This window comes from Castor canadensis, chromosome 7 (genome assembly GCF_047511655.1).
Source record: "Castor canadensis chromosome 7, mCasCan1.hap1v2, whole genome shotgun sequence".
Taxonomy (NCBI): Eukaryota; Metazoa; Chordata; class Mammalia; order Rodentia; family Castoridae; genus Castor; species Castor canadensis.
The window spans coordinates 133,760,303-133,903,837 of record NC_133392.1 but is presented as its reverse complement, the minus strand read 5'-3'; the positions used below and the strand labels follow the sequence as shown (position 1 = coordinate 133,903,837).

At 42.7% G+C, this 143,535-nt stretch overlaps 5 protein-coding genes, 1 non-coding gene and 2 pseudogenes across 8 annotated transcripts; 3 read left to right on the top strand and 5 right to left on the bottom strand.

The window, feature by feature from the left end:
• Positions 1-30,228: 30,228 nt before the first annotated feature.
• Positions 30,229-48,824, bottom strand: Rragc (Ras related GTP binding C). The gene is made up of 7 exons (XM_020165733.2): positions 48,498-48,824; positions 46,112-46,315; positions 44,947-45,146; positions 41,479-41,593; positions 39,195-39,337; positions 35,886-36,034; positions 30,229-31,752 (listed from the first exon to the last, which is right to left on the bottom strand). Exons 1-7 carry the CDS (start codon positions 48,732-48,734, stop codon positions 31,601-31,603), a joined length of 1,200 nt encoding a protein of 399 aa, XP_020021322.1. The 5' UTR covers positions 48,735-48,824; the 3' UTR covers positions 30,229-31,600.
• A 138-nt stretch (positions 48,825-48,962) lies between these two features.
• On the top strand, positions 48,963-67,081 carry LOC141424968 (uncharacterized). Of its 3 annotated transcripts, none has more exons than XM_074080522.1 (2): positions 48,963-49,307; positions 62,440-67,081. In XM_074080522.1, the coding sequence occupies exon 2, from the start codon at positions 63,271-63,273 to the stop codon at positions 64,696-64,698; it is 1,428 nt and encodes a 475-aa protein (XP_073936623.1). In that variant the 5' UTR covers positions 48,963-49,307; positions 62,440-63,270; the 3' UTR covers positions 64,699-67,081. The 3 variants fall into 3 exon arrangements, with proteins under 3 accessions (XP_073936623.1, XP_073936621.1, XP_073936620.1); XM_074080520.1 differs by lacking the exon at positions 48,963-49,307 and adding an exon at positions 59,880-60,385; XM_074080519.1 differs by lacking the exon at positions 48,963-49,307 and adding an exon at positions 59,880-60,400.
• Positions 52,342-59,934, bottom strand: Mycbp (MYC binding protein). Its single transcript, XM_074080526.1, has 5 exons — positions 59,787-59,934; positions 59,520-59,592; positions 55,421-55,469; positions 55,050-55,179; positions 52,342-53,795 (listed from the first exon to the last, which is right to left on the bottom strand). The coding sequence occupies exons 1-5, from the start codon at positions 59,868-59,870 to the stop codon at positions 53,751-53,753; spliced, it is 381 nt and encodes a 126-aa protein (XP_073936627.1). The 5' UTR covers positions 59,871-59,934; the 3' UTR covers positions 52,342-53,750.
• Gja9 (gap junction protein alpha 9) lies at positions 60,876-62,597 on the bottom strand. The gene has a single exon (XM_020165736.2). It carries the CDS (start codon positions 62,595-62,597, stop codon positions 61,071-61,073), a length of 1,527 nt encoding a protein of 508 aa, XP_020021325.2. The 3' UTR covers positions 60,876-61,070.
• A 4,856-nt stretch (positions 67,082-71,937) lies between the features above and the next one.
• Rhbdl2 (rhomboid like 2) lies at positions 71,938-113,648 on the bottom strand. Its single transcript, XM_074080523.1, has 8 exons — positions 113,274-113,648; positions 99,367-99,624; positions 97,078-97,226; positions 91,942-92,054; positions 84,535-84,635; positions 78,942-79,002; positions 73,574-73,635; positions 71,938-72,483 (listed from the first exon to the last, which is right to left on the bottom strand). Exons 2-8 carry the CDS (start codon positions 99,601-99,603, stop codon positions 72,304-72,306), a joined length of 903 nt encoding a protein of 300 aa, XP_073936624.1. The 5' UTR covers positions 99,604-99,624; positions 113,274-113,648; the 3' UTR covers positions 71,938-72,303.
• Positions 113,649-117,421: 3,773 nt separating this feature from the next.
• On the top strand, positions 117,422-117,527 carry LOC141425214 (U6 spliceosomal RNA). The gene has a single exon (XR_012450302.1). It is a non-coding gene; the product is annotated as a U6 spliceosomal RNA (small nuclear RNA).
• Positions 117,528-127,721: 10,194 nt separating this feature from the next.
• LOC141424888 (proteasome maturation protein pseudogene) lies at positions 127,722-129,571 on the bottom strand (annotated as a pseudogene).
• Positions 129,572-131,420: 1,849 nt separating this feature from the next.
• Positions 131,421-132,450, top strand: LOC109679608 (protein SGT1 homolog pseudogene; annotated as a pseudogene).
• The last annotated feature ends 11,085 nt before the right edge of the window (positions 132,451-143,535 follow it).

The following is a 143,535-nucleotide window of genomic DNA, read 5'->3' as shown; positions in this document are numbered from 1 at the left end:
AGCCTTTAAAGAGGACCTTGATTCTGGCGGTGCCTGTAGGCATGCTTGCCCAACCTATCAAAGAGAGTGGCTGCCCCTTTCTATCCCCACAAACTCCAGCACAAACCCTGACACCAGTCTCTCACACACCTGCACCTGCAATTACCTGAAAAGCAGAGGGGAGAGGAGGCAAACCCAGAGCCAAGCTAAGGTGCTCAAGACAGTGTGGTAATGGTGTAGGATAGACACAGATCAGGAATAGAGAGTCCAGAAATAAGACTCACATTTATGGTCAGTTGAGTTTTGACAAAGATGCCAAGATAATTCAGTGGGGAGAGACTCTTCTCAACAAATGGTGCTGGGATAAGTGGATGTCACATCATTACAGACAAAAATTAGCTCTGGAGCTGGTTAGCTCAGTGTTAGAGTGCTTGCTTAGCAGGCATGAGGCCCTGAGTTCTAACCCCAGAACCACAAGAAAAAGAAAAAGAAAAAAAGAAACATATATGTAAATGGATCAGAGACCTAATGTAAGAGCCAAAAGTATAGAACTTTTAGAAGAAACACAGGAGTAAATCTTTGTGACCTTAGGTTAAGTAATAGCTTCTTAAATATGAGACCAAAAGCACACAAAGAGAGAGAGAGAGAGAGAGAAGTTTAAGTATGTGTAGAATGTTGTGATAGGACATAGTAGTGGGGGTCAGACATGGAGATGGTGGGAAACAAAATATACATGTGAAATAAACTCAGTATTTTAATAAAGTAAAAAAAGAAAGGAAGGAAGGAACGGAAGGAGGGAGGGAAGGAGGAAGGGAGCCGGTACCTGCCTGTAATTCCAGCACTCAGGAAGCTGAGGCAGGAGCATCAGGAATTCAAGGCTAACCAGGTGCCAGTGGTTTGTGCCTGTAATCTAGCTACTCAGGAGGCAGAGATCAGGAGGACTGAGGTTCAAAGCCAGCCCAGGCAAATATTTCACAAGACCCTACAAAACCCATCACAAAAAAGGGCTGGTGGAGAGGCTCAAGGTGTAGACCCTGAGTTCAAACTCTAATACAAAAAAAAAAAATTCAAAGCTAGCCTGCATTACATAGCCAAACCTTGTCTCAAAACACAAAAGAGAGAGAGAGAAGGAAGGAGGGAGGGAGGAAGTGGGGGGGGGGAGAGAGAGAGAGAGAGAGAGAGAGAGAGAGAGAGAGAAAAGAAAGAAAGAAAGAGAAAGAAAAAGACAACTACCAATTTTTTTTTACAAATATCCAGTAAGGGACATATATCCAGAATATGCAAAGAATTTTTACAACTCGGTAATAAAGAACGAATTACTGAATTTTTTGGAGACCCCGAAAGCACAGGAAACAAAAGCAAATACAGACAAATGGCAGACATCAAGCCACAAAGCTTCTGCAGCAAAGGAAACAGTCACCAGAGTGCAGAGACAGCCAACAGGATGGAAGAAAAGATTTACAAACAGCATATCTGACAAGGGGTTCACATCCAAAACATAGAAAGAACTCCAAAATCTCCACAGCAGAAAAATGGCCCAATTAAAAATCAGCAATAGGACTGGTAGAGTGCTCAAGTGGTAGAGCACCTGCTTAGCAAGTTCCAGGCCCTGATTTCAAACCCCAGTACCACAAAAAAAATAAATAAATAAAAACAAAATTACCATATAATCCAGCAATTGCAGTCCTGGGTACATATCCAAAGAAAATGAAATCAGCATGTTGAAGAGACGTGCACACTCCCAGGTTCATTGCAGTCCTAGTCACAATAGGCAAGATATGAAAAGTTCATCAATTGATGAACAGATAAAGAAAATGTGGTACCTACACACAGAATAGAATACAATTCAGCCATAAAAAAGAATGGAGTCCTGTCACTTGTGACCACATGGATGGAACTGAATGATTATGTTAAGTGAAATAAGCCAGGCACAGAAGGACAGGAACTGCATGGTCTCATTCATATGTGCAACATAAAAAAAAAAAGTTAATCATAGGAGATGAGAGTAGAATGGTGGTTACCAGAGGCTGGGCAGAGTCGGGAGAGGGAGAGATGGGAAAAGATGGGGAGTTTTAGAGCAGTTAGAGAGCAGTGAGAAGTTCCACTGCGCTAGTGCACACAGATAAGGATTGGGTACTGTGTATCTCAAAAGGATTTTACTGTTTTCACTATACAGTGATCGATGTTTGAGAAGATGGATATTTAGCCTGATTACATGATATACACATGTATTGAAACATTGCATGGTACTACAATCATATGTACAAATTTCGTGTTTTGTGTGTCAATTAAAAAGGAATTGAATTTTTAAGTGAAATGGGGAAAACATTTGAAGAGACATTTCTGCAAAAGATGACCAGGAAACATATGAAAAGGGAAATGCAAATCAATACCACTTCCTACCCAACAGAATGGCTGTAACTAAACACACAGAAATTGGAGCCCTCTTAGCTTGCTGGTAAGAATGACAAACGATGCAGTCATTTAAAAACACTCTGTCAGTTCTCTAAAAGTGAATCAAAGAGTTACCTTACAACCCAGTCATTCTACTCCTAGGCATATACACAAGAGAACTGAAAACATCCACACAAAAAATTGTACATAGGGTGGGGCACAGAGGCCCATGCCTGTTATCCCAGCTACTCAGAAGGCAGGGATCAGGAGGATTGCTGTTCAAAGCCAGCCTGTGCAAAAAGGTAGCCAGATTCCGGCCGTCCCCATCTCAACCAATCCACCAGGTGGGTGTTGTGATGTGCACCTGTGGTTCCAGCTACTTGGGAGGCTGTAGGTAGGAGGATCACATTATGAGGTTGGCCCTAGGCAAAAATGTGGGAGCCCATCCAAAAAATAACTAAAGCAAAAACATCTGTGGGTGTGGTTCAAGTAGTAGAGCTCTTGGGTGAGGCCTTTAGTTCAAACCTCAAAATTGCCAAAAAAAAAAAAGATTGTACATGAATTTCATGGCAGCATTATTCTTCATTGCCACAATATAGAAAACTTGATGGTAGATGGAGAAGTAAAGTACCGCGTCTCCACACAATGGAGTCCACACAACGCAGTGTCGGGGAGAAAAGGGAACGAAGTGCTGACATGTGCTGCATGGTGAGCCTGGTAAACATTGTGCTAGGGGAAAAAGCCTGCCATAAAAGGCCACATATTAGGTTGTTTATATCAAATGGGCAAAGTAGGAAAATCATAGAGACAGTTAAGATTGGGTGTCAGGAGCAGGAGGGGAAAAGGGGACAAAGAGTGAGTGCTAACAGGCTAGCATCTTTTGGAGATGATAAAATGGTTCTAGAACTACACAGTGACAATAGTTACACAACTGTGTGAATAGACTACAAACCACTGAACTGTGTACTTAGGACAGGTGAATTTTATGGCATATGAGTTATATCTAAATGAAAGTACTTTTAAAAAGCAGAAGGGAAGAGCTGAGAGAAGTGGTAGGAACCCTTCTAGCAAGCTCAAGGCCTTGAATTTAAACCTCAGTAGCACCACCAAAAATCAAAACTAAACAAACAAACAAAAAATGGAAGGGAGGGGGAGGATAAAAGAGGGTAAGAGGGATCAAAACGATCAAAGTACATTATATACACGTCTGAAAATGTCTCCGTGAAAACCAGTATTTTGTACAATTAATAAACACCAATAAAATGTTTTTTAAAAACAGACGTGGTACAAGCAAGGGTGTTGTACAAATAAAAGCCATTTTAAAAATTAAGCAGGAGAAAGTGAGTTCCAGACAGAAGAAATGGCTTGTATGAATTGAAGATCCAACAAGAGGATAGGGGGGTAGAGGTCAGAAGGCCTGGAAATAGGCTAAGGGTACAGAGGCATGAAGTGAGGTCAGAGGGCAGATTTCAGGGGTCAGCTCCAGGAGCCACAGTGGTGAACTGAGGCTTTCTCCCACCCAATCTTCCCTCTCACTGACACACCTACTCAAACCCCAATTCAGGCCCTCCTACTGTTGTCCCATCCAGGCTGTCTTCCACCTACAAGGCTGCTCTTGACCTGGTGCCCTGGGGCCCCTGGGCACATTTTTCCCTCCTACCTCTGCACACTCTTTCCCTTCTGCCTGGAACTCCCAGCAATCCTGCATCTATCTGGCTACTGCTTACCTGTCCTTGAAGTTGCAACTCAAATGTCACAGCTTCTGAAAACTGTCCCTCCTACCTCCCTAAAGTCCAGGAAAACACCATCTCTCCCTCTCTGGGCTTCCAGAGCCCGTGAAGAGCCCTTCTATCTTTCAGTTTCTCATGCTGGACTGTGAACTGTGAGTTTCACAGAGCACAGAAGAGGGCCACTTGCTCAGTGCTAAGGACCAGCACCGTCCCATGCCTAGTAAGCATTCGGTGCCTGTGTGGAACAAGAGACTGGATACAAGGATGGAAGAATGACTATTGCAGTCACCCACCCAGTTGCCTGGGAAAGCCAGTTCCTCACAGGGTGTGCCTGCTTCAGTTCTGGCCTGTGTCCTGGTCTGTCCTTCCTGACAGCGTCATCTAGCCGCATTCCCCTGGGCCCTGGGACACGTCTCTGCATGAGGTAAACCCCTCACTGAAACAGTGTAGTCACAGGAGAAAGATCCTGCAAGTCCTGGCTGTGGAACATTGAGCTTCTCCTCAGAGCAAGCCAGCTCACCTGCAAGTGATTATCAACACCTACCCAGCTCCCCTCTGGGACTTGGTGGTGAAATGGAGAGTACAACAGGTATTAAGTCGAAATCTTCAAGCTCAAGCATAGCTTTAATTTTCTTAAGGGTAAGTCCAGCTCTGGCATCTAGCTTCTAAACCATGGGAAATTTAACCAGTCATGAGAGCTCTTCCCTGCCCCAGGGATGCTCCAGGATGCTCAGGTCTTGTGCAGCATCAACAGAAGGCTTCCGGTCACCCTTTGGCCATCCGCCCTACTTCTTCCTGAGGATCCCCTGGTCACAGCCCCTCCAGACAACTCTGCTACCTCCATGCCTCTCAGCCAGTGCTCCGAGCCCTTAGGATCTCCCTGGACATGGGTCCCTGCAGCTCTCTTGAAGGAACCTACTGTGCTGTCCCAGTCCAGGTTCATAAGGGATCTGTCTTCACTCTCTCAATACTTTCCAAGAAACTTCCACCCAGCTTAAACTCTTCTAGAAGGAGCTGGAAGGAGTAGCCACTCCCCCTGTCCACTCAGCACAGGCCTAGAATCACCCTGAGTCTTTATGCCCCTGTCTATGTGTGAAACTGCTCACACCACTCTCTCTTCCGGGACTGCCCTGTGGGTCTGGGTTCAAGGTCAAATGACAAGGTAGCCCAGCCTGTGTCTTCCCACTGTTCACACATCTTTGTGCTTCTCAGCAATATGACACCCTGCAGACCCTCAGCCTTTTCTGACCTGCTGAGGAAGGAGCACTGGGCGGGAGTCTGGAGACCTGACTTGTTTTCCTGTTACTCTGGTGTGTTGCTCAGCCTCCCTGCTATGTGACTTCCTATAAAAGGAGATATTTAAAAATCTGTAAAGGAGAGTCTGCATCCTCATCCAGCTCAGATTTACTTCCATGACTGTCTCTGCAGGCTTGTCCCCAGCACGCCCCTCACTCTCTGCCCTAACTGCTTGCCTGGCCCCAGCTTCTCTCACACTTCCCCGCCTGGGCCTCTGTTCATAATACCTGCCCATGAAATCTTCTTCCCTATCCTCTCTGCCCACCCAAATCCTACTGGTCCGCCCAGCTCCAGCCTAAACATCACTTCCTCCAGGAAATGTGCTCAGATCTCAAAAAGAAACATCTCTCCCAAACAGCATGGCTCCTTCCTTGTTTTTATGGGGTTTACATCCTTGCAAAAGCCACAATGTTCTTTGAATTTAAAAACACAGGTTTTGCAGGGCACTGGTGGCTCATGCCTGTAATCTTAGCTACTCAAAAGAGATCAGGAAGGTCAAAGTTCAAACTCAGTCCAGGCAAATAGTTTGCAAGACTCTATCTCTTGAAAAAACTCATCACAGAAAAAGGGCTGGCAGAGTAGCTCAAGTGGTAGAGAGCCTGCCTAGCAAGTTTGAGACCCAGAGTTCAAACCCCAGTACTGCTCCCACAAAAAAAAAAAAAAAAAAAAAAAACATAGAATTTGAGTCAAACAGATATAGGTTCAAATCCCCTGACTGTGATCTTCTTGGGCAAGTGATCTGACAGTTACGAACTTGACTTAATTCATGTGTAAGAGGGAACAGCACAACATCTCCCACATAGGGTCTTAGTGCACACTAAATAATGTGTTAAGAACTCAGTAAATAGTAGGTGTTACTGTTGTCATTCTTTTTAAGCAAGCTCCCTGAAGGCAGACAAAGCAATTTTCTCTTCTCCTTACCGGAGCTGTAGTTTCAGGCTGTACGTCTACTACATTCATATTCATATCAGCATTGTTCTCAGCAGCTGAAGGGTAGAAGCAACTCAAGTGTCCATCTACATGTGAATGGATAAACAAAATGTACATATGAAAGTATATGTGTGTATGTCTATATATGTAGACATACACACAGATACACACACACAACAGCCTTAAAAAGGAAGGAAGTCCTGTCACATGCTACATCATGGATGGAACTTGAGGACGTTATGCTAAGTGAAATAAGCCAGTCACTAAAAGACAAGCATCAGTGGAATTCACCTGTAGCCCTTGCTACTCAGAAGGCTGAGACAGGAAGAGTGCTTGAACCCAGGAGTTCCAGACCAATAAGAGCACTATAGAGAGACTCCATCTCAAAACAAAACAAAATGAAACAAAAAACTGTATGGCTCTACTTACATTAGGTACCTAGAGAAGTCAACTTCATAAACAGAAAATAGAATGGCAGTTGTCTGGGGATGGGGAGGAGGAATTGGTTGTCTAATGGGACCTTCAGTTTCACCAGATGAAAAGCTGGTTGATCATCCCACTGTAATGCAAATGCACTCAATGCACTGAAAAAGGTGGACACTAAAAAATGGTTAAAATGGTAAATTTTATATTCTCTTTTTTTTTTACCACAGTTATCAATAAAATTAAAAGAAAGAGCCAGCCAAGCACCAGTGGCTCACACCTGTAATCCTAGCTATTCAGGAGGCTGAGATCAGGAGAATCGTGGTTGGATGCCAGCCCAGGCAAAATAGTTCAATAGTTCAAGAGACCCCATCTCCAAAATAACTAGAGCAAAATGGACCGGTAGAGTGCCTCCCTAGCAAGCGAGAAGCTCTGAGTTCCAACCCTGGTTCCACCAACAACAAAGGAAAAAAAGGGAAGGAAGGAAAGGCCATTTTAAGTTGAAACTTCCAGGGTCATAATAGGAACAGAAGCAGCTAAAAAAAATCTGCTTAAAGTTAAAATGTTTGGATAAAAAAAAAAGTTAATGTCTGTGAATCTACTCATATATACAGGCACTCCAAAGGAGCTCATTTTTCTTCTCTTTCCTGCTCTGAAGGGTGACACGGAGATCATCAGCACAGGAAGGTTCCCAACGACCCGCTGATTAAGGATAATATTCATACAATGAGGTTAAAAGCACTGGAAAGTTCTTTCATAAAACCTGCTACATGAGAAGAGAAAATAATTTATGAGAACATGAACAATTAGCACTTTGTAAAAAAGAAATAATGCACTTAACTTGATCCCTATATTTAACATCAATTAAAGATTATCCTCATGAATGAAACTCGACCTGGAAATTAACAAGGGATTTAAATTGCATTATGCAAGCAGAAGAGAGAAGCCAAAGCCCTGGCTCCGGGCTTCCGAGGATGGCATCTGCACAATGCAGCCTGGCCATCTCTTCACATTTCTCTGAGCTGCAAGATGCTTCAACATGCAGAAGCATTTGCTTCAGCACACACACACACACACACACACACACACACACAAAGTGATGAAAATCCCTAGGTAGATACACACACAAGGTTGGCACCCTTCATTTTTAAAAATAACTTCTGGGTCATTTTTACTGATAAAACTAATCAAGAGATTCTCTTTAAAAGGATGTCTATCCTGCTCCAAGATTTAAATCAGGATCATTTCCATAAGACTATTCAAGTGAACCTGGAGGGCAGGGCTAGATCAGAAATTATATTCTGTGTCACCTGGTTCCAAGTCACCAAACATCTTCTCCCCTAAAGCAAGCAGCTGAAAGGGGATGACATGAGTCTTAGAAAACAAGTGTGGACTCTAGCCATTTATGTGGCATCTTTTAAATAGTCCTATATGCTGAACTGACTCTGCTCAGCAACCCCTGACTGACCAGACCAGGATTAATGTCCCCAGATCTGAGATTGGGTCCCAGGTTCCTATGTTTCCAGGGCTCTCAGAGGACACATGTGACAGTGGAAGCATAGAAGCCCTCAAAGAGAACAAGCACAAGACCCCTGGGCGCTCCAGAGCCTGTATCTAGAACAGAGATTGAACTCTTTCGGTTTATCTCCTTCTGATACAGAGCGTCCTGCTGCTTCCCTGGGGACATGTCAGGACCACAGCTCTGATGCTGATTGCTACGAATTGCCCCACTGGGAGGAAGCCAAGCGCTTCTTGCCATCTTTCAGACCCCCTGGAAGAAAGGGTCTTGTTCACAGTCTAGAAAGTGCCCCATGAGAAATTGACTTTGGCTTGTTTGGGGGTTTTTTTTTTTCCTTGTCACTGTCACTCTTGCTACATTCAAGTTTTCTGGTTATTGTGCCTAGTGTGGGATCTGGGGACAATTTACCCCTTTACTGAGAGAGGGGGTTGGGGGACAGAGCATCACTCTTGCAGTCCTGGTTGGTGTGTGCCTCTGCAGAGCGCTGGCTTCCCCATTGTTATCTTGGGAAAAGAGAAAGCAGATGTTAACCATTACCCCTTGAGAATTCACCTTGCTATGCTGTAAAATTCTGCATTATTAACATTCCAAAATCCTTCCACTCCTGTGTGCATCTTCAGATGGGAGTGAATAATATTTGAGAATTCAAAAATGTGGAGAGGATAGAGGTGGCAGAAGTTTATTAAATTGGCCCAGGGCAGTTTTGAAATTTGAAAGTTTCTCACGCTCCCTGGCTCTGGGCCAACTCATGGCTGACTCAACTAAGCAGCCTGGGCACAGCTCTCTCATCCGTTGCCTTCTTTCCATCTTCATGGAAGGTGAAAGAAAGGTAGGTGTTTTGGGGAGCCAGGGAGGGATCCAGATTTGTCCAGGTCCAGCCAGATTCTGGGGCACACTAGGAACAGAGCACAGTTGCTCAAGGAAGACACTCAAGATGACTTCATGTAAGTGCATCAAATCTTAGTGAAAGTAATAGCTAATGTTTTTTAAAAACAAATCATCCATGAGGCAATTTCTCTTTTACAGAAGCCAGCAACAAAACTCAGCAGTTTCTTCCTCTGACCTGGCTGACCCATTGGAAAGTGAAAGATTTGGGTTTTCGTTTTTCTCCCTGTTTTAGAAAACAGGGAAAGAAGCAGCAAAAACAAATATCCACTCATAGTAAAACTGCACTATAATTTCAAAGGCTGTTTCTCAAATATACAAGTGTGGTTTTGCAGCAAGATAACGAAAGCTTTCTGTAGCAATTTAGCAGAGTGCTTGCAAGTCCAGGGCTTTGAAATAAGAAGGAGATATGCTGAGTTCTTCCTCTGTGCCTTTCCAGCTGTGTTGCCTTAGGCAAGTTAATTAGCGTCTCTGCCCTCATTGTCCCCCTCTGTAAAATGGGAGTAACAATAACACCTGTTTTATAGGACTGATCTGAACATTAAATAAGATGACAGGCATGAAGTCACTGTCTCTGGCACATGGTAGATGCCTGGGAAATGTAATCTTCTGTATATTACCATTTTCATCATTGTTACTGCTGGCAAGGTCATTTTTAAGAGCTTGGCCCCAGAATAAGGGCATCCACAAGTCCTGCCCTGGAATCAGAGCTAGGACTTATCATTATGAGCTAGACCCAAGGGTCTCCTGACTTGAGGCAAACTGCAGAACAAAGGCCCCTTCCACAAAGAAGTGCTCTTCTCCCCAAGTGTACCTCCCCAGCCCCTAACCCTAGGTTTTGGCATTACTTACTAAGAACATTTTGGAGTAGAGAGAAAAGAAAGACAAAATAGAAGCTAATTCCTGTAATTAATTGATTAATCAGAGCCCTCAATTAATGGAACTTTAAAATGAACTGCCGTTAAAAGAAAAGATGGCCCAGTATCCACGCCCTGACCCAAATGGGTCCTGTTACCTGCTGAGCCTCGGGCATGGAGGAAGACGGACACCTTGGGTTTGTTGTAAAAGGGTAGAGTGGAGCTCAGAGGAGGCGATAGATGTGTGTGCGTGTAAGATTGCCACCGATCAAGAAAAGGATGGTCTCGTTACCCCAAAATAACCGGCCTCGCTCCCTGACCCAGAGCCCCTTTCACCGAGCAACAGAAGCCGCGCCGGGTGTGGGAGGCTGAGCGCGGCTCCCTGCAGAGGGAGCTGTGCGCGCTCCCCCGCCTGAGCAGACAGCCATCCATCACTCCAGCAGAGGCAGCGGTGGGGACGTGAACTCAGTCACCTCCTCCCCCTCTCTCCTCCCCTGCAGGCTCGCAGGAGCAGAGGCAGTGGCGGCAGCGCGAGGAACAGAAAGCGCTGCAAACTGCTCGGCTCCCCCTTCCCGGGACTGACGCCGACACAAGTTTTTCCATCTCCCCAAACAGCCTCTCCCGCTGCCAATAGGACGGCTGCTCCGGGCCGGTGCGCGCTGTCAACGGGGCCTTGTCTTCCTCCGAGCCAGAGAGGCTCTCTCCGCGCACAGGGCGGGCGCTGGGGACACTCGCTTCCCCCTCTGCCTGCTGGGGCGATCCTGGCCAACTGCCTGCCGGTGGTGTGGAGTAATTACCGAATAAGCTGATGGCGGACCCGATAGGTGTGGGGTTCAGTGCATGCCTATGCATCCTCCTTGCGGCCAGGCATAGCTAAAACTTCGGACCCCGTGTGCAGGGGCTCTGGGCGCCGTGCTCCCAGTCATTGCGGCCTAAGCCGAGTTGACAGACTCCATTAGACATCGGCTCTGTCATGGAAATTGTCATCTTAACAGAGGGACACGTGGTGGAGAACAATTCCGCACACTTCCCTGCACTGAGTAGGGGGGGGAGCGCACCCGGGGGGGTGACGGAGAAGACCAGGGGACATTCACACCCCACTCCCCATTTCGCGTGACCTGTGTGGCCCAGAAGGGGAAGACATGGCCTGGAGACCTCCCTAGAGGAACAATGTCCCTTGGATGCCCAGCCCCCCTCCTGGGGCCTAAAGGTCCTTGCCCCCAGAAACAAACCCTCAAGTGCTTCTCAAAATTAATGCAAAGTGAAGAACTTTGTAAGGACTTTGGGATCTAAAGTAGAAAAGTCTTTTGAGCAGGCCAGAAGAATCCTGGAGTGGGAGACCTGGATGCCCTCAATGACCTTGGCAAAGCCCTTCGCCCTCTAGGCCTGAGCACCCCCACCTCCAAGGACCAGGAGGAGGCCCAATTTTTCCCAACCTGAAGCTCAGTTCCTGTCAGCTGCTACCCAAGACGCAGTTACAGGGGGCTTTAGGCCAGGCCAGGTTCAGCTGAGCCCTACTCCTCCTACATAGGAAAGGAGTCACTTCCTGAAAAGGAACTGAGCTGAAAGAGGGAAGTGAAGGGGACTCAACTGCCCAGGAGGCAGAAACCCAGCACCGTAGGTAAGGTCCTAGAAGCCAGAGACCCTGACTTTGAGCATAAAAGAAAGAGGCCAATAAAATAAATCCATACATCATACACTCCCAAGACAAGAAGATTGACCCCAGTCCCCTGGACTCCCCTGCCTTCTGATGGAGGAAAGGCAGGGTACACACAACCCTCCTCTGCAGGTCTACACACACTGATGTCTCTCTCTGGTGGCTGGGCTCGGGTCCCAAGGTGTTCAGGCCTCAGAGACAGGCCAATGTCTGCTTGAGCAAAGGTGCAGTGGTGGGACTGGGCAGGGGTGACTCCACCTGCCATTGCAGATCTTAGCTGTGAGGAGCATGTTGTGGCGTGAGGAGGACAGGAACTGACCCATGATCACCACACTACTAGAGCAAGACTCAACACTCCCAAAGTCTGAATGGGGTAGAAAAGAAAGTGCAAAGTCTTGACTATGGATTACTTTTAAAGGAGCCAGATCAAAAGGGGCCAGGCGGCGTCCCACCACGGATCCCTCCTCCGGCCATCGCAGCCTGGACCCACGTCGCCCCTCCCCACCCTGTGAGCGCAGCAGGTTGTGCGGGATCAGAACAGGGCACAGCTCTCCAAGGCCGGAACCGCGGAGCCCTCGGACCCCGCGCCCCGGGAGCGAGCGGCAGGTCGCTGCATTGTGGCAGAGGAGCCCGGTCTGCTTCCAGTTATTCTCTTCTTCTGGTCTCTTTTGGATCCTGCAAGTCCAGGCTTGGGTGCCCACGGCAGCGCCTCCCACGGAGCAGCGGGCCGAGCCTCCAGCGGGACCTTGCGAGCGCGGCCGCCCGGCCTGCGCCGCGGAGACCAAGGCTGCCATCTAGCGGGCGCCGTTGGGGACCTGCGCCGGGCCAGCGAAAGGGCTCCCGGGGTCGCCGCGGGACTCTGACGAAAACTTCAACGCTAGCTGAGCGACCTCACCACCAAGACCTCTTCCGATCAAACCTCCTTTCCCGGTAAAATAGAGAGGCTACGATTGCTCCATCTCAGGGTCGTCGGGAAACGCGACCCAGAGGTGTCGCACGCCCCTTCTCAAGACCACATGCTCAATCCACTCCACCCCCGGCTCTGTCCAAAGGAGGAATGAGCTACCCCGGCCCCCCAAAGACGGGAGGTGGAAGGAAGCGCCGTGGGGTGGTGGGGAAAGCCCGCAACGCAGGAATCCGCACTGAGCAGCAGGATCCTTTTCTAGGAATTGTAAACCCAGAATTGTAAATAAAATGCTAATGATTTATTCGTGCTCAAACTCCGGGGGCTGCGTTGCAGCTTTTGAAGACAATTCCAAGTGTGGCTTTCCAGGAAGACAGGCCTCCCCGCAGCGCCTTCTAGGGCTCTGCGAGGGCTTCCCCACGTTGGGGTGGGGACGAGGGGTGGCTTTTGGTGGAGACCTCAGAACCCAGCCTGCACTGAGACGTGGATGGGGTCCGAGGAGAACCAGTGTTTTTCCTCCAATGGTCAGCTGCAACAGACCCCTCAGCCTCACCCATCACCCACTCACCAAATACCTGCTAAGGCCTTGGGGGGAACTCAGACAATCGAAAGAGTCATCCCACTCTCATCTGGTGGGGAAGGTTGATTTAATGAACAATCCACAAATAAATATGTACTTGAAAATTACAGCCAGTGCCTTGAGGTCTGTAACTTCCAGGATGGATTCTATGACAGTTCTGTGAGCCTCTAGGGGCCCCCAGGATGGTTCAGTCTCACCTTCACTGTAAGCCTTGACTGCCCTACATATGTGGAGATATTTCTTTAAAAGGTAAGCTTTAAATAAATAAATGAAGCTTTGAAATTATTCAAGCAGCACACATTTACATCTATAGCTGCCATGGAGCCGTCTGAAGCCTGAGAGGCTGGGTAAGGTAGGGTCACTGAGAGAGCACAGCCCAGCACACTGCACTCCAGCCTGCCCAGCAGCCCAGAGCAGCAGAGATGGCCTCACTTCCCACTTCCTCTTAGCACTCAGCAAGAAAGTGTCAAGAGACCCCAGCATCTGGCTCAGAGCCATCAGGAGACCCTTTGGTGGCCACAAGCCTTCCATCAGACCCCCAGGAAGACAATTACCAGTCACTGGTAGATATGTAGATCACAGTGTTGAGGCTATTAGTTGTCCTGAAGAGGCTGTGCTGAGTAACCTTTATTCTTTTATTCATTGTACAAACTTATTGATCTCCTATGAACTGACTGGATAGTGGGCCGTGGGGATATCAGGCAGATAAAACAAATCCTGCCCCCAGGAGGCTCACAGTCCAGGTAAGGCCTCCCTTGCAAAGCAAAGAATTCTAGTATGCCCTCTCCCTGTTTCCCAGCATGCAGATGTGGAACTCCAGCACAATCCCATGTTCCTAAAATTCGTGTATGTTTTGAGGGAATTCATGAAACAACCAGACCGCAGAAACAAAAGGAAGGAAAGAAGGAAGGAAGGGAGGAAAGAAGGGAGGGAGGGAAGAAGGAAGGGAAGAAGGAAGGGAGGGAGGAAGGAAGGAAGGAAGGAAGGAAGCAGGCTTTGGTCAGAGACCCAGGACCAACATTTTTTAAAAAATAACCTCTTTGGGGCATCCTTGTTCCCATACTGACCCCATAGCCTGAGTCATCTCAAGGATCATACTTTATTTCAGAGGCAGGATTCCAGGATTCTAATAGATTTCTTTAAAAATCATTTTCATGCAAAAAACAAAATCTGAGAAATGAAGGCTAACCAAATTCTTCTACTGCTACGACATAGATGAATCTCACAATTGTTGGTTCAAAGAAACAAGACACCAAAAAAAGCATATACATACAGTGTGGTTCTATTTATATGAAGTTTAAAAATAGACAGCAAAAGCTATTTGGGTGTAAAATTATGAAGGCAAGCAAAGAATGGTCATTACAGAGCTGGGAGCACGGCTAAGTGGGAGAGCACTTGCCTAGCACTGGAAGTCCTTGGGTTAGATCCCCAGTACAGGGAGGGAAGGGAATTACAGCATCAAGGTAGTAACTCCTTCCAGCAGGGAGGGAATGGAGATAGGGAGGCTCATCTCACACAGGAGCTTTTGTGGGGCTGGCAGTGCTCAATTTTTCAATCCAGGTGGTGGTTACAGAAGTATGTGCTTATAAATTATTTGTCAAATAATACAAAGTAGTATGTTTTACAAACTTTTCTACGTATGTGTTAGCTTACAGTTAAAAACATGCTAAAGAGGACTGGCAGAGTAGCTCCAATGGTAAAGCACCTACGTAGCAAGCGTGAGGCCCTGAGTTCAAACCCCAGTACCACCAAAACAAACGCTAAAGAAAAAGGAATAAAAGAATGGCCAGCCTTAAAAAAAAAAAAAAAAAAAAAAAAAAAAAACTGTGTTGTCATCTTCTCAAACTGAACTCCAGTTTGTGTCTATCTTCAGCTGTGTCAACCTTTTGATGGTGGCAGCAATTCTGACCATGACTCAGAAATACAGTGATGGTTCTACAGCGTTACTAATTTAACACTGCTAATTGCATGATCTTTGGCAAGTCCTTTTCCTCTGGGCCTTAGTGTTCCCTACTGCAAAGTGAGAGGGATAATAGAGAAGATTTCCCAGGCCTCTAGTTCTGTGACAGATGCCTTGTGTGTCCAGGTGAGGTTTTCCTGTTCTAGAAACTCACCCTGGCAACCCAGCAAAAGGAGCAAGTGAATATTCCAAAGCAAAGCCAGCGAACACCTAAGAGGGCTCTCTCTCTCTGAAAGGGCCATGAAGACTGCTCCGGGGAGTGGCTGCCCTGCCTCTCACCTCCTCCCAGAATCCATGGATGGAGACTCACTCCATCAGTCCTCAGATGCCTCCCCTGTGCAGGGGCAAGAGCTGTCTTTGGGCCTGTGTCCCTCAGGGACATGAACACCGCTAAAATCTCATAGATTAATTGGGTCCCACCCTCGGATCAATGGCTGGCATTAGTCGAGCTTAGCGCAGTTTTATTAGTCTGGCTGCCCTCTTGCAGATGTTATAGATGAAGAAATAAAATGAAGAGGAGAGGGAAAAAGGACAAAATCATTAGTCTGAAAGGAGCAAAAGAGCATCTTCTCTGTTTTGTATTCAGATTCAGAGCCGCACTGTCCAAGCCAGAAGCATACCCAACAATCCATCTGTATGCTGTTTCTAGAATTTCGGCCCAGCCTTCTCATTTCCCATTTTGCTTGATATCGAAGATCCCAGGAGCATTTGGTCTGTAGCAACTGCCAGCTCAGTCTCTGAAGCCATTTGACAAGGCTAGGAAAACACCTGAGGTCCCATGCATTCGTTCATTCATTTCTCACAAGGGCAGAAGGTTTTTTGCCTGATACAGGGAAACAGGCCTAACTATCTGCCAGATAATCCATCTTGAAAGTGTCATATTTGCTCTGCAGGGACCAGTCCTTCCACGGGACTGGAAGAGGAACCTGCTACACGGTCCCCACCTTGCCAAAGCTTTGGTTCCAGCAGAGGCAACCCACAGGTCTGCTTGCTGAAGCTCTCCAGAGAGGCACTTTGAATTAAGACCAGAAATGCTTTTAAAAGATTTCAGTCCCTGGTCTTCTAACAATGACCTCTTCCTTAATTTTGTGATGGCTTCATCTGCTTTTTTCGATCATCTAGGTAGCTATAAAAAGCTAAACACCTCCTACTAACCCCATTAGGATGAAAGCAGAGGACTTTATTATTCATTTTTAATAGGAGGGAGCTCAAACTCCCCCAGGAAGTGTAAAAGGTACGGTTTTGATGTATCTGGTGATGAAGAGAAAGTTGCAACAAAGCAGACCCTCCAAGAATGGGAATGTCAGGGACAAGCAGAAAAGGCTGGGGTGACAAGTCTGTGCACAAAAGTCAAGTCAGTAACCCCAGGCTGTCCCCTGCAAGGCACCTCAGCTCCTTGGTGTGGGTTTATCTCAGGACCTGCCTTGCAGGCAATCCAGGAATAACACGAGACCCCTAGAACACCATCTCCTGATAATTGTCTGTTAAACATTTGCAACACACACACACAAAGGTAACTAAATGGAATGGTTCCCTCCAGGACCGTGCTGTTCGGAACAGTAATAAAACCCCTGCCACAAACAGTGTCACTAACCAAACGCCATTAACATCAATATTCGTATCAAATACCATCTGGCAAAGGAACCCACAAACCAAAACCTCTCCTGCTCCAGGGCTTCCTAGCCTGGGGTGGGGGAGAGGCAGCCCACAGCCTCCTCCTCCTCCCCTGCCACCCTGATGCTGAGGGGACACGGGGCCAGGCCTGCCTGAGAATCCCCAGCCAGACCAGCAGGTGTGCCCTGGGAGAGGACATAAGATACAGGGAAAAGAAGGATGGGAGGGAGAAAAACATCTAAGTCTAATTTATTCACTGTCCTTGACTTCACTTCAAGCCTTAATTATGAAGAAGCAGCCAACTGCTCCTTCAGGTTGTCATAATAGGAAACTGACTGAGTATTTATATAAACCTCAGAGGAGACATTGTTTTGCAGAGAAACAGAACTTAACCTCCCCATGGTCTCCAGGCTGCCTTGTAGACTGTGTCACATACCAAACCCTATACTTAAATCGTAAGAGCTTTCTGTGAAGAGCAATTGTGTGACCCCAGAACACCAGTTCTTCCTGGAGAGAGAGACTGGGTGCTTGGGACACAGCTCAGCTCCTCCTCTGGACTCTACCCAACTTCCCTAACTACTGCATCTGTCCCACTTGAGAACCAGAGGTCAACCTCCCAGCCAGGAGTCCCAGTATGGGAGCACACAGGAAGGAAGAAGGCAGGAACCTTGCAGGTCTGGAACTTAATAAAGTGCTGCTGGGCACAGGTAGGAAGCAATCCAGGAGCAACAATAACACCGAGCCTCATCCTTCCCTTCTGCCAAGTTCAGCCATGACCATTCTAAATCTCTACAAATGAATAAGTGACTGCCTTTTGCATGGAAGTTTGGGGAGATTCAGATGAATTAGAAGCAATGATATTAATAAAAATTGGGGTGGTGGAGTGGCTCAAGCTGTAGAGCACCTGCCCAGCAAGAGTGAGGCCCTGAGTTTCCGCCAAAATCATAGTAATAGTAGCTTCCATATGAGTTTAGTATGTACCAGGTATGAGAGTGGGTGATTCATACTTTATCACATTTGTCCTCATCATAACCACATGAGGTCAAAAACTATTTACCCCCAACTTATATAAGAGGAAGCAGAGGCTCAGAGAAATAAGGGCATTGGTAGGTGTGAGAGCTGGAGTTTGGGTCCAAGTCTACCAACCTGTAGGGCCTGAACTCTTAGCCAATTTTCTGTCCCAACCCTAACAGCATTTCCTAAGTTCTGAGGTCTTGCACACAGGATCTTGAGTCGTGGCTCTACCACTTCCTAGCTAAGAAACCTTGAGTTAGTCACTGCCCCTCTGAGCCCTGTGAAATGAGGGCAAAGACCAAATGCTCTTCTTCCTGGACTAAGACAGCAGGAATGCAACAGCAACCACACCCACTTCACTTCTAGCCATGTGGGAAGCAGCTCAGAGGAGAGGCTTTAGGGAAATGCCAGCAAAGGAGGCTCTGTGTGAGCCAGCCCCATGGGCTCTCTGGAGATGCTGCGTGGGCCACAGTCCTTTGGCCCCATGCTCCCAGCAGCAGGGACCTGGACAAAGGCCACAGGACCATAACTTCTCATAGCAAGCAGTGTAGCATCTTTCTACTGAGATAAGGCTAGCTGGTCACAGCACTGAGAAATGTCCAGATCGTATTGTCTTGGAGAAAGAGAGGATATTATGAAACAAGACGTGCTTCTCTTCCCCCACCTTCAATCCTTTCTGGAATCCCCCCACTTTCAAAAATTCAAAAAATAAAAAGTGAGCTCCCCCATATTGGAAGCATTCATACATAGCCTGCCAGAGAGTCCCCACAGTGAGAAAGAAGTCTGAGTATCCTAGGTCTTGATTTTGTAGCAGTCCTTCGTGATCACTCAGCACAAAGCCTTCTTGTAGCACTTAGGGACAGGCTTCGGGAGGGAACACGGTATTTCCTGGGGAATCCTCATCTTTGCCTCTGATACAGTACCACTCACACTGTATGTGTCTCCTATGACAAAATCTAACCATCCATCACCCCACTAGCCACCTGCATGCCCTTAGGGCTGGCACTGTGAGCACACGCTAAGGGGGCAGAGCAGGTAGATTTGGAGGTTAGGACAGAGCTGGGTTCCCTGGCCAGGAAAGCAGAAGACACCACTGTCCAGGGAGGTACAAAGTCAGAGCCCAGCCAGGAGTCCAGAACAAGGAGACAAGGTCCAGCCAGGCAGTCAGAAGCTGATGGGAAGTGTGGGTGCAGCAAATGCTAGCTGGAGCTCAGAGCTCACCTTTCCGACCAGTGAAGACATGACTTAGGACTTTGTCAGCGCTGTGCAAAAAAGGGTGGGTTCTTGGAGTGAAGAAGAGTGGAACCTGCCACCAAGTGCACAGGTGCCAATGCCCTGCCCTTGGCCGCCCACAGTGCCCTCTGAAAACTCAAGGCACTGGCTTCTCTAACGCCAACCTGCTAATAGGCAGGGGGACTTTTTCCTTTTCCACTCCTAACACATTCAGGCAGAAGTGACATTAATACTTCACAAGGAATGAAAAACCAAAAGGTGAAGGGTTTTTTTAACTGTGTTTTTCAAACATTTGGGTAAGAAAAGTCAGATGTCAAAGAGAAAAAAACCCCACTTGCATCTTTTAAAACATGAGCAATTAATATTTTCCAGGGAGGTTCACGTGCCCTCTCTTTATTCTGGTTGCAGGGTATTGTTAAGCCATGCTTTGTAATTTGTTGCATGCTTAAATATTCAGTCTGTATTTCATTTGGGCTACACATTTAATTCAGCCAACATGCTCATTTTAAGATCAATACTGTCATAACTATGTTGAAAAATTAAATTATTGTAACTTTATTTACATTTCTTAAAAGTACTGTGAAAATTATTCTTAACCAGGACCTAATCAATGTTAGAGTCTAAAAATATGCCACTCTGCATGAAGCTATAAAAAGATTAATGTACATTTTTTTACAAGAAATTAGTAGCTTAATGAAGTGGATAAAAACGCTGTCACAATTTTTATTGGATCTAAATTGCATAGTAGTGGAGGTACAGTAAGTGCCGTCTGCATGATGACATAATGAGTCATGACTAGTGCTGGAAGGCTAATTTGCCCTTAACTGACACAAAACCAGGGAATTAACATCCAGTCGCTCTACGCCAATAGCAGATGCATTATTTCAGAGCACAGCAGGGTTTTTAACTAAACTCTTAACTGTAGAAATATTGATCTATTCTTCTGTGAAATGATGAAATTGGAATTTTTTAAAAGGACGTCTTAAATTATGGCTGCTGCAATGACATTTACTTTTAAGCTACCCCTCCTGCCTACAGAGCAGATGCAACCAGGGAAGTTTGGGAAGGCTCCTACCTGTGCCTTGGGATTCTGAGTCAGAGGAGAAAGGAAGGAGGAGTTTCATACAAGAGCAAAAGCTGGCACTAAGCCACTGTGAGAAAATGAGCCTGTCTTTGTGGGCCCAAGTTCTGGAGTGAATGTTCTTGACACTGTCCTGGTCCACAGACTGGTTGACTTTACAGATTATTGAGTGCTTATTGCTTTGGGTAAGGCATCACCAAAAACAGTGATATGCTACTCAAGTCCCAAGTACAAAGTGAGTGTAAGTATGACAGGAAATAGTTGAAGGGCCTAAAGACCCTTATAAGAGACAAATATAGCCGGGTGCCAGTGGCTCATGCCTGTAATCCTAGCTACATGGGAGGCTGAGATCAGGAGGATCTCGATTCCAGGCCAGCCCAGACAAATAGTTTGAGAGACCTTAGCTCCAAAATAACTAGACCAAAATGGACTGGAGGTATGGCTCAAGTGGTAGAACTCCTGCTTTGCAAGGGCAAAGGCCTGAGTTCAAAACCTAGTCCCATCAGAGAGAGAGATATAAAGCAAGACACACTATACCGCCCTGATCTCAATGTCATCACCCATTTGCTCCTTCATCCATCCATCCTGTGTTTCTTGGGGACTGTGGAGTGGAATGCCAAGGATGGATAAATTCACGACTCTTCGGTGGTTAATTTTTGCTTCTGTCAGATAGTGCCATGAGTGCACTCTCTTTGTTTAACCATGTAAATCAAAATATATCTTGCTTTGAAATTCTCCCAGTAACCCTTATACTAACTACAGATACTTTAAGCTGCTTGGAGAAAACAGAACAATGTACTGACAGATATATGCCTGACACCTAGAATGTGTCTCTGTTTGACATTTTGAGTTTTTACGCACAGACAGGCAGACAGGTAGACACACACACACAGAAAGAGAAGAGAGAGAGAGAGAAGCTGCAACAAAGTCAATTCTTTGTGCTCACAGAGGCCAAAACCACTTAGCTGAATTCAGAGGCCTGGGCATGGAAAACAGCTCAAGCAGTTTGACCCACCCAGAGGCCAGTGCCTCTCAGCCCTAACTGACAGCAAGTCACCTGGGGACAGCCTTGCTTGATTGGATTGTGATGGGCCTGATATAACTGTTTCTTAAAGTCACCCAAGTGCTTGTGCAGTGCAGCTAGGGCTGAGGACCAGCTGTGAACCCGTACAATCAAACAACAGGACCGTACAGCCCTGATGACCAGGAGCTCTGATGACCAGACTCTGACCAGGAGCTGAAAGGAAGACAGCCTCAGACCGAACAGAAGGATGCACGAAAGAAGGGCAATGGACACCCTGAAAACTGTAGGCGGCAAACTCCATCCCTGCTCTGAGTTAAGGACCTTATTCTACTACATGCAAAAACCAATAAACACACTCATTTTCTTTTCAGTTTTTGTAGGGTTTTTTAAATGCATATATGTATATTGTTAATTATAACAAGGATACATATTCATCTACTCTATAGAAAAATTGGAAGACGCTGTTAATATGGCAAAAAATAAAAAGTAATGAGACTTTTCAAATTGATGTGATTTTACAGAAGTACAAGAATTGATCTATTTAAAAGCATCCTAAAATTGGTTGCTGAAGTGTGTCTCAGATCCTGTTCTTGCACTCCCATCAGCACGGAGTCTCCGCCTTTGACAAAGTGCCCAGTTGGTAAAGAGGAAGGGAAACTCGTGCTTTTAATTTGCATCTCTTCTATTACCAATGAGGTTTATGGTTTTTTGTATTTTGGGCCTCTTCTACTTTGTATGTGTGCATCACACACTATCTTTTCCTCATTGATTCTTGGAATGTATTTCTTACTGATTTGTAAAAGTGTATGAAAAATATTAACTTTGTCTATTACACACAGTAAATATTTTCCTTAGTTTCTCTTGTTTGTTTTATAGTATGTTTTGACAGAAATGTAAACACACACACACAATAAACAACAGTTTTAAAAATTATTTACTTATTTTTTAGTGGTACTGGGGTTTGAACTCAGAGCTTCATGCTTGCTAGGCAGGTGCTTTACCACTTGAGCCACTCCACCAGTGGCAACATGATTTTTAAATTGCCACTTCTATGTCTCCTCCACACCTCTTGGTGTGGAGTCAAGCCTGTGCCACTTACAGTCAGAAGAGACACACACACTTGCCAGCTGTGTAATTTACAGGAAGCCACCTCACTACTCAGGAGTCTCTGATTTTCCCTATCTGCATCCTAACTTTTGTCGTGACGAAATAAATTCAGGTGACACTCTATTAGCAAGCAAAATACAATAAAATAAGATAAAACAAAATAAAGGAAATGAGATGGGCCGAATTGTATGCCAGAGTCTTACTGAGAAGTGAGGTCATGAAGGGAAAAGCAGCATTGGGAACACTTGTTAGAGAAGACCCACGCAGGGAGCTGAATAAAGGAAGCCCCTCGGACATACAGAGGGGAGGAGGTTGCAGGCCCCATGGGATAACCCAGTGGCCGAGGCTTACTTTTGTTCCAGACTATTGACTTCATGTTCTCCTTGACCACATTTTATATCCATGGTTTCCTTCCCCCAGACTCTTTTACTTGCTCATTGACACTTATGCCATATGCTAATGCGTCAGTTTTAAGAAAAGCTGTCCTTTTATAGTTTTTACATATATAAGGGGCAGAATTGGAAACCCCAGGCAAAAAATGTGAAATCTAGAACATGCAGCCAAGTCTGATTTTGCATTTCTGTTCTAAATTAGTCTCCCAGTGGCTCACGCTCAGATTCACAGCCCACTCTTCACCTCTTTGAGTGCATGGAAGGGTCAAGTTCCCTCTGTCCAGTGGGCACATAGCACTTTGCACCTGAATTCAGGAGCTGTCAGAGCCCCCATGTGCTGCCTGGTGACTTCTAAGCTCATTCAATGAACTCCGTGTATTAGAAGTGTGCCCCGAAAGCATCCAGCAAGCTTCAGACTTCAAGTTCTGTAATCATTTCCTTGGCCTGAGAAACTTGTTTGTATTTTGCAACTTGTTAAAAAAAAAAAAAACTGTATCTTTCAAGTTCATTTCTTTGCAAAGATTGTTTCCTTTTCCACTCACTACCTGCTTGAGCTCCAGGCCAAGAGTCATAACCCACAAAGTGCACCTAGTGTGTAGGTGTTTAGTTAGGATAGGACTAGCTGCTATAACAAAGAAAGCCCACAATCTAAAGGCTCATCACCCCAGGCATCTCTGTTCTGCATGCAGGTCAGTCCAGGGCAAGTGTTTCTGCTCAGCAAATAAGTCTCCCACAATGTGACCCAGGAATCCAGGGACCTTCTGTGCTGAGACTGCCGTTTCAGCAAGGTTACGGTGTTCATCAGTGCACCAGCCAGGGGGAAAGGATGGAGGATCACAGGTAGGATTTAGGGGCTGGGTCTGAAGCAACCTACATTACTTCTACTCATGCAGCCATCCCAAATTACAAGGGAAATTGGAAATGTTATCCCTGAGCCCAAGGAAAAAGAGAAAGTTTGTCTCATGAGCAGATATCCGGCCTCTGCCACAAGGGCTGGTACAGCTATTCTCAAAGAGTTTGAGATGAGCTGTTCTGGGTCCTCAGGTAGCCATTTTCCTTCTTTCCTTTATAGATTCAGTCCACAAAGAGTTCTGCTGCTGCCAGGTACCAGTGGCTCACGCATGTCAGTCTAGCTATTTAGGAGGCTGAGATCACAGTTCAAGGCCAGCCTGGACAAATAGTCTGTGAGACCCTGTCTTAAAAATACCCAACACAAAAAAGGGCTGGCAGAGTGGCTCAAGTGGTAAGAGCCCCTGCCTAGCAAGTGTGAGGACCTGAGTTCAAACTCCAGTGCTACCTAAATGAATACATAAATAATTAAATAAACAAACAAGAGTTCCTCAGCTACCAAGAAGGCAGACCTTTGCTCTGGCATCAGACAGATGGGACTTTGAGTCTAATCTCTGCCGATAAAACTAGCAATATGTTCTTCCAAGTTCCTTCCTCTAAGTGCCCCAGTTTCTCACCTATAAAATGGGCCACAATACTTCAACCTCATGACATTGGATGGAATGGATAAGAAGCCACAAATAAAGTTCCAGGAAAATTGCAAGATGTGAGCAATCAAATATGAAGACACTGACGTTGGGGTTGGGAATTTAGCTCAGTGGAAGAGTGCAAGGCCCTGAGATCAGTCCCCAGCACCAGGAGAAAAAAAAACAACCATACTAATGCTACCTAATAACAATTATAGGAAAATGATGCTGTTATCATTATAGGTTAGCATGGTGTTTGTTTAGCTGGCTGGGTAGTACTGGAGATTGAACCCATGACCTTGCACTTGCTAGCAGGTGCTGTACCATTTGAGCTATGCCCCCATCCCTCTTCTTTTTATTTTGTTTTTGTGACAGAGTCTCAGTACCTTTGCCCAGGCTGGCCTCAAACTTGCAATCCTCCTGCCTCCATTTCTGGAGTAGCTGGTATTATAGGGATATACCACCACACCCGACTTGAGTTTTTTTAAAAGAAGAAAAGAATCAAAGAGACAAGTTTTGAGGCTCCTACAAGAATTGAGATAAAATGTGGTAAGGTCCTAGACTGGGGAAAAATGAAAAACAACACCAGTTAAACAATACCAGTTAAACTTTTCAACCCTTACCCTGGATGTGAAAGAAATCAAGAAAAAATAATTTAAGGACTTAATGATGCCCTGGAAAAGAAAAGTCAAGGATGTGCAGAGTTGGAAGTGGCCCTGATCTCTAGTGAGAAGGCCTTTCAAGGTCACCAATATTCCTAGGTGAAATTAAGCTGTATATTTGTTCTTATCCCTCAGTCTCTGTGCTGCATTTCAGTGGCGAGCATTCCTTCCTCTCTTCCTTCCTTCTCTCTACAAAGATCATCCCAACTTCTGCCCCACTGATGGACCCTGGCCTCCCTGAGGCCCCCTCTGTGAATGCCCTGCCTTTGCTAGCGTGCTAACCTGATCTCCAGCTCAGCTCAGCCTCCTCTCCTCCAACCAGCCCCCTCCCTCTAGCCATCAGAGGACATTTCTACTGAGATCCCATGACCCCAGCCCCTAAGTGAGTTCCTTTTTGCCAAACAGCTAGCCCTTCTCAACTCTTCTACTTCCCCCAGGAGACCACCTCAGGACATATAGAGCAAAAACCCAGCCCAGGAGCCTCAGTCTTCAACATCTAACCAGGAGGGGCTACAACAGACCACAAGAGCAGTCTCCAAGGCTGGGGGCACGGCCAAGCACCACCAAAAAGAGTAAGTAAATAAAAAGATAGTGTCCATGCATGGAAAGTGCAAACAGCTCCATTTCCAAAGTCAAGACAGGTATCCAAGAAGCGGCCTGTAGGGCTACAGTCTTCTTTCTTAGTCCCTCTTCCAAAGCTGTAAAGCTAGTACCTTTTCTGGATCAAAGCCTCAACACAGAGAATTCCAACACTGCTGGTCCATAACTTGGAACACGAAGTGTACATCCTTACTTGAGTACAGGCAGGAAGGAGGACATAGAAGAGAGAACCACAATTTTCTAAAACGATGTGTACCAGCACCCGTTTTTGAAAGAAAAGCAAAAAGCGCATTGTAGAAAGTTAATATTCCATTTTTATAGTCCAGGCTTCTGTTGGTTCTGCAGGTTGTGTTGTAATAAATCTGACTGATCATCTCCCATGTGCCTTCTGATATTTGGTTGCTCTGGCTCTGGCTCAGAAGTTTTTTTTTTTTTTTTTTTTTTTGGTTATTGTTTTGTTTGAGATACTGAGGTTTGAACTCAGGGCTTCACATTTGTGAGGCAAGCACTCTATTACTTGAGCCACGCCTTCAGCCCTTTTTACTTTGGTCATTTTGGAGACAGGGTCTCAATTTTTTGCCTAGGCCAGCCTAGATCACAATCCTGGGATGGCAGGTGTGAAACACTGCACCCAGATACTGGCGGAGATGAGGTGTCAGGAACTTTTTGCCCTGCCTGGCCTTAATCTGGGGTCTTCCTGATCTCAGCCTTTAAAGCAGCTAGAATTATAAGCATGAGACACTACGCCCAGTTAAAACATGCTTTTGAAAGTGTAAGATTCTCCAGGCAGAAGTCGCAACACCTTGAGGGAAGCGCGCTGGTAGTAACTGGCTCTGTGAGGTGCAGGAGGAACTAGTTTCCAGCCATTCTGTTCCTCCTCCTAACTATCCTTTGCAACCTCCTCAGTTCTGTGTGAAACGTGCATGATGCATCTGTGTCCTCTTTTACTAAGATTTGCCTTTACAAGCCGGGCGCTGGTGGCTCACGCCTGTAATCCTAGCTACTAAGGAGGAAGAGCTCAGGAGGATCATGGTTCAAAGCCAACCCTGGGCAAATAGTTCAAGAGACCCTATCTTGAAAATACTTGTCACACACACACAAAAAAAAAAAAGGCTGGTGGAGTGGCTCAAGGTGTAGACCCTGAGTTCAAGCCCTGGTACCACAAAAAAAAAAAAAAAAAAGAAAAGATTTGCCTTTACAAAAGAGTCACAGCTAGGGATTGTGGAGAAATGGTGTGGCTGAAGAAGACAGAAAACAGTGGCCACAGCCTTGTCCTGCTACAACAGTATTTTATCTCAGGCTCACGTGTAAAATAATTTCAACAAGCCTCACTCAAGGCAAAGGAAAGTGAGGAAAGCCACACACCGACAATGAAGGGCTGGAGGAGTGAGATCTGCCTGCTGTAGGAATGTGGTCAGAGCTTCCTCCCTAAGGCCCCTTGGTAATTTCTAATCCATAAAACAGTATTATGATCTTCCAACTACCCAACCCCTTATTAAAAAGAAAAAAGTGCAAACTGCTCCACTTCCATTGAAAATGTCTCAGAACAGTCCTGAATATCGTCCTAGAGAAAATAACTTCAGAAGCTCTTTGGATCACTAAGCTAGGTGTGTGCTTGGATGGTTCAGGCAATCTAAACTTACAGAACTGGGCAAATAGGCAAAAGCCAGAAAGCTAGAAATGTTTGCGTAATACAACACCGTCACCTAGTGGCCAAAAGCTAGAGAACTGGCCAACGCAGCCAAATGATGAAAAGCTCGGGGGTCCTAACTGCCCAGACCTGCAACACACCTCTGCCTTCAGCAAAGCTGGGCTGTGAGAAAAGCAAAGGCTTTTTCCTCCATCATGGGGTGTTGAGGAAATGCCACAGAGAGTTAAATAAGCTCCTATCACTACCTACAAGAACAGGTGACCAACTGGCCAACACTTCCAGCTTGCTGAAGGTTGTAATAAGACAATTGGAAAGGGCAGGGAGGAGGACTAGCCTAGCAAGCATGAAGCCCGAGTTCAAACTCCAGTCACACCAAAAAAAAAAACAAAAGATGATTGGAAAATGGTATTAAAATCATAGTTGTAGGCTGGAGGTGTAGCTCAGTGGTAGAGTGTTTGCTTAGCACACGTGAGGCCCTAGGTTTGATCCCCAGCACCAGAAGCAATTATACTTGCAATACCACTGAAAACATCTCAAGGTGTCCTCTAGTTCCACACAGCTGTGACAAGCATTTCCTAACTAGAAAAAGTCAAACTTAAGACCATGGAATAAAAGCCAACACAAACAGTTTTCTTTATTGAGGGTTTTCTTAGACCCTTTAATATTTGATTGTACACTATCATCTTGAAAAAGAGACAACAGTGTGCTTTCTTCCTTTTGTTTTTGCCTGGGCCAGCCTTAAACCACCATCCTCCTACCTATGCCTCCTGCCTAGCTAGAATTACAGACCTGCTCCACTATGCCCAGCTTATTTGCTGAGATGTGGTCTTGCTAACTTTTTGCCCAAGCTGGCCTCAAACTGCAATCTTCCCAATCTCTGCCTCCTGAGTAGCTGGGATTGCAGGCGTGCACCACAAGGCCCAGAACTTGTTTCCAAAATGTAACTACAGAATCCTTTTTCTGCAAAACATACAATGAGCAAACTCCCCCTCCCTACCAGGGGAGCAAGGTCAAGTAGTAGTTTAAGGACACAGATTTGGAAACCAACTGAATTGGAGTTTCAATTCTAACTCTATCATTGCATGTTTTAGCTTCTCTGCACCTCAGTCTCCCCATGTGTAAAATAAGAATGTAGTACCTACGTCACAGGGTGCAGTGCAGACTACAATGACGTCATTTATACAAACCATCCAAATGAATTGATAGCAGCTGCTATGCCATGTCCTTGGATTCAATTTATGCCCAGAGCCTCCTAACTCTGGCAAAGCAGTCAGGGGAAGCCACTGTTTACAAGAAAACACTCCAGCTATGCTCAAAGGCCACCTACATCCCCTCACCACTGTGTTCTGCTGGGCCCCTCCAGTGGGTGAGGGAGAACGCTCACTTACTGCCTTAGATTGGAAATGATGCTGGCCACTAACCATCTCTTCTGAAGCACTGGAAAAGCTTACGGCATTCATGAAACAAAAAGGAGAGCGCCTCACTGAAGTCCACAAATCACACACAGTACTTCCCCCAAAGCAGCTTAGAGGTATCAGAATTTTGCTTTCGAAACACTGTTTTTCTGTACTAACACAGGACTGAATGTAGAGGGTAAATAAGACCACTCACAAGTAACTCCGACCTTCTCTATTGGGATTGTGTGTGTGTGTGTGTGTTTGTGCATGAATTGTGTGTTCATGGGGAGGGAAATGATCTGAAATAGCTAAATACCTTACTGCTAAGGATTTTACTTTAGCATCCTTTTCTGCTCTCTCTGAAGTAGTAGGTATGATACACGTCCACTGGGATGCAAACATTCCAGGTAAACTTTCTTCATAGCTTTACATTATTCTCCATTTCCTTCTTCCTAAGTGGTCTCCTTTCCATATTCAGTTCTTTTTCACCATTTTCATTGTTTCTCCTTAATCACTCCCTGATATTCATCATTTTCAGTCATAGTACAAAAACCGAAGCATTTACTGACTCCCTATGTACCAGATATGTATTTTGTTTTGGGGGATTTTTTTGGCAGGGGGATAATATCCATGTTGCTCCAGCTGGCCTTGAACTCCTCGGCTGAAGTGAGCCTCCTGTTTCAGCCTCCCACATAGCTGGGACTATAGGCATGTCACCCAGCACCAGCTATACTGTTTATATCTTGAAGCATTATCTCCACTTAACCCACAGGGACCTGAGGCAGGAGGAAAAGGGCAGCAGGACACTGCCAGGTGCGGAATACAAGCCCCACTTTGGCACTAACCATACTCATGACTAGTTTGGCCACCCTTGGTTTACCCAGGACAGTGTCAGTTTGCACCTGTTGTTCAGATATGAGGAACAGCATCCCTTCCACCCCCAATGGTATCCTGGCTGGGAGTTTAAGCTATGTGCCATCCTATCCACAATCTATAGCAAAGTTCTTCAAGCTTCTGGCTCTTTTTCCATTGTGTGAAAAATACAAGGTTAGACAGCATTTTAAGAGGGTTTTTTTTTTTTCCAAACTCTTTGTGATGTCCATTCTAGAGTTTAAAAACCCAACTTCTAAAGTACTCTAATTATGAAATTAAAGATCTTTTAATCTTTACCACCCTCAATAAACTAGTGAATGTTTCTCTAATCAGCTTAAATCCAACCTAAACACTGCTGTAACAGACATTTAAAGGTCAATGGACATGTCAGGAACTGGATGAAACAAAACTCAAACTGGAACCTACCCTCTTTTTAGTACTATCCTACTTCACTCACATCCTTGCTCCTCAGCTTGGAGACAATGCTCCAAACATACCAAACACGAATATTCCGAATGACTCTCGTTGATATTAAACACCCAACCAGCCAGACGCCAGTGGCTCATGCCTGGAATCCTAGCTATTTAGGAGGCTGAGATTAGGAAGATCGCTGTTCTAGGCCAGCCCAGGGAAATAAGTTAGCAAGACTCCACCTCCAAAAATAATCGGAGCAAAAAATGGAGTTCAAGAGGTAGAGTTCCTGCTTTGCAAGCACAAAGCCCTAAGTTCAAACCCAATCACAGACACACAAAAACCACCCAAGCAACACACATTTTCATCTAGGCCTACCTCTCCACCTTACAGCAGAAACAGGCCAGGGAGTTGCCTGCACACAAGGCCATGTCAAGACAGAACTCTGAAGTCCTAAATGGGAAGGAATGTCAACCATTCAAGGCAACAAGAGAACAGGAAATGGATGACAAGACAGAGTAGGACAACCCAATGTTCCATCACCCCACCTGCTCACACCTTAGGCAAGTAGAAAAACTGATTTTTGGAGTAAATACATTTATTGATACCCATTTCATATATAGTTCAATGAAATAATCTATAAATATAAAAGCATTTTTCTTTTGGATATCACCATGGTCCATGTAAATACTCAACAGTCAGAATCATTTGCAGGAAGCACTCCAAGTCGCACTGTTAGGTTTACAGACCTGAATATATATATTTCATTAAACAGTGGCACTTACGTACTCAAGTGGTCCAGTGGCTTTGGAACATACATGACTACTGGGCATGTGGAGTAAAAATAATGTGTAAATTTAAATCAATGGAGAGGGTATCAACCATCAACAAAAAGAAACAAGTATGAATTCAACTCGTAGGCAAAGAAAGTACCACAGTTGACACCTGGTGTCAGAATACTGGAGACAAAGTGTAAGACAATACACATGTGGCACCACAAGTTCTCTCCAACCCCAGTGGACAGCCCACCAGTGCCTTAGGGTCATTCGTAGTCAACAGTCAGCAATTCTTAAAAGAATCTAGATAGCATAGAATAAAAGGTATGTAGAGGCTAATATCAAGATCAAAGAAAAGTGGGCTAAGTGTTTCAGTGACATGATGAGTTTTCCCCTAGAAGGGGTCTGTGGGGAAACCACTTTGTTTTAAATTCCCTTTGTTACACTGTGCATGATCATTTGTCGAAGAAGAACCCATACATCTGGTACCAAAAACACAGGTGCAAAAATTTTCTTCTGTTTCAAAGTTTTTCCTTAACACTTCCAAGGAAACTGATGCAGCCACTGCTGAGCCTTGCTCTCCACCTGATGCAGCACACAGACTTCCTCTCAGTTCTTCATAACAAATACAGGAATGTCTTTTGCGGAGTCAGTCGATGCATCTTTTGAGTTAGCAAGCAAATGCATTTAAAGGTCTTAGATACACAATGTCCAAAACTGAGATCTGAGAGGCAGTGTTAGAATGTAAGCAAAGCAGGGTTTTTAGAGACTAAACAAATGAAAACCTAAGGGAAGCATATAAAATTCAGTTTTTTCTATTATTTTCAGCTGGAATTGACAGCAACATTCCCTGGTAAGGATGGGTAACTGGTGTTATCTCCAGGTTCAAAATATTCAACTACTTAAAGTAGGACCCAAAAGAGGAGAAAGACACACTTGAGTTCTGAGGTCTCTAGAATTCTTTTTTGCCATTTTTTAAAAAAAGAAATAGTAGCTTCAGTTGTACACCGCTGGCTGAGGGGTTTTCATCCAAATGAAAAACTCTACCCCTTGTCTATAGTGGAACAGGCACCAGACTCCCACACGCAGCAGCTCCCATGTCCTGCAGCAGCACGTGGCATCTGGCCCTGGCGTGAGGACTAAGCTGGCACTGAGCCTCGGCTACTGGGATTCAGACTAGATGGCATTCCGTGGTGTGCCATTGTGTGCCAATGCTTTCAGGCTGGGGGCACTGGTCTGGTGACTGCAGCTCCTGTGAGAAGACACACCCACCTCAAAAACCTCATGGATAGCTTTTCGGAAACAGTGGAAGTTGTAGTCTATCAAACCTGCAAGACAGAAAAAGAAGATCAGGCCTCCTGAATGTCAATCATGACAGAAAACACATACACCCGTCTGTGTGGCCTTCCTGAACATAGTGTGATCTTTCAATAATTTATATTTGATTTCATGAGTCATTAAACACTTATTAAACAGTATGATAGAAGGTACAAAGTGTCAAAAGAAGCAGCAGATATAGTCCAGGCCTTCAAGGATAGGCTAGCTGGAACATAAAGCCAACACACAAGAAACGAATAAATCAAAACAATCTGGTGTCGATAAAGTACAACTGTGAAAGCAGGGAGAGCCAAGCACAGGGCACAGTTGTCAATGAAAGCTTCACAGATGAGGCAGAACTCTGAGCACACTGGCAAGACTTATTCACCCAGGAAAGGAAGTGAAATTATAAGAACATTGTAGGGAGCCTGGCAATAAGAACACCACACAGGTGGAAGACAGAAAAGACACCAGGCTGAGAACTCTTGGTAGAAAGTACTGGGACTCAGTACTGAATGAGTAGGTTATAACCAAATCAAGCCGATCCTTCAGACTCAGAGGGGAAAAAAAAAAAAAAAAAAACCCAAACTAGGGCTGGGAATGTGTTTCAGTGGTAGAATGCCTGCTTAGCATTTGTGAAGCCCTGGGTTTGCATCCCTGCACCACAGGGGGAAAAAAAAAAGAACAACTATAAAGGCAAGTGTGGGTCAATTCAGCCCAACTACATTAAAACTGACTTTTGTGAGCCAGCCATGGTAGTAAACACTTGCCATCCCAGCTACTCAGGAAGCTAAAGCAGGACTGATTGAACCTAGGAGTTTGAGGCCAGCTTGGGCAACATCGTGAGGTCCTGTCTCAAAATGGTGTGGTCTTCAACAGCATGGAGGTTCCTCAAAAAAACTAAAAACAGGACTACACTGTGACCCTGCTACCCTACTCCTGGGCATATATCGAAGGAATGTAAGTCAGCAAACGGTAGGAGACACCTGCACACCATGTTTATCACATGGTGTTCTACTCACAATATCCAAGCTACGCAATCAGCCTATGTGCCCAAAAACCAACGAACAGATAAGAAAATGTGATACATATACACAATGGAGCTTTATTCAGCCATAAAGAAGAATGAAATGTCATTTTTAGGAAAACAGATAGAATTGGAGATCATCATGCTGAGTGAGATAAGCCAAATATTTCATGTTTTCACTCATATGTGCACTCTAGACCTAAAATTATAATAATGGGACACAAGCATAAAACAGGGGAACTATTTGGGGGTGGAAATCAGTGGGAGGGGGAAAGAAGAAGGGGTTGGGATGTGAACTTGATCAAAGTACATTATATGCATATATGAAGATAGCATAATGAAACCCATTAAATACTATTTAAAAGAATGGTGGAGAAGGACAGGGTTAAGAAAATAGTGGGGATGAATTTGATAAAGGATATTGTACAAGTGTACAGAAATATAATGAAACTCCTTCACACAGTTATTTTGCACTAATTTACATATATAATATACATATAAAAAATTTACATTTGTGCAAACTAAAATAAAATTGATAACCAGGGATGTGAACACTGACCAAATATTTAATAATATTATAAAATCACTGTTAATATTTTGCATTTATTAATGCTAATATTGTGGTATTTAAAAAGAGCACTATCTTTTAGAAAAAAATAAACCAAATGATTGAATGTCAGAGATTTACTTCAAAATAATCCAGTAGAGAAAGAAACATACAAATGAAGTAAGATTGGCTATGGGTGATAGATTAAAAAGAGACTTTTTTGGGCTAGGGGAGTACTCAAGAGGTGAAAGGTGCTTGCCTAGCACTGAGTTTCATCCCAAGCACCGCAAAAAAAAATAAAATAAAAAGGTATATGAACAAGTTACCAAAGAAACCTGCAAAACCGTGAAAAGGTGCTTGCTGTGAAAAGACACTTGCCCCTAATCAACAGTTAAACAGGCAAAATGAGAACCCAACAAGACAACATTTCACATGCACCAGTTTGACAATAATTAAAACAGTCTGACAGAAAAGAAGTGGTAGGGACTCTCATGTACAACTGCCAAGGTAAAAATGGTAATGTCACCTTGGAGAGCAGTTTGGTATTGTCTATTAAGATGAAGATAACATACAGTGTAGATTCCACTCCTAAAAACAACCCTAGAGAAATTTTCGACTTATACAAAGGCAAATTTGTTCATAAGCATTTGCCACAAAATTATCTGCAATTTTTGAAGTAGTCTAAATGCCTAGCAACAAGAAAAATTGTTGCATATCCAAACTATATGTGGCAATAAAGATGAATGATATATGTTATGGATCTAAATAAATCTCAAAACAACCCTGAATGAGGAGACAAAGGCAAGTTGCAGAAAATGACTTAGATGTAGGATCATTTATACAAAGATTACAATACACTATGATGTTGAGGGATAGAAAGGAAGTAAATGAGTAAGTCATGCATAGGAAAAATAAAATAGCACAAAGAAAGAGATGTAAATTGAGAGACACACAGAAGACATTAATTTTTCTTTTTCCATTTTAGTTCTTAAGCACGAAAGCAATACACTTATTTTTGCCTTATCAAAGAAATTATGTAGGGTTGGTGGAATGGCTCAAGTGGTAGAGCACCTACCTAGCAAGAGTGAGGCCCTGAGTTCAAACTCCAGTACCATAAAAAGAAAAAAAAAAATGTATATATCAAGTGTGAAGCCTGAGTTCAAAACCCATTTCCAAACAAAAATTTGTGAATATTTGAAATTTTTTTTAACACTTAGGCAGAAGAGTGGGATCCCATTGTAGAAAATAATAGAGAACTATTATAGGCCCTTGAGTACTTAACATGATTTAAAAAAAAAAGTTTTAGCTGGGGGTGTAACTTAGTGGTAAGGTACCTACTTACCATTCATGAGGCCCTAGGTTTAATCCACAGTACTAAAAAAATAAAAAATAAAAATCAGCCTGCCTTTGGATAAAACACACACACTAGATCCCCAACATATACATCAAATGCATGAGTAGTATCCAGCAAGAGGCTATTGCCCCACCACAGGCCCCGGGCTGAATACTGACAGTAGAAATGGAAAAGAAATCCAAGAAACAGTTCCAAGGAATATAAGATAAGATTTGGTAAAAATTCAATGTGAACAACACAGAAGAATGGAAAATAGGAGAACACAAAAATCTCTGTGAACCAAGCTGCAAGGGCACCGTAAGCAGTTAACACAATTACCTATGAGCTTAGATGCAAGAAAAATGGCCTAACTAGTGACAGAAGTAGAGTAGCCAAGAAAGTCATGAAACAGGGTAATCATGCATCGATGTGTGACACAATATCCTCCACACCAGAAAAAATATTTAAGTGAAGATGTCTCACTAACAGTTTCAAACATGAGTCTAGAGCATGAGCTCAAGGAAAAGCTAGAGATATAATTTTTCAGTCAGTCACAAACATTAACTTAAGCCATGGACAGGAGGAGCTGACCTGAAGAATAAGAAGTGAGCAGAAAGACTTGACTGAGGAACACAGAACTGGGAAAAAGAAAAGCAGCCAGAGAAAATAGGAGAGATGGTCAGAAAAACACACACACAAAATAATCCTACATATATGAACTATATGTAGGAAAGCAAACTGAGAGAAAAAAGCTTTGAAAAAGGAAAGACTGACAGGGCCACATGCTTCAGAAGGCTAGAGAGGCTGCAGAGTGAAAAAGGCCACTGAATGCAGCAACAGGGTAACTTGGTTCCCATCTGAGGACTAGCTTCGGTAGATTGGTTCTGATGGAAACAAGCTGCATGTAGAACAGCTAATAAAAGGATCTGAAGAAAGAAGGCTGGAATAGAAAACTCAATTTAAATAAAAGATCAAAAGAAGGAAAGAGAGAGTTTAGACTATATAGAGAAAGAAGGACAAAAGTACTTGAGCTGGGGCTGGTGGAGTGGCTCAAGGCTCAAGTGGTAGAACGCATGCCTAGTAAGCATGAGGCCCAGTACTGCCAAAAAAAGGTACTTTTGCTGGTTTATTTTTAAAGCTAACCACTTGTCGAACACTGAAATATTATTTTCTCATTTTCAAGAACCTGAGAAATCATGACAAAGAACGTAAGAACAGCTTTTGAAAATGCCCTTACCTTTTCGTTCAAAGCTTTCTTCCCTAAGAATGCAGACCAATGCCAAAAATTTAGTCACCTCCTTTAAATAAAGGACAGTTGTATTATTCAGCTTGATAATTGCCATAGATTCTTTGTCATAAGCACTTCCACTTCCATCTTCCTTTAACCTATTTTAAAAGAAAGTACTATTCATTACAGGTTTCCCAACTAGGCATTTTGTCACACTTAATTTGTACAGTGACAAGTCTTTCCACCCAGGTTCCCAAATGTCTTTTGAGAAAGAACACTGGCTTAAATATATTGGAACAGAGTTGTCATTTAGATACAGGACTCCCAAAAAGAATCGCAGGAATTCCTGTTAAAAGCAATAACAAAAAACTCCACACACATCCATTACTATTATAGATGATCATGCACTTGGAGAAAAAAAGTGAAAATACATGTAATCTTAACCAGGAAAATGACCACCTTTCCAACCTCATGCCGATGTTAGGCTACTTATCTGATAGTCTACAGGTTCAGCTGAGGTGCCTTCTTTCCTTACTTCCCTGGAGCCACACAACCCCCCTGGGACCTGTTCACCACCTCCACAAGCTCCTTCAAGGCATACTCTACAAGGCAAGCCAATCACACCTTTTCTCACAAAACCTTTTTGCTTCCTCACAAAGCAAGAAAATTATTAAGACCTCATAAGAACAGCCAGAGAGCAGTAAGAATCATGTTGAAATCAATGACTTTTAAACAGATGGTTTCTGAGAGTCTTATGTGATGTGCTTGCTTAGCAAAACTCTAAGCTATTAAAAGGAATTAAGAGTTGTCAAAAGTGCCTTTTTTAAAGAAAGCCTAGGGAGCGGCACACACCTGTAATTCCACCACTAGGAGTTTGAGGTAGGAAGACAGAGTTAGGGGGAGAACAACTGCTTAAAAAAAAAAAAAAAAGGTGAAGAAATATACTAAAAAGAAAATGTTCCCAGTACTTGTCTTTAGTAGTAGAACAATGTTTTCTTTCCCTCCTGTTTCACTTGTCTCTATTTTCCATGGAGCTGAATTTTCCCTGAATGAGGGCTTATTTTTAAACTATCCCGACCCTTACAGTTTACCTTTTCTTATGTTAATTTGATCCTGGAAACAGGAATTATTACTATAGCCCTATTTAACGACTTTAGATTCTTGCTGGAACAAATCAAACTAAACTAAATAAAAAGAAATAAAAGAACTATGCTCATTTTAGAGATGTATCAAGTGAAGTTCATTCAAAGTAAAACATGACCTCCTAGCAAAGTCAGAACTCAAATTTTGGGTTTTAAATTCAACTTCATACAGCTTTCAGTATCATTCATAGCTGAAGTAGACTGGGAAAGGTAAAGTGGTAGGGAATTGTCATTTGCTTTAAGAGTATAAAAGGAAACTACTTCCTCCTGATTGTAGAAGAGGAAGTGTTGTGTTCTCAGCTTACAGTTAGATGTAGATGCTTTGCTGTGCTACGTGGAAAGTGAAAACAGGCACTAATACTGACAAGAGGCCAACACAGACATCCAGACAAGGAGTCCCCAAGCTATCTATACCCATAGTCAGCTCTGGAAGAAGCTAGAAAAGCAAAGTTTCTAATGTCAAGCCAGTGTACGATCTTGAATCACACACTAACACGAGAAAGAAATAAGAAAGGCGTGTTTCAGGATGGGAATGTAGTTCAATAGAGCACCAGCTTGTCTAGTATGTGCATAGCCCTGGGTGTGACTCCCAGCAAAGGGAGAGGGAGGGAAGAAAGAAGTCTAAAGATTAGTCAGATTTGGATGATTAACAAAGAATTAAAATATCCTGGTGATCTTAAAAGGCTTGCTCAAACTTTCTATTATGTCTCTTTGATCATTTTTAAGACTTTTAAGCAAGTATGCTTATCTAAATGTTAGTCAAAATATGCCCAGGCAGAAGAAGGAAGGTCATATTCAAGGAGAACCAGATTTAAAAGCGGCATACCCCAAGGACTGCAAATGAGAGGGGGAAGAAGCCTGGTTAGAACTGAAATTATAAACTGAAAAGCTTATAGTGGATTTCATGGAATAAAATGTGTACCAAGTGTCAACAACAGACACTCCCTTCTGTGACCCAGCAGTATTCCACACATTCATTCATGCCTTCCATCTTGCTCACACCAGATGCATGGAATACAGAATACAGCAGGCTTCAAATCCTCCCTCATATTAATCTGCACTGACACAATCTGAAAGTAAAGATCTAAAATATGAAAACTACTAATAGTAAAAAATGAGAAAATAAAAAAACTAAAATAAATACGGTCTACTAAATATATTATGGAATCCTGATAACTTACAGTAGCTAAAAACAGAATTGTCAGAATTATATGTAGTCCCCCTCCAAAAAAAAAATAAACTAAGAAGCAAATGAACTATTAAGAAGCACATCAAACTGCATGCAAGAGTATGTTAAGAGTATGAAGACAGTGGATTTTTTTATAAGATAATTTATAGTGTGTGAATTTTACCATGTACCAAAGAATGAAAAATAATTTTATTACTAAATTTTATGTTTAGGTTATAAAAAAACTGATTTATGAAATTTTTATTAGCTTTAAAGAAAAAGCAAATGTTCTACTCATCTATTTTTAGAAATGGGAACATGAAACTTTACTGAGTAATATGACAGACATATCTTGTGTTCATTATGGAAAAAAAACAAAGGAGAGCCTGTAATCACAAAAGTGGAAAAGGAATAGACAGAAATGAAAGGTCAAGAAATGGGAAGACAAACACATTCTCCTACTTAGAGGCAGCTAGCTTCTAATAGCTAAAGTTCTGATTACCTTATTTCTTTGTACTCTAAAAAATTAAGAATCCAGCTGGTGAATTGGATCAAGTGATAGAGCACCTGCCTAGCAAGTGTGGGGCCCTGAGTTCAAACCCCAGTGCCACACACACACACACAAAAAAAAAGATTAAGAATTCCTCCTTCCACAAAACCTGATGTTAAATGAGGAACTAGCACTTATTTTGTTATTCAGACAATAAATTAATCTAGTTTTTTAATGTAACTAAGTCCAAAAAATGAAAAGACACAGTACAAACCCTCCAAATAATGGCAGGAGAAACTTTCAGTTTCAGTGTTAAATAAATCTAGCACTGGTCACTTTCCAAGTGCTCTCTGCCATCCTCTTTGAAAATGTAAGATCTAGCAGCTCTTCAAAAGAATCATGTTCCAAGATGAAGCACTATGGTCAAAACAATCTCACTTCGTAGAGCACTTGCCAGAGGCCTCAGAAACTAGAATGTTTTCTACCTAAGAGTTTACAGAAGTATGTATACAACTTACCCATATATACAAGACACATCAATTACAACATCAATCATGTCACAGCAAAGTTCGTAAGACTGCATATCCACAGGGGAACTGTCTGTTGCGATGTAGATTTTGCTGACAACATCAAAGAGAAAAGCTTTTTCAATACCTGAATTCTTGGAAAAACAAAATTGGGGAAGTGTTCAGTTTAAGAATCACAATTTGCAACTTATCAAAGACCTTGAATTACTGAAAACCATTAAGACCTTGAATTATTGAAAACCACTTTTAACTATTCATTAAAGGTCATTTTTCCCATGGTTTTGTTTTTTAATTTTTTGTGATGCTAGGGAGCAAACTGGGACCTTGCACATGCTACACAAATGCTTTCCTACTGAGCTACACACCCAATCCTAATGATCATTTATTAATTATATGACCTAATACCAAAAAATAAATACCAAAAAAAAAATGTGAAACATTTCTCTTTAACTGTCTTATTTCTTTTTTTAAAGACAGGGCCTCACAAAGTAGTCCAAGGTAGCCCCAAATTCTTGATCTTCAGCTTTCTGGGTGCTAGGATTACAGGCGTATGCTTCCACACCCAGACTGCAAGACATTTCTATAATCCAAAGAATAAAAGTGGAATTATTTTTCTGCTTTGATTTACTGACATAATTGCATGAAGTCAAATGTTTTTCTTCTTTCTCTTAAATGAATTATTTTCTAAGATACCACCAAAAATTTAACAAAACAATTCTCCAGCTAGCGGTTATAGCTCAGTGGTAACTTTGCCTAGCATGCATGAGTCCCTAGGTTCAAACCCCAGGCCCTGCCCAACCATAAAAAATTCTCCAAGTGGAACTATGTTACATTTTCAATAATCTTTTATTATTATAATCAATCTCTAATTTGAATGACCTTGCTCTCAGAAAGTCTTCAAGCGAACAATTAGTAAAACATAAAAGAATTAGTTTGATGCCAATATCTAGCATAACCCAAAGTCCAAGAGTCAGAGTGAGGGTCACCACACACATACAAAAAAAAAAAAGAATTCTTTCAACATAATGTTTAGAAAATCGCTAAATGTTAAATTTATTGAGAAGTAATTCTTTTTTTGTCCTTAAACTGAATCCTCAAATTAAGAATGTAAAATACAGTTCTAAGATTATAGTTAGTAAGGAAAAAAAGAACGATTTCTGAATATGACCTCCAAAGGGGCAAAAATTAAAATTAAACTAAGTCACATTCCCAAGACCCAGTCTTTTCCAGAGACAAGATCTCACTATGTATCCCAGAATAGCCTGAAACTTCCTATGTAGCTCAGGGTGGCCTCTTGTGAACCTTCTGTCTCAGCCTCCTGAGTACTGGGATTACAGGCATACACCACCATACGTACAAAAAATCCACATGGCGGGGACAGAGGCTGGGATCACAGGCATATGCCACCAAACATGACAAAGAATTCATATCGGGGGGATAGCAAGGCAACTGTGCTGGGCATTGAACCAAGGACTTTGCACATACTAGGCAAGTGCTCTACCACTGGGCTCCATCTCCAGCTCTTCAGCTCTCATGATGTTTCTAATTAAGAAATCATAGGGAAATTTTTCAGCAGTCTTTTGGGGTTTTTTTGTTGTTGGGTTTTGTTTTTTTCTGTTTTTTTTGTTTTTTGGTTTTTTTTTTGTGCAACCAACGTTTGAACTCAGGGCTTCACACTTGCAAAGCAGGAGCTCTACCACTTGAGCCACACCTCCAGTCCATTTTGGTCTGGTTATTTTGGATATGGGATCTCATGAACTATTTGCCTGGCTGGTCTCAAATTTTAATCCTCCCAATCTCAGTCTCCAACTAAGTAGGATTACAGGTACAAAACACCAGCACCCAGCTTGGCATTCATTTTAAAGACAAAAAGTGTAAGTATTAAGACAAGAATTCCAAAAATAGTAACTCAAGCTGTATTTTATGCTGTTATCAATATTACATTTTAACTGTGTCATTAATCTTTTTTGGCAGTTCTGGAGCTTGAATTCAGGGCCTACACCTTGAGCCACTCCACCAGCCCTTTTCCTTTTTGTGATGTGATGGGTTTTTTCAAGATAGGGTCTCACAGACTATTTGCCTGGGCTCACTTCTAACCATGATTCTCCTAATCTCTGCCTCCAGAGTAGCTAGGATTACAGGTGTGAGCCACCAGCACCCAGCATATCATTAGTCTTTAAGCTAACTCAAGCACCATTTTTGGGGAACTCGGAAACACAAATATACTTAACAAAAATAAAACTGGAAACTATACTAAATTAAATAGCTCACTTACTGATATAAAGATATTTAGTAGGTTTTCCAAGGTTGGCAGTTGTGGAATGAGCTTCTGCACCACCTTACTGAAGGCTTCAAATATTGAGTGGTCATAGATACTAGTCAAATAAAAGCTGGAAAATACAACATAGGATGATTAATTTGGAAAATACATTAAATGCAGTGATAACTACCATAATACATACAATTTAAAGATTCTTAACATTTGTTTCCTATAAGTTCAAATATAGCCTATCTTGTCTATCATCCCCATCACTCAAGATGGTAAGACCATTTTCTAACCTGGCCTGTGGCAATCACTCCCTTCATTGCATTTACACAAAGCAACTGAGAGAACACCCAGGAATCATCTCCAAGGCAGAAACTTGACCGTTCATCTAAGCCTTACCAACCTGATCCCTAAAGCTTGGTTTCTTAAGCAACATAACTGAGACAAAAAAAAAAAAAGATTAAAATCCAAGAGAAAGCTACATGAGATATGTGGTATTTATACCAAACAAAATTCACACTTCTACAACACATCACCTCATCGTCTCTAAAACCAGCCTACTTACAACAGTAATCCTGTACCTGATGCTTTCTACCCCTTTGCTCTATTTGGTTTTCTTCATAGCATTTGTAAGTACCTAAAATTACAACATACTTTTATGTGTAGGAGCCTTTGAGCTGTGCCATTCATCAAAATGTAAGCTCCACGAGGAAAGAGGCTTTGTCAATCTTGCTCATAGCTGCCAGCCCACTGTCCTGAACAGTGCTCATGAGTATTTATTGAGTAAACAAGTCTATTGCCATACTACCCTGATCAACAAATACAACTGGTGCTTAGAATTTAGGTAAACAACCTAAGAAGAATGAAAGCCAGGGCCTTGTAGAAAACAGGAGAATGAAGACCTAAAACAATGTGCAGTAGAAAAGTAACACGTAGATTTAACAAAACATGAATTCAAGAGGGAGAGAGGCCTTTAAGCAATTTAAACACTGTGGACAATTCTACCTGCTTTTTCACTCAAGAGTATACTCATCATAATTGTATCCATAATATATTTATATGTACATACTACAAACTCAGGAATACAGAACTGTGTTGCCACTTTATAGTAATTTAAAGATACTTTCACGGAGTTGGTCTAAGAACCTAATCCTATGCAAGATGTGTGAGCACTGGGGCAAGTAAGGCCAAATGACCCCACAGGCACTAAGGAGAAAAGTATTGTTCCCCACCGCCACCACAGTACTGGGGTTTGAACTTAGGATCTCAGCTTACTAAGCAGGCTTTCTACCACTTGAACCATTCTGTCAGTCCTTAAGTGTTTCTTTTAGGTAAAAAGGTTAATAAAGTGAAGATTCTCCAAGGCCTGTGAGGCTTGGAGATGGATGGGGACACAAAGAACTTACAAGGCACAGAGCAAATTAGTAAGGTGACATTCTAGAAACTGGAAATCAAACAGCCTCATCCATAGACATAGCAAGTAATAAATACAGACTTGATGCAGGCTGGGGTTGTACCTCAGTGGTAGGACACTTGCCTAGCATGCACAAGGTCCTGGATTTGATGCCCAGCACCACTAAATAAATAAATTTTAAAAATTTAAAAACAAAAAATTAGCGGAAAAACCCTGTTGAGATTAACAAAACCTAGAGCCCTACTGGATACAGGGGAAAAGAATAGTTGTATCACTGGGGTGGGAAGCCCTAGAAGGGACACAGACGTGAAGGAAAGAGAATCTGAAAGACTCCCCAGGGGTACCAGGGAACACAGAACAAGCATGGCTTAAAATTCAGGTAAAAATTAGCAGCTGCATACACTGGCTACCCCTATAATCCTATCTACTCAGGAGGAAGAGATTGGGAGGACTACAGTTTGAGGCCAGTCCAGGCAAAGTTAACAAGACTCCATCTCAAGCAATAAAGCTGGACATAGTGGTTGCTGCCTGTCATCCCAGCTACACAGGAAGCATAAACAGGATTATGGTCCAGGCTGGCCCAGGCATAAAGTGGAGACCCAATCTCAAATGAATGAAAGGCAAGCCAGATGCCAGTGGCTCACACCAGTAATCCCTAACTACTTGGAAGATCATTGTTTGAGGTCAGCCAGATAAATAGTTCGAAAGACCCCATCTCCAAAATAACTAGACCAAAATGTACTGGTAGTGTGGCTCAAGCAACAGAGTATCTGCTTTGCAAGCACAAAACCCTAAGTTCAAAACCCAGTCCCACCAAAAAAAATAAATAACCAAAAGCAAAAAAGGGGGGTTTGGGGCGGGGGTCATAGCTAAGGTGGTAGAGTTCAAACCCCAGTACTGCATATGTATATAAATATATGTGTGTATGTATGTGTATACAGTGTGTGTACACATACACATACGTATCAGATTCCTAAAAATAAGATTAAGGGGTTTTATGGAGAAGCACTTTTACTTTCTCTTATAAATGTTGGATTTTATTTTTTTTTAAACACGCCTACCTGTGCTTTAAAATTTTAATCCTGGCAAACTAGAGCTTGATGAGAATAACTAAAAAACTTTGGAGATTGAGGCCCAGGGTACATGAGGGGTAGGTGGAGAGTAGGCTTAAGCCTACAGGAAGCCCTGGTAATAGACCATGTGTCTCTCCTCTACTCCCCCTACCCCTTAAGTTGTTTTTATCAAGAGAACATTTTCTTAGGTACTTTTAAATACTCATTTCTACCTATATTACCCTTCCTCAAAAAAAAATAATAAGATACACAAAAATATCCCTCATATATTTTTGGAATACAAATACACAGTCATCAATCCTAATTAGTAGGTGTGTTTAAATATAATTTCTTGATGATATTTAATTATAAACCAGCAGTCCTTTAAACTTAATAGCAGCACTATGCAAACTTACAGCACAAATTCACCTAACACAAATTTCAGAGTTCCATAAACTGTTTTAAAAACTATGATACATTAGAGTAAGTCCAGACTTGACAGTGTACCTCCTTTTAAAAGGCTCTTCTTCTGAGAAAGACACTATAAAGACCCAAGTCCAACTTTGGCGAGAAATGTGACAGAGATTTGTTATACTAAGGCAATGGGGGAAAAAGTGATGAAACTAAGGGGAGAAGTCCCAAAACAGATTTTTGCCATGAGGAAACAGTCTGACTCCAGTCTCTTGAGATGAATTTGCAAAAGCACCAATGAGGGTGTGGGGTGTGGCTCAAGTAGGGAGAGCACCTGCATAGCAAGCACAAGGCCCTCAATTCAAATCCCAGAAAATGCAAAGAAAAGAAAGTAACTTCTCAATAACACCACGCTCCCAAAATAACTTGGAATTCAACAAAGAAGAAATCAAAAACATTACAGAATTAGGAAAGGGCATACTGGTAACAGAAAGCTATAATGTTTGTAATGACAGAGATGGGAATACATTTACAGGGCTCTCATATCAAACACACATATTGTTTTTTCAGGGCTCTCATATCAAACACACATGTTGTTACCTAAGATGGAGTTTTTCTAGCCCAGCATCTGCAAGGTCATCATTGGCCCTTTGATGAATGTCCCTCTGTGTTTCTATTTTGTGATCATCAGACAGACCATCAACTTTGTGAATAAAAACCTCAAAATTCATGTCTGGGTTAACTTTGTAGGCTTTAGAAACAGTAATGTGAAGTCTTGTTAAAGCCTCCATGTAGTCATCCTGTAAGTCAGAACAAAATATTTTTTAAGAAGAAATCTTACAAAAGGCAAGTAATGAGTTAAGAAAGCCTCAAACCAACTCCTTCCCCAACCACAAAAAATATACTATCCTAATTAGTCATAAATATCCAAACACTCAAATTTACTAACTCATACCAATAAACAGCTCTTCAATTTCTTATGATAGAAAATTCAGTTACCAAGTTAACACCTATAATTTTAATATGGTAATATTAAGAAAGGAAAAGGGAAATAGACATTTCTTCCAAAGAGAGTTTTTAAAGTAATCCCAGCTCTGCCATTTACCAGGTATGTCACTTTAAGTTGCTTAAACTCTGCAATCTCAGTTTACTCATCTATAAAACTGGAATTATAATACCTACCCTCACAGTACTGTAAAGAAATTTGATCATGTATGTGAAAGCACCCATTATAGAGTCTATCACTCAAAAAGCATTCCTATCTAATACTTAAGCATACAAAAAGTAAGCTTCTTAAGGATAGGAACACATACCATTCATCTAACTGCTAGCCACAAGGTAGCCCTCAGTAAGTGCTTGCTGGACTAAATTCAGACAATTCAGGAAACTATTCATTCTAATGTATACTGACTCAGTCAGTTCTCATGCTCTTCCTAATATTGTGGGCACTGATGGGATCTCTTCAGTGAGTGATGTCATTATTATAATAGTTAATAAAATACAGCAGCATCTACTATTAACAAATAAAAGTAAAAAGCCAATGTCAACTGTTCATTAACTGGGAATGAAGGATGTAAACCACATGTCCTAACCACCTTATACTCTGGAACTGCATAATGACAAAGCCTGCTCCCCAAAACCTCTGCAGCTACACCACACTGTCAGGGAACCTACTGGCAAAGAAAGAAGCTGCAAGCACATGACAAAAGGGACAATTTTCCTTTGTTTCTACCAGGCAAGAGAAACAAACTTTATTCCTAACTACCTGGGCATCAATGACATATATCAATGCTCCCGTTCCCCTGAAGATCATCTCGTAGTCAAAGGTTGGATCAAAAAAGTCCATTTGCCCAGGAAAATCCCAAATCTGGAAATTCACAAAGGAGCTATTGGAAATGTCGTCTTTATAAATCTTGTTGGTACTTTCCAAAAAAAGAGTCTCATTGGGTGACATCTTATGAAACACCACCTGAAAGAGAAATAAGACAATTTTATGACTGCAGATTTTAATTCAAAATTTCACCCTGGATTGACATTAAAATTTTTGATCCTGTACAAAAAAAAGTTAAGGTAAAACTTGATTGCTAAATCCACTGGTACCCACTATTATTTTATTTCTAACAAAAGACACCAAATTAACTTCTATTCAATCTATTTTGAAGCTGAAAGGTTTTTTGGTTTGGGGGGGCGGTTTTAGCTATTTTAATTAACACAATATTCAGTACTAGTGTGACAGTCACTCTCATTGTTTGGGTTTTGTTTTGCTTTGCCTTTTGACAGGGTCTCAATATATAGCCCAGGCTGGCCTTGAATTCACAATCCTCCTGCCTATATCTCCCTAAGTGTTGCAATTATAAGAGTGCATCACAATAATGGATTTTTTTGTTCATTTTTTTAATAAAGGATTTAAACTTGTCAAAATCCACTTTAAGATTATGGAAGTGTTAACAGCTAAAGTTTAAATTTTATTCATTTAAGTCACTCAAATGCACTGGGTGCAGTACTGTACACCTCTAATCCTAGCTACTTGGGAGGCTGAGATGGGAGAGGATTTCAATTTGAGATCAGCCCAGGCAAACAGTTCCAGCCTTTTCCCCCGACCCCCTCAAAAAAAATAAATAACGAGAGCAAAATGGACTGGAGGTGTGACTCAAGCAAATAGAGAGTGCCTTTGCAAGCCCAAAGCCCTGAGTTCAAACTCCAGTCCCACCCAAAACAAAATTACTCAAATGACTACCTCAGACTCTGAGGAACAATAAAAAATGGAATACACTAGATCCTGCCCTTGCTGAGTTTGCAGCCTGAGTTAAAAAGTGAAAATGTCCAAAGAGGGAGGGAGGCCTTTGGGAGCAGAGAATAGGTAGCTCCCACAAAAAAAGAAATAGTAAAGGCAATTAATTGTTAATATCCAGAGTTGGGTGGGGATGTAGTTTTCTTCTTGCCTAGCTCTGGGTTCCTGGGTACCATTGAGAGAGCACCTCAAGGGGGGAAAAAACCCTCAGAAGCCATACAAATAAAACTACTTTGCCTCCTAGTGTTACTTTGTAGAAGAGAAAAAGTTACTTCCAAGGTTTTGTCAGTAACAAGTGAGATGAACTAAATTCAGTTTGCTAAAACTGATCAATGCACCCAAGACTTGTTGCAGAGGTGAAAAGCAAAATAAACACAGTAATAAAAAGAAAGCTACTTTTTAAAAACACCACATCTACAAAACACCACGAGATTTATTTCAGATAGGCCTTTGTAACAGAGTGGGAAGGGGAAAGCCCAGGGCTCTGTGATACCAATCTTATTAGAAGCTCACTTGTATGTAGTGAGGATACCTAATGGAAGAAGTCAACCCTGCCTCTATTTCTCCCTTTACTAAAAAGCATACAGCCCTCCTTTCCTTCTTGACTGACTCAAAATGAAAACAAATGCACTGATGTATTTGGGCAAAACATTCTCAGAAGTCTCTGGCCTGAGGTGATGGCGCACACCTGTAATCCCAACACTAGGGAGGTGAAGGGAGGAGGATCGTGAGTTCAAGGCCAATCTGAACTTGTCTCAAAAAAAGCAAGGAAAAAAGTCTCGGAAGGTTTTTATAACCACACACCTTATGGGGAATATCGCCTGTCACTACAATTTACCAGGCCACAAGAACTCAAACAGGTGCGCTAAAAATCCCCATTCCGAATGTTACAGCAAAGTCTCCTTCGGACCGATAACAAAAGTAGCAAAAAGCCCAGGTCTTAGTCACAGCTTTTTCTTACGCTGCTCCCTGGGGCTCGGCTGGAAATCCCTGCAAACCGGGGTCAGCGAAGTGAGAGGAGCAGGAGAGGGAGTCCACCGACTTCTCCACGTGGGAACTGGAGAGGGAACGTCGGGGTTTCGTCACTGCTGCAGGGACAGGGTCCCAAGGGGGCGGCGGCCTGGGCGGTGCCCTGGGCACCTGCCTGCCTCGGAGCAGTTTCGCCTTCTGCGACCCAGTGGGTCGCCGCAGAATCGGGCGAGGGGGCAGAGGCCGGAGTCCCAGCCGGTCAAGAGAAAGTGCGATGGGACTGCGCGCTAGGCCAGCGCGGCCGCCGCCCTCCCCCCGGCCACCCCTCCCGCGGCCACCTGAGCCCCGCGAGCCGAGCCGAGCGGAGGGGGCCCGGGGCAGCCCCACTCACCTTCTGGATGGAGGACTTGCCGCTGCGCCGCAGCCCCATGAGCAGAATCCTTGGCTTGGAGCTGTCAGCGCCCCCCGGGCCACAGCCGCCGCCGGCCCCCGCCCCAACGCCGCCGCCCGCTGCTGCCGCCTCCTCTTCCTCCTCTTCCACGCCGTAGCCGAAGTCTTTGGGGAACGAATCCGCCGCGCCGTAACTGCCGGCGAGGGGCGTCTCCTCCGCCCCGTACTGCAGGGACATGGTGCTGGACCGCCGCCGCCCGCGCCCTGACAGGCCAGGCCAGGCCAGGCCACCGCCTCCCCAGGCCGCCGCCGCCGCCGCCGCCCCCGGCAGCCGTGCCGTCCGGCCCACCCCCCAGCTCGGCTCTGATAGGCCGCGAGCCGGACCCCGACCTCTCATTGGCCGCCCGAACCGCCATTCCAGAGCAACAAGGTAGGTGGTACCCATCACGTGCCCGGAATCACCTGACTCGCAGCCGCGGAGGGGGGGGGAGGAGTCACGAGGAGGGCGGCCGGGCCGCGCCTCTAGCCCGGTTCCGGGCCTTGGCCAATCCTACACGCACCTCGGTCCAGCCCTGCGTCCGCTGTGCTCCTCGCCGCACCCCTGCCTTCTTCCGGGCTCCGAGAGCACCGCAAGGGGAGATGCTGTCTGAGCAATTGGGGGGAAGAGCTCGTTATCTTCCTACATTGGTACTGGCCCGATATTTATGCTTCCGATGTCCTGGGTACCTAACAAGGGCCTTGAAACTGAAACCCACTCGGACCTTGCCTGCCCTCAAGTCGGTGGAAGATTAAGTGATTGGACCTCTGCGTAGTAAGTACGAGAAACTGTGGGAAGGCCATAGGCACAAATGAAATGCTCGGGAATTGGGAGGGTGAGTCTGTAAGGAGGTGGCTCTGGGCAGGTCTAGATGATGGATGGATACTAATAGTATACAAAGGTATAGAGGAGCCACCCAGAAGGCAAAGCCTCAACCAAGGCAGGCAAGATCAGTGTGATAATGCATTCTAGCAGGTAGTTGGACAAATTCAACCAAGCTAGAACATCTTTCTTCAGTAGATCGCTGATAGCGGGTACTGCTGCCACTTCAAACCCAACAGGACCGTTCCCCTCTTTCCCACTTAGCTCCTCCAGTAATCCCATTCCCCCACAGAATACTGCATCTTCCATGACTTCCCTCAAATTAGAGATCAAAGGAATAAATGAGAGCAGACGCTTGTTACCAACCAAGTATGTTTGAGAAAGCTAAAGGAATTTTCGCTGTCTATCCCAAGAATTGGATATTTGACAAGTGGACTTAAGCAGAGGGGATGGCCTTGGTCTTCTAAGGAGGCTGTTTTTAGTTTTGGTTTGTTTGCAGTGCTGGGGATGAAACCTATGGCCTCAGTGCATGCTGGACAAACGTTCTATTTATTGAGGCCAGAGACTAACTTCTTGGGAGGAGAAAGTATGCTAGTGTAGGTCTGGGGCTTCAGTTAGGCATGAACCCATAGGGATCATCTAGCCCAACCTCTCACCTAAAAAAGAATCAACTATAGTGTCACTAATAGACATGCAGAATGTACTTAAATGCAGCCGTTCCTCCCTATCCATGGAAGATTACCTCCAGGCACCCCCAAATCCCATGAACAGATTAAGGCTACTCAAGCTCCTTATATAAAATAGCCAAGTATTTGCATAAAACCTACATACACCCTCCCGTATACTTTCTATCATTTCTAGATTACTTATAACCTAATGTAAATGGTCTGTAAATATACTGTATTGCTTGGGGAATAAGGACAAGGGAAAAAAGTCTGTACATGTTCAGTACACAGTTTTTGTCCAAATATTTTCAATTCGCGGTTGAATGCATAGATGAAAAACCCCTGGATACAGAGGATGGGCTACACTTCCAAAGGAGCGCTATCTCAAAAACAGTCAATTATGGCAGTTTTGTTTAAAATTTCTTATCAAACCAGCAGTCACTCTTAAAGATCATGGAAAGAAATAGTAGTCTTCATCTTTTTCCTAATAGTCCTTCAAATACTAAACTACAGTCTTCATTACCCACCAAAAGTGTTCTCTGTCCCCTCAATCATTCTACAGTGATGTCCAACAGTGCTTTCTGTGGTGAAATGTTCTATACCTGTACTGTTGAATATGGTAGCCACCAGCCGCATGTGGATTGAGCACTAATGTTGCTAGTATGATTGAGGAACTGAATTACTTTAACTGCTACATGTAGCTGGCGGCTGCCACATTTAACATTACAGCCTTATAAAAATTTTCAAATCCTCTCTCCCTGTTAATCATTCTTTTAAATGCATTCAAGCTTCTGAACATCCTTCAAGTATCTGGCACTTATAACTAACCAACCCAGCCTTCAGGATGACTAGTTAGTACCTAAGACAGTATTTCCATTAATGTTTTCCAGAATGGGATTTTTTTTTTTTTTTTTTTTGCCATACTGAGGCTTGAACTTAGGGCCTATACCTTGAGCCACTCCACCAGCCCTTTTTTGTGAAGGATTTTTTCAAGATAGGGTCTCACAGAACTATTTGCCTGGGCTGGCTTCCAGAGGTGCTCTTCCTGATCTCTGCCTCCTGAGTAGACAGGATTACAGGCGTGAGCCACCAATGCCTGGCCAGAATGGGATTTTTTAAAAAGCATACATGGGTTATAAGTGGTTCACATTGATAATCCCAAAACTAGTACTTTGCCAGCAATTCTGCCTAACTTGTATAACTGCATTTTTAAAATCTAAATATAAGATTTGATATTTTAACTTTTTCATTTAGGCCTAGTAGTTTGGGTACTCCAGATTATCATTGTAAAATTTTCCCATATAGTCTACCAACAGACCTTCCAATTCTGTGGCACCTATCAGATTTGACTTTACTACCATCTGATCTGAATGTAGTCCTTTAACAGTTTGCAAGGCACTTTCACATCATTATGTTTGATTTTGATCCTTGTAACAAACTTGTGAGGTAGGCAAGGTGTGAAATTTGTATTTTATAGATAAAGCAGAGGAAGCATAGCAGGAACTGAACTTATGGGATCCATTTTCTATTCCATTGAGCATCTTATATATAGTCTTCATCCAAATTCAGATAGATGTTCAAAAGGACCTCCCAGGGCAAAGCTGACCCTCAATTCTTAAATATTGCTGGCTGGCACTGCAATTCATACAGGTCAGTTCCACCCAAAAGTGTGATTATGTTGCCATTCTGTGTAGAAGAAAGGTACAAGAGGGCGCCTCTGACGCACGGACATAAATAGTAATGCTGGTTCCCTGGGAAAACAGGGAAATTCTACTTGTGTGTCTCCACAAGGGGACTACCATACAAATTGCTTAAAGAAGTCAAGTCTTTCTCTTCCAGAACCTTCATGGGGCCATGTTTTATTATTCTTCAGGTTCTTAGCACATCTAAACCATGCTGTAGTTATTTATATACATGTCTCCTAACCTACCTCAAGTCATTCATCTTTATCATGCACAGCACCTAGTCTACTGCTGTCCATGCCAGAGGCACTCACATTGGTAAAAGAGAAATCTATCCATGTGAATGTTCTCCAGTAGTTTCTGGCATCCCTCCCAAAACAAACTTGTGACTGCCAACATGACTGATTACAGTGCCCCTATAATTAGCTTGGTCCTGGTTGTTTCCAGCAGGTGCCTTTGCTAGTTAAACCAGCTTTCACTGGATGAGTGTTCTGAACAAACAATAGACAGGTTCTCTAACAAAAGGGGCAGAATATATGAAACAGGAACATTTCTTTTAAATGTTAATCTACCAACTAGGAAAATAAGAGATCAACAAAGCATCTGACTGTAAGTATTCCAAAACAAAGGCAAAAGGACTACTAAACGAGAACATAGTGCTTTACCGTTTACAAATCTTGCATATACATTCTCATTTCACCCTCACAACAACCCTGTGAGGTAGGCAGCACAGATATTCTCACTTAACAGATGAAGAAAGTGAATCTCAGAGGGGTTAACCAGTGTGCCCAAGGTTCTAGAGTTAGTAACTAATTTGTATAAATATCAGTCTTTGGCTAAAATTTCAGCACCCAACCTCCCGTCATTCTTGCCCTACCTACTTCACAGGGATAATGAAGATAAAATGAGTTTAAGGCTAGAAAAACAGTTTGAGGGAAAAAAAGCACTATAAAATTATACCCATAAACTATAACTGTCCATGATACATAGTTCATTCTCCTTCCCATCTTAGCTTGTGCATGAACTTAGAATATTATATTACCTCTGTTCTGTGCTCAACTAAGCAGTTAAGTATGACAGGGTAACAGTGTGATCCTATTAAAGTTATATAAATTACAATCAGGGTACCAGCTTTATTACACAAATTGAGAACTAACACAGAAAAGCTAATGTGCAACTAGGACCCATTACAGCACATAGCAAAGCAAGGCAGCATTATCAGATAGGCATGATTGCATAGAAGGAAAATGTGGTGTCAGAGTTCAAACTGGCACACACACAGCTACCTAAGGCAAAGTGGTGGCAAAAAAAGTTATTTGTGCCTCAGTATATAAACGAGAAGATTCATGGGAACCATACAAAAGCATGTGTTTTTTGTTTGGGTTTTTTTTTTTTTTTTGGTGGGACTGGAGTTTGAACTCAGCTTCACACTTGCAAAGCAGGTGCTCTATGGCTTGATTCACACCTCCAGTCCATTCTGTTCTGCTTATTTTAAAGATGGGGGTCTCTCAAACTGTCTGCCCAGGCTGGCCTCAAACCATGATTCTCCTGATCTTAGCCTCCCAGGTAGCTAGGATTACAGGCGTGAGCCGCTGCAAAATCATCTTAAGTCACACAGATCTCTCAGCTGCCAACAGGGAATATAAACACCATCATCTTCATTGTGAAGAATGATTGCACCTATGCTCTTATCCTGAACTAAACCAAGGAATAGCTCCATTCTAAAATTCCTGAGCTAAAATGCCACCAGTACCATCATTCCTAATCAGACTAATAAGCAGAATGTCTTTTAAAGTAATGAATTGGATGACTATTTAAGATTTTCTTAGGATTTACTTTGGACTCTCCTGCTTTAAGACCCAAAGAAAGTTATATTGAGCTTTTATTGGTCATTCTAAGTATATGTGTTTATAACAGTTAAAGTGTGGTAAGTGAATTTAACATATTAAAAGAGTTTTATAGCATCTGTTCAGAAAAGATTATATACTATACAAACTATTCAAGTCATACAAAACCATTTTTCAGTGTCTTTTCAACTGAGAAGAATCCTATTCAGCACGCTTCTCCTCCTGAGGTGGTTCATACTGAGCAAGCTATGGGGCAAAGACAGAGGAGTTTAGGTGAATTTTATTCTAAATTGGGTAAAAAACCTACCAACAAAACAAAATGAGTTTAGAAGTTATATTCACTTAGTATTAAATCAGTAAAGTTTCTACACCTATCTTTTTTAAAACCATTCAGCGATTTAAGACTTAATACAAACAAACCTAATAAAAGCCCTTTTCTTATAAACCTTTTATTACTGGGAAACTAAAATTTCAATTTCAGTTCATGACTAAACTGTTCAAATTCTTGAAATGCAATAATTTATATCTTCCCAAACAAGCTGTGCCTTATAATAAAGAACTGTCTTCCCCTAAAAAGTAGAGGGAAAGGGTTGTAGAACATGTCTTACTTTAGTCAGTCATTGAAAAGTGATTAATGTCTTTGACTTGAAAGGTGTCATAGCATCAAAGAGCAATTGCACATTGTGGAAACTTCGATCACTTAGGAAACAGCATTTTCTTTTATGCTAAGTTATGATACCTAGTAAAAATACTTGGTTAAGATTTGGGTTCTTCCAATTAGCTGTCAGACTTGAAAAACATACTGAACTTCATTGTGCTTTAGTTTCCTCACCTACAAAAGGGCCAGTGTCCCTGTTTCACAATCTCACATTATGAGAAATACCTTCAGTAACATGTGATTCAGAATGTAGTAAAACCTCAAAGACTTAGAGTTGACTCAAAGAAGTTTATGAAAATCTCGTGGGAGTTTGAACAAAGAAAAAACTTTAGCAATAGATAAAATTAAGTGCAGTTTGCTTCTATAAATTTGTTGACCCAGGGCCACCACATATGACAGTACAAACTAGTACTGCACAGCTCTTGGAGGTACTACTCATAAAGCAGTGGCCTAGACTGACCTAAGCTGATTTAAGAATCTTCGAACTCTCCGTTTCTTACAAGCCGTATTAACCATATTCACATCCTTTTGTTGATGTAGATTCCCAAGAGCCTCTTCTTGACCATACTTTGCTTGTCCTATTTACAGTTTGTCTTGTGTGGGGCAGAAGTTCGCCTTGCATTTCATTCAGCTTGATAGTCACCTTCCTCCTTCCCTGGCTGCCCATTTCAGTGAGATTCTCAGTTTGGTTTCTGCAGTGCTGGGGCTAGAACCCAGGGCCTTGCTCATGCTAGGCAAATGCTCTACCATTGAGCTACATTCTCCAGCCCTTTAGTGAAGTTTTGATCAGATAATCTGTAGAGGTGAGATTAGTTTTAAATGAATTCCTTTAAAAATTTTACCTTTGCTTTCAGTTTTTTATTTTCTTCTACAGTAGCTTCATATTTTTCTTTCATTTCTGCCAATTCTAGGCGAAGCAGCTCTATTTCTGGATTTTCCGGCGTAGCAGCTCCTAAGTGATGCTTTAAAAAACTAACATCAATGTTAAGAAATTACTTCTTAGGGCCGAATGAAACTAATGCAGTGTTCAGAGTAGCCCTGTCCAGAGTCACCCATCAGACAACCAATATTTACCCAAAGACCACTGTCAAAAAACTCCAGAGAAAATAACTTTTTCAATAAGCAAAAAAAGTATTTTAAAGACGATCTATGTGAAAAAAATCAAAATTTCAATAATAGGACTTTCTTCTGACTTCAAAAATAAAAAGGATACTCCAAAGCACTATTAGGTTTCTCTGGTTCTTCATATAAGGCTACCAACACTGCAAATCAAAAAGCAAGAAAAAAGCAACAATTAAAAATCTTGAATTTGAATGAATGAAATATTCTCTAACTCAGTAAATATTAAGTTCCTGCTATATTCAAGCCACATTGCTAAGACTGTCCATAGAATGGTGAACAAGCCAGATAAGGTCCCTGCTTCCCACAAATTTATAGTCCAGTGCAAAAGATAAGCAAGGAACTAGACAAAGAAACTGAGTATCCAGCAGCAATACTGGTATGAGTTATGGAAGCACACTGGAAAAATACTTAACTAAGCCGGGGACATCAGAGAAGGCTTTCTCACCAGAGGGAAAGACAGGAGGCCTAGTGAAGAGTGCTTCGGATAAATGGAAAGGTGGTCAGGGCCAGCCTTGGGAGGACCATGTACGTTTTTGCCTGGACTTTGATCGTAAGGACAGCATACATATAATTAAGCAGTTCAAACAGAGGAGTGAGAGGATCACACCTGACTGCTGTGCAGAAGACTGACTGAAGTGGGACAAGAATGAAGGCAGTAAGAACAATTAAGAGGTGATGTAGTAACCCAGTTAAAAATACGGTGATAGAGGTGTGGGAGAATAAAATTTGAGAGAATCAATAGGACTGTGGTAATTACTGGAAGAAGCTTTCAATTCATAATGTTCAAGAATGAAGTCTCATACATAACATGCTTAAATAAATAACCAACAACCAAAACCTTTCCAGGCTAATAAATGTATCCCGATCAGCGTTAAAATACGTACTACAGTGGTTTCATATCTAATAGCTCATGTGAACACACCTTAGTTATCTAGTGAACACATTCCTCCTGGAATTTATTTTTCCGATAAAAATTTCTCTAACCCAGTGATGAGGCCTGGCGCTGGTGACTCACACCTGTAACCCTAGCTACCTGGAGGCTGAAACTTGGGACTGCCATTCAAGATCAGCCCAGGCAAATAGTTCGCAAGAGCCTATCTCCAAAAATAACCAGAGCAAAATGGACTGGAGGTGTGGCTCAAGCAGTAGAGCACCTGGTTTGCAAATGTAAAGCCCTTAGTTCAAACTCCAGTCCCACCAAAATAAAAATAAAAAGAAAAAAAAAAAAACCCTTTTGTGAGTGGAACCCTCTGAAAAATCTGATAAAAGCAAGATGTTAACTCCATACAGAAAAAATTGTGCATACCTACACTTCAACTTAAGTCCTATTCTCAACCAATTTCCATGTGTTCCATCTGTCTTTTAGGGTTTTTGTTTTGTGGTACTGAGACTTGAATACAATACAGGACCTACACCTTGAGCCACTCCACCAGCCTTTTTTTTTTTTTTTTTTTTTTTTTTTTGGTGAAGTGTTTTTTTCCGAGATAGGGTCTCAAGAACTATTTGCCCAGGCTGGCTTCGAACCACCATCCTCCTGATCTCTGCTTCCTAAGTAGCTAGGATTACAGGTGTGAGCCACTGATGCCCAGCTGTCTTTTAAAAGTTTTAATTTAAAATAATATACAGTATGAAAAATATCAAATGAGCAGCTACTTTTAAATTATATTGAAATATACTTACGGCACTATTTTTTGAGAAACTGGTATATTTACCACTATCCTCTGGTCTTCTCCTTTCAGTATCTGTTACAATATTCTAATCCCTTTATTGCCTTTTCATTAATTACATGTGCAAACCTGTTTCTTCTCCCCTTCGTTTTCACTAGTCTATATTGAATATTAATTTTGTAAGACATGAATATTAACTTTCCTCCTCTCTTACCTCATTTCCCTCAGCTTCTAAATTTCTGTCAGTAGTAGTTACACAGTAAATATTTGCAAAGTGTAAGTGTAAAGTTTCCTGTGCTTTTCTGTGCATGAATGTACTTCCTTTTAATCAGATAAAGAGAACTCTATACTAAATCATGTTCCCCTTTTTTGCCTTAGCAGCCAGCATTTTTTTAGAGGTTGATCATGTGCTCAAAATAGCTAACATGCCCTCTCTCTTCTAAATTTTTTTTTTTTTTGGCAGCACTGGGGTTTGAACTCAGCCTCACCTTGCTAGACATGTGCTCTACCACTTGAGCCACTCCACCAGCCCTTTTATATGTTGGGCATTTTTGAGGTAGGGTCTGGTTTGTTTTGTTGTTTTTGGCCTGGACTGGCTTTAAACCTCCATCCTCTTGATCTCTGCTGCCTCCTTAGTAGCTAGACTTACAGTGTGAGCCTGTTTGTACTGTGTTGGAACTCAGGGCCTTGCTCTTTCTAGGTGGCTAGGCAGGTGCTTTACCACTTTGAGCCATGGTACCAGCATACCAACTCTGTACCTTTATCCTTCCTCTCTGTAGTATTTTAATGTTACAAGCAGTTTCAAATCCTCTTGGAAATAGCCAGACAAGAAAATATAAATTAAATTTGTGTAAAGCAAGCTCCTATGTTTGAAGGTGAGAACGAAATTTTAAATAAATCATATCAATAGATGCTATGTTGACTGATGATATTTAGGAGACTGTAAGGAATGGAGTGGTTAGATTCCTGTGTCTATGTGCAAAGGAAAAGAGCCCCCATGGATTTCCAATTTCTCATGAAGGGAAATCCTTGTGTGGCCACAGGCTGTGTCTCTTCTCTCTATCTAGCTATCTCATACAAGTGTCACTTTTCTGTCATCCCGTTATCCAGCATCTGGCCTTCTTACCCAGGTTCAGTAACTCTCATCCAAAATATCGGATTTTTTTTTTTCCAGAGTTTGGAATGTTTGTATACACATAATGAGGTATCTTGGGGAAAAGATCCAAGACTAGCCACAAAATCCATTTATGCTTCTTGTACACCTGATGGTAATTTTAGACAATATTTTTAGGCTCCTATGTTTTGACTGTGACATGTCACATGTAGTCAAGTGTGGAATTTCTCACTTGCAGCATCGTATCCTCAAAAAGTTTCAGATTCTGGAGCATTTTGGATTTCAGATTTTCAGATTAGGAATGCTCAATCTGTATTTCCTGAAATTCTTAAGATCATACACTGTTTCTTTCTGATCAAAAGTTACCTTTTTCTGGGCACCAGTGGCTCACACCTGTAATCCCAGCTACTCAGGTGACAGAGATAAGGAGGATCACGGTTGCTAGCCAGCCCCAGCAAATAGTTTGTGAGACCCTGCCTCAAAAAAAAAAAAAAAAAAAAAAAACTTCACCTTCACAAAAAAAGAAGAGGGGAGGGGTTGGCGGAGTGGCCCAAGCGTGAGGACCTGAGTTCAAACGCCAGTGCCGCCAAATTTTTTTTTTTGCTACGACTCAGCAGTTCTCCCAGAATTTTGCCCTACCCTTTGTTTCCTCAAATCATAACCGTATTACTTCCCAGACACTTCCTATTCTCATACGTCCTCATCTCCGCCAGCAATTCCATTCTATGTCCTTGAAAACTCCCAGCCAGGACGCTGAGGAACACATAGCAGGCATTCAGATTACTGTTGAGTTAATGAAATAAGCAGTATTATACTATCTCTTGGAGTCCTCCTGTTCAAGCACCTTACTCTTCTATTCAGAGCTCAAACACAGGGAAGAAGAGATACAATGTAACAGTAAAAAAGTAAGCTTCCATTTTAAAAGTGTAAGCAATATAACCATTTTGATGTGCCCTGAAACTCTTCACACTGTAATTCTACTTTAATTAGGAAATCTACAGAGTAGGAATTGGCGGTCATTGGAGAATTAGGCTCACTCAATTACTCTGCAGCCCATTTTTTCCCAGTTGCCCCTCATTCAAGAGAAAATGTTTAAGATTCTGAGGACCTTGAGAACTTCCTACGGGAGGAATTGGGATCCCAGGGTCTGTAGCAAACACGTCGGCGGCGGCTACTCAGGGCAAAGCAACGGAAGTTGGAGAGACTTTGCAACAGCTGCAAGAGTTTCACTCCCCGCGGGGAGAGCGGCCGCGCCCGGCGCCGGGGCTCGCCGCACCTCGAGGCCCACCTCGCTGGACCCCGGGCGGGCCCCACCTGTTCCCCTTTCTTCCCCGCGTCACAGCCCGCCAGAAGCGCCGTACAGAGAGCACGCTGAGGACACGAGTAGCCCTCTCCTAGCCCACGCTCACCCTTGGTCAGAGTGTCCAGCACCCCCGACTTCTCCAAGTACCTCCGGAACTGCTCGCGCTTCGAGTCGGCGGCCTGAGGAGACACCGTGGGTCAATGACCGGAGCTCGCAGGGCCGGAGCAGAAAGAAGGCGCTGGGAGTCCGGCCACCCGCCTGCGCTTCGCCTCCTCAGCCCCTAAAATCTGCGCGCGCCCCCCAACTCCCACCCGGTGCCGACCAGCGGCTGGGTACCGCCCGCACACCCCCAGCCACGCCGCGCCCCCCTCACTTTGTAATGGGCCATAGTGACAGCGACAGCGGCGTAGCTGGCGCCGGAGACTGTGGCTGGCGGGCTCGCGGGAGCACTGCTCATGCGCTGAGGGGCGCGCGCGCCTGCGCACTGGCGAAGCACGAGCTGGGATCGCCGGGGTGTGGCCTGTTTTCATGGCGACCAGGACGCTGTGCAGCCTGCATAGCTGTCTGAGTCGAAGGAGGCTGCGTACGCCCGCCCCTCCAGCTGTCCTTCCTTCCACCTTTCCTTCCTCTTCCGGCCCTCCGGCGGGTGGGTTGCTGAACGAGACGCGAGGTTTTGGTAGCTCGGGGCGGGTGTTCAAGTGGGTCCCCCCGGTGGGCGTGGCGGCCGGGGTGGGGCCGGGAGCTCTGGACAGTAGCGCGGGGCAGGTTCCTTCCACCAGGTATTGGACGCGCCGTCCTCTATTGGGTCCTCGGAAGCCGCGGTGACACATTTGTGCTGGCTTCTTGGCTCTCTTCGGAAAAGTAAATACGCACGATAAATGCAGGGAGCCCCTGGGGTTTCCCGTGGCTTGAGCAGAGTGTTTTGACTCCAGCTTTTCCCTCTGAAGCTCCTTGTTTTGTCGCTGACTTCAGGTGGGCCTCTGGAGGGTGAGTAGTAACGTGTTAGTACAAGCGCTTAAAATGTGCCGGGCACTGTTCTAAACGTAGCTGTTTTTCATTTTAATCCTCATAACATCCCAGTAGGTGAAGTATGTTCGTAAAGTGACGAGAAGGAAAGCTGAGAAAGACTCCAATCCCGGAAGTGAACCGCGATGCTACAAAACTGGTGGAAGAAAGCCTCAGCTCTTTTTTAGCATTTTATTTATTAGATAGCGACGTTATGATTGTACTCAGCGCACATCAGTTTGCAGTCTATAAGGAAGCTAAGTTACTAAGTCCGGGGGCAAACAAAATTAACCTAGTGTCCAAAGACAAAGGATTAATAACTAAAAGGAAGAATTCTATAGATAACAATTTCCCAATGATGTCAGAAAACCACTTAGCCTCGATTCTGAACACGTAATTTATCCAAAAATTAGTTTCACACATTTTTTGGTGGGGGAGGACTCCTAATTTGGTTAGCTTATGTCTTTGAGTTTAGAATTATCCTTTCATAGTTCAAAATAAGAAATTTTTTCCTTTTCTGAAATGAATTTGCATTGTCTGTCTTCACAGCTGGTCTTTAGAACTGCCCTTATCTACTTCCTCCATTTTCCACCACCACTATGCTAGTTCTCTGATGATGTAATATGTAGAATGTCCAAAAGCCACCAACTGTTCAGATCTGAAGGTCTGTGGGCACCCGCCTACCAATGAAGTTGTTCGTCAGGGTCACTAAATCATTGGAGGGACCAACAGTGGGATTGTGGCAGGTCCTAGCAAGCTTTGACCCAAAGGACAACTCTCTCAAAGAATCAGGAGTGTCAAGTAGTTGGGAGTCTCCCTGTGAAGGAGGGAGTGTTCTGATCATAACCCCTTGAACCTTGAGGTTACCTTTAGGAGGTGACCCCTGGCTGTCACTTTTTGTAGAGGGACCCCAAGTAGCACTAAGCCATTGAGGTTTCCAGGTGCAGGTAGCTGGCAGGGAGAAAACTGTGTGGGGTGATTGCCCAACGTGGTTGTCTGTGTCTATCCCAGGACCTGGAATAGCACACTGACTCCTGGTGCAGTGTTTTCTTTTGCTGTCTTTACTATCAATTTCTCCTTTTTCCCTTAAGTGCTTACCATTGACTTCTTTTCCAAATATTTTATGAGTGCCTTTGTTGTTGAAGCCGATGTGTTGGAGGTGACTGCAGGTAGTGCTAAGTGTGCACGTCCCATTAGACTCCTCTTCATCCAAAATGCATTTTTCATCATTTACATTGAGATTGTCAGGAGCTGCCTGAAATGCAGAAGGTGAATTTAAACTGTGACATGCTGCTGTGTGTGTTTGCTTTTCCATGTGCACATTATAATCAGGTGCAGAAGGGAGTCTCTTCAGCGAATTTACAGATGTTCTCTGATACTTGGCTAGACTTCGGTTTGAGTTGTTTACATAGAAGTCATTATGCTTGTCCTTCAGTTTATATTGCCCCCAAAGCCCTCTTTTAATCTTCTTAAAACCTAGGTGGAAAATTTCTAGAAAGTTTAAGAAAAGTGAAACAGTGGCTATGCACTGCATAAATAATAGGAATATTGTCTTTTCAGTGGGTCTTGAGATAAAACAATCGATTACATTTGGACATGGGTGGCCATGGCATTTAAACAGAGAATCTAAGTGGAATCCATATAGGAGGTACTGTCCAACCATGAACCCAACTTCAAACACAGATCGAGTGAAAATGTGTATCACATAAGTGCAAAGCAGGGTTCCTCTGAGTGGAGCTTTATTTGGTTTCCTTCCCCACTCCAGCTGACAAAGTCCTTGCTCCAATCTCCTGTGATCCACAGGCGTTTCAAACTCTACTCCATCCAGTTCTTTTTTTAATTGAGCTTTTATCCTCTGCCTCTCTTTCTCTAGAACTCTCAATTGGTACACAGCATGGCCCATGTAGACCAGTGATGGTGAAGATACAAATATTACCTGCAGAACCCAGAGTCTAATGAGGGAAATAGGAAAGGCCTGGTCATAACACACATTTCTGCAACCTGGTTGTTCTGTATTGCAGATGAAGCCAGACTGCTCATCACTCCAGACATCTTCAGCTGCTACGCCCAGAATAAGCATTCGAAATATGAACAGGATGGTGAGCCAGATCTTTCCAATCATGGTGGAGTAAATGTGGACTTCCTCCAGAATACCTCCAAGGAGATTCCAGTCTCCCATGTTTGTTCATTCAGCCGCTTTAGCTCTAAACCCCATCAAATAGGAGACAGATAAAGTCTTCCATTCTGAAGGAAGCGAAGTTTCTTAAAGGAGACCTGTGACCAAAATATGAACAGAGCATCACTCTCCATGTGTTAATTGCTTTACTTTTTCCCTAGATAGTAGTGATAATCTGTTACAAAGAATATTTTTTGATTTCAGATGTTTAAAATCACTTTTGTTTAGACATCATAGTGGGGAAAAAAGGTGTTATCTGGAAATGTATGTATTCTCTACTAAGAATAGAACTGTTGGTATGGGGGTGTAGCTCAGTGATTGTGTGTTTAGTGTGCGTGAGGCACTAAATAGTTCGATGTCCAGCAACAAAAAAACCTGTATATAGAATTATAGGATTCCCTAGCAGTTGTCTTACTTAGTTTGATTTTTTTTAATGGTGAACACTTAGAAAGTTCTTAAAACTACTGACTTGATTTCACTAACTCATTTAGATTGTCTTATATAAAAGTTATAACCAACTCCATACCCTGCGGGATCTTCTTTTCTGGCACCACCATACTCACTGTCTTCTCTTGACTACTGAGAGGTGTCCCAGTTGGCTCAGTTACCATTACTTTGTGACCATCACTGACTGTTAGATTTGAAGGAAAGATTCCAGGGACTCTAGAATCTAAAAATGGAGTCTGTGACCTTTGAGGATGTGGCTGTGAACTTTACTCTGGAGGAGTGGGCTTTGCTGAATCCCTTCCAGAAGAAACTCTACAGAGATGTAATGTGGGAAACCTTCAGGAACCTGGCTGCTATAGGAAAAACACAGGAAGAGCAGAACATTGAAGGTGAATATAAAAATTCCTGGAGAAATCTAAGAAGTCTAGTGATCAGGAGACTCTGTGAACATAAGGAAGCTAATCAGTGTGAAGAATTCTTCATCCAGATTCCAGATCCTGTTGCAAACAAGGAAACTCTTGGCATAAAAGTCTATGAAAGCCAAGTGCGTGATGACACCCTTATTGGTCCTTTACCCCTAAGTGTGCCTATCAGTGTTCAGACTGGATACAAACCTTGCGAATATCAGGAATGTGAAGAGAATCAGCATAAGTATAAGGACCGTGGGAATGCCATCAGTTTTTCAGAATGCTCTCTGAAGCAAGAACCAACTCAAACTGGAGAGAAACACTGTGACTATAAGGAATCTGAGAAAGCCCTCAGAAGTTACAGTTATAGTCAAATACATGTGAAAATTGATACTAAAGAGAAAACATATGTGTGTAAGCAACTTGGTGAAGCCTTCGCTTATTCCAGTGCCCCTCAGTACCATGAAAGGGTTCACACTGGAGAGAAACCCTATGTATGTAAGCAATGTGGGAAAGCCTTTTCTTTCTTGAGTAGCATTCGAAGACATGAACGTGCTCACACGGGAGAGAAACCCTACGTGTGTAAGCAATGTGGGAAAGCCTTCAGTCATTTGACTAATTTTCAACAGCATGAACGGACTCACACTGGAGAGAAGCCCTATGTGTGTAAGCAGTGTGGAAAAGCCTTCACTTATTACAATTCCTTTCAGACACATAAACGAAATCACACTGGAGAGAAACCGTATTTATGTAAACTATGTAATAAAGCCTTCACTAGTCGTACTTCTCTTCGTTATCATGAAAGCATTCACAGTGGAGAGAAGCCCTACGTGTGTGAGCAATGTGGGAAAGCTTTCCCATGCACCAGTTCCATTCGACGGCATGAAAGGACTCACACTGGAGAAAAGCCCTTTCTATGTAAGCAGTGTGGGAAGGGTTTCAGTTCTTCTAGTTCCTTTCGAATACATGAAAGAACTCACACTGGAGAAAAACCCTATAAATGCAAGGAATGTGGCAAAGCCTTCACTGGTCACAGTTCCCTTCGATGCCATGAAAAGATTCACAGTGGAGAGAAACCCTACGAGTGTAAGCAATGTGGGAAAGCCTTCTCTTCTTTGAGTAATTTTCGAAGACATGAACAAATTCACACTGGTGAGAAGCCCTATGTATGTAAGCAATGTGGGAAAGCATTCACTTGTTCTGGTTCCCTTCAGAAACATGAAAGAATTCACAATAGAGAGAATTCATAAATGTAGAATGTGAGGAGGCCTCAATATCCCATGACGTTTCTAGCAAATGTGACAATGCATAAGGAAGAGAACTAGAGTCAAGGTAAAGTGTGGGGGAATGCCTGTAAGTCATCTCGCTTGAATTCACAAACATAAAAGGGCTTACTATGGTGAGAAATCGTGAATGGAAGAGTTGTACAAAAGTCTTTAGTTGGCCCACGCCTAAGAATGTACCCAAGATCCAAACCTTGTAAATGTAAAAACCACAACAAACTTATCAGTTGCACAAATAATTTCAGTGTCTTATGAAGATTCCTCATGTAGTGGAATCCTATAAATGTAAGTTTTATAAAAACAGCTCGATGCAAAGTAATTTGTGTAGAATGCTACAGAAATTGCACATCCTAAAGCTGTTCTAAAAATTGTAACTATATTATGTTTGTTAGTAGGTCATTCTTAAAAGTAGATCTCTGTCCTATGAATTTCTAATTTTCACTTTTAAAATGTTTGACTGGGGTGTGGCTCAAGTAGTAGAGCACCTGCCTAGCAAGTAGAAGGCTCTAAGTTCAAACCCCCCAGTGCAAGGGGGGAGGGGGGAAGAGGTAACATAATTCTCTAAGGTTTGTTTAAGTAATAGGGCATGAATCCAATAGGTGGTGTCCTTTTTAATCAACTCAGATAATAAGTTTCTTCTCTTTTCATTTTGAACCATGCTGGCTCCGTATGTTAAGAAAAAATTTTTTAAAGCTGCATTTCTAATAAGCCAGAAGACTTAATTTTAAGAATTTTTTAAATAATAGTGTCATTTTGTGTATGTGTGAAAATGATAGTAAAGTTTATTAGGAAAAAGACTACATTTTCAATAGACTGGAAGCAGGTTGTCTCTAGAGTGAGAACAACCTAAAATGTGGTTAATGGACCATTGACAAATGAATTTTCTCATCACTGTTATCAAATATCTGAGAGAAACAATGTAAGGGGAGAAATTCTCTATTCCGCCTCATGGTTTCAGAGATGTCAGTCCAAGATGGGGGACAGGGAGTGATTAGCAGAGCAATACAGGAAGAGGCCCCCAAGGACACACCCCCAGTGACCTACTTCCTCAAAGTATGCCCTGCCTCCTGTCTTTCACCATCTCTCAATGACATATGAGCCTATCAAGGAATGAATCCATTCATTGGGCCCAGAGCTCTCATGATCCAATCATCTCTGGAAACGCCATCACAGACACACCAAGAGGTATGCTTTAGTAATCTCCCTAGGTATCTCTCAATCCAGTCATGTTTACAATGAAGATTAATCATCACAGTCTTTTCAGATCAAATGATGCTTTTTATGTGAATTTTATATTTTTTATCTTTTGATGTATGTTTCTTCAAAGATTTTTGTATGTTTTTAGAGTGTTTCTGAACTTATAGATTAACAAATGTAATCTTTTTCATCTACCAAGAGGATATCTTGCACATACCTTACCATATTTATAAGTTAGATCAGTTTTACAAGTTTATCATATTTTTTCTTCCATGTTGAGAGTCAGTACAATCATGTGCTTACCAGCCATGGTGGTTTTTTCCTTATGTAAATTTCACTTCATGCTTATTTTGTAGTAACCTTCATTTTGATCATAGTTTGTGATTTACTCATCATAAGAAAAGATTCATCAGACAGGCCTGGGTGCCCTCTTGCCAGAGAACATAAGGACCATACGTTTTGTCAAATAGTATGTAATGAATTATACTAATAAATCTGTCCAGAAACCATAAAAAAGTTACAATCATTGACCAAAGTCAATGATTTTTCAATCTCATTTATATACAAAGGAAAATGAATGTGCTTCATTCCATAATTCAGTAACATGTAGCATTTTAAAAGAAGAAAAGAGGCTGGGGTGTGGCTCAAGTGGTAGAGCTAGAGCTGCTTAGCAAGCAAGAGGCCCTGAATTCAAACCCTAGTACCACCTAAAAAATTTTTTAAATTTTAATGATGTAGCATTTGATGAAAAAAAAGGAAATAGATCTGCCTCTTGCTATAAAAATTTAGATTCATTTTTTAATCCAAATTTAAATTTCTGGTTTCTTTCTGGCACTTGTTTAACATTTTACAAGTCTGTCTTGGTAATATTTATTAGTATTTATAAAATTCTTTGCTATAAAAATGTAAATTTTTGTCATGTTAAAATGAACTCCAAAAGTTCTCAACTATTTTATGGTACCAGAATGTTATTAGGTATTACTTGAAATAAATTGGTCATTGATGTGGTATTGGTATTATAGAAACTTTTCATTGTAACAATATTTGACCTGTTTAAAATGTATAGCTTGCTTTTTTTCTTAAAGGGAACAATGGAGTAAATTATAATTTAGCTGCTTAGATTATTATCCAATAAATTGCATAGTAAGGTTGATACCTTTGGCTGTCTCAGAGGAACTACACCCCAAAAGAAAAGATACCAAGAGTGAATGTTTTATCCACTTTCATTTAAAATGTAAATATATGTCCTATGTCCCTTATATAAGGGGAAATGTTACATAATTAAAATACTAGGATCATCACAAAACTCCTGAAGTACCTCTTTCCCCAATTCGTCATTTCCCCCATGTTACTGTTACAGAAACAGAGGCACGCCTTAATTTACCCAGGGTCACACAGGCATTCCAACTCAGCTCTGTAGCTGTCCAGGCAGTTTTGAACTGTTGGCTCAATTCTGTTTTTAACGCTGAACAAACGTGAAATTTGCATGAAAGAAACATTAAGAGATCTGTTTTCTCTTAAAAGTTAATTTAAATTTAGAAATGTGAAGTTGTGATACTTTTGACTTTTTAAATAACTGGTTGTGGAGTCCTTAGTCCTTTTGTTTGCTTTTATAAATTTTTATTAGGAAATGTTCATTATACTGGGAGGATTCGTAGTGACAATTCCAATTAATCTTACATTGTACATTGGTTACATTGCCCCCATCATCTCTCCCCCTCAGCCTCTTCCCCACTCCACTTAAAGCTATTGCAAGGTTATTTAGTTGTTTCATATAGATACATGACCTTAATCTCCTTCCTTCACCCTCCCCCTTCCACTAGTACACACACACACACACACACACACACTCTGTACCTATTTTACAGTCCTGATTTTCTTTATTCATATTTAAGTTAACGTTCGAAGGGGTATCCTCTGTGGGTGTGCTTTCAGTCCTTCATTCTTTAAAGCTTTTTATGGTTAGTAAGACTTGCAAAACCATCACCCATCTGAAACCCATATTCCTAATAGAGGAAGTTTCTATTGGCTTTTTTACATTAGTAACAGTATACTGTGGCCCAGTAACCCAAAACACTTTGAAATGTACACAGGATGTTTTTCATGTTGATATTTATGATAGTCATGAATTGAAAGCATCCAAAATAATTAGCAATACAAGAAAGACTGGTTAAATAATGATACAGCCACAGTGTAATACTATGCAACCAGTAGAAATGACATACTCATAAAAAGGCATTTCACATATTATTTCAGTGCAATTCAGATTGTAAAATAGCATAATACATTCCCATTATTATGGATTTGTATGTAGAGATGAACACAAAACACCCTGGGAGGATATTCATCAGAATATTAACTATGTTTCCAAACACTAGAAATGAGTTTAAACAAAAAACATTTAACTGTGATTACCTCGGATGCTGGAATTACAATTTACCAAACTTGGGGGGTTTGGCAGCACTGGGGTTTGAACTCAGGTCCTCATATTTCTTAGGCAGTTGCTCTACCCCTAATTTTTTTATAATTATATGGATCTTAATTTTTTACTATCAACACTTTTACACTCACAAAAACAAAGGATTTTTTTCTTAAAAGATGAGAACATTAAAGTGTTTCCTTAAAAGGAGGAGCAATATGATTTAGTTATAGATTAAAGCTTTCGTAATGGTATGAAAACTAGTATGCATAGACACAGTACCAAAGAATTCAAAAGCAAAAGGTGAAAACAATTCTAACAATTCTTTCTTAACTAGCTAAGAGATTAACACATACCTTGTTCAGTCTAGGTAAACCTGAGAAGCAAGTCATGCTTAGAAGTTGTACCATGGCTGTCTTCAATTCCTTCTCTGAATTTGTCTCTTGAGCTGCAATGCAGCGCAGATTCAGTTCAATGCAACGGATCCGTTCAATGCAACGGATGAGTGAGCCATCATCTAAAATCCATCTGCCTTTCTGTTCTTTCTACCTTCCACAGCAACACTGTCCAATAGCACTTCCTGCAGCCTTGAAAATAGTCTCTGTCAGCTCTGCCAAGTAAGGGGCTGCTGGCTACATGCAGCCGTTGCACACTTGCAATCTAGCTTGTGAAGGACAGCAACTGAATTTTTTTATTTAATTTTAATAGACTTTAAAGAGCTACATGGTTGGTGGAGTGGCTCAAATGGTAGAGCGCCTGCCTAGCAAGTGAGAGGCCCTGAGTTCAAACCCCAGTACCCACCAAAAAGAAAAATGGAGAATTAAAGAGCTACATGCACCTAGTAGTAGACAGCACAGATAGTGTTTCCAGTAGTCCTAAGAACGCCATGCAATCTAGAAGGTTAAACTTAGAAGCCCCAAATTAAGCTGAGTAATTGGTCCCTCTGTAATTCAGAGATGTCCAGTTTAAAACATCAGAAGATATTTGTGTGCCTTTTTACTTTATTTTTTGCCAATAAAATATCACTGCTTTTGATAATGTGACCCATGTTTTCAGTACCAAAAATGTTCGGTTTTTTGAGACAGAGTCTCACTATGTAGCCCAAGCTGACTTCAAACTAGGATCCTCGATCCTCTGCCTCCTGAGTGCTAGAATTACAGGCATGAACCACCAGGCACAGTAACAAATATCTTTTTTTTTTTAGGTAATACCTCAGAGTCATTAGCCTTGCTAATCAATGGGTCATGTCCGATTTCATAGTTAGATAAATTCTGTTTTATCTATGTGTGGTTTTCTATTTTTAACAATCACATTGCACTTGAGGCCATTAAAGGTTTCTTCAAAGCTGGTATCCTGGTGAGTTAGCTATGGCAGATGAATATTTCTTCCCTGGGCCTGTTTGCCAATAAATATCGACTTTTCAGATTCCATACAAACATTTGATCATCAAAATCATACATGTTCATGTTTATAAATAACATATTGTGTATAGTATATGCTATTAATAAACTTGAAAAATACTCATCCTTAGTGGTCAGAGAAATACAAATCTAAATTATATTTTAACAAAATGCCAAAATTTCAAGATTTATAACATCTTTTGGCAAAGTAGCAAAGAGCTTACTCTTGTATACTGTAAGTAAGGCTATAAATGGATACCCCTAGTTTAAAAGCAGTTGAAATCTATTGAACTTAACATAGCATTTCTGCTTTTAGATGCTTAAAATACTCATTCAGCAAACATACTATATGTCCTAGGATGTTCACTGTTGTTAATTGAAGAAAGCTAGCAACAATTTAAATGTCCAGTAGAGGAATGGTTTAACTATTGCACATCTATATCGTTCAGCAATTCAGAGAATAAAGGTATATGAACTAACAGAAGATCTCTTAAGTCATTGTAAAGCAAGTTATAGAACTATCCTTTATGTCATTTATTTCATTAAAACCTATACTATAATAGGCTGAAACAGATTAACATAAACTTAGTTTAGGTGAATCTGAGAAGCAAATCATGCTGAGGAGGAGTTACTCCACAGACAACCTTCAATTTGTTCTCTAAATTTGCCCTTTGGTTGAGAGCAGATTCAGTGCTGTTCAGTGCAGCGGGCGAATTGACCATCAGCTGAAATCCATTTGTGTTTCTGTTCATCATGAGTAGGGACATATCTGCAAGGGTGTACAACAAAATGTTGATGGGGTCCCCATTAGAGCAGGTTTGGGATGGGAAGGGAGAGGGGCTCTTTTTATTTTTTTAAGTTCTTGTTCAAATCTTTAACCAAATACATACTCAGATTCTTATACTCAAATTTTTTGTTGTTTTTCTGATGGGACTGTGTTCGAACTCAAGGCTTCATGCTTGCAAAGCAGGTGCTATACTGCTTGAGCCACACCTCAAATTTAAATGTTTTAAACAACCCCACATCTGTTTTCTCAAAATGCTAAAACACTAACTTTTCTCACTACATCTAATTAAGTGTATGTGCTCCTTTCAGAATATAGTAAAATTTGATTAATATCTCATAAATATGTTGATAATAAAAGAAGAAAAATTTTATTTCCTGGGTTCAATGACCTAAAACTAGCATTTCAGAGAATAGAATGATCAACAGTCTGTGTACTGTACAGGAAAAGGATATGGGCTTCTTAGCTTTCAGATATATGACAAATATTTTACCTTTTGTAAATAAGTCCTACCCATGCTTAGGAGAGCCATTAACCAAATGACATTTGAGAATCATTGCAGACACATAGCTTGCACCAGAAAACCAATTCCAGCTTCCTTGGAATCTTAGACATTGTTAGAATCTTAAACTAGCAGTCTATTCATGGTGTAGCCACAGGTATTAGTTCCTACACTCCTGCAATTCTCTTAACTTCCAGTATTTGGGGAACATAGCATTGTTCACACCAATAGGAAAGACTATGGACTTGCAAGTCATCATGTTTAAATTCCACCCCCTTAAACAAGCACAGTCCTCCCTCACCATCCATGGATGGTGGATTCCAGGAATCCAAGAGGATATCCCAATCTGCAGATTTCCAAGTCCCTTTTATATGTACAAAGTGGCATAGTATTTGCATTTAACTTGTTATTCTCTTCTGTGTACTTTAAGTCATCTCTACATTACTTAGACTACCTAAAACAATGTAAGTGCAATGTAAATAATTGTTATTCTGAAGAATTGTTTAGGGAATAAGGACAAGAAAAAAGTCTGTACGTCTTTACCAAAGATGTAGTTTTTTTCCAAGTATTTTTGTTGACTCCATGGATGCAAACCCACAGAGATGGAGAGCCAAACTGTCCTTGTTTTTTTAAAAGTTCCCATTTCCTCATCTCCAAGATACAGAATAGTATCTAACTTTCTGGTTGTTGGAGAAGGAGAATTTTTTTTTTTTTGGTAGTACCAGGGTTTGAACTCAGGGCCTTACGCTTGCTAGGCAGTCACTCCACCACTTGAGCCACTGTACCAGCCCTTTCTGGGTTGTTGGAAAGATGAGCAATAATATATACAAAGCACCTTTAAACAGTAGTGATCAATCTATTCTAACAGTGATTCTCCTAAAAGTAACCATCAAGGGATCTGACACAGATATAAAAAGTCTTTATTCTCACATAGTTTGATGCTGTCATACAATCTCCATATCCTCAAGGGAAGCAAATCTTTGCACAGTACTTCCATGCATCTTTAACATGTACACTGCATGCCGGAAAAAACCCAGTGTCTGCTTCTTACTGCCCTTCTTTTTTCCTTCTTCCTTCCCTTTCATTCAGAAGCCCCTCCCTCAAATCCTCAGGTCCCCTTATAACCAGTCCTTGGAACTGATGAGTTGAGTGCTGTCTTGTCATCTTTATAAAATTGTTACCATTTGTTGAACCATCTCTGTTTCTTCATAGCGTTTTCCATTTTCCCCCCACATGGCTCTTTTTATAATTGACTTGTATTGTAGGCAGGTCAGTTTGCTGGGGACAGGAAAATATTGAAAAACACAGCAAATAAGACACAAGCTAAATAAGCAGCGATTGCGATCCAAAACCTGGGATCTCTCAGCAGTGTTTTATCAAAGCAGCTAAACACAGTATAACCTATGGACATTCCAGCCAATCCACCTGCAAAGTGAGCTGCAAAGGACACCTGTGGAGAAAAGGGAGAAAAAGAGAAGTGAATAAAATGCTAGTTGTGATTTTGGTTGCATCTCTCAAACACAAATACAGTAACAGTCAAAAGTCTGAAGAACTGGGGCAGAAGGGGGTTAAGAGGGAGAAATGGTGGGAGTGATCTAACCAATGTACAACATAAGCCTATTTGGAATTGTCACAATGAGTCCCCCCCCGTACAACAAATACATCTTAATAAAAAAAAAAGTCTGGAGAACAAGGGGCTGAGACAAAAGAGACATAACACTCCATGTGCACAGAGAGAAGGTGTTCTAAAACATACAACGCTAAAAATGTCTTTTTCACACAGTACACAGGCAGAGCCATTGCTTCTCATTCTTCTCAATTATGATTGTATTTAGGATGGTTCTATATAATGTCAACCAAGACAACAGGAATGTAGTGTCCATGAGGAATCTATGGGGGAACAGCCCATAGAAATGGAATTTAGAATTAATGCACAAGTACTCAAACAAATTTAAACAAGTTTAAAGATTAATCCCAACAAAACAGCGAATAAGTCAGTCTTGGATTTTTTTTGTTTTGTCTTTGTTATTTTTTTGTGGGACAGGAGTTTGAACTCAGAGCTTTGCACTTGCAAAGCAGGCATTCTGCTGCTTGAACCATACGTTCAGTCCATTTTGCTCTAGTTATTTTGGAATGGGGGTCTCAGGAACTATTTGCCTGGGCTGACCTCGAACATCGACCTCAAACCTCTATCCTGATCTCAGCTAGGATTACAAGCATGAGCCACTGGTGCCTGCAATGTTGGTTTTCTTTATATTACACATTTACATGGACCCAAATTCTCATTGCTGTGCTTGAATTCACTTTTAATTCTCTGTGGACAGGGAAATCCCTTTGCTCCTGTTTTGGAATGGCTACCAACATGATGGGTATAGCAATGAGAGCAATAAGTGAGGACAATCCAAAATAAGAATCCTTAGGAATTTCTTAACTTTCAAGTGAATGTTTGACTATCTTAAATCAAAGAGTTGTAGCCCCTATTTGATGACTTTTTGATGGGCAAACATTTTTATTTAATGAAAACAAGAAATGGGACTCACCTGAGATCCATTTGCAGGGACAAAGAATCTTCTGTAGAGAGCAAATCCCATGTCGGACACAACTAGAAAGAAAAGCAGTCTGATGAAGTCCCAGGAGCTCCACAACAGTGCTCCAAATGCTAACAACACAGTGATAATAGCAGTCATATATTCAGTCTTTGTGCCAAGTGCTGAGCTCTACTTGCATTAATTCATAATCCTCACAACCACCCTAGGAGGTGGGTAATAGCAGCATATCATTTCGTGGACTTATTCATCCAACAAGTATTTATTATTTTCTGCTTGGTTGCAAGCACTATTCTAGTGGTGCACAGCAATGAGCGGGTCAGATGGTCCTGACCTGTGGAGCTGATGGTCTGGAGGGGCAGGGGGAGCAAACAAATAAAGTATGTTAAATAGTCTCCATAGTATGAAGAAGATATGGAGAGGAAGGAGAACCAGGAATGCCAGGAGTAGGGTGTCACATGTAATAGGAGAGTCGGGGAAGATCTCTGGAAATGTGACATTGGATGGAAATGAAGGAGCGAGCCAGGCCGATACGTGAAGTATCTTCCAGGCACAGGAAGGACAAGAGGAAAGCCCCTCGGGCAGGAGTGTGACACTGTGTTCCAGCAGTATCAGTGCAGTTGGTCTGGTTGGATCAGTGGTTTTCAAAATGTGGTTCTCCCTAAGCCCAGCCTATCAGCCTCACCTGGGAGCTTACTAGAAATGAAAATTCTTATCCCACACCAGACTTATGAATCAGAAACTCTGAGCATGAGGTTCAGCCTTCTGTAGTTTAACAACACCCCCAAGTGGTTATGAACTACAATTAATGATAAAGAGACCAGACAGGTTGCAGGGACTAGATGGTATAGGGGTCCTTATGAGCCCCTTTACTCTGAGGGATAGGAATCCTTTGAACAGCAGTGACATGATCTGATGTTGGTGGGGGTCGTTTTGTGGGGTTGTTTTGGTTGGTTAGTTGGTTTTTCTATGGTGCTGGGGATGACTTGTGTTCTATAAAATCATTCTAGGAAATCAACTATAAGGAAGCAGAAGCAAGAACAGCTAGAGGATTACTTGTAGCAATCCAAGTGAGGAATGATGGTGACATTTTCTACATTAAGAATCAAGACACTGCCAGGCACTGTGTCTCAAACCTGTAATCCTAGCTACTCAGGAGACAGAGATCAGGAGGATCATGGTTAGAAGTCAGCAAGAGACCCTATTTAAAAAAAAAAAAAACCCCATCACAAAAAAGGGTTAGTGAAGTGGCTCAAGGTATAGGCCCAGTACTGAAGAGAAAAAAAAAAGAAAGAAACCAAGATACCAAGGCTCCACTCACATCTACCCCAATAATTGCCTCTGTTTACCATCAGGAATACCAAAGATGGGCCATGAAAGGAAATGAGTCCACATTCTGCAACACGACACGAGAGCCAGAATTTAGACTTTTCTTCAGATTAGTCAGATGTGTGCAACCAAAGGAGCTTCTGGGCTGCTAGGCCTAAAGTCCTGCTGCTCTTAGGGCTAGGGCCTACCTTAAGTGGTAGAACACCTGTCTAGCAAGCATGAGGTCCTGAGTTCAAACCCCAGGTTTTTTGAGTTTAAAAAAAAGCCCTGCATGTGCCATGATTGGAAACACCTCTGGCAGCAATCACATTTGTCCTTGCCTTTGGGAAAACCACAGCAGGACCATGTGTCCTGGCTGTTTTCCCATTCGCTATTGATGCTGAAGTCACTGGATAGAAAATGAGGTCGAGAAACTACTCAATGTGAATTTAACGCTAAATGACTATTCCACAAAGTGGTGGATAAATGGAACCTCCTCATATTTTCATTCATTCGAATTTCCTGATCCAGTGTAAATAACAGAGATAGGACTATGAAGGAGTAAGAAAATGTCTGACAAAGAACAGGGCAGACAACTGGACCGGTATGATGTCTAACCTTCCACAGTAGGAGGCCTTCTCTTAAAAAGTCTTTGCAACCATTAGCATGTTAATTTCTCCATCCTGTTTCATTTTTCTTGCCCCTTCCTACATCTCTGCATCGTTCTTTCTGCTTTCTAGAAAAGTTTGCTTCTGGGTTGTTGTAGTCTCTATGCTGAGATGGCTTCCTATCTGAAAAGAGGCCATTAGGCCAGTACACTGAATCCTTGACCTCATTAAAATGTTGACATTCATTTGAGGAGAGTTTGTGTGTATGATTTAAAAGGGTGAAAATATGATGTTTCCTTAAGTTTTTCCAAAGGGAAGCCTAATTGCTTAGTTAAAAAACACATCCCACAAATAGTGTTTGATGAAGGAAGGTTTTGTTTTTGTATTTGTTTTCTTTTTCTTTTGTTTTTTGTAGTACTGGAGCTTGAACTCAGTGCCTTCACCTTGAGACACTCCACCAGCCCTTTTTTGTGATGGGTTTTTTTTGAGATAGGATCTCACAGAACTCTTTGCTCAGGCTGGCTTCCAACTGTGATCCTTCTGATCTCTGCCTCCTGAGTAGCTAGGATTACAGGCGTTAGCCATGGGAGCCCAGCTGAAAGAAGGTTCTTAAGACCAATTAACTTTCACTATTAAGAGTAACACTTACCATTTAAAACAAAATAATTCCCAGAACTCTGAAGTCTGAGGCTGGAAGAGTTCTAGGCCAGCCTGGGATACACGGCAAGACCCTGTCTTGAAAAAATGTAAATCAGGATAAGCAGCAGTGGCTCACACCTGTAATTCTCGCTACTAGGGAGGCAGAGATCAGGAGGATCAAGATTCAAGCCAGCTGAGACAAATAGTTTTCAAAACCCTATCTTGAAATTACCCAACACAAAGAAAGGCTGGCAGAGTAGCTTAAGTGGTAGATTCCTTCCTAGCAAGCATGAGACCCTAAGTTCAAACCCCAATACTGTCAAATAAACACTCTATATGTGTTTCCAAGGGAGTGTTTCGAGTTGTATTTATTGGGCTGGGGATGTGGCTGAAATGGTAGAGCACCTGCCTAGCAAGTAGAAGGCCCTGAGTTCAAACCCCAGAACTGGAAAAGAAAAACAAAATACTTATTAATTTGTATTTATTGATTTGAGGTGTATTGTAATTTGTCTCATTTTCAGGCCAAATAACTATTAGAAATGATGTGTCGGGAACTGGGGAAGGTTAATATGAATAATGGGGAGCAGTTAGCCATGAGCCATGGGGATGTGCAAAACGACATTAGAATGGATACTCCCAGGATGGGAGGAAGAGATCTTAAGGTCTTGAGAGGAAAACCTTGTAACTAATTTTCCAACTCACAGGAACAGCCTCAGTTCACAGATAAAAATAACCCACCAAGGTCATGGGATGTCCCAAGATGTTTTAAGTACTACCTTGCCTACCTAAAGCTTAATCAAAGGCTTTATTTAAGACTAAGGTGGTGGACAGCAGGCAGTACCTGGAACAATAGACCTTTTAACTTAACAAAGCACAGTCCCAGGCCATAAACCATACCATTTGGCCCAGGTGGACCTAATAACCATATGTACCTTGTAACTCTGTAAACTGACCCTAGCCGGTTAACACTGGCCTACCCATGACCTCAGCCATGCAGACTGGATCTGGGGATATGAGTCTTACAGTTAATCTTAGTACTCAGACTCCAAAGGCTAACATTGTCCTCACCCTAGAGACAGCTGCTTTCAGTCTATTGAAAGGGTGTTCCTTTCCTAATAACCTTCATTATCACTTTCACTACATTTCCTATCTTGACTCAATTCTTCTCTAGCAAGAGGCCAGAATCCAGGTAGCTAAACTGACCTTCCCGTAAAATTAGCATATCCTCCAAACTCTGTAGGGTTGTTTTTGTGGAGCTTTTGTTTATTTTGGCAGTATGGGGCTTGATCTCAGGGCTTTGGGCTTACTAGGCAGGAACGGTGCTCTAGAGCTTAAGCTATGCTTAAGGTTTTTGTAGAATATAATAAAAGCACATCATTCAGTGATTTCAGAACTTGATATGGGAATGACACAACATTATGGAAAACTGTCTTTGGAGGTACACTGCGCGTGAGGGTACTCCGAAGAGTTTTAATAAACTATTGCCTCACTAAAGTTGGGGTCCTTATTCAATAAAAGTCATTTATAATTGCCTAAAGGAAGCAGATTGACTTTAGACTTAAGTAACTGGCATGACATTTTCTTGGTAGAACTACTTGTCCCTTGGTCCTTGCAGTGCTGGGGATTTGACCCAGGGCCTGAGGCATGCTGGACTTCCCCAGCCCTGGTTGTGACTCCTAACACCTCAAGAGGTGGCTCCCCAGCGCCCAGACACTTGCTCTCCCTTCTCTGCTGACAACTTTCCTTCCCTTTCCTTGATTTTTTTTTTATTCATTTATTCACATGTGCATACATTGTTTGGGTCGTTTCTCCACCCTGCCCCCCTCCCCCATCCTCTCCCCCTTTCCTTGATTTCTTGTGGGGGAAAAAATTGTCAGTTTATAAACTATAAGCAAGTAAATTATTTTATCTCAGAATAAAATATTAGTGTCATTACAGTTAACTGGCTCATAAACTAAACCTAGTCTCTTTCCACAGAGGTAGTTGTCCTGTTCTGTAATGTGGATAACTGAACTCTGGATTCAAAGAATCTAGGTTTTATCCACCAGCGCTTTCAAATCTGACCCCAAGGTCTGTCCTCCCCCAGTTTCCCTGTGATTTTGTTAGTGTAGGTGGACCTGAACAGGAAGGAGGAAATGCTCCTGGCTACAATTCTAATACCCCAGGTGACCTACACCTACAATCACCCGGAACTCACAATTAATATACTGGTCCTATGTCCTTATAAGGCAGGATAGATAGGTGAGGAGACAGGGAAATTTTTTTGTGTGTGTGTGGTACTGGGGCTTGAACTCAGGGCCTACACCTTGAGCCGCTTCACCAGCCCTTTCTGTGTTAGATATTTTTGAGATAGGGTCTCTCGAACTATTTGCCTGGGCTGGCTTCGAGCCATGATCCTCTGATCTCTGCCTCCTGAGTGGCTGGGATAACAGGTGTGAGCCACGAGGGCCCAGCTTTTTTTTTTTTGTCTGAAAATTTAGAAATTGAAGAAGAGAGATTATCCCCGTGGTTTCTAAGCTTTCCCTTTTCAGACAAAGTTAGATTGAGTTTCCGATGTCTGAATGAGAACGCCCAGCATATAAAACGTAAGCGGAGCTGTGGTTGTTGAACTGCAGGGCACCTGCTTTCCTGGCTGCCGCCAAGAAACTAGAAAGAAACAAAAACAAAAACAACATGCCACCATCTCTAAGAACCCCCTTCTGCCTAAAGCTATGACAATTTTTTGACTCCAGCTAGCAATAGCAGTGGTGCTTGGGAAGTATGAAAAGGTCTCCCGAAGATATAAGGTGATCCCAAAGCTCACTTACTTATCAGGATGATGATCAGGAGTCTGACAATCCCAAAGGCAGGAATCATTTCTCGAAAATTCTTGCAAAGAGATAAATAATAATAATATAAGCTATCTGGTAGCAAATGAAACCTCAACTCTACCCGTCTTCACCTGCTTTTTCATTGAAAACAATGTCTGCAATGTCTAATACCTGCAAAACAAAGCATAGGTGTTACACCTGAGTTTACTCCACAGGTGCACTGTGGAGGACAAGATGCATTATGCTGCTTAATTCTTTCATATAAATGACACACGGGCAATTAAATACAAGGAACATAAAAATCAACACAGCATGTCAAATGGATAGCTAGGTAAAGAGCTGGATTGAATAAATACTGTCAAACTAAGTCCGAAGAAATGGCTCTAAGCTTTTTTTAGTTAATACTCATTTGCTACTTCCTCTTTCCCAGTAGCAGTTAGCAAAGACTGAAGTAAAATTCGAGCATGGCTTTAACAGTTTAGGTAACTTCAAAGGAAATGAAAATGTTGCTCAAAACATATAGTTCAATTTTAGCTTTGAAAGATCTGGGTGCAGCCTGCATAGTTCCTTGTGTCCCTAGAGAACTGCTGAATCAGTCTCCACCTTCCCTTTCAGAAGGGAGTGAAGGTGTGACACAGGTGTGTTTATTCTGTATCAGCCATTTGCAAGCTGCAGTAAGAGGTGATTTACACAAACCAAAAGGCATACTTCAAACGCCGCATGGCCTTACTGTGTGTGCTGCACACCGCTGTTGTTCCTTTTTGTTTAGTTTTTGGCCATAAAACCTTAAACCGAGTCCACAACCACTAATGGATTTCAATCCAAAAATTTGAAAAGACATTTTTCTAAATGACTTCTGTATTTGCAACAGTTTTTTGTTTTGTTTTGGTTTTTGGGGGGGAGGTTGTTCATTTGTTTTTATTGTTTTTTAGTTTGGTTTGGGGAAAGGCTGGTGGTACTAGGTTTGAACTCAAGGATCCACACTTACTAAGAAGGTGCTTTACCACTTGAGCCACAACCCCAGCCCCTTTTTCTCCCCCCACCCCTAAACAAGATCTCGATTTATAACCTCAGCTGACCTCTGAACTCACTCCAGTTTAAGTGACCTCGAACTCATGACCCCCTACCTCAGTCTCCCTAGTGCTGGGATTACAAGTATGTACTACCATACCCAGCTCTAGAATACTTTTGTAATTACTTGATATTTGCCCTAGACTTTTTTTTTTTTTGGCAAGATACTGGGGTTTGAACTCAGGGCCTATACCTTGAGCACTTTTTGCGATGGGTTTTTCAAGCCTATTTGCCCAGGCTGGCTTCAAACCAAGATCCTCCTGGATCTCTGCCTCCTGAGTAGCTAGGATTACAGGAATGAGCTGAGGCAGGATAGATAGATGAGGAGACAGGGAAATTATATCTCAGTCAATATTTAAAGGGCTAGACTCTGACACTGGGACAAGGAGAGACAGAGCAGCTGGCCCCCCACCATCTTTAGATGCTAAGTTAGAAAAACAGGGAGACAAAGAGGAGCTACCTGCTTCTGCTTTCCTCTTTGAGATGTTAAGAAGCTGCAAGGATCCTCGGATGGGTGGATCCATCCAAGTTGGATCCAAGGATCCACCCATCCAAGGTGGAATGAATAATCATGCATCCTATTGTCTCTGATTTAGGATTTGATTGGGAGGGTGACCCCTCCCTGTCAGCTATCTCAGCCACCCAGACCCATTAACTTTAACCATGAGTATTCCCCCAGCTCTCCAGTATAAAATTTAGAGTTGGGGACCACCATCTTGAGTCTGTGCTCCCATTTCCTTTGTGGGGAATAGGAAATGTTTTTCTCTCTTCCTCTCCCCTCCCCCACCTTGTCTATACTTTATCCTGTTATACTAAAATTAATCCTTGCTAAAACTTTCACCTTGTGAGACTCCTTGTTATGAGACACCTTGAAATGCTTCTCAATGTTTGTGGATCTCAAGGACCTGAGATTTTGCGTGGAAACTGGGAAGCTGTGGGAGTCCCCTCATCAATCCTGGCTTTTTGGTTTTTTTAGTTTTTTCTTTTTGGTACTGGGGTTTGAACTCAGGGTCTACACCTTGAGCTACTCCACTAGCCCTTTTTTTCCATGAAGTGTTTTTTCCTAGACTATTTTTAAAGTATACCTAAATGGTTAAAGACTTAAGAACTAATCAGGATTTTAACCTGTTTTAAAAAAGTGATTGTTGGGACGGCAGAGTAGCTCAGTGGTAGATCACCTGCCTAGGAAGCTCAAAGCCCTAAATTCAACCCTCAGTATTCCAAAAGAACAAAAAATGGTTGGAGCTGTATGTGATGATGCATGCCTGTAATCCCAGCACTCAGGAGGCTAAGGCAGGAAGATAGTAAGTTCAAGGCCAGCCTGGCTACATAATGAATGGGAGACCAGCTTAGGTTATAACAAATAGCAAGACCTTGTCTCAAAAAAAAAGAAAGAAAAAGAAAAGAAGTTAAGAAGTGGTTGGCACTTTCACCTAGTATAATGGGAGTATAAAATGACATGCCAGCTTTGGAGGGCAAATAAAGTGTTATCCACTAAATCCACTTCTAGGAATATATCTTACAAAAAAATCAGAAAAATGCCAAAAGATACCTGCAAAAAAACAACTTACAGCATTATTTGTAAATGTGAAAGGCTAAAATCACCCCATTTTCTTTCAAGGAAAGATTCCTTAAATGTGGATACAGCAAGATGGAAGATGTTATGTACCCCCTGAAAAAACTGAGGGGGATCCCTGTGTACCAAAGGTAGTGGACAGTCAGGATGCTGTATGCTCAGATGCAAAGCCTTAGAAGGGGGAGGTCATCTTTGTAATACTAATATTGTTAGAGGCTGTGGGTCTAGGCCAGTGGTACAGCACTTGCCTAGCATGCATGTGTTTGATCCCAAACACCACAAAAGACAAGGAGCAAGAAATGGTAGAATTTGAATACATATAGAAAAATACTGAAGGAATATATACTTGATGTTCTATTTTTTTATTTAAATTTTTATTTAGTCTTTGTTACTTTTGAAATAAGAAAAAAAGATAAAGGGCTGGGGATATAGCTCAGTGGTTTAGTGTTTGCCTCGCGTGCATGAGTCCCTGAGTTCAATCCCCAGTACCACACACACAAAAAAAGATAAAATATGAACAGTAAACTCCAGTGGCCACACAGTTTTCAGGAAGAAGGTAAGTGTTCAGTAAATTTGATAAATGAAGATTTCTAGAACCAAATAACATGTATTGTTTTTTGTTTTTTTATTTTTTATTTTATTTTATTGTTTTTACAAGTACTTACATGTGTATACATTATTTGGGCCGCCTCCCCCCTCAAACCCCACTATCACCACTCCCCCTCTTATTCTCTGATTTTGTTGGAGAGAAAACACAGGATACAGTAAGAAAAATATGGTGTTTTCGCTAGTTTGAAATAAGAATAGCTATACAGAGAGATTCCTAGCATTCCTTCCATGCATGTGTGTATTACAACCTACATTGGTTCATCTCTACCAGACCTCTTACTACTTCCTAGTCCCCTTGCCATCGTGGCCTCTGCCAATTTAAGATTATTATTTTCACTCCTCTATAGTGAGCACATCAACCACACTCAAGTTTTAGGTTTCCTTCCCTTTCCCTATTCCTCCCATGTGCTTTCTCCCCTTAGTGGGTGACCCGTGTCCAGTAATGTTACTGCATGTGTTTTAGGGCTATAATCTGCAAATGAGGGAGGACATGTGATATTTGGTCTTCTGAGCCTGGCTAACTTGGCTTAAGGTGATGTTCTCCAGTTCCATCCATTTACTTACAAATGACAAAATTTCATTCTTCTTTGTGGCTGAATAAAATTCCATTGTGTATAGTTACCACTTTTCTTAATCCATTCATTGGTAGTGGGGCATCTTGGCTGTTTCCATGGTTTGGCTATTGTGATTAGTGCTGCAGTACACATGGGTGTGCAGGTGCTTTTGTAATAACTTGAGTCGAATTCCTTCCAGTACATCCCTAGGAGTGGTACTGCTGGATCATATGGCAGATCTGTGTTCAGTTTTTTAAGAAGCCTCCATATTGTTTTCCATAGTGGTTGCACTAGCTTACATCCCCACCAGCAGTGTATGAGGATTCCTTTTTCCCTGAATCCTTGCCAACACTTGTCATTTATTGGTGGTGGTGTAGTTTTGATTTGTATTTCCTTTATGGCCAGGGATGGTGAGCATTTTTTTCATGTTTTTTTTAGCCATTTGGACTTCTTCCTTTGAAAAAGTTCTGTTTAGTTCAGTTTCCCATTTCTTTATTGGGTCATTGATTTTTGGGGAGTTTAGTTTTTTGAGCTCCCTGTATGTTCTGGTTATCAGTCCCTTGTCTGATATATAGCTAGTAAAGATTTTTCTCCCACTCTGTGGGTGGTCTCTTCAATTTAGAGACCATTTCTTTTGTTGGGCAGAAGCTTTTTAACTTCATGTAGTCCCATGTGTCCATCCTTTCTCTTAGTTGCTGAGCCACTTGTGTTCTACTGAGGAAGTCCTTGCCTATGCCTATTGCTTCCAGAGTACTCCCTGCTCTTTCCTGTACTAACTTCAAGGTTTTGGGTCTGATATTAAGGTCCTTAATCCACTTTGAGTTGATACTAGTACAGGGTGACAGGCATGGATCTTGTTTCAGCTTTCTGCAGTCAGATAACTACTTTTCCCAGCAACATTTGTTGAAGAGTCTGTCTTTCTACATTGTATGTTTTTAGCACCTTTGTCAAATATTAGGTGGGCATAGCTGTGGATTCATACCTGAGTCCTCTCTTCTGTTCCACTGGTCTTCATGTCTGTTTTTGTGCCAGTACCATGCTGTTTTTATTACTATGGCTGTTTAGTATAGTTTGAAGTTTGGTTTTGTGATACCTCCAGCATTGCTCTTTTTGCTCAGTATTGCCTTGGCTATTCAAGGTCTTTTGTGTTTCCAAATGAACTTTAGGATAGATTTTTCAATCTCTGTGATGAATGTCATTGGGATTTTCATGGGAATTGTGTTGAACATGTAGATTGCTTTTGGTAGGATAGCCATTTTTACCATGTTGATCCTGCCAGTCCATGAGCATGGGAGATCTTTCTTCTGTAGTCTTCCTCGATCTCTTTCTTCAGTGGTTTGTAGTTCTCTTTATAGAGGTCATTTACATCCTTTGTTAAATTTATTCCTAGATATTTGATTTTTTTTTAGGTTATTGTAAATGAAATTGTTTTCCTATATCCTTCTCAATTTGTTCATTGTTGGTGTATAGAAAGGCTACTGATTTTTGTAAGTTGATTTTGTATCCTGCTGCAAAAAGTCCATCTGGCCAGGCACAGGTGGCTCGCAAATACAATCCTAACTACTCAGGAGGCAGAGATCAGGAGGATTGCAGTTCAAGACCAGTCTGGAAAAATAGTTTGTGAGACCCCTTGAAAATACCCAATATAAAAAAAGGGCTGGTGGTATGGCTCAAGTGTTAGAACACCTGCCTAGCAAGCATGAGGCCCTCAGTTCAAACCCCAGTAACACCAAAAAAAAAAAAAAAAAAGGTCCATAGACTCCATTCCCAAAGTTCTTACCACTAGCACATTCATGAAATAGCCTCCCATCAGGGCATAGACTCCTCCTGAAGCACCCACAAGAGATTTGAGGGGGTCAAAAATGGAGCTGGCAAGGGAACCTAGAGAAATAAAACAAAGGATCAGTCATGGCAAGAATGGGAGAGGGAAACGGTTCGAATCAGAGGTACAAATTTGGGGGGGGGTTGAACCATTTTCATATTAACAAGCAACTAATTCATTTTGTCCCTTCTGCACTGTATAAATACACCCATGGAGTTTAGCTGTCCCAGTGTTTCTGAAGCATTAGGTATCTGTTAGAAAAGTGGCCTAACAGAGATAAGAGCAGAGATTTTATAACCAGAATTAACAAATGTTGGCTTGAGGAAGTTATTCAGTCTCCCTGTGCCTCTGTTTCCCTATTTATAATGTGAAGATATTAATAAAACTGTCTCTGATGGACTGTGAGAGAAAGTAAATGAGTTGACACACATATCATACCAAAACACTGCCTGACAGATATCCTACACTTGCTAGACATTATTTCAAAATGTCCAACACATTTAGCCAAAATTATCAAAATGCCAAAGACAGTCCAACATTTTCTCAGCAAATGGAGCCAGGGTGTGTCCTCAGAACCCTATTCCGCAGTTGATTCGATCAGAGTCCCCAGGCAAGAAGAAACTTAGTCCCCAACCCAATCCTGGATTTCCTGGCCCAAAAGCTTTACAGACAAGAAGTTCTCTTTATACTACTTAGTTCTGATACTTGCTTTCTTCCTTTCAAGGCCCTCCTTCGTTCTGAAGGATACAATACAATATTTCCTTTGTGCATGAAAGACCACGTCTGACCTAGAAACCTTACAAAAAGATGAGCAAACAACAGTTATCAAATGCAGATTTTAACAACTATGATGAAAATGTTGTGGATTTGCTGTAGCAGCCTCAGGAAGGAGCGCCTTTCTCAGAAGAGAGGTGGAGGCCCTGCTTCTCTGAGGAGAAAGAGGAGATGGCATTTCAAGTAGTCCTGGAAGACTACTTTTATAAGGAAAGGAGACAGAAGGTATTCAGGACTTAGCAAACTAGAAAACCGGACAGAAACAAAGGTACACAGATGACTGAAAGATCAGTGAGAACTAGTCCAGTAGAGTCAGAGCAAAGATTCTCAAATGCTAACCTACATGCTAGGGCTGAGGAGATTGCATGATAATCTTATGAGGAATTTATTTATTTTAATATAGATATATCAGCCAGGTACAGTTGCAGGCTAGGACTCAGGAGGCTAAGTAAGAAGGATTGTGGACTGGCTGAGTGGCTCAAGCGGTAGAGCACCTGCCTAACAAGAGTGAAGCCCAAAGTTCAAACCCCAGCACTGCCAACAAAAAAAAAAGGAAGGAGGATTATGAGCAAGTTCGAGGCCAACCTGGGCTACATAGCACAACTTTGTCTCAAAAATAACAAATATAGATTTACCCTTCCACTTGAAAAACCAAAAGCATGGGAAAAAAATGTCTTCAAGATCTGGATGGACATCACATCACACAATAGAGACACCCACACGCTCATGCTTATCACAGCACTGTTCACAATAGCCGAGCTATGGAGTGAGCCTTGGTATACATCAACAGACAGGTAATAAAGAAACTGGTATACACACACACTGTGGAGTATTATTTAGCCATAAAAAGAATGAAATTATGTCATTTACAGGAAAATGGATGGGGCTGGAGATGTTAGAGGAACAAGCCAGACTTAGAAAGATAAATACCATGGGGTTTTTTTCACCTGTAACCTAAAGAAAAAAATGAGTATGAACAAGAATGGGGAACTATTTGGGAAAGGAACTATTTGGGAAGGGAACAGTGGGAGGGGGAAAGAGAGGGCAAGAGGGGGAGGATATCATCGAAGTACATTCTATGCATGTAAAAGTCACAATGAAAACCATTTTTTAAAATTGCAAGAATTTGGTGGGAGGGAGCATAAAGGAGAATGATGAAGAGGGTGAATTCAAATATAATATATTGTGAGAATGTTTGTAAATGTCACATTGTCCCCCCAGTAAAAAGAAAATAAAAAAGAAGATTTTTTGAAAGGGGATGGGGGAGGAGGGATATGAGAGAATAATAGTGGAGTGAATATGATCGGAGTATATTATAAACATGTATGGAAAGATCACAACAAAATCCCCACACTGGGCTGGGGGAGTGGCTCAGGGATACATTACCTGCCTAGCAAGCAAGAAGCCCAATGGTAGCTAAGCACCAGTGGCTCACACCTGTAATTCTAACTACTCAGAAGACAGAGATCAGGAGGATTGCAGTTCAAAGTCAGTCCTGGCAAATAGTTCATGAGACCCATCTTGAAAATATCCATCATAGAAAAGGGCTGGTGGAGTTGCTCAGGAGGAGGAGGAGGAAGAAGGAAGAAGGAAGAAGAAGAAGGAAGAAGGAGGAGGAGGAGGAGGAAGAAGAAGGAGGAGGAGGAGGAAGAAGAAGGAGGAGGAGGAGGAAGAAGAAGAAGGAAGAAGGAAAAGGAGGAGGAGGAGGAAGAAGAAGAAGAGAAGAAGAAGAAGAAGAAGAAGAAGAAGAAGAAGAAGAAGAAGAAGAAGAAGAAGAAGAAGAAGAAGAAGAAGAAGAAGAAGAAGGAAGAAGAAGAAGAAGGAGGAGGAGGAGGAGGAGGAGGAGGAGGAGGAGGAGGAGGAGGAAGAAGAAGAAGAAGAAGAAGAAGAAGAAGAAGAAGAAGAAGAAGAAGAAGAAGAAGAAGAAGAAAAATTAGCTGAGGCCCATGGCTCATGCCTGCAATCCAAGCTTCTTAAGAAGCTGAGATTGGGAAGTTTATGGCTCAAGGCCAGCCCCAGGCAAATAGTTCATGAGACCCCCCCCCAAATCCAAAATAACCACAGCAAAATGGACAGGAGGTGTGGCTCAAGTGATAGAGCACCTGCTTTGTGAGCACCTGCTTTGCAAGTGTGATACTGAGTTCAAACCCCAATCCCACACACAAAAAAAAGTCACCCATATTCTATAATTAATATGTGCTGAAAATGGAAGAAAATGTATTGGACATCAGACAACAGAGAAGGAAAGCAAGTAATAGAACAAAGTAAGACAGAGAGAACATCATATAGAATTTGCATAAGGTGGAACCCCAAGAGACAGGAAATAAATTAGATGGGTTTCCTGATTGCTCAGGTATTGCCTTGAGAGAGTAGTCTACAGGGCACAGAGGGGGAACCCAGCAGGTCACAGCACACTTAAGAGTTGATAAGATGGTGTTTATGGTCAAATAGAGAGAGCTAGGAAACTCGCAAGACCAGAGAGCAGAGACGCACACACAGAAAACTCAAGAAAGGAGTGTGTGAGGAGTTACCTGAGTCAAAGACAGTGCCACCAAAAAAGAGGTGGGAAAACCACCTGTCGCCGACACAGTGCCAGACAGTCTGTGTAACTTTCTAAACTGGAAAACCTCTGAATTGATACAATGTTTGTTTGGTAGAGTACAACAAAAAGGCCCTGTCCTGTTGGACACCTGTGAATCATGCCTGTAATCCTAGCTACTTGGGAAGCTGAGAGCAGGACAATCACAGTTTGAAGCCAGCCTCAGCAAATAGTTTCCCAGACCCTATGTCAAAAATACCCAACACAAAACAGGCCTAGTGGAGTGGATCAAGTAGAACACTGCCTAGCAAACCAAGACCCTAAATTCAAACCCCAGTACTGGCAAAAAAAAAAAATGGAGGGGGGATGTGGGTTTAATGGCAGATTAGACATTGCAGAAGAAAAATATGGTGAACTTGACACAGCAATGGAAACTATCCAAAATAAAATATACAAAAAAATTTTTATATATACAGCATTAGTGAGCTATAGGGAGCTGTCTTTTTTAAATTTTTGTATTTTTTGGCAGAACTAAGGTTTGAACTCAGGACATTGTACAGACACTCTACTGCTTGAGCCATGACCACAGGACACTTTTAATCAGTCTAGTAACTAATTAAATACCTCATGGGAGAGGACAAAAGTCAGGTACAGAAAAAATCCCCAAGCACAAGAAACATAAAAAATAAAAAAACAGGGCATAAAAAATACCAAATTTCTCAATATCTATGAAAATCTTCAAAGCAGCTAGATTAATAAAAACTAAGGGACAAAGAAAGATAGGATGTCCTGTGACACAGGTTACTCCAGAGGCACCTGCACATCCATGTTTATTGCAGCACTATTCACAATAGCCAAGTTAAGGAAACAGCCAAGATGCCCCACCACTGACGAATGGATTAACAAAATGTGGTATCTATACACAATGGAATTTTATGCAGCCATGAAGAAGAACAAAATGTTATCATTCGCTGGTAAATGGATAGAATTGGAGAACATCATTCTGAGTGAGGTTAGTCTGGCCCAAAAGACCAAAAATCGTATGTTCTCCCTCATATGTGGACATTAGATCAAGGGCAAACACAACAAGGGGATTGGACTTTGAGCACATGATAAAAGCGAGAGCACACAAGGGAGGGGTGAGGATAGGTAAGACACCTAAAAAATTAGCTAGCATTTGTTGCCCTTAACGCAGAGAAACTAAAGCAGATACCATAAAAGCAACTGAGGCCAATAGGAAAAGGGGACCAGGAACTAGAGAAAAGGTTAGATCAAAAAGAATTAACCTAGAAGGTAACACACACACACAGGAAATTAATGTGAGTCAACTCCCTGTATAGCTATCCTTATCTCAACCAGCAAAACCCTTGTTCCTTCCTATTATTGCTTATACTCTCTCTACAACAAAATTAGAGATAAGGACAAAATAGTTTCTGCCGGGTATGGAGGGGGTCGGGGGGGAGAGGGAGGGGGCGGAGTGGGTGGTAAGGGAGGGAGTGGGGGCAGGGGGAGAAATGACCCAAGCCTTATATGCACATATGAATAATAAAACAATAAAAAAAAGAAAGATAGAATGTTAACAGATTTCTCATTAGAAATGATAAAAGTGAGAAGACAATAGAACAAAGCTTGTGAAGGCACTTAAAGGAAAATAAATACTGACAAGCTTGAATTCTATACCTAGTAAAAATTTAAAAATGAAGGCAGGGGCTGGGGGAAAGCTCAGAGGTGGAGCACACACTTGTGGTGTGCACAGCTCTGGGGATCCATCCCTAGCAACCCACTTCCACCCCACCCCTACACAACGAAGAATTTTTCTTCAGAGACAGAAGGGCTTAGAGAATTGACCTGTAGACCTGTAGTACAAGAAGTGTGAAAGGAAATCTTCAGGCAGAAAGAAAAGGATAACTGATGGAAATAATGAAGCAGAATAAAGGAAGGATGAACACTGTAAATGGTAAGAGGAGCAAATGTGCAAGTGTTTTACTTATTTAAGTCTCTTTAGAAGATAATTAATTATATAAACTAAAATAGTAATATGATGTGGGCTTTATAACATATGTAAACTAAAACGTCGGATAACACCAGGACTCAGGCTAGAAATGCGAGTATACCATTGTAAGGTTATTACTATACTATATGACAAGTGACAGACTATCACCTGAGGACTGGTAGAGTGGCTCAAGTGGTAGAGCACCTGCCTATTGAGCACAAGGCCCTGCATTCAAACCCCAGTACTGCCAAAAAAAAAAAAAGAAGAAGAAGAAGAAGAAAGAATATCCCCTGAACATAGAATATGATAAGTTAAAGACGTATGTCATAAACCACCAAAAGAGATGAAATAGAATCATAAAAAATACACAATCCAGGGCTGGGCACAGTAAGCCAAGCACTCAGGAGACTGAGGCAGGAGGATCTTGAGTTCAAGTCAAGCCTGGGCTATACAGTAAGACCCTGTCTCCAAAAAAACAACAACAAAAACTAAGGATGTAAATGTTTATAGCATCATTATTCCCAACCATAAAACCTGGAAATAACCCAGACACCCTTCAATGAGTTGACGGTCAAGCAAGTGTTACATATTGAGCATTCAACAGCCCTGAGGAATCTCTGGAGAACTATGCTGAGTGAGCAAAGCCAGTCCTCAGAGATCATATACTGGATTATTCCATTTATGTAACATTCTTTTGTGTGTGTGTGTATGGGTATGTATGGTACTGGGGCTTGAACTCAGGGCCTTCACCTTGAGCTACTCCACCAGCCCTATTTTTGTGAAGGGTTTTTTTCAAGATAGGATCTTGTGACCTATTTGCCTGGACTGGCTTTGAACTGCAATCCTCCTGATCTCTGCCTCCTGATTAGCTAGGATTATAGGCGTGAGCCACCTGCACCCAGCTAGGCTGTGTAACATTCTTGCAATGACAGAATTATAGAAGTGCAGAACAAATTAGTAGTTACCAAGGATAAAGGAGTGTGGGAGAGTGGGCAGCTAGAGTGACAAAAGCAACACGATGGATTCTTGGGGTTTTGGGAACAGTTTGTACCTTGACTGTACTAATGTGGATATCCTGGTTGTGATGCTGTACTAAAGTTTTGCAAGCTGAAACCATTTGGGTAACCGGCTAACGGGCTCTCTAAACAATATTGCTTATATTAACTGCAGGTAAATCTACAGTTTTCTGAAAATTAAAAGTTAATTGTTTAAGTTTCCAGTAAGTAAATCCAATAAATGATTAGACAGGAGGTTTGGGGGGAGGGGTTGTTTCCTTGTTTGTTGGGGTTTGAACTCCAGGCCTCACACTAGCTAATCAGGAGCTCTACCACTTGACCCACTCCACCAGCACAGGCGCGCTAACATACTCCCCGACTGGCACGTTTTAGAGAGCACTGTCATACGCTTCTGGTCCATCCTCCGTCTTTGGGCCTCTTTAGGTATTATCTACATCCCCTTAAAGTTGTCTTTTTTTCTTTTCTTTTTTAGCAGTACTGGGGTTTGAACTCAGGGCCTCACATTTGTGAGGCAGGTGCTCTACCACTTGAGTCACTCCACCAGCCCTGTTTTGTGTTGGGTATTTTTGAGATATGGTCTCAAGAACAATTTGCCGGGGCTGGCTTCGAACCATGATCCTACGGATCTCTGCCTCCCAAGTAGCTAGAATTACAGGCGTGAGCCAGTGAGCCACAGCACTCAGCTAAAGTTGTCTTTCTTAAATGCAAATCCATCATTAGTCTGACACACAAGGGCCTCCATGACTGGTTTAGGTCTTTCCTCAATGAATGTACCTAGACACCAGACTAGCTAGTTTCCAATTGTGCAAAATCTGTCTGAGTGCAAGACAGCTAAGGACAGGCACAATGACTTATCTTCAGGTACTCTGTACCTCTAATATATGATGACTAATTAAATTACTTCTAATGCTCCCTGTGCTCCCTATTACTTATTGGGAGTGCAGTAAATCTTGATTTAAAAAGGAAGCCCACTAGAAACTTCTATCGCCTTCACTTTTAACCCTAAGAGCTCAGAAGTTGACTGTTACCCTTGGAACACTGACCTGCAAGTACTCCTGCCAGGTATACCAGCCCCACTCGGAGGCCTTTGTGGACCATTTCCAAGGGGATACCCAAAACGAGCTGCATAAAAAGGTTCCCCACGATGTGCTGAACTCTGCAGAGACAAACATGGTCATCAAAATCCAAGCAGTGATTTACTCAGGAGACTCTGCTGGCTTGTGTTTAGTTAAGGACTTGCTAGAATTCCACTTCCAATTTTTTTAGTAGGCAGTTCTTTTTTCTCTTTTGATATAAAATCTTACATGAATCTTCAGTACATAAAACAGATCAAAGAGCATTTTGAAAGTATAAATGCATTTTCAAGCTGTGTTTTGTAACAGTTATAGCAAAAGACAGAGATCCAGGATGCAGCTTTAAGGAATATAAACTTAAAATTAAGGGGTCTGGATGACAGTTACAATTGTCAGCCTCAGTGTCTGATTTTGTTTCTATGGCATTGTTTTCAGAAAATTCTAATTCATTCACTGAGCTTAAATCAATACATTTTTAACTGTCTGTCTTGCAATCATAGGCTATATATTAAAACAGATATTTCAAGAGAAGCTTCATTCCTATTTCTACATTAAAAAGTTACCTTGAGGGCTGGAGATGGAACTCACACAGTAAGGCACTTGCCTGGCATGAGCCAGGCCCTGGGCTTGATCCTCAGCACCCAAAAAAAGGAAGTTACCTTTAACACTAGCTAAAGTTGGTATGTCCTATGTAGTAGTATGATGTAATATATTTGAATGTGAGGTTTTTATTACAATTTTTTTTCTTTTTAATGGAACTGGAGTTTGAACTCAGGGCTTTGCACTTGCAAAGTAGGTGCTCTACCACTTAAGCTACATCTCCAGTTCATTTCACTGTTTATTTTGGAGGTGGTCTCTCTCAAACTATTTGCCTTGAACTCTGATCCTCCCAATCTCAGCCTCTTAAGTAGCTAGAACATAGGCATGAGTCATCTGCACCCAGCTTATTACAGGTTTTTTGGAGGATGTGGGTGATCAGGGGACTGGGACTTGAACTCAGGAACTCACACGCTCTAGGCAGGTATTCATACCTGAGCCACTCCACCAGTCCCTTATTACAGTTTTTAAATAGGTAAATATACATATTTGTCCACATATTTTTTTTTAATTTCCTTTTTTTTTTTGTGGTGCTGGGGATAAAACCCAGGGCCATGCATGTGTTTGAAAATGCTCTGCCACTGAGCTACATCCCCAGTCTAGTGAAAATACTGTTAAGTGAAATTCTTACCATCTTGCTAATCAAACTCCACAATTATCTCTGGAGAATCTCTGAATATAATTTCAAATTTTCCACATTAGAGGAGACCCTAGTTTTGCTGCTATGTAGTAAAATGGGATTTTTTTGTTGTTTTTTTGTTTGTGTTTTCTAAGATTTCAGATGAAACCAAAAAGTTAACAAAGTCAGTACTGGGTCTTCCACAGGACAGCAGCCTTCAAGTTAGGTTTGGGGAGGCTTTTGGCACCATCAGTTACTTAATGAGTATCCAGCAGCTCGCTGAAGGATTCTCTGGCCACTCTCCACAGAATGGGTTACTTACCTCTGTGGCCCTGTGTGCACCCAGCTACATCATCATCCAAGCCATCTTCAAAGGTAGTTGAAAGGTGACATGTAATTCAGTGTAGAATAGTCTAGCAGGGACACTTACACTAGTTGTTTGGAGAGCTCAGACATGAAGGGGATTAGAAATATCACCTCCTGAATATGAATGAGAAGGTCAAAGACCAGGACAGAACAGCCACCCTGTCCTCTGTGAACTCCCCAAGGTTAAGGTGACCAACACTGAAAACTCCAGAAAGTCACCCCCACCCTCTTTCTGCTGCTCAACAGCAGTATAAAATTGACATAAAGATGAGATCCTAGCTGAGCGCTGGTGGCTCACACCTATAATCCTAGCTACTCAGGAGGATCAAAGTTTGAAGCCAGCCCAGGAAAATAGTTCGGGAGACTCTATCTCAAAAAAAAAAAAAAAAATCACAAAAAAGGGCAGGCAGAGTGGCTCAAGTGGTAGAGCGCCTGCCTAGCAAGTGTGAGGCCATGAGTTCAAATCCTAGTCTCACCAAAAAAAAAGAGATCCTGTTACCTACATAAAATAGAAATAGTAATTCTTTCATCTGAATGTTACCTACCCTCTACGATCTAGCTCAAACCTTATTATCCATGAAAACATCCCCACTCCAAGCGTTCCCTCTTTTTGTTTATATTATGCTGTACTTAGCCCAACGCCTCCTCCCATGAACCTGGAGGACCTAATGCTGACTCTCCCAAGCTCTCTTAGCTAGAGGCAGCCATGTCATGTAGTCCTGGCCAATAACACAAGAAAGGGCACTATTGAACTTTTAAGAGCACTTCCATCTTGACAAGAAGAATGTATGCACCAGTACCTGGCACCTCGCTGCCCTTCTTTTTGTTTTGAATGAAGAGTTATAGCAGCCAGCTGGCAAACATGAGAGGAAAGGCCACCTGGAGAGGAGAGAGGCCAGCCCAGGAGCTGGCACCCTGGTTTCATGTGACTCACAAACAGACCACCTGCCTCTGCACTTCTCACAGGGGAAACAAATTGGCCTCTGTTTAAGTCCCTGGAGGTCAGTTTGTTGTTGTTACTTACATCCAAAAGCATTTCTAACTTATATAAACCCCATTTGTGACACATCCTGCACAGCCTTGAGAAATATTTTTGAGTGCCTTATTATGTATCAGGTACTGTGAAAATTATGGTCATTGTCTCATTGAATCATAACAACGTTATGAGGTAAACACAACAATCCCATTTTACAGATGAGAAAACTGACGCACAAGGAAGTTGAGTAGCTACTGTATACTATAGTACCGTACTGCCTTCATTACTATTTAACCAACTGTTCCTCTTATAATTTTAAAATCCTTGAATGCAGAAGCCACATTTGCTGAAAGTATATATGTGTGTGTGTGTGTGTATCTATATATGTGTGTGTATCTATATATGTATGTGTATATATATTTTTTCAACAATACTGGGGTTTGAACTTAGGACCTTACATTTGCTAATCACACCCCCCCCCAGAATATACTTAGTAAGTGGAAAATCAAGTGTGGAAGTGTCTACAGAAACTGGGCAGTTGGGAGTTTTGTCTCTGCCTTGTCGTCTCTGAGTCCTGCATCCTACCATGGATGACTCTTTAGCCACTGGCCAAGAGAATGATCCTTTCAAGTCAAGGGATGGGTAGTCACCGACAAGGTTGGCCTCCCCTGATACCACAGGGCCCCACCAAAGAGGTGGGGTCAGCAGCAAGCTGCTCATTGGCTGCAGGAGACAGGACGTGGGTGATGACGGATGTTGAGTGAGGTCATGGAAAGCTATTGTCATTTAAGAAATTAGAAGCAGATGGGCGCCAGGGGCTTACTCTGTAATCTTAGCTACTCAGGAGGCAGAGATCAGGAGGATCAAGGTTGGAAGGTTGGAAGCCAGCCCCGTCAAATAGTTTGTGAGACCCTTTGTTGAAAAAACCCACCACAAAAAAGGCCTGGTGGAGTGGCTCAAGTGATAGAGCACCTGCCTAGCAAACATGAGGCCCTGAGTTCAAAACCCCAGTACTGTGGGAGAAAGAAAGAAACAAGAAGCAAAGCTACAAGACAGGCGTGGTTCTGCTACTTCCTGCATATTTCAGATGGACAAGTGTCACATACTAGTCTAAATGTTCGTGAGTTAATTTTTTTAAAAATATATATGTGGGGAGGCAGACTGGTGATTCAGTTCCTCTTCATCACCTAAAGGAAACATTCAGCAACACCCAGCAAAGGGAGGACCTCCTTTTGGTTTGCAGAGGGTTTGGTCTCTACTCACTAATGTGTCATATCAGCACCAACATCAGGCAGTTATAGTGCAGTGTGAAGCTCATTGGCTGAGAGTCAGCACCAGCGGGTGGAGGTCCTTGCTCTGCAACTCAACTGTGAAATGGTGAGAAACGCTCCTCCTAGGCTGCCATGATGCTCAAACAAGACAGTAGACAGGCTGCACATACAGAATGAAGGCACAGGGCAGTGCCCGAGGAACTACAAGTTGCACACTTTGGTGCCGATAACTTTTTTCTTTATAAAGAAAAGTTACTGTGAAGGCACAGTAACTTCTCCAAGGGCTGTAACTTTGTTTTATTTTCAAAACCAGGTAGCTTTCTGAACAGCTGGTGTAGCTGCAGAGAACCCAGCTTCCTTCATAAAGCAGCGCTTTTGGCCGGGAGGGAGAAATCCCTTTATACTTTCTAAATTGTATTAGAAATTCTAAAAATTCTAATTGCTTATTTATAGTATTCCGGGATGTGGCATAAGTACAGAGAAGCCATTACTTCAGATGACAGTTTTCAAAAGATTTTTTTGGAGGGAGTGGAGGCTTCCGCTTGTAATATCAACTACATGGGAGATGGAGATCAGGAAGTGCTCAGTTGGAGGCCAGCCAAGGCAAAAAGTTAGTGAGACCCCATCTTGACCAACAAACTGGGCATGGTGGTATTCACCTATCATCTCAGCTACATAGGAGGCATAGGATCACGGCAGCCCTGGACAAAAACTCGACCCTATCCAAAAAATATCTAAAGCAAAAAGGATTGTAGGCAAGATTCAAGTGGTAGAGCATCTTCCTAGCAAGTGAGAGGCCCTGAGTTCAAACCTCCCTCTCAAAAAAAAAAAAAGATTTTTTTTTTCCTCAACATCATGATTCCTTTAATAACATGTTTTCAGCATTCCCAGGCAGGCCAAGGTGTCCTACAGAAAAACCTAGGTTAGACCTACAGGGGCCTAGTTGTGTTATAAGGAGGGAGGGCAGAGCTGGAACAACACAGAGAAGCCAAGCTGTCTCCATGCTTGTCCCATGACTGCTGGCCTAAGCACAAAGTGCCTTTTGGGAACTATTTATGGAGGTGTATTACAAGTGTCTGGTTCTCAATTCCAACGGTCTAATGAAAAATCTAAACAAAATGCTAGGTTCTACCCTAAAAAAAAAAAAAAAAAAAGGTGTGTATGTTTGTGTGTATTGGACACGAAAGTGCTTTGTCAATTGTTAAGTTCTGGACACATTAGAGGTGACAGTTATTTATAATGGCTTCTGACACCAATGACTAAACTTCCTTCCTTACCCAGCATGGACAAGCATGTATAAGATGAACCTCCAGGCCTCCTCCCTCTTCTCAGGACGGTAGGTGAAGGGACTCTCCAAGATGCCCGTGTCCAAGGTGATCCACTGTTTCTGAGGCTTCCACACAGCATAGTAAATAAACACTGCCAGCTGTCAGAGAGGGGCCGACATGAACATTAGCTCAGCTTCTCCTGAGAGCAGTCCCAGTGAAACGCATGGGCAGTAGCGATGCTTAAGTGATTAGCTCTCGAGTGGTCACAAGATGAGAGCAACCCGATTTCCCCACCATTCCCCATTGTGCTCATGTCCCCCTTCCTCCCATGCCTAGGAGCAGCACTAAGAGTGTAAGGAAGACTCTTTCTGAATGCCCTCCCCTGCTTAGCACCCTGCTGTCTAGCACTATGTTCTCTACCACCCTCCCCCTACACACCCACTCCCCTCACCTTCCCACCCCACCACTGGACCTTTCATTTGCAATTAATATGAAAGTAAGTCAATACTGGGTTTCAAAGAATAAAAAGGGAAAGACAGTAACTTCACAGTGGAGAAACCTAGCAAAACACCCTTAATCAAATGATGAAAGTCAACACTGACCTTCTAATGATGTCCTCTGCTGTGAGGAGAAGGCTACTTCATCCACACTATTCTTCCCCTAAACCCATAGGTCTAGTCTAATCATGAGAAAAACATCAGACAAACCCAGACTGAGGGTCATTCTACAGATACCTGGACAATGCACCTCATCACTATCAAGGTCATGAAAAGTGACTGAGACATTGTCACAGATCAGAGCCTGGGGAGACAGAACTAAATGCAGTGTGAAACCCTGGATTGGAGAGAACCAGAGGGGTAGAAAGGGGACGTTAATTGGGAAACAGATAAAATTCTAAGTAAAATCTGGGTTTTAGTTCACAGTACAGGTTAAGCATCCCTAATCTGAAAATATAACATCCAAAATACTCCAAAATCTGAAAGTTTTTTTGATGGTACTTGAGTTTGAACTCAGGGTCTTGTGCTTGCTACACAGGTGCTCTATCACTTGAGCCTAGTAACAGATTTTTTTTTTTTTTTTTTGCGGTACTGGGGCTTGAACTCAGGGCCTTCACTTTGAGCCACTCCACCAGCCCTATTTTTGTGAATGTTTTTTCGAGATAGGGTTTCTTGAACTATTTGCCCCAGTTGGGTTCCAACCATGATCCTACTGATCTCTGTCTCCTGAGTAGCTAGGATTACAGGCATGAGCCACCGGCGCCTGGTGATGTAACAGATTTTTTTTAAAAAGAGAAAAAGACTGACTTTCCTTGCTTACTTTGCAAATACAGACTGGATTTTTTTGTCTTATTTATTACTAACATTTGGTATGTTTCAGTCATTGGAATATTTCTTATTTTCTATGCATTTCAAAATCCTGTGACAAATACAGGCTTTGATAAACATTTTGGAGACAAGTATAATCCAAATTGTTTCTTGAGCCATAACTACCTTTTTTTTATTCATTTATTCATATGTGCATACATTGTTTGGGCCATTTCCATGACTACCTTTTGATGGGAAAAAAGTGCCATTTGGAAGATTTGACAAGTTTGATTCTCGCTGGTGTGTTCATCTGAATAAAAGGTATAAATAAAAAAGTTCCCCGATAAGGAGGCTCAGGCATGGCAAGGAATTAGGAGAATTACGTTAGTGACATCCTAAAGCTCCTGAAGTCACCCCACAGGCGGCTACGCTCTGTCCATTCTTCCATAAGACCTCACATGTAGAAGAAAAAGCTTGGTGTCACGAGGCTCAGAAGGAGCCTAGCCATGCCCAGTCACTAAGAGATACCATTGGGCAAGTCATCCCACCTCCCTAAGCCTTGCACTCTTTTCTGGAACTCAATAGAGCTGACCAGGTCATAGTCCGAGAACACACCCCACGCTGCCCAAAGTAAACATCCTCCAAGGATCCACTTGTTTCCTCTTAAATTCAAGGTAGTGTGTGACTGTGACTCTTCTAAACACATGCTCTAGATAGACTTTACCAACCAACCGGAGTTGTTCCATAAGACAAAGTCAATTTGCAACCCCAAGGTTGCTTGGTTTCTAAAGACCCCACCAGCTAAAATGAAATGAAGCCACTGAAATTGCAAAGGACACAGGAAGCTCTGGGAGAGGTGTGAAGTTCAGCGTGTGCTGGACTTGACCTTCCCAAGCTCTTACATTGCCCAGTGCTTCTCCAGACCTAGGTGTTGCCCCCACCTGGTGGGCTACTTCCCCTGGGAGTGCTCTAGTGCCCACCACCCAGTGCTGACCTCGGCCAGGCTGATGGAGATGATGAACAGCGGGGGTGGGAGGCAGTTTGCTCTCTCCAGGTATGTTCTTCGGACCTGCTCAGGAAGCATCCACTTGGAGACGATTCTGTGCACCTTCCTGCTCTTGGGGGGATCATTACCTGCCCTATCCTCTCTCAGTTTCTCATCCTCCAGCTCTTCTCTCCTTCCTCTCTCCATATTCAGGTTCTCCAACTCCAAATCGTGAGCAGCAGCCATGATCCTGGGTCCTCCCTCTACCTGAAAGGGACAAGAATGGCAGGGGAAACAGGTGACCCTCTGGTCTGCAAGCTGAGGCTCTCCTGGGCTCTAAGTCATAACGGTTCGTTTCCCAAGTCTTTGCTGTGTGCAGATAGCAAAAGATAACTGAAAGATCTAGACCTCTCAAATGGCCCCAATGAAGTTTTCAACTGTATTGTTTAATAATTGGTTTTGATCCTTACACACCCTAGGCATGTAATAAATTTTGAGTGTTCTTTTCCCTATATAAAAATAAATAAGGTGAGCTGGTGTAGTGGCTCAAGTGGTAGAGCGCCTGCCTAGCAAGTGTGAGATCCTGAGTTCAAACCGCAGTAGTGAAAAAAAAAAACCACAATTCAACCACACATCAGCTGATTTTAGATAAGTCACTTAAATTGTCTGAGCAGCAATTTTTAAAAAATTATCATAAAATGCATAGAACATAAAACTCACCATTTTAACCATTTAAAGTGTACACTTCAGTGGCGTTGAGTACCTTGACAATGTTTACAGCCATTCCCACAGTCAAGTTCCAAAACTTTTGCATCACCCCACACAAACACCCCATTCCCACTAAGGAGCCACTCCCCCATACTGTCCTCACCCCAGCCCCTGGCAACCACAAATCTGCTTGCTGTCTCCGTGGGTTTCCCTATTCTGGAGATTTCATATAAATGGAATATATGACATGCAACTTTTTGTGTCTGACTTCTTTCACTTCACAAGGTTCATTAGGTGGCAGCATGAGTCAGAATTCCCTCCTTCTCCCGGATGAACAGTGCACTGCACAGGTTCCCCACTTTTCTTTATCCATGTACCTCTGTATGAGCGCTAATATGCTGCTTCCACCTTCAGCTATATGGAAAATCTGCCATGAACATCCCTGGGCAGGTTTTTGTTTGAACACCTGTTTTCAGTTCTTTGGGACACACACCTATAAGGGGAATTGCTATGTCATGTGGTAATCCTGTGCGTAATTTACTGGGGACCCTCACATTCAGTTCCCTCATAGCACTGGTGGGAAGATTGTTAGAGATAACGTGTGTAAAGCACCTGAACAGTCCCTGGCACACATAAACACTAATTATTACTCATTGTTGGCAATGGCTGGATGGGTGCGGTGTGGATGCACAGATAGATGGAAGGGATAGAGCTGAGCGTGGGGCCTATTTTCACAACAAGGTATTGGGAAGCAGATCATATCCAACTATTTTGGCAAGGTTCCACATTACAATAAGTCACATTAAGCAAATTTAGAAAGAAAGAGAATCCCTTATTTTTCTTTTCCACAGCATTTTTTCCCATGGTACTGGGGGTATTGAACTCGAGGCCTCACACTTGCTAGCAAGATGCTCTACCTCTTGAGCCATGCACATATTCCTTTTCACTTTAGTTACTTGGGGGATAAGGTATAACATTTATGCCTCAAATCCTCCAATGTTACACTTGCCAAATAGCTGGAATAACAAGTGCACCACCATGCCCAGATACTGGGTGAGGTGGAACCTTACCTCAACAAATTTTTGCCCAAGCTGGCCTCGAACTTCGATCCCCCTGATCTCTGCCTCCGTTCTCCAGCCCCTTTCAAGTAGCTATGATTATAGGGATGAGCCACTGCGCCCACCTGTGCAGCAATATTTCTGAAGATAAAGTCTTTTTCTCTCCCCTGCATCTTCCACACTCCAGCTTATCCCATTCCCCAAAGTCAGATATTAATTAATATCATACACATGTAGTTATTTTATTAATTTTCCTTGAATTTTGTTAATTATTTCTACCTTTTGCCACTTCTTTCTTTCTTTTTTTGCTATGTAGCCCAGGTTGGCCTTGAATTCATAATCCCTCTGTCTCAGCCACTTCTTATAACCAATAAAACTACAGTATATGTTTAAAATCAGCAGGTTTTTTTTGTTGTTGTTCTTTGGTGGGACCGGGGTTTGAACTCAGGGCTTCACAATTACAAAGCAGATGCTCTACCACTTGAGCCACTCCTCCAGTTCAAGATCAACAGCTTTTAATTACAAATACTAAAGCATTTAAAAGTAAGATCAGGGCTGGGGAAGTAGTTCAGTGCTAGAGTGCTTGTCTAGCATGTGAGATGCTCTGGGTTCAATACCAAGCACTTATTACTAAGGAATAAATAAATATAAATAATTAGGACTGATTAACATTGCATGAATAAGTCCCATTGTAAATTTAGATGCCATACACAATCATTTCGTAAGGAAATAAAATTGCACGTTGTCAAAAATACAACTTTACATTTATAAAAGAAACTAGAAAAACAAGGGTTATATTTTCCCCCTAGATTTTCTCTTCCTTCAGATTTCAATATTTCCAGAAATTTTACAACTTCAAACTCTTGTTGTTTTTTTTTTTTCTTCAGTCCTGGCTGGGGCTTGAACTCAAGGGCTTCACCATGAGCCACTCCACCAGCCCTTTTGTAAAGTGTTTTTTCGAGACACTATTTCGAACTATTTGCCGGGGCTGGCTTCCAAATCTCAATCCTCCTGATCTCTGCCTCCTTGAGTAGCTAGGATTAGAGGCGTGAGCCACCGATGCCTGGCTCCAAGCTCACTGTTTTAGGTAAATACCTAAAGTTATTTCCTATGCTAAAAAGGTATCTGACCACTCGGTGTAGCCAAGACCCACTGTGTGTCTGCTTGCTTCCTCTGCAACGTGAACAGTAGAGGTTGGATATGCAGTTCTAGCCCAGAGGGGCTGCAGCAACAGCAGGCTCATTGGTAGCGAGTTTTGTTTTTACTTCTCTTCAGTCCCTGTCCTGCTCTGACTTCACCTGTTTCCCCTGATCCCTGAACACAAGGGCCTCCCCTAATTCATCTCACCTCCAACGCTTGGGCCTCTGATGCTCACAGGTACTCCTTCCAGTCTCTTACATTCCCTATCCCTCCCACTCCTGTTCATCTCTTGTCCCACCCCTGAATTTTTTAGCTCAATTAACTGTCTTGGAAATATTATCAATCAGATTGGAAATAGTGGAAAGAATGATAATATTCCTTACAAAAGGTTTTGTGGAAAAGGGTGTATTATATAAGGAACAAATTGATGCAGCCTTTTGGAAGGCAACTGGGCAGAATCTGTAAGATATAAAAGCAACCTTTCAAGAGAACCTCCGATTTCTAGAATTCGATCCAGAAAATGTATCTGAGCAAGTACACAAAGCTATATTCTGGCTGGATGTGGTGACATATGGCTGTAATCCCAGCACTCGGTATGCAGAGGCAGTAGGATCTAGAGTTCAAGACCAACCTGGACTACAAAGTAAGACCCTATCTCAAAAAAAAAAAAAAAAAAGGCTATATTCCAAGCAGTGAAAACTATAAATAACCTACACATATGTCAATGAGGATGTGACATATTCTAACTTTTCTAATTCTTCAGCATTTTTTTTTTTAGCAGTACTGAGGCTTGAACTCAGGGTCTTCACCTTGATTCACTCCACCAGCCCTTTTTGTTTTAGGCGTTTTTGAGATAGGGTCTCACAAACTATTTGCCTGGGCTGGCTTCAGACCCCAATCCTCCTCATCTCTGCCACATCTGGCAGTAGTTCCTTATACTGTACTGAAATCTGCTCGGGCCAATGTTTCCCTACGTAGGGCCTCACAAAGCAAGTCTAATCTAAGGTCATTCCTTTTGTCCTGGCTTTGGTGTGGGCTGCACATAAACTCCATGGGCTCTATCGGTCAAAGTTGGGGTACAGTGTCTGGGAGCACCAGCATTTTTGGAGGCCCAACTGAATAAAGCCTCTCTCTCAGGACAAAACAAGTAGCAATGAGCACAACACGTTATAGTTTCTGGAGACATAAAGCACCCACAGCTGTCCTCGGTCACAGTGTCACTCTAAGTGGGCACTTACTGCACCCACCATCTTCTTACTTATTAAGCAAAGATCACTGAGCTTTCTTTAGTATTGATGTGATTCTAAGCCTCACCTCCCACCTCTCAAGTGTGACCTACTGTTTTTTGATGCCATACAAATGCAGATCAAAACTGGGTGACAGTGCTGTGAATGTCCTCACCCTACTGGTAGAAACAACTAGGTTGTTAGGAAGCCTCTAGCTTTCTGGTTAAAAATGGAGCTGCCCCAGCACATCAAGAGCAAAACCCTTCCCACAATGGTTGGCAAGTGTTCTTAAGAGGATGGAGCTCAGTGGTAGAGCACTTGCTTAGTACACACAAGTTCCCAGGTTCAATCCTCAGCACCCCTCCCCTCAACATAGAAAGCACTTTCCTGCTGCCCAGCCTTGCCTGGTAAAAGCATTGCTTGTGTTGTGAATCACAGAGCTGGTACAGTAGCCAAGGCCTGGGAAGGGTAGGACGGTGCTTGCTTACCCAAAACTGTTAACTATCTTTAAAAAAAAATCAGCTAGATGTGGCGGCTCATACCTGTAATCTCAGCTACTCAGGAAGTGGAGATGAGGAGGATCACAGTTCATGGCCAGCCTGGGCAAAAAATTATCAAGATCCCATCTCAACCAATAAAACTGGGCATCATCCCAGCAATTCAGGTGGTATAGATAGGAGGATCAAGGTCCAGACCAGCCCTATTCCAAAACTAACTAACACAAAAAGGGCTGGGGTCGTGGCTCAAATGGTAGGGTACCTTCCTAGCAAGCATGAGACCCCTGAGTTCAAACTCCAGCACCACAAAAAAAGAGTAGGAAAAGAGATTTCCACAGGAAACCCTTGATATCTCAAGGGATTTTTTTTCCCAAAGACATTTCAGATGTCCTAATTCACTACAGATCACTCAGTAGCTCCCAAAATTATAAACTATAGCCAGAAATTTTTAAGTGATTCCATTTTGGTCTCCAAATGATTCTGTAAGCAAAGAAGTAAAGTTATTTATAAAATTCATTGGAATATTAACCATACTCAATCTTTGGCATCCGAGGACCCAAAAAGGAAAGAAAGAGGAAATTTGGTTAACTTGTGTCTTTTAGTAAAGTCTCTTCTCTCTTTCTCTTTCTCTCTCTCTCTCTCTCTCTCTCTCTCTCTCTCTCTCTCTCTCTCGTTACTGGGGTTTGAACTCAGGGCCTTCACCTTGAGCCACTCCAGCAGCCCTTTTTATGTGTTGGGTATTTTCAAGATAGGGTCTCACGAGCTATTTGCCCAGGCTGGCTTTGAACCACGATGCTTCTGATCTCTGCTTCCCGGGTAGCTAGAATTCCAGGCATGAGCCGCCGGTGCCTAGCAAGTTGTCCATTTTCAAGGGGAATTCCTCACCTCATCTTGGCGGGCAGCAGGGACCACCTCCCACAACAGAAGTTAACACTGCGCGATACATTTCCTTAGCAGCTAAGCTCAGGTGTGTGGCCTTAACTTGACCAATCAGCCAGCCTCGCTTAGCACTTTTGAGGCTGGGATGGGAAAACTCTTGACGGTGGTCACAGCAATGGCAAAGTGTCTAGTATCCAGACAGCCTAGCATTGGGGTCAGTGTAGCATCCAGCGTCCAGTGCCCTCTGCATGGTAACAAAGGCTGCAGACTGAAAATGGGGAAACAGTGATGGAGCCACCCTCACTGGGTCTGTGACGGGGTTTTGGCATAGTACTAGCTGCTGGTCTTCCTTTCTTTCTGTTTATTTCCCAAGCCTGGTTTCTGTAGCCTTTTGGGGATTCTGTAACATACTCAATGTGTTTCCAATAAAATTTATTTCCTAATGGGAACCAATGGTTCACACTTATAAGCCTAGCTCCTTGGGAGGCTGAAATCAGGAGAATCAAGGTTTGAGACCAGCCGGGCAAATAGTTCATAAGACCCCATCTCCTAAATAACCAGAGCAAAATGGACTGGAGGTATAGCTTAAGCATTAGAGCACCTGCTTTATAAGCATGAAGCCCTGCGTTTAAACCCTGGTCCCACCAAAAAAAAAATCACTGGACCTCAATTTCCTCAGCTACAAAATAGAGCTCTTCCAACAATAGTCTACAGAGTTGCAAGACTGAAGTGAAGTAATATGACTACCATAATAGCAAACATGGCGTGCCAACCGCCATGCTCAACACTTTCTGAGCATTCTCCTCCATTCCCACGAGAACCTGGCATGGTAGGGTAACAACACCCCACCCCATGGATGAAGAAGCTTGGGCACTCAGAGTAGCTTGCCAAATGTCCTACAACTGGTGAGGGAGGCGGGGAGAAGCACCCGGTACATCTGACCTTAGAGCCCCTATGTGTTTGTTCTCCTGCCTATGATTTCTAAGCACCAAGTATTATGGAAACATGCATCTTCATTCTGATTCTTCTCATCCCATCCCGTCCCTCCACCCTATCTGCTTCTTCTTCCTCTGGCTGCCCAGACAGCCCCAGACCACACTCCGGGAATTCCCAAATAGAAGAATTGACAGGTCACTACCCCTGAGGAGAATGGGGCTGGGAATCCCCACCACTACCAAGCAGAGTCCAGATGGAGACAAGAATCCTTTTCCCAGGACAGAAAGAGGATTTGGGTCAATGAGAATCCAGAGGTCTAAGTCAGGCTCATCTTCCCTTCTCCACCTAGCCCAGGAGGGCACTAGCAAGGCCCACACCCTCAGCACAACTGTTCTTTGGGCGAAGACACTTTTGCTCATTCGCTTGTGCTGTTTCCTAGCTGCACTCAAACAAGTAGGTTTTAAATATCTACATTGTTTTTTAAACAGCTGGCCCCACCCATTCATCAGTACCAGGCAGTCCCCTGCCTGGGCTGAGCCCAGCCTTGATGTGGCCACAGAGCCCAGGAGGCTGGACGGCAGGCTCTGCTGGATGTACCCCATGGTGGCCCAGCTGGGCCTGGCAGGAGACATTTGGTGGTGTTGCTAAGCAACCTGGGTAATTGGGAAGGCCACAAATTGGACTTCTGGGCCACAAAGATTAACAGCCTCCTTCTTCACTCTGCAAACTGTCATTATGCCCTGGTCCAGGGCCCACAGCAATCTCTCTGTGGTCACGCCCTGAAAGGATGCTTTTTTCGTTACAGAAATTAAGAACTGACTTTTCATTATTATAGGCTTGTGGTTCTGCTTGTTTTCTTTTTGCTCCATCTCTGAGGACACACTTGGAATAAATAGGCAAATGATTTCAAAACAAAAAAAAAAAAATGCCTCCACAAACTCTCATTTCCAAATGTTTTCATTTATCTTAAAGCAAAGCCCATCAGCCCTCCATACTGAGGGCACACAGGCAGGGACACTCTCTTCCTCTCCATGGCTCACTATGTGAGCTGGCTGTGGTTCAGAGTGGGGGACCAGAGCTTTGTGGATGTGTAGGGGAGTTTTTTCGTGCCCCTCCCATTCAAAGATCATCGTCATTCCTCACCCTCCCAGTCTACAGAACCCTTTTCACTTATGTTATTTTGGTGGGTTCAAAATAACATAAGAAAAAAAAAACCAAAATAAATAAATAAATAAGAGGACATTATTATTATTCCCATTTTACAAATGAGCAGCTAAGGCACAACTAAGGCAAAAAGAGGCAACCATGACTGCATAGCTAGTGACAGCAAAGGAGGAGCGCAAACACAATATGAGACCAGATCCTGGACCTCCAGGACCCCTCCACTTTCCCATACGGCCTCCTCACAGAGCTACTCAGCACACGCGCAGGTTTATGTGCTCTATTAAATGTTAATAACAGAATTAGCAATGCACACTGGTAGAGAAAACACCGGGATTCCATCCTGCGCCGCAGCACCTCACCCTCCGTACTGATCATGGCTCTCACGGACACTAACACAGTCTGGAACTATCCCAGAAAGCTGACGCACCATTTAATAAGTTGAGAGACCTGGCACATCGAGCAAAAGGCTAAGAAAAACTCTGACCCTGAGACATTTCCTTCCTAATTCAAGGACTTGGCTCTGACCAGTAGTATGATACCACTTCAGTCCCTGAAGGAAGGAGATAAAATCATTGCTTTTGTTAGAAATTGGTAAGTATTTTTCCAAAAAAGGTTTTCACTGCCACATCTGCATGCTTCTAAAATAGTGGCCCATTGATGGTGACCAATTATCCCAGTTTGCACAGGACTGATTTTTTTCTTGGGATGTGGGAAGTTTGATGCTAAAATCCTGGGCAAACCAAGGATGTTCAATCACCCTGTACTGGACCACCTGCCTCAGACTCATCTGAGCAGGGGAGATGAAGATGCCTGGGCCGGCCCACCTGATGATCCTATTTGTCTGGGCTCACTCACGGAGGCCAGGGCCTGGGCACTGGGACTTTTTAGTGGACAGCCAAGACAATAAAGTCCTGCCCTAGAGATTTGGGTGCAGAGGGTCTAGCTCAGGCCTTGCGAGGAATCCTCATGCATTTTTAACAGTTCTCCCAGAGAAGACTTTTTTCACGGGGCCAGCACCTCACACTTGCTAGACAGGCACTCTACTACTTGAGGCACTTTCCTAGCCCTTCTTACTTTAGGTTTTTTGTTTTTTTGTGGTCTTCAATCCTCCAGCTTACGCCTCCTGAGCAGCAGGGATGACAGGCATACCACCATGCCCAGTTTTATTGGTTGAGATGGGGTCTCACTAACTTTTTGCCCAAGTTGATCATGAACTGCAATCCTCTCTATCAATCTCCACCTCCTGAGTAGCTGGGAATACAGACATGAGACAACATGTCCAGCCCCCCCTACCCACGCCAGGGACGTCTTATGTGCATCATATTCAGATAACCACCGAATGCTTAAATGATGTGTACATTCATAGGATGGGCGTTCCCTGAAAGCCTTCTTCTATGTGTTAAGCTCTGGAAAGAGATGGAAGAAACACACACACACACACACACACACACACACACACACACACACATCCTGTTCCAGGACCTTCCTATTTAATGAGAAATAAAGACCTATAAATTTTTCCAAAATAGTATTCTGCAATGTAGAATAAAAAAGTGGGTAAGGCGGGTGCCATGGCTCACATCTGTAATCCTAGCTACTTGGGAGACTGATATCAGGAGGATAGAGGTCTGAGGCCAGCCCAGGCAAATAGTTCACAAGACACAAAATAACCAGAGCAAGTGAACCAGAGGTGAGGCTCAAGCAGCAGAGCACCTGTTTTGCAAGCACAAAGCCCTGAGTTCAAACCCTAGTCCCACCAAAAAAAAAAAAAAAAAAAGTGGGTCAGCACTATCAGAGCAATTGTGGCTACTCAGCTTCCAGAAGCATACATAGTAGACTAAAGATGGAGCATATTACTTGTTATTCCTCCCACTGAGAGGTGGGGGTGGTTCCCTCTCTCCCTAAATCACAGGGCCAGCCCTGTGACTGGTTTTGACCAATACCACATAGCAGAAGCAGTGCTGGGTCTCTTCCAGGGGCACCTTCCCCTTAAGGCTAGGCCTTCCCTCTTAAGGCCTCCTGTTGGAACCCTGACACCATATAAAAAGCAGGATCCTGAGTTTGAGGCTAACCTGGACTAAATAGTAAGACCCGTCTCAAAAATCCAGAAAACAAAACAAAACAAAAATCTATGGCTGATAAGGTCCTGCATGACCAGCTGCTGCCTTCTCTATAGAATTCAGCTTCTCAGCCAGGCACCGGTGGCTCACATCTATAATCCTAGCTACTTAGGAGGCAGAGATCAGGAGGATTGAGGTTCGAAGCTAGTTGGCTCATAGTGCGCAAGACCCCATCTTGAAAATACCCAATACAAAATAGGGCTGGAGGAGTGGCTCAAGTGATAGAGTGCCTGCCTAGCAAACATGAGCCCCTGAGTTCAAATCCAAGTACTGACAAAAAAAGAAAAGAATTCAGCTTCTCTCACTCTCTTCAAAGCACTCTGTGCTATAGCCTAGGGACTTCTTTCAGTTCCTGGAACTCCTATCCCAGGGTTTCGCACTAGCTGTTCCTTTTATCTAGCCCTCCCATCCCTCCACTCCAAAACACATACAAAGTTTGGCTCCTTCATAACAAATTGCGCCTCCCTGGGAAGTCTCCCCGCCCATGCCTTCCTCCATCCCAGATACTCTAACACATTTCCTTGCTAATTTGTTCCCAGCACTTACCAGATCTAAAAATATCTAGTTTGTTTATTGTCTGTCTCTACTAACTCCAAAGAAGTCAGAAATGTTTATCTTCTATTCCAACTGTACCCCACATCTACAGTAGTGCCTAGCACAGAACAGGGGCTCGGTAAGTATTTGCTGAATGAAACATACAATAAGTGAAGAAGGACACTTCTTCAGTGGAAATAACACTGACATTACAGGAATCAAAAAACCCTGGTTTTTGCTCCAACTCTGCCTCTGCTAGACTGGACAAACCCCTTCACCTCATCAGATCAGGAACCTCATCCCCACCATGATACATCTGGCCTGTGACATTTATGTATGCCATGCACAGAAAGTCTTCACGCTTTTTGTTCTAAATTGCCGTAAGAATTTTGAACTGCTATGTCCCCCTTGCATGTTTTTTGGGGTGCTGGGGAGTGAACCCAGGGCCTCAAACATGTTAAGCAAGCTCTCTACCTGAGCTGTATCCCCAGTCCCTCATCCACATTTTTAAATTAATAACTAAAATGATTTTTCACAAATTGAAATGTGTTCCAAGACTGAGTCTGCTGGCATAATCTTTGCTAGAGACAAGCCTTCAATATGTTTTCATCCAAACCCTAGAGACAGATTTCACTTATTCAGCTTATGGAAAACATCTACCATATAATCCAGTTGTCAAAACCAGGCCCTAACATCAAACCAACCGGCCACATCAGATGGATATTCTATCTGTAAGAAAATCTACCTGCAGCTGGGCATGGTGGCTCATGCCTGCAATCCCAGCTACACGGGAGGCAATCAGGAGGATCACCAGCCCAGGGCAAAAAAAGTTAGTGAGACCCCATCTCAACAAAACAAGCTAGGTGGTAGTAGTGCTTGCCTGTCACTCCCACTACATAGAGATGGGGGAAGTAGATAGGTAGCAGATCATGATTCCTATCTCACAAATAACTAAAGCAACAAGGGCTAGGGACATGGCTGAAGTGGTAGAATGCCCACGTAGCAAGCATAAAGCTCTAAGTTCAAACCCCAGTATCGCCAAAAAGAAAATCTACTACAGATTCCAACTACACGACATTCTGAAAAAGTGAAAACGTAGAGAGAGTAGCCAGATCAGTAGTTGCCAAGAGTGTGGGAAAAAAGGTCAAGAATAAGCAGAGCAGCCAGGCGCCAGTGACTCATGCCTGTAATCCTAGCTACTCAGGAGGCAGAGAGCAGGAGGATGGCAGCTCGAAGCCAGCCTGGGTCTCAGTTCGTGAGACCCTTTCTTGAAAAAAAAATTACAAAAAAGAGCTGGTGGAGTGATTCAAGGTATAGGCCCTGAGTTTAAGACCCAGTACCAAAAAAAAAAAGAATAGACATAGCACAAGGGATTTTTCGGGCAGTGAAACTATTGTGTGTTTGTGCATGCGCTCCCACAATAAACCCTGTGCGGCCCTGCTCCCACTCTGCACAGGCCTGTTCATGAGCTCCATCCTCTCTGTCCTTCCCATCTTTTCTGCAAAGTCTTACTGAGCACCTGCCATGTGCCTGGCATTGTGCTAGGCCCTAAGACACAGTGAGAACAAGGCAGCTGCGGTAGAACTTAGGCACCTCAACAACCTCTGCAGGTGTCTAGGGTGTCTCCTCCACAAGGCTGCGAGCATCCTCAGGTTGGGACTTCTGCTTCCCTTATGTTTGAATCCGAATCCCACAGCCCATAGAATACATCATTAAATATCTGTCAACTTCATCTATTCACACAAGATTCACTGAACATTTTTATACCAGGGACATACAAGATCCTGTTTATATAACCGTAAACCAACAGACATGACCCCTGACCTCTTGGAAGCCTGCAGTCTCACGGGATGAATGATGCATTTGAATGAATGAATGATGTAGGAGTGAGTGAATGAATTACCGAATTCGGCGGAGCAGGGTGCTCCTCTGGTGTGGATGGATCAGCCTGGAGTAGATGCAGAGGAAGTAAAACGCTAGTGTCTAGGTGTTTGGGGGATGAGGATGCCCTTTTGGCCTTTCAGAGAAACTTGAGAGACCACAAGGAGTTGAGCAGTGAGCATGGAGTTTAGGGTCTGATCTATAAGGTATTAATTCTAGGTCCATCATTTATCAGTAAGCCATATGACCTTAGGTAAATCTCTTAACCTGTTTGTACTTCATTTCATCTGTAAAATGGGATGGTAATAATATCATAGAAAGGTTATGATTTAATAAGATAATGCTTTTTTAGCGATTTCCTTTTTTTTTTTAAATTTTGGTGGTACTGGGGCTTGACCTCAGGGCCTCACGCTTGCTAGGCAGGCGCTCTTTAACTTGAGCCACTCCTCCAGCCCTGACATAATACTTTTTTATTTGTTTTTGTTTTATGAGGCAGGGTCTCCCTATGTGGTCCAGGCTGGCCTGGATCCTCCTGCCTCAGCCTCCCCAGTGTTGGGATTACAGTCCTGCACCACCACACACCTCCACCACCGTAAATTGTCTCAAAACCTTTGGCAGTTCCCATCACTTGCACAGTTTGAGTGTACAAAATCAGCAACACCGCAGGAGGATCTGGGGCCAGCCCTGAGGCAGCATTGCTACCTCCAACCAAAAGTTGGTGCCCCTCCTCTTCAGCTCATTTTTCTTGCCTTCCTTCACCACCCCTCCCCACCTCACTCTGGCTGTCCAGTTCTGTGTTTACAAGTTCAGGAAGTGCTTTCCAGGCCAGGGATTGGGTTATACATCTTTACAAACATCAGGCCAGGGAGGTGCCAGCTGGGGGAGGGGCACAGCACGAAGGGAGCCAAAGGAGAGAGCAGAGGGTGCTTTGCATATGTTGTTCCCATTATTGTCATAAAAATGCCATTTCATAGATGAGGAAACTGAGGCTCAAGAAGTAAACAGGAGACATGCGTTCTGAATCCAACTCTTTCTGTGAATCCAACATCATTGTCTCAGTGCCACACTGCCTCCTTAGCTTATAGACGGTGATTAAATATACCGGAATAAATGCCAGTTTTCTTATTCCCAGGGGGAGCAGAAATTGTGTGTCCCCCAGCACCCAGACAATCCAAGTTCACATTCAAACAACAAGTAAATGAATGTGAGTGAGTGAAACCCCTGAGGTGCACATACCAGGAAGGAGGAAGCAAAACCCTGCAAGAGCTGCCCTGCTGGAAGAAGCCAGGCTGTCTCCCCAAAGTGCCCCAGGGCAAAGCACAAGGGCTAGGAACTGACTGGGTTGGAGGAAGAAAACTAGGGGATGCAGCTGGGGGTGTACTTAGTGGTAGATCACTTGTCTAGCATATGTGGTTCCAGCCCCAGCATTCCTCCCCCATACAAATTGGGAATTGGGGGGCTGCTGCTAGGGAGCATGTGATGGAAAGAGAGAAATGATTAACAGGCAGGGAAGGGGAATGAAATTACCTGGTCATCTCCCCCACCCCGATTTCCCAAGAGGAGCCGGTCCCCAGACGTCTGGCCCAAACGCTGCCAACTTTTTAAAATGGAAGTTGCAGGACCCAAAGTGGCCACTCCAAGGCACTCCGTGAAGGGAAATGACAAGGGAGCCCCCAGCCTTGCTGCCTTGTCCCACGCCAGCTTTGGGCTTCAGTGCTTCCTGCAGCCTCCTCCTCCTGAGGCCTCCCCACAGGGCCCTGGCTTGTGTCTTACCTCGGTGCCTCAGGGGCCGAGGTGGGGGTGGCCCAGGCTGCACAGGCTGGTCCCGGTATTCCAGGTGTCAGTGGCCAACGGGGCTCCCTGCTGCTCCACGCTCCCGCCCTGCCAGGTACCCCTTGGTCCCTCCCTGAACTAAAATTCCGATTGAGCGGCCTGGGGGAGGGAGCCTAGGAAATCCCCTCCCTGCCTGGTGGCTGCCTGGGCTGGGCTGGGCCAGCCTGCTCTACTCTCTCAGTCTCCTCCTGGGCTGGCCCTGGATGAATGAGTCCTCCCCCTCTGCCTGCTGGGCTGGGCCAGGGAGCCAGTGACAGCCTCCCAGCTGTGTCTCCTGGGCACTGCCCTCCATGGCTCCTCCAAGCCCTGCCCTCCTGCTTTGTGTCTGGGCCTCTGCCTTCCACTCTCAGCTCTCTGGGAAAGGCCTCAACAGTGTCTCTGTCACTCTGCTGTGGTGTGAAGCCAGGCCTGGGACTGGACACCAGGCTGGTATGACCCTGGACCCATTGGGCTCTGTCCTCCAAACTGGTTGTGCCTTGGCTCCTGGCTCATTCAGTGTGTTTTGAGAGTGGTTTGCCTTGTGACCTGAGAATGGAGAGGTGGGTTAATGTGGTGTGTGACGTCCTCCTCTGCTGGCAAGACAAAGACTGAAGCACTCCAAGAGAGCTTGTCCAAGACTCAGGCAGCAGGGCCAGGAGGACTCCCCTGTGTGGGCAGGTTCTGGGAAAACTCTAAGATGACATAGAAGATGAACCACAGAAAGTTCAGAATTGTGAATGAAGAGAGTCCCGTCAAGGACCAGCCTCCTGTGCCTCACTAGAGAACTCAGATTTTGTCGGCTTTAAACACAGTGACAAAGTCCCACCCCCAGGCTGGGAATGGAACCCAGAGATCTGGGAAGGTTAAAAAAAGCCATGAAGAAATGTTGAATATCCAGAAAACTGCAACAGTAAGAAGCCCCAGATCTGAAGGGCCCAGGAGAGACTGCTGACCAAGCCCAGTGGAACTAGCGCTGTGGGTGGGGTCCTGACAGGAGCAGCTGTTGGAGTGGTGCACACAGCAGGAAGAAATACCCACCCCCTTCTCCCACCTTCCTAATCATTGGCTAGGATTCATTGGCTGAACTCAACCAGAAGCCAGAAGGCAAGGGAGCTCTGGATGTCGTGCACAGCGTTGGTGCAAGTGAGTGTGGATGGGGGAAGAGGGAATGAGGAGGCAGCTGGGAAAAGAGATTTAGGAGTCACACAGAAATGGCCATAGATGCCATGGAGTAGACCAGATCACTAGGGTAGAAATTAGACAAAGAAAAGAAAAGAGGGCGTAGGGCAGGACTGTAGGGAACACAAGTGAGTGTGCAGAGCCAGGGAACGCAAGAGGAAAGGCCAGAGCCCAGCCAGAGTCTCCAGACGAAATAAGCAGGGAGCAAGACTCAAGTGACACAAACGTAGATGAGAACTGGGGCACAGTGGGGTGTGGTGGCACATGCCTGTAGTCCTAGCACTCAGAAGGCTGAGAGGATCAGGAGTTCTAAACCAGCCTGAGGTACAGAGTAAGACCCTGCCTCAAGCAAACAAAGGAACAATAAAGAAATAAATAGGGTGGGGATGTGGCTCAAGCAGGAGAATGCCTGCCTAGCAAGCATGAGGCTGAGTTCAGCCCTGGGAGGCAGAGTCGTGGGTGCAGGGGGAGCCCAGGAGGTGCTGTGGGGCACTGGAGATGGGTGACTGAGGCTTTTTTCAGGACGATTATACCTACCTATGAGGGAGCTGCACTCCACCCCCATTTTTTAGCCAAAGTAGGTGACACAGTTACCTGCTAGGAGTTAGAAAGAGACTAGGCAAAGATTGAAGGAAATTGTCAACTGTTTGAAAGAACAGCTGAGAGGAAAGAAAAATGACCAATACAGTGAAGATGTTTACAGAGGGAGGCTTGAGAGCCTTATTGAGGGATGCAGATCAACTAAGAGCCAGGAGGAGGGGCCCTGAAGGAGTGAGGAATCCGGGAGATCAGGACCTGTCTGAATAGTATGGTGAGGCCCAAGGTGAAGGCCACCAACTACTCAGCATCCAGGACCAGAGAGTGAGCTATTACATAAGTTGAAAATGGCACCAGGGGCTCACATCCATAATCCTAGCTACTCAGGAGGCTGAGATCTGGAAGCTCTCTATTCAAGTCCACCCCAGGCAAAAAAAAGTGAGACCCTGTCTCAAAAATATCCAACACAAAAAAGGGCTGGCAGGTGGCTTAAGTGCTGGAACACCTGCCGAGCAAGTATGAGACCCTAACTTCAAACCTAGTACCGCCAAAAAAAAAGATAAAAATGTCTATGGAAAGAAGGGAAAGAAGGCTGGAGGTGGGCTAGAAGTGTGGCTCAAGTACTTGCCTATCATGTACTAGAAAACCTGAGTTCAAACCCCATTAAAAAAAATTGCACGTATGTATTTAAATAGACATTATATATGGAAGGAAAGAAGAAAGGAGGGTGGGAGGGAGGGAGGGAGGGAGTAAAGGAAGGGAGGAAGGAAGGCACTGTCAGAAGGGTTATCAGCAGTGAGGGACAAAGACCATCAATAGGCAATGTAAGGTGGCTGTGTGACATCAGCTCTAGTAACTAGATATCCTTGGCTGGGAGAGACACCACTACCATTCTATTCCTTGTTAGGACTTCATATTCACCAAGCTGCTTCCTGATCGTGATTTGGCTTCCTAAGCTGTGTGATTTCAGAGAAAAAGGAGTCTGCCACGCTCAATGCCATACAAGTTAGGGAGCTCTTCAAAAGCAAGCCTGTGTCTTGTTTATCTCCCTATTCTCAGCAGTCAGAACAGGACTTGGCATGGAGTTTGGATTTTTAAAAGATGTTTGCAAAACAAAGCTTGGAAAGGCTGATGTATTCTTAAATATTTACAAACTAATAAATTGGCATTTAGGTTTTTGTTTTTTCAGTTTCCTGTAAACTTCTTTAATGTGAATCATTAGTTCTGAGATACTGACAAGCTTAGAAAATGCAGAGGCTGAGGCTGGCTGTGGTGGTGAATACCTATAACCCTGGCTACTCAGGAGATGGAGATAGGAGGATCCTGGGTAAAAGCTAGAGACCCTCACTGAAAAAATAAACTAAAGCTTGAGTTCAAACTCCAGTACTGAAAAAAAAAAGAAATTCAGAGACTGACCCTTAACTGTGGTGAATTAAACAAGATCATGTCTCTTGAGTCAGTGAACCTGTCTTCTCCCTTTCTTTTCTTTTCTTTTTTTTTCCAGTACTGAGGCTTGAACTCAGGACCTTCACTTGAGCCACTCCACCAGCCCTATTTTTGTGAAGGGTTTTTTCTCGAGATAGAGTCTCAAGGAACTATTGCTCGGGCTGGCTTTGAACCACTATCCTCCTGATCTCTGCCTCCTGAGTAGCTAGGATTACAGACATTGAGTCAGCAGTGATAGGCAGTAAGATTAAGGTTCAAGACCAGCCTGGGCAAATAGCTCAGGAGACCCCATCTCCAAAATAACCAGAACAAAATGGACTGGAGGTGTGGCTCAAGAGGATAGAACACCTGCTTTGCAAGCTCAAAGCCCTTGAGTTCAAACCCCAGTTCCATAAAAATAAATAAATAAACATGGATCAAGTAAGGATTCAAACAATTTAATAACACAATTACCAATCTTGAGCTGATGGATTTAAATAGAACATTATCTCAAATTTTTGGAAGAACGTATTGATATTGATAAAAATTAACTTGTGGGGCTAGAGATGTGGCACTTTCCCCAGTGAGTGGTGTAGCTGGGTTCAATACCCAGCACCAGAGAGAGAGAAGAAAGTGACTTGTTTCACATCTTAAAGCTAATGTGAGCACATTTCAGACATGGTATCACGCAGATCATAATTTCTGACCATAACATAATTAAGCTAAAGATTAATAATAAAAAGGCATATATTACATGAATATCTAGAATGAGTCAGAATGTAGAATAGAAATCGCCAGTGATGAGAGGGTGGGGAGGAGGAGGAAATGGGGATTTATGGATTAATGGTTACAGAGTTTCTCTTTGGAGTGATTAAAAAGTTTTTAAACCTGGGAGTGGTGCCCATAATCCAGCAACTCAAGAGCACATGCAGGAGGTGGAGACAGGAAGATCCAGAGTTCAAGGCCCTGCATTCACTTGAGCAGCACATACAGTAAAACTGGAAGATACAGAGAAGATTAGCATGGCCTCTGCACAAGGAAGACATGCAAATCCATGAAATGTTCCATTAAAAAAAAAAAAGTTCAAGGCCAGCCTGCCAGCCCAGACAAAGTTAGGGAGATCTTATCTCAAAAAAACAAAATGCAAAACAAAAGAGCTGGGGACTTGGCTCAGGTGGTAGAGCCTTTGCTTTATATGCTCAAGGAAGTCCCTGGGTTCAAGCCCCAGTACTGGGGGAAAAAAAGTTTTAAAAATACACAGTAGTTGAGCTGGTAGAATGGCTCAAGTGGTAGAGCACCTGCTTAGTAAGTGTGGGGACCTGAGTTCAAACCCCAGTACTACCAAATAAATAAAGTATATTTCTATAAAAAAAAAAAAAAAAAAAACACAGTAGTAGCCAGGCACTGGTGGCTCACGCCTGTAATCCTAACTACTCAGGAGGCAGAGATCAGGATTACAGTTCAAAGCCAGCCCGGGCAAATAGTTCAAGAGACCCTATCTCAAAAAACCCATCACTAAACAGGGCTGTTGGAGTGGCTCAAGTGGTGGAGCATCTTCATAGCAAGTGTGAGGCCCTGAGTTCAAACCCCAGTACCACCAAAACTATAGCTAGCTATATACAGTAGTGATGGCTGCATAATAATATTGTGGGGAGGGAGAGAACACACAAAAAAGAAAAAAGAAAGAAAAGAAAATTATTTGAATGAGGAGATGGGGATGTAGCTCAAGATAGAGTACTTTCTTGGCAAGTGCAAGGTCCTGGGTTCAGTCTCCAGCACCGCAAATAAAAAGGAAAATTATTTGAATGGAAGGTGAGCATAGTGATTCATGCTTATAATCCCAGCACTTGGGAGGTGGGAATTTGGAGCTCAGAGGATCTAGAGTTCCAGGACAGCTTGGGACATAGCAAGTTCAAGACCAGCCTGGGCTATATAGTGAGACCCTGTTTCAGAAAACTTGCCCAGGCTGACCTCTAACTCATGACCCTTTGCCTCAGCCTTCCAAATAGCTGGAACTACAGGTAAATCCACCCCTAATACTTAGTTACTTAAAACAACAAATATTTATTTTTATTCATATTCCTGTGGAGCAGAAATTCAGGAGCAGTTTGGTGGGATGGTTCTGACTGGGGACCAGCCAGAAGTCTGACTAGGACATCAGATACACCTTCCAGGGGGCTCAGTCACATTGCTGGCAAGGTGGTACTGGCTGCCATGGGTGGTAGGCTGCTCCATTTCTCATGGGCCTCTACTTGGGGCTGCCTGTGTACACACACATGGTGGTTGGTTTACCCAAGTGAGGAATCCAGTATACTGGTGTGGAAGCTGCAGTGTTCTGTATAATCCAGCCTTGAAGTCACGGCATTCTGTCTACCATCACCAGAATAGCCTTGAGTTGCTCTGGGAGGACACAATACATGGGAGTGAAGGTCAAGTGGCAAGGATACTGGAGGCCCTCTTAGGGGCCTGCAGTCACAAATGGAGAAAAAGTGTAAGCACTTTTTTTTCTTTAGAATCAGCAACAAGACAGAAATGACTGTCATTGCCATTTCTATCCCATATTACACTGTAAATAACAGACTGCATTCGAAAAAAGAAAAAGAGGACAGGGTATAGCTCAGCGGTAGAGCACTTAACCTAGCATGTGCAAGGCCCTGGAGGTGGGGGAGAAAGTTCCTTTAAAAAGTGCTGGAAAGGAAAAACAGAACCAACCATTTGCATATAATATGCTTGTATGTAAAAATCACCCCTCAGATATAATTTACTTTTTAATAGTTTAATTATATTTTTTAATTAGCATACATTAATAATATAAGGAGCTGGTGACTCACACCTGTGATCCTAGCTACACAGAAGGCTGAGACCAGGTGGATTGAGATTCAAAGCCAGTCCCGGCAAATAGTTCTTGAGACCCTATCTCAAAAGAACTATCACAAAAGAGGGCTGATGGAGTGGATCAAGGTGTAGGCCTTGAGTTCAAACCCCAGTACCACACAAAAAATAAATAATAATAATAATACAAGGGAGTTTCATTATGATTATCACATAGATGTATATAGTGGACTTTCAACAAGTTCACCCCCTCCATTATATTCTCAGTCCTCCCTTTCTCAAACAGTTTGATGGGGTTCGTATATACACATATATGCATATATACACGCACTATACTTCAGCTCCCTTCACGTCTCAGCATCCTTTTCTTCCCCCCATCCCCCTGAGCCTCCCCCCTCACATTCACGTCCCATCATCATCACCATCACCATCACTTTAGGTACAGATTCCACAAATGAACAAGAACATGCAATATTTGACTTCTTTCTTTCTTTTTTGGCAGCAGTGTTTTTTTATTGTCTTTTTTTTAGTTTTGGGGGTTTTATTTAGTAAAAGTAACAGTAAAGTTTATTAGGAAAGGGACATACTTTCAACAGATTAAAAGTGGGTTGTCTCTAGAGTGAGAACAATGGGGTAGGGGGAGAGAGAGAGAGAGAAGAGACGTTTCCTGTTTCCCATGCAGGAAATGGGAGCAACACTCCAGCACTGGGGTTTGAGACCAGGGCCTTACACTTGTTAGGCAGGCATGCTACTGCTTGAGCCATTCCACCAGCCCTTTTTCTTTCTTCTCTCTCTCTCTCTCTCATACGAATCCTAGCAAAGATATTTGGTTTTTGAGCTTGGTTAATCTCATTCAACATAGATTTCCAGTTTCATCCATTTTCTTTACAACTTTTTGAATCAAGAAATACTAAGAGCGTAGTACATTTCCCAGATTTAAGATCAATATCAAAAAACAATTCAGTGGGGCACCAGTGGCTCATGCCTGTAATCCAAAGCTACTCAGGAGGCAGCGATCAGGAGGACTGAGGTTCAAAGCCAGCCCCAGGCAGATAGTTCAGAAGACCCTATTTCGAAAAAAACCTATCACAAAAAAGGTCTGAGGCCCTGAGTTCAAATCCCAGTACTACGAAAAAACTAAAAAGCCCAGAAATTATTATAATATAAAGATGTTTTCAAAAGGAATTATTGTAACTTTTTAAGAAAATACTATTGACAACTGGGAGCGTGGCTCAAGTGGTTCAAGATTCTGAGTTCAATCTCCAGTACATACTGACTATTTTCAAAAACTATAACATTACCTACAATCAATTTTTTTCTTTTTTTGCAGTGCTGGGGTTTGAACTCAGGGGGATATGCTCTACCAAACACTGTCATAATTGAAGTCATAATACTCAAAGCAACTGCATATACAATGTCTACCATATGCTGGGCATTGTGTTTACTTTCGTTAACTCATCAAGTTAGAGTAATTAAGCCAGGAGTGGTGGTGCAGGCCTGTAATCCCAACAATCAAGAAGAAGACGCAGGGCTGGTGGAGTGGCTCAGGGCTGCTTAGCAAACCTGAGGCCCTGAGTTCAAACCCCAGAAGAGGAAAAAAAAAAAAAAGTTTGAAGCCAGCCTGGGCTTACATATCAACATCATGTCTCAAAATAAAAAACAAAAACCAAATAAATATAGGCCCCTGTAATGCGCCCCTCCTCTCTTCATTTTATATGGATTACCCTGCAAAGAAGCAATGTTCTTCTCTGAAAAGAAAATACAGATGATGGCCCCTAGAGGTCAAGGTCTGGATCCTTTACATTTGGAAAGAAGAGGAGACAGAAAATGTGCTCTGAGAGGACGATCTTACCTAGCATAGGGAGTTCCTGCCATCGTCTCACTGTACCCCTTTTTTTCCCTATAAAAGCCCTTCAAGTCACTGAATACCCTAAGATAGAGATTTGAGGTAAAAAAAAAAAGGACCTTTTGTCTTCTTCAGTGTCAGCTTTGAATAAACCTGATTCCTTCCACCAACTTCTGACTCCTGGTTCTGTTGTTTTAATTCTGAAAACAACTTTAGCCTAAGAGTTGGGCATGGTGGCCTATAATCCCAGAACTCATTTATGATATTTATGGAAGTCATCTGATAACTGTGCTGGTGGGGCATTAGGTAGACGGGCTATAGCAAGTCGAGAACTCTTGTCTAGGTTTCAGCTGCAATCCCATTGCACTGTTGGCTTTGGCATGGTGGGGACTGGAGGTTTGCTAGGCTTAAGGATACATTCCAAGAGTCACAACCTAGTAGTCACGAGGCCGTTAAGTCATTTACAGAGGTTGAAAGTAAATGGCTATTAAAGGGACTGAGATCACCCTAGATAATTTTGGTTGTCAACTTACCCATTCCATCTCTCCACAGTCATGATGTTCCAATAAGCCAAGGTTGTTAATGTAGATGTGGCTTCTTCAGAGAACTTCAGTTTACACATACCCTTAAGGAAAAGACTGATAAATTCAACCACATTGAAATTAACATCTTTGTGGCTGGGTGTGGTGGAACAAGTCCATGATCCCAGCACTCAGAAGGAGAGAGGCTCTCTTGAACCCAGGAGACTGAGACCAGCCTGGCAACACAGTGAGACCCCATGTCAAAAGAAAAACCCTGATCAGTAACATCTTGGGGTTAGGGGTACCGCTCAGCAGTAGAGCACTTGCTCAGCATGGGTAAGGCCCTGGGTTCAATCCCCAGCACAGATAAAAAAGAAAAGAAAATTAATATCTTTTCATAAAAAAAAAAAGAGAAGGAAAAGGGATCTGGAGACATGGCTCAAGTGATAGAACACCTGCCTAGCCAAGTACAAAGTCCTGAGTTCAAACCCCAGTACTGCAGAGAGAGAAAATGAAAAGAAAAATGAGCAAAAGACATTTGATAAGAAAGAAAACATCAACGGCCAGTAAACATACATAAGGATTCCCAACCGCACCATTCCTCAGAAAGGTCCTAAAGTCCGAAAGAGACACTATTGCTTTGTTAGTTTGTTTTTGGTGGGCCTGGGATTTGAACTCAGGGCTTTCCACTTACAAAGCAGACACTCTACTGCTTGAGTCACACCTCCAGTCCGAGATACTATTGTTTTAACTTTAATTTTATTTATTTATTTATTTTTGAGATGGAGTCTCCCTATGTTGCCCAACTAGTCTCAAATTCCTGGGCTCAGGCGGTCATCTCACGAGCCGCCCTGAGCACTAATTTTTATTTTTTCAATTGGTATAACTATTTCACAGACCTGTGGAACACCATGGGATGGTTCAGCATATGTACACACTGCGTATTGCTCATCTCCTAATCATTTTGCATCCATTGTATTGAAAACAATTAAGTCTGACCGTATTAAGTGTTAGACAAGTGGAGTGGCTGAAGTGATAGAGCACCTGCCTAGCAAGCATCAGGCCCAGAGTTCAAATCCCAGTACCACCCAAAAAAAAAGGTCTGTTTAAATGTTAGGGAGAATTTAGAGCAGTGAGAACTCTCCTCTACTCTAGTAAGAGCATCTATTAACTCGCAATTATTTTTTTTTTAACTCAGGGGCTTAGCCAGGTACCCGTGGCTCACGCCTGTAATCCTAGCTACTCAGAAGGCAGAGATCAAGAGGATCACAGTTCAAAGCCAGCCCTAGGCAAACAGTTCACAAGACTTTATCTTGAAAAAAAAAACGCTTCACAAAAAACAGGTTTTTTTTGAGGTGGAAGCCCTGAATTCAAACCCTAGTACAGCCAAAAAAAAAAAGAGGTAATTAAAGATAAATGAAGTCACAAGGGTGATGTCTGTAGATGAGGAGGGACAGACACCAGGGATATTCCTGCACAATGAAAAGGCCATGTGAGCACACAGAAAGAAGGCAGCCATTTGCAAACCAAGGAGAGAGGCCTCTGGAGGAACCAGACCTGTCTGAGCCTTGATCTTGACTTCCAGCCTCCAGGACTGAGAGAAAATAGGTTCATTGCTTCAATCCATCCAGTCTGTGGTGTTTTGTCCAGGCAGCCCTAGAAAATGAGCATACAGACTTACACACTTGTTCTATGTAGGAATGATTTTATTTGTATAGATCACTAGCTGCATATATTTAATTTTAAAAGATACAACCAGATAGCTTTCCAAAAAGAGTGAAACAATTTATACTGGCAATACATGAGATTCCTTTCCCCTCACGCCCTTCCAGCAACAGGAGCTACTTATATTCTTAACATCTCTGTAATGTGGTATCTCATCGTACTTTAATTTACACTCCTCTACCATCTGAACTTGAACATCTCCTCAGATAGATAAGACCAGTGGGATTTGCATCTCTATGAATTGCTTCTTTGTGTCTTTTGTCCACTTTTTTTTAGGTTCTTTCTTTCTTGATGGGACTAGAGTTAGAATTCAGGTTTTTGAGCTTACAAAGCAGGTGCACAAATCAGGCACTCTATTGCTTGAGCCAAACATCTAGTTAATTTTGCTCTGGTTATTTTGGAAATGGGGGTCTTGAGAAGTATTTGCCCAGGCTGGCCTCTTACCATGATACTCCTCATCTCAGCCTCCCAAGTAGCTAGGATTATAGGTGTGAGCCACTGGTACCCAGCTTTTCTTCTTTCTTATCAATTTGAAAGATGTCTTTACATTACAAATATTAAGTCTCTATCTATAACCCTCAAAATTAAAAATATGTATCTTTTCTTTTTTTTTAAATTATTCATTTATTCACATGTGCATACATTGTTTAGGTCATTTCTCCGCACCCCCCCACCCCTCTACCCTACCCTCTCTCCCCCAAAAGTATGTATCTTTTCTAATCTAGTCCTCACTAACTCATAATATTTTTTCAATGCTGGGATTTGAACTCAGAGCACGTGCTAGACAGGCCTCCCATGAGCCACACTCCCAGCCCTTTTTTGCTCTTTTAGGTAGCATTTAGTTTTTGTTCCATCTGACCTCAGACCTCCATTCTCCAACCTAGAGCCTCCCTAGTAGCTAGGATGACAGGTGTGTACCACCACACTCAGCTTATTAATTGAGATGAGGAGTCTCACTAACTTTGCCCAGGCTGGCCTCAAACCACAATCCTCCCGATCTCTGCCCCCTCAGGAGCTAGGTTTATAGGTGTAAGTCGCCACATCCAACCCTCACAATGGTCTTTTACTTTTTTTAATTGTTTATTTATTTGAAAACCAGGACTTGCTACATAGCCCAGGCTGTCCTCAAGCTTTCAATCCTCCCACCTTTGCCTCCCTAGTGCTGGAATTATAGGTATGTACTACCACACCCACTCTTGATTTTTTTGATGCATACTAATTGCACATATTTACGTGTTACAATGTGATGATTTGATGTATGTATACCACTCACAGTGTTTAATCGTTAGTCAACTGGGTCTTTCTTTTCTTTTGTAGTTTCTGCACTTCCACCTTTGGCTAAGATCTTCCTTACTCTTAGATTGTTCATAATAGCTCTTCCTGTCTTTCTTTCTTTTTCTGGTCCCCTCCACACATCCTTTATTTGATTTCTTTCTCTTTTTTTTTTGAGCTAGGAATTTGCTACTTAGGCCAGTCTGGTCTGGAACTCCTAATCCTCCTGCCTCAGCCTCTGGCATGCTGTGATTACAGGTATGTACCAACATGCCCAGCTATTATCTTATTTTCTTTTTTTGTTGTTGTTTTTGTTTTGTTTGTTTGTTTACAGTGCTGGGGTTTGAACTCAGGGCCTACACCTTGAGCCACTCCACCAGCCCTGTTTTGTGTTGGGTTTTTTGAGATAGGGTCTCACAGACTTACTTGCCCAGGCTGGCTTCTAACCGTGATCCTCCTGATCTCTGCCTCCTGAGTAGCTAGGACTACAGGCATGAGCCACCAGTGCCTGGCATGATCTCTTATTTTCTTGCAAGATTTCAGTGATCTTGAACAGATTATTATCTGTGAATTAAATCAACATTGAGGGGCTGGCAGAGTGACTCAAGTGGTACAGCACTTGCCTAGCAAGCACCAGGCCCTGAGTTCAAACCCCTGTACCAACTCCTCCCCTCAAAAAAAATTGACAGTGTGATATACAAGGGAGTTGTTTTACACTGGGGACAGTACACCTGTGGGTCATTGCTCCTTACTCGAGTGTTCCAAGTATATCCCACAATCTCTAATCTCATGAGATAGTTCTTAAAGTAGGATTTCTCAGTTGAATAAGTTTGGGGAAAGGCTGAAGATCTCAAATCTTCTTGAAGACACAGGACATGCTAGCATACTGATGGCTCAAAGAAGTCCTACAACAAACAAACAAGTCTGTCCAACTCTGCTTCACCTGGCACTTCCCAAACTTGTCTGACCTCTTTCCCGTAACATGCCAGTCAGCATGCCATCCTGCAACTCTAGCAATGCCCTATAGCAATAGCGTTGAGGACTAAAAAGGATAGTTCTTGCCAATTTACTTTTAAAATAAATGCATTGGCTGGGAGCATGGCTCAAGTGATGGAGTGCCTGCCTAGCAATCATGAGGCCCTGAGTTCAATCCCCAGCACCACAAAAAAAAAAAAAAAAAAAAAGAGAACAATGAAAAAAAGAGAAAGTAAATATATTGCTTAATAAAATCTTACCAGATAAATTTCTGTTATATTTGCAAAAATATAACAAAAGTATTTTGTTATATATGTTAGATTATATAAATAACCTATTTACTCTTTAATGAATTACCCAAAATTTAGTGTCTTAAAACAACAATAAACTATTCTATGCATAGTTTCTGTGGGTCAGGAATTCAAAGTGTTTCCCTGGACAGTTCTGGCTTGGAGCCTCTCACAAGGCTACAGGTCTAATCTGCCTCCAAGTGACTCACTGACTCACAAGGTGGCCAGCTAGTACTGGCTCCTGCCAGGAGACCTCAGGTCATCTCTGTGCTATCTCTCCTAGGGCAACTAAGTATCCTCGAACAGTGAGTTATTCCAGAGACAAAGGCAAAGGAGGCAGTGGCTTTTATGAGTTGGTTTTAGGAGTCACTACAGTGACTTCTGAAGTATTCTGTTAATCTCAGTCAACCTTTACTTCATATGAAAGGACTACCCAAGGGCATGAGTATCACCAGGCAAGGGGGCTGCCTACTACAGAGATTTGTTTTTGGTGGTACTGGACCTTGAACTCAGGGCCTCACACTTGCTAGGCAGGCACTCTACCTCTTGAGCCACTCTGCCAGCAACCACAGAGATCTTGAACTATTTTGAAAACAGGTATTTGCCTCTTACTTAGCCACAGGCTACTCTGATATAGTAACCTGGAAATTAATGTGTATCTACAATGGAGGAAGAGAGACTAAAGAATTAAGAAGATTGAAACCAGGTGTAGTGGTACATGACTAAAATCCCAGCTACTCCAGTGACAGAGGCAGGAAGATTATAAATTCTAAGGCCAGCCAAAGCAAAGTTAACAAGATCCTACCTCAAAAAACAAAATCCAAAAGGCAGGGCTGGTAAAGTGGCTTAAGTGGTAGACTATCTGCTTTGCAAGCTTGAAGCCTTGAGTTCAAACCCCAGTTCTACCCCCCCCAAAAAAAGAATTCTACTAGACTCATTACATATAAGTTACATGCAAAATAGAACATAGAAAGCTAGGTATGGTGGTTCATGCCTATTATCTCAGCATTTGGGACATTGAGGCAGAATGATAGTGAATTTAAGGCCAATCTGGGCTGCCTAGAGGAACCCTGTCTGGAAAAAAAATAGTACACAAGCCGGGCCCTGGTAGCTCACACCTATAATCCTAGCTACTTGGGAGTCTGAGATCAGGAGAATTGAGATTTGAGGTCAGCCCAAGCAAATAGTTCACTGAGACCCTCATCTCCAAAATAACCAGAGTAAAGTGGAGTGAAAGAGTAGCTCATGTGGTAGAGCACCCAATTTTGCAAGTGTGAAGCTCAGAGTTCAAACCCTAATCTCACACACAAAAAAAAAAGTACACAGAAGCTACCACGGAACTGAAATTTCATCAGTATCTTAATATCCTCATGTAAATTAAGCCTAAAAATCCTTCCTGTAGGAAGCTCTGGGATGTGTGTTAAATAATAAAAGAGCCAGGTATTGTGATACACACCTGTAATCCCAGCACTGGGGAGGCTGAGGCAGGAGGATAATGAGTTCCACACCAGCCAGGGCTGCAAAGTCAGTTCAAGGCCAGCCTAGACTACATAGCAAGACCTTGTCTCAATAAATAAATAAACAAACAAACAAACAATAATTAAACTAACTTCCAACTTTGTCCTGTAGTACCATACTCTGTCACTCATCCTGAATGTGAGCACACAACTGTGGAAGCATGCAAGGGGATCCACCATGCCTTTTTTTTTCATATATCAGTACTTTAATTTTGTACATACCAAGTCACAACAAAAAGACATCTATCACAAGATGCAGCCCCTCTGAGTCATGACCAGCACACTATGCATCATAGGAAACCGAGTTTATATTCCACCATCAAGTGTGGTCCACACATTAGCTCACTTTGTGATGGATCACTGAGGACATCTTCAAATCCAATAGTTTCAACATTGCCCCTCAAAATATCCAGTGAAAGGTTTAAGCTTAAAAGAAATGGAAGAGGCTGAACCTGCTACCCTACCTTGAATTCCATTTGTAAGTTCAGTGGAACAAATAGACTCTGGATTTTCCTCCATGGAAAAATTCATTTTATCTTGGTTGAGCTAAAAATTTTTTTCTGCTAATTCAAGAGGATGACTTGGCAAAGGCATTTTCCACACAAGAAAAGCTTTCTTTTTTTAACATGCCTCCCCATCTTTTCTTTTTTTTTTATTTCTTTTTTTTAATTTTTATTTTATTCATATGTGCATACAGCGTTTGGGTCATTTCTCCCTCCTTCGCCCACTCCCTCCCTTACTCTCCCCCCCCCGCCCCCTCCCTCTCCTCCCCTACCCCCTCGATACCTGGCAGAAACTACCCTGCCCCATCTCTAATTTTGTTAAAGAGAGAGCACGAGCAATAATAAGAAAACCTTTCTGAAGACAGGTTTTCAAAGTGAGTTTCAAAAGGCCCACTTGCTGAAAGTTCAGTAACTGGAATACCGTCCTTTAGCTGATACCCAAGTCCTCTGGTGTTCACCTTCAGCCTGTTCTGGGAACAGCCTCTCAACCTGGCTCCCACCAGGCCTTTATCTCCACAATGAGACCTCGAATGTTTCAACCATCACTCGAATTTTCCACCCTGACTTCGAGGATGGCACACAACACGGCATGTCCATTTGATGTAGTATTACTCGCCCACTGTTGGGCACTATGGGTCCTGAAGTGTATCCCTTGACCTGATGAAATCTATCTCAGAGCTCCAGAGTGGTGCAGTAGCTTCTGCTCCAAATGTTTAATGGTATTTTTGGCCTTTGTATCTATCTCTGGCTGTGCAAAGCAGTATGGAGTATCTCTTCCTGCCTGGACCCATTTACAGCCCCCCATGGCAACTGGCATTGGTCTAGTGGAATCCACTTGCCAGCCTTCCCCTTGGAGGATCTCCCTAGAGCCACCTGCAGCCTGTCTCTCTCTCTTTGATTGGCAGAGCTACTTTTTGGCATTTGTGCCTCTGATGGTGCAAAGGGAGCATTTCGACCTATCTCTGTATTACTGCAGCTTCCCCTTCCCCTCCGCGAGCCCATATGGCCACTGTGAGGGAGCCCACCAAAAGGTCCCACTGAGAGGTTCCAATCACCTTTTGGTGCTGGATTCAATCCCCAGGGGAAAAAGAAAGGAAGGAAGGAAGAGAAGGGGAGGAAAGGGGATAGGAGAGGAAAGAAGGAGAGGGGAGGAGAGGAAAGAAACACTCTATCCTATTCCCTTCTGAATCTGGAAGGGAGTTCTTCTGATAAGCACTGGCATATCCTACTTAATGAGTGCCTTAAATTACCAGTAATTTCCACATGGCTGTGCCCCATACAGGGGGCATAGTTTAACTTCCATTGTCTGTGTCTACCTGACCCTTGACTATGGCCCGTTAGTCAGTAAATCCTACACACAGCGTCTTTCACCATTGTTCGCTTCTTATGTCACAGCTAGGAAAACAGCATGCAGTTCCACCCACTGAGCTGATTTAGTCTTACCTTCTTCAATCAAGGTCTTCCCATCAGCCGGCCTTACTGTAGCAGCTTCCAAACTAGACTTTGTCTATTCACCTGGGAATTGCCTTTGGTCCTGAGCTGTTCACAGGGCACTGTCCATCTGTGTCCTCTGGCAGTTCCTGGGACAATCCCAATGCTGTTCCCTGCTTGTAAGTACAGCCAGTGTCTCCTTGCATTCTCCTGATTGCACGCACCTGTGTAAACAATTTACACTTTATTCTGGAACATTTCTGGGACTTCGTTCTTCATCAGTGTTTCTCTGACATTGCCTAAGACATTACGGGTATCTGAGGTTTCGTAATTAGGTCTTTCTGTCATTGAGGCAAACTCAATGAATGCCAGTAACAAGTTAGTAATAGTAATTGTCTCACAAATGGTTTGTTCTGGGAAGCAACTTTTAGAAATGTCCTGATCCAAAATCCCAGTAGCTGCCCCTGGGAGGCGCTCATGAGCTTTGGCTATGAACGGCAGTGTGAGCAGGACAAGGTAAGTCCTGCTTGTAATCCCAGCACTCAGGAGGCTGAGGCAGGAGGATCTGGAGTTCAAGGCCAGACTGGACTACACAGCATGTCCTTGCTTCAAAAAAACTAAAATAATTTAAAATTTTTTTGGAGAGATAAACTGTGGTCTTCCTGAGTATAACAGACACTTCCACAATCACAACTGAGTGAGAATCATATGGTTCCAAAGGCTCTGAGAGAGCTACTGCCTTTTGCAAATCAGATGAGCCTGCTGGGCACTGTGGCTTACGCCTATAATCCTAGCTACTCTGGAGGCAGAGATCAGGAGGATCACCGTTAGAAGCCAGCCCAGGCAAAAAGTTCTCAAGATCCTATCTCAAAAATACCCAATGTAAAACAGGGCTGGCAGAGTGGCTCAATTGGTAAAGTACCTGCCTAACAAATCATGAGGACCTAAGTTCAAACCCTAGTACCACCAAAAAAAAATGTGGTCTACCTGCTTTTGTTCAGATCTCCACACAAGTACAGCTTTCTTTCAGAGTGTCTTATAGATGGAGCCAGCAATATTCTCTGATGTTCTCCAAAATCTAAACCGAACAACTAAATGATGGGCTTCTTGTTTGGTCCTAGAAGTGGGTAGTGATGGCAATTTACTTTTTAGCTGCTTGGGGGATATTCCATGTGGCTCCCATCTAGGTTATTTGTTTTCTAAAAAAAATTAGCATTTTGCACAAGCTCTTGGATCTTTGCTGAATTTATTAACCAGCCTTGGTTGGTCATGAGTCACCATTGACTTAAATCAGTCCTAGCTGCTCTACAGTTTCTGACGTTATCATTGATATAATGATATCAGATATTGAGACCTGACTCGAATCCAAATCCCTCCTGGCCAAACTGTGACAGAAGCTGATTGATTCAGACAACTTGGTGGCAATAATGTCAACTGATGTCCAGTGGAATCCCTACCACATGAAGGGGAAACTGCAGTTGGCTCTTTTCGGAATTTGGGTTAGAGAAGAAAACATTTGCAAGGTGTCCTTAAGCCTCGAATGTATTTTCTGTATGGTTGAAAGCACTTCCAGAAGACTAGGCAATACAACTTGATGTAAGTCTCCATTGTTCACATCAGTCTGAATGAACCTTCCACCTCTGCTGTAGCCCAGAGAGTTTGTTGTACCAGCACTCCAGCTTCTGGCTGCCAGGTGTTCTGTATTAACCATCTGTCTGGGTTCTGGAGGTTCTGGTGGTTTTCATTTAGCGTGTCCAATCACAGCTGACCTGCAGATGGACATACCTGTCTTACAAAATTAGGTGGGGAAAGCAATCCCCAGTAAGACTCAACATCTGAAGTGAAAGAGACACCTGCACCTCCTAGAAGAAAGCTTGTCTAAAAACCCCAGTTTTTTACCAACCTTAAGGGTAAATGCTAAATATAGCAATTAATCCAATAGCAACTTAAAAGAAAAAAGTATGGGTCATTTTTAAAATTCTGACCGAGCCAGAAGTTTCCCCTTGGGCGGCGGCGGAGCTGGTAGCTGCCGTAGTGCCTGCTTAGGGAGCACAAATGGTGGCTGTTAGGGATGGCGCGGCTGCAGCAGGACCTGCAACCACCCAGCGGTTTTTCCAGAGCTGCTCAGATGCTCTGATGGACGAGGACCCCCCGGGCGGCGTTAGAGGAGCTGACTAAGGCTTTGGAACAGAATCCATATGATGCACAGTATTATTGTCAAAGAGCTTACTGTCACATTCTTCTTGGGAAATACTGTGATGCTGTTGCTGATGCAAAGAAGTCTCTTGAACTCAATCCAAATAATTCTACTGCTATACTGAGAAAAGGGATTTGCGAATACCATGAAAGAAACTACACTGCTGCTCTAGAAACTTTTACACAAGGACAGAAATTAAGTGCAGATGGAGATTTTACTGTCTGGATTAAAAAGTGCCAGGAAGCTCAGAATGGACTGGTCTCTGTGAGGAATCAGTCTACATCTCAACAGAGTCAGTCAAAAATCAAGTATGACTGGTATCAAACAGAATCTCAAGTAATCATTACACTTATGATCAAGAATGTGCAGAAGAATGATATAAATATGGAATTTTCTGAAAAAGAGTTGTCTGCTTTGGTGAAACTTTCTTCTGGAGAGAATTACAATTTGAAACTGAGACTGCTTCATCCTATAATACCAGAACAGAGCACATTTAAAGTACTTTCAACAAAGATTGAAATTAAAATGAAAAAGCCCGAGGCTGTGAGATGGGAAAAGCTAGAGGGGCAAGGAGACATGCCTACACCAAAACAGTTCATAGCAGATGTGAAGAATCTATATCCATCATCATCTCATTACACAAGAAATTGGGATAAATTGGTTGGTGAAATCAAAGAAGAAGAAAAGAATGAGAAGTTGGAGGGTGATGCAGCTTTAAACAAATTATTTCAGCAGATTTACTCAGATGGTTCTGATGAAGTGAAACGTGCCATGAACAAATCATTTATGGAGTCTGGTGGTACAGTTTTGAGTACCAACTGGTCAGACGTAGGTAAAAGGAAAGTTGAAATCAATCCTCCTGATGATATGGAATGGAAAAAGTACTAAATAAATATTTATTGCTATCACCAATAAATAAATAAATAAAGTAAAATAAAATTCTGACCGAATGCCCTAATTTCTAATTTCACATTATTTTTGAGGTTTATAAGCAGAACAGCTAAGTTGTATTTCTCCAGATCAATTCAGATGAAATAATATTCACCCAAGTCAAATATTCAGTATCCTAAAGACAAGCATGAAGCCGGTGCCAGTGGCTTATGTCTGTAATCCTAGCTACTCAGGAGAGACAGATCAGGAGGACCAAGGTTTGAAGCCAGCCCAGGCAAATAGTTCAAAAGACCCTATCACAAAAAAGGGCTGGTGGAGTGGCTCAAGGTGTAGGCCCTGAGTTCAAGCCCAAGGAAGGAAAGAAGGAAGGAAGGAAGGAAAGAAAGAAAAACTAAAGACAAGCATGAAATTTCTTCTTCTTCCTCTTCTTACTCCCCTTCTCCTCCCCTCTCCCTTTTCTTCTTCTTCTGTGCTAGGGATAACACGGGGCCTTGCCCATGCTGGGCAAGCAGCTACTACAGAACCACTTACATGTTTCTTTTTTTTGCTTTTTCTGACAGTACTTAAATTTGAATCAGAGCTTCACGTTCACAAGGCAAGCGCTCTATCACTTGAGCCATGCCTCCAGCCATATGTTTCTTATTATTTTGCATTTCCATAAGTAGCCAATGAACAAATTAGGCAAGACTTGGGCCTGTGCCAGGATCACAAGGTTCTTGACCTGAAAGGGCTCAGGGAAGGAATGAACAGACAAGACACATATCGAGACGGCCTGATGACCGATTGGCAAAATTTTATTTTTCTTTGCAAGCTTTATACAAAAGAGGAAGAGACTTAAACATCAAAAACACCCTGACCTAGTTACAACCTTTCTGTTTTTGCCTCCCTGCATTCTTACTGCCAGTGTCCTTGACTAAGTACAAATTTCTTTTTCTTCAAGGGAAACCATTCAGCGTTCCCTCCCACTGTGATAGAGACATGGTGCACCTGCAGATTCCGACCTTGTCGGAATGCTGCTAAGCCATAGTGACCTTGTCAGATTGTGGCTTTTGGTCTACCACCATGTCTAAATTCCATTGGTGACTTTTGCCTTTGGCATTTGAACACAGCACCAGGGCTGGCTAGGTAGGCATACAGGAATCAAAAGTTGCTCATCCTCACCCTTTCAGCCTTTCTCTTCCCAAACCACAAGCCAGGGACATGCTAGCAAATCCCACTGCTGTCCCCAACCCTGAGGATAGGGACAAAGCCAAACTCAGCTTCTCCTACTATACTCTCACAACACGCACCACTCCTGTGACCTCCAAATGTCTGGGAATTTTCTTCCACCAGCCAGCAAGAAATTAATTCTTCTCTCGCCAGGCAGGCACTCTACTGCTTGAGCCACGCCCCCCGCCCAAGAAATGAATTCTTCAGTGAACAGCAGCTGGGTGTCTACTTCAGTTCAGTTCTGGTGCTATCCACCTGCAGATCCCACAGATTGAGGGCTCAGTCCCACAAGACTGCTCGCCTCTTCCGAGAACAGTCACAAGCCCTGGGTTGCTAAGCATGTGCTTCTGACTGGCCATGAAAGGGGTTCTCAAAATCCCCTTTTTCTTTTTTTTTTCAGCACTGGGTTTCAAACTAAGTGCCTCAAGCTTGCTAGGCAGGCTCTCTTACCACTTGAGCCACTCCACCAGCTCTTTTTTTGTGAAGGGTATTTTCGAGAAAGTCTCATGAACTATTTGCCTGGGCTGCCTTGGAACCTCAATCCTCTTGATCTCTGCCTCCTGAGTAGCTAGGACTACAGGCGTGAGCCAGCATTTCCTGGCTCAAAATATATTTTAAAGGATACAAATGAAGAGCCAGATGAAGAGTACTAGCGTGAGGTCTGGCGTAGGGGCTGCAGGAAGGAGCTTCTGTCCCCACCCTCCCTGCTTGTGGATGCCTCCTTGTTCACCATGATGTCCAATTCCATGTGTTCAGCTACCCAGATGTTATCCCAATTCACCCCAGTCCTTTCCTGGATTCTAATGGAAGCTTCATTTTGTAGACATGGCTGATGAAATCATTAGCCATTGATAACCAACTTAACCTTCAGCTCCTTTCCCCTCCCAGAGGCTTGGAGCGGGGGAAGGGCTGAAAGTTCCAACCCTCTGAGTGCATGTTTTGTTCCCCTGGTAATCACCTCCCATCCAATCTGTGGTTATCTAGAAACTTCCAAAAATTGTCTCATTAACATAAACCAGGGGTGTTTGGTAGGGCTTGTTATAAACAACAAAAGGCTATCTTTATCTTTATCACTCCTAAACTATTGTAGGAATCAAAAACAAAAGGCCAATTTTTTTTCTTGGGCAGTACTGGGATTTGAACTTGGGGCCTTACTGCTTGCTAGGAAGGTACTCTATCACTTGAGCCACACCCCTAACCCAAAAGGCTAGGTATTGTAACAAAAGATGACTTTATTGCTCTAGTCACTTAGGAAATTATAAGGGCTATGAGAACTGTAAGCCAAGAACAAGGATGTAAATGAAAACATACACAGTTTATCCTAACATGGCAACTCTGGTACTCACCTATTTACCTTACTTCTGTACATTTTCATCTCATCTGAATGAAATTGAAATTCAGTCTGTCTCACCTTCAAAGAAGAGAAATTTCTTTTTCTAGACTACAGACTGGTTTATCCAATATTTATTTCACCTAAAGATCATTTAAGCCAGAAGCAAGTGGCTCATGCCTGTAATCCTAGCTACTTGGGAGACTGAGATTGGAAGAATCATGGTTTGAGACCAGCCCCAGCAAATAGTTTGAGAGACTCCGTTACCAAAATAACCAAAGCAAAATGTAAAATGGGCTGGAGGTGTGGCTGGAGCAGTAGAGCATCTGCTTTGCAAGCATAAAGTCCTGAATTGAAGTCCCAGTCCCACCAAAACACAATCATTTAGGCTCTCCCTTTGTAACAATACCAAGCATCCACATAGTACATATTTTGTACCAGGGCCTGCACCAAGTGTTTTACATAAATATCAATTTATAAATAAATCTTAAGGTATAGAGAAATTAAGTAAATCTGTTACGAGTTTCTGCCCTAAAAGTGGGTCCTTTTTCCCAGAATTGTGGAACCAACACAGGAGTGGGCACCAGTTGAGCAGTGATGAAAACTTTTTTACTCTTGGCCAAGAATAGAAGTAGGAGACAAACTTCAAAGTGAATTCTCTACCTTTGGAAGGTTATGGATATAGAGTAAAAGAAGCCCAGGGCATTGGGGGTGAGGGGGGGAGACATAGGCTAACACTGGGAGAATAGTCCTGTTGATTTTTGCCCTGGGAACGGGTAGAGGATTTTCCAGGTTTGGGCTCCACCTATTTTCGCTCTTTTTATGCATTTTCCAGTTGTCAGCATGGCAAGTGTCAATAGTCCTGTCACTGGAGGGTATGTTATTTAGCACGCAGATGGAATTACAATGAAGTCAGAGGTTGTCTGGCCATCACTATAGCAGCCATTTCAGATCCAACCAGTTTTAGCTAGCCCACCTGAGGAGGAACTTCTGGTCTTCCAACATCTTGCCTTCCTAGATAACAAGATTAGGGTGGGGTAGAAATTCAGCTAGGTTACCTAGGCAGAATTCAGGGTAACAATTCTACCTGATAGGTGGCAGAGCTTGGCTTTGAAGTCAAGTAATCAGGTGCCAGGTCCTGCCCTCTCCTCAGCAAGTGTTGGTCTAGAATTTCCAGATTACATTTTACATAAGCATTGGAGCTGGGCACCTGCAGCTCACCCCAGTCCCACCACCAAAAGAAAAAAAAGAAAAAAAAAATTGGCAGTGTGGTGAGGCAGGCTAGAATTAGAGAAACTCAGAAAAATATTACAACTCAGATTGACCATGCTCTGGCTCAGGGACCGCCCACACCTGGCAAGGGATGCCCTTGCCCCGCCCCACTTATTGATTGTTGGATAGGAATCACCTGGTTCTCCTTCCCATAGGTTAGTATAGGTTTTAAAACACCTGGAGAAGCTCGCTCTCTCTGCCTCCAGATTCCACCTGGGCCCACCATGCTCCCCTTTCTATTTCCCGTCCCTAACTTTGAATAAACTCCATTTAACTGTCCTGCCATGGATTCTTCCCCTAGGACACAAAGAATTTGGAAGTCTTCTGATCACAGACTGCACGGGCACCATTACCTATGGCATTGTGAGCATGCTTTTCTTATGAGGCATGATCAAGGCTGTCTAGCTTTCTTTCTGCCAAATGGCTTTCTGTCCATTTTCCAATCTGGCTTCTCCTGTTTTCCCTTCCTTTCTTTTCTTTTTTTTTTAATTTTTATTTTATTCATATGTGCATATTCCCTTCCTTTCTATGAGCTATGATTTTTCCTTCTGATAAATTCCTTTTTTGCCTTAGTTATCTACCTTGGACTTCTGTTGTTGCCATAAGCAACCCTGCCTGGTACTCTCCTGGCATCATAACAGTCTGTTGTTTGTGGGGGTTAATTAGCCATGATTGTTAGAACTAACCGGGACTTAGAAGTCAAACAATCATGGCTAATTAGCTGCCAGAAGAGGGAGAACAGTAGAATTTCGGTGTTCTGAAATTTTCCAATTTCATCAAATTGTTCCAGTCAAGTCCTCAACGTTGTACCTTCAGAGGGCTCTTCACCCAAAAGTATAGCCTGACCTCTAGGGAAGGAAGAGGGGAGAGGACACTGACTTCCACCAATGATTGTTAGCCAACCAATGGCCAATAATTTAATCAACTGTGCTTAAATAATGAAGCTCCAATAAAAACTGCACTGCACACTAAAGCTTAGTGAAGGTCTCCAACCAGCCTCCACTATGACACCATCATGGACAGGAGCCATGTGCAGCCCATCAAGCTGGTCAAGGTCAACAAGGTGCTGGGCGGGACCAGCTCACAAGGACAATGCACAAAGTGCCCACAGGATTTGTGGACAGCAAAAAGCACCACTCCGTCGTCTGCAATATGAAAGGCCCCATGCTTAAGGGTGACAAGCTCACCCTGTTGGAGTCAGAGAATGAAACTCAGTGGCTGTACTGAGCTTGCTGCTGGGTCCTGGATATCTGGATATTGACCTTTTTTTTTTTGAACTCAGGGCCTACACTTTGAACCACTCCACCAGCCCTTTTTCATGATGGATTATTTTTGAGATAGGGTCTTGCGATTTGTCCAGGCTGGCTTTAAACTGCAATCCTCTTGATCCTCCTGAGTAGCTAGAATTACAGGCGTGAGCCATCAGTGCCCAGCCAGAGTCAACCATCTGTCCCATGGGATGACTGAAGCTGTTAAATAGCGTTTGTACTCTTTTAAAAAAAAAATCAACCTTAGTGAAACTTCCTGGTTGGTGAACAAGATTAATGTGTCAGGAGACTCCTACATCCTGATTCCATAATGAGAGGATACTTCTAGAAGATCTGAATTTAAAACTCTCCGAGACCTCACTCTATGTGTGTTTGTCTTTTAATTTGACTGGTCTTGACTTGTACCCTTTATGATAAAACTGTAATTGTTAGTACATCACTTTCCTGAGTTCTGTGAGTCACTCTAGTGAATTATCAAACTGAGGGGTTGTGGGAACCACCAAAGTGATAGCTAGTTGGAAGTGTAGGTTGCCCAGGGATGCCTGACTATGGCTGGCATCTGAAGTGGAAGGCAGTCTTGCTGGGGACCAGGCCCTATAATTTGTGGGTGCTACGTTAACTTCAAGGAGTTGGTGCCAGAATTTTATTACAGTATAGCAATTGGTGTCAGACTATTACCTCAGATGGTAAAAGATGTAATCAAGTCAAAGATGGGTGTTTTTGTTTTTTGTTTTTGAGACAGGCTCTCAACTATGCAGCCCAGGCTGGCATTGAACTTGTGATCCTCCTGCCTCAGCCTCCAGAGTGCTGAAATTACAGGTGTGCACAGCCCACCTAGTATATGTTATCTTTTTTTCTTTCTTTTTTTTTTTTCAGTACTGGGGGTTTGAACTCAGAACCTACACCTTAAGCCACTATACTAGTCCCTTTGTGTGTGTGTTGGGTTTTTTCGAGATAGGGTTTCTCAAACTATTTGTCCAGGCTGGCTTCGAACTATGATCTTCCTGATCTCTGCCTCCTGAGTAACTAGGATTATAGGAGTCAGCCACTGGCACCCAGCTAGCACATGCATCTTTATAAGAGAAAGACAGAGAGAAATTTGACATAGAAACAAGAGGAAAAGGCAATGTGACCACCAAAGCAGGAACTGAAGTGATGCAGCCACAAACTAAAGAAGGCTGGCAGGCAGCAAAAGCTACAAGAGATAAGGAACAGAGTCTACCCTAAAACCTTCAGACCAGGAAACTCTATCAACATCTTGATCTTAGCCCAGTGAAACTGTATTTGTTTATTTTTTAATCTTTTCATTCTTTTTTTATTGTGGTGCTGTGGGTATATTGTGACATTTACAAAAGTTCTTACAATGTATCAAATATATCATACTGCATTCACTACCTCCATCATTCTCCTTTATTCCCTCTTGCCTCATTCCTGGAATAGTTTCAACAATGTATCATTGTTCCATTTACATGCATGTACACACAGTATTTGCACCATATTCACCCTCCTACACCCTTTCCCCACATCCTTCCTGGTTCCGCTGATACCAACCTCCCAGACAGGACCTGTTCTGCACTCCTGTTCTCCGATTTTGTAAAAAAAAAAAAAAAAAATTACTTGTTTAAGATAGCTATTCAGGGAGTTTCCTTGTGACAGCTGCATGGGGCTGGTGGAGTAACTCAAGTGGTAGAGCACCTACCTAGTCCCTCACTCTTTTTTATTATTTATTCATTTATTCACAAGTACATACATTGTTTGGGCCATTTCTCCCCCCTGCCTTCTGTCCCCTGTCCCCTTCCTCTCTCCTCTAAAACTGATTTTAGATATCTGGTCTCCAAAGCTGTGAAGAAATACATTTCTGTTGTTTTAAGCCACCAACTTTGTGGTATTATGCTACAGCAGCAATTAGAAACTAATACCTCCCATTTATGGAGAAACTCATGCTAGTGAGGTGAAGAATTTCCCCAAAGTCCCCAAGATTCACATCCAGGCTATCAATCCCCAGAGCCTGTGCTTTCATGGCTACACTATCCTGCAAGTAACAGAAGATTCTCATGCTCACCATCTCATTAGGCTTGCCACAATCCCTTCTTTACAATGTTCCAATGTCTGCTCCTTGCAACCCCACATCTGGTGATTTCTGCATTATAAGCCCTTTCAAGATGAAGGAAACAAGGGCATCCCCAGCCTACCCAGTAAAGGGGGATTTCTTATAAAGATGTCCAGAGATGGGTTAGGAGCCACTGGCTCACACCTTTACCCTAGCTACTTGGAAGGATGAGATCCAGAGGATCATGGTTTGAGGTCAGTTTGGGCAAATAGTTTGAGAAACCCCATCTCCAAAATTACCAGATTGGAGGTGTAGCTCAAGTGGTAGAGTGCCTGCTTTACAAGTATGAAGTCCTGAGTTCAACATTCCCCCACTCCCAGTCCTACCAAAAAAAAAAAAAAAGAATTAAGATAAAAAAGATTTTTTCAGCCAGGTGCCGGTGGCTCAGGAGACAAAGATCAGGAAGATCGAGATTCGAGAAGCCAGCCCAGGCAAATAGTTCTCAAGACCCTATCTCGAAAACACCCATCACAAAAAGGGCTGGTGGAATGGCTTATTGTGAAAATAAGCCTTTGTTCTTTGTCACTCAGGATCAGTACAGCTCTACTCTCAGAACAGCAACCACAATCACCATTTCCCACCTTTACCCTTCGGTGGTCATCCATTGCTTCCTGCCTAAGTCACTGCCCCACTGTGCTGACACAGCTCAGCTCACTCCTTTCCCCAGTTTCTTCCTAGGACATCTACTGATGGCTTCTCTCTTTATTCTCCTAAATAACTCCTGATCTCTTCTGCTAGATACTTATGGTTTCTGTTTGCACTGTTTTGTCTCTTCTACTGTTCTACTCACAGCTGCCTCAAAAAGGATATCTTTAGGTGTGCTGAACACTGATAAGGTGCCTTTATTGGTCAAAGCTCTCATTCTAGGTCCTCTTACAGTGTTTAGATTCTGCTTGCTTTTAAATATTTGTATTTGCTACATGCTGGAAATCCTATTCTTTGCAATATTTAATGTTAGGATGAAAAATTTAAATGTCAATTTAAAAATATGCAAGGGGATACTCAATTTTTCCAAATTGTTTTAGGATCTATGTAAGCAAAACAATTGACTCTTTGCCCAAGAGTGATGGGGTGTAGATCAAGTAGTAGAGCACCTGCCTAGCAAGCATGAGTCCCTGAGTTCAAATCCTAATACTGCCCCCCAAAAAGGAAAGAAAGTCTTGGAGCAGACTAGAAAAGGAAAACTTACTGGAGGAAACCTTCTGACTTTTTTTTTTTTTTTTTTTTGACAGTACTGGGGTTTGAAATCAGGGTCTCACATTTGCTAGGCAGGTGCTGTACCACTTGAGCCACTTCACCAAACTTTTTTAGTGTTAGATATTTTCCGGATAGGGTCTGAAGAACTATTTGCCTGGACTGGCCTCAAACCTGAATCCTCCTGATCTCTGCCTCCCAAGTAGCTAGGATTACAGATGTGAGCTACCGGCACACAGCTAAACCTTCTGACTTTATTCAGAAAGTTCTCAGCTGTGCTAAGCATTTGAGATTAATTTTTCTGTCAATTCTGACAACTGTTGATGTGGATTCATTTTGTAGGTGAGGAAACTGAGACAGGTTGTGACTATCAAGAGTCTTACAAAGTAGTCCATAACAAAGTTAGGATTTGAATCCCTATTTGCCTGATATCTGCACCTGAGCTCTACCCACATCACTCTGCTCTCTGGCAGAGAAGATAGAGGTCTCCCCCAGCTTCCATCCCTGGAAGGAGTAGGAAGAGCAGTAGAGGCAGTGACAACCACGTCAGAGAGAGAGGCACAGGACAGCTCAGGAGCCATGGAAAGAAGACCCAAGGCATGGCAGTACCTGTTCCAATGCTGGACAGGCTCTAACCTGCAACAAAGGAAGATGGAGTGACCTCTGGTGGCCTTAGACAAGCCACCACTCCCTTGCCATGCTGAGAGATAGCAAGGAGGCCTCCTGTCTTGGCAGGCATAATTGTGAGTGTAATGGTGGTGGGGGGGGAGGCGAATCTGAGCTGCTACCATACCAGATCATCCCTCTGCCTTTGCTCAATGCCTTTGAACATTCATAGTGTTTAGCCATAGCTTTTATTTTTCACCATTTTATTTATCTTTCACTCCTCAAAAGTAACATAGTGGCCTGGGATATAGCTCAGTAATGGAGGGCTTGCCTCCTATGCTAGAAGTGAGGGGCTCATCCCCAATACCACACACACACACACACACACACACACACAGTAACATAGTATAGTGGCTAAATCCATAGACTTTAGACCCAAGCTCTGAATCCTGCCCTATTCCTTACCAGTGTGCGATCTTCTGCCAATCATGATATCTTAGTTTCCTCTTCCCAGCCTTACCACATCAATTTGTATGCCTCTGATTTCTTTTATGGTTGTTGCTGTTATTGTTTTGTTTTTGTTCTTTTTGTTTTGTTTTGTTTTTGTTCTTGTTCTTGTTTTTTGAGGCAGCATTTCAGTATGTAGCCCAGGCTGGTGTTGAACTCACAATCCTCCCTCCTCAGCCTCCCAAGTGCTGGGATTACAGATGTGTATCATCATGCCTGGCCTTGATCCATTCTTTTTAATAGAAGCATTAAATATGCCATAATTCATTTCATCACTGTTTGAATGATAAACACTCTCTTTAATTTCAATGTTTAGCCACTAAGAATAATGCCACAATAAACATCCTTTACAGATATACTCCAGTATTTTTATAGGATACCTATCAAGAAAGCATACAACAGCTGGGCCCTGTTGGTTCATGCCTGTAATCCTAGCTACTCAGGAGGCAGAGATCCAGAGGCTCACAGTTCAAAGCCAGCCCTGGCCAAATAGTTTGAGAGACCCTATCTTGAGAAAACCCATTACAAAAAAAGGCTGATTAGAGTGGCTTAGGTAGTAAAAGCACCTGCCTAGCAAGTGTGAGGGCCTGAGTTCAAACCACAGTCCTCCTCTCCCCCCAAAAAAGCATACAATAAAAAGTACTGGCAATGATGGGGGAAAACCCTTCTACACTATTGATGAAAATGTCCAGCCACTATGAAAATTCGTATGGAGGTTCCTCAAAAAACTAAAAATAATATATGATTCAACTTTACCACTCCTGGGTTTAGACCCAAAGGAATCGATAGAGATTCTGCACATTCATGTTTATTATGGCACTACTCACAATAGCCACTTTATAGAATCAGACTAGTTGCCCATCAACAGAAGAGTGGACAGAGAAAATGTGATGTTTATGCATAATGGAGTCATATTCATCCATAAAAACAACACGATCATGCCATTTGCAGGAAAATAGATGGATCTGGAGATCATCTTGTTCAGGGAAATAAACCAGACTCAGAAAGACAAATCTTGCATGTCTTCTCTTACATGCAAAATCTGTATTTCAGAAAAGACATGAAAGTACATGAGGATTATTTGGAAAAAAGAAGGGGACCAGTGGGAGGGGGGAGGAAGAGAACAAGAGAAGGTTATGGGGGGTAAATATGAGCAAAGTACATTACATACTTGTATGAAAATGTCACAATGAAAACCATTATTTTGTACAATTAATATACACTAATAAAAAAGAAAAAGGGGCTGGGAATATACCTCAGTGGTAGAGTGTTTGCTTAGTACCATAGAAAAGAAAAAAGAAAAAAAAAGTAGTCCCTTTACTGTACTCCGTATTCTTTTTTTTCCATCGTACTGGGATTTGAATTCAGGGCCTCACATTTGCTACCCAGCAACACTACCTCCTCAGCCACTCCACCAGCCTCCTCACCTTTTTTTTTTTTTTTTTTTTGCGGTATTAGGGCTTCAACTCAGAGCCTACATTTTGAGCCATTCCACTAGCCTTTTTTTGTGATGGGTTTTGTTCAGCCTGGCTTTGAACCACTATCCTCCTGATCTCTGTCTCCTGAGTAGCTAAGATTACAGACGT

What these genes read in the sequence shown, in the direction of transcription:
- Rragc (XM_020165733.2), bottom strand. Translation starts at nt 48,734, where the DNA reads ATGTCCCTGCAGTACGGGGCGGAGGAGACGCCCCTCGCCGGCAGTTAC. An exon ending in TATATGTCATTGATGCCCAG is followed by an intron (nt 45,147 to 46,111) that starts GTAGTTAGGAAT and finishes TCTGACTTACAG; the next exon opens with GATGACTACATGGAGGCTTT. An exon ending in CTAGAAAAACTCCATCTTAG is followed by an intron (nt 41,594 to 44,946) that starts GTAACAACATGT and finishes TGTATTTTCCAG; the next exon opens with CTTTTATTTGACTAGTATCT.
- Mycbp (XM_074080526.1), bottom strand. Translation starts at nt 59,870, where the DNA reads ATGAGCAGTGCTCCCGCGAGCCCGCCAGCCACAGTCTCCGGCGCCAGC. An exon ending in TCACTATGGCCCATTACAAA is followed by an intron (nt 59,593 to 59,786) that starts GTGAGGGGGGCG and finishes GTGTCTCCTCAG; the next exon opens with GCCGCCGACTCGAAGCGCGA. An exon ending in ATAAAAAACTGAAAGCAAAG is followed by an intron (nt 53,796 to 55,049) that starts GTAAAATTTTTA and finishes TTTGCCCCATAG; the next exon opens with CTTGCTCAGTATGAACCACC.
- Gja9 (XM_020165736.2), bottom strand. Translation starts at nt 62,597, where the DNA reads ATGGGAGACTGGAATCTCCTTGGAGGTATTCTGGAGGAAGTCCACATT.
- LOC141424968 (XM_074080522.1), top strand. Translation starts at nt 63,271, where the DNA reads ATGGAGTCTGTGACCTTTGAGGATGTGGCTGTGAACTTTACTCTGGAG.
- Rhbdl2 (XM_074080523.1), bottom strand. Translation starts at nt 99,603, where the DNA reads ATGGCTGCTGCTCACGATTTGGAGTTGGAGAACCTGAATATGGAGAGA. An exon ending in ATTTCATGAATGTGCTAGTG is followed by an intron (nt 79,003 to 84,534) that starts GTAAGAACTTTG and finishes TCTCTTTGCAAG; the next exon opens with AATTTTCGAGAAATGATTCC. An exon ending in CCTGATCATCATCCTGATAA is followed by an intron (nt 73,636 to 78,941) that starts GTAAGTGAGCTT and finishes TTTTCTTTCTAG; the next exon opens with TTGTGTCCGACATGGGATTT.